Genomic DNA, 144179 nt, shown 5'->3' on the forward strand with positions numbered 1-144179 from the left:
TTTAATTTTTTTAATTCATTGTATTTTAATTTTTATGGGTTCAAATTATTAAAATTTGGTAATAATTTTTGTGTCTTATGGATTAAATTATTAAAAAAATTCTAAAATTTACAACAATATTTTCTATAACTCAAATCACAATATTTTCTATAACTAATTTGAGTTTTGACAATGATTTTTACTATCTATTATATTATATTTTTTTTCTTTTCAGTAATAAATTATCAAAAAATAAAAATCATGATGAGGGGTGAACAACAGTATAATTATAAGGGTATTTAAAGCATGAGGACTGATATTGTAGGAGTAAATTTGTTAAAAATCTATTAAAAGAAATAGTGGTTGTTACTAAATTTTAGGAGTAAATTATTAAGAAAAGAACTTTAAAAGGATATTTGGTAGTTTAGGTGAAAGCATTAAAATAAATAGTAAGTAAATATTTTTAAAATTAAAACCATCAAGGTAAAATCTTTTCTAAACAACCTTATAAAGTAAATCTTTTTTTAACATAGTAGATGAAGGCTATTTTCCCAAATTATAGGTAAAGGGTTAAGGGTAATTTAGAAATTATAAGATTATCTGACCATGACTTAACATAATTTGCTAACGGATAGTACCAACGTACAAATTTAAAAGACATTTTGGGTGTCTCTGCTAATTTAATATATTATTGGGGTCTTTGTGCTTTTCGCTATTTATTTTGTGGCGTCTTTAAAATTTTCCCAAAATAAAAAGAAGTACAACCATAGGGTTGAAACAACTTACGGTAAATAAAAACTTGGATCAAGATCAGTATGAAAGTCAACATTAGGCTTAACAAGGTTAAAATCAGGATTGAGATTAAGCCGAAATCAGGATCAAGGTCCAGGTTAAACTCATGGCCATATATAATTATTGAAAAGACCAATGATGGGTCAGAATGGGTCTAGCGAAGGCAACATTAAGCTCAAACTGTCATTTGCCCTAATCCATAGTCAAAATATTTCAACCGTGACCCTCTCTCATGACCAAAATCTTGAGCACAGACCTTATTCGAGTTTAAGATGAATTAGAGCCACCAAGACCAAACTTGCACCCATGTTAGCCAAATCCATTGATTCGAATAAGTTCTTGTAACAGTTGTAAGATTTTTCTTAATATTCAATAAGAGCTTCATCAGGAGGAGTCCAGACAATCAGAACACCACCTCTCGAGTTTTCCTACCATAAAGAGAGGAGAGAACAGTGTTATGTTTCAGATTAACTTGTCAAATCTCATAAGTAGGTCCTTACTTGTTTGTGGTGTGAAAAATCAGATACAACATTACATTCAACTCCACTATAATTAGGGTTTAGGTGAAAAAAGATGTATTTTCAGTCAACAAGAGTACCTAGGATGTTACACTTGTCAATTCACTTGAAGGGGGTTGCTTTCCCTCCCTGATCCTATTTTGGCATCATCTTAAAATACTTGATGGGATTATTTCCATAGAACATGTGTCAAAATAGTACTGCCATCTTGGTGCATTGCACCAGTTCTTCCCTCCAAGAAGAATATAGTTTAGTGTAATCATTTCCACCCTACTGAGTGCATTCAGATTTTTTTATATTGGTTACAGTTATTGGTTATAGGACTCCAGTGGATGGTGGTAGTTGAATATATTGTCTCTTGTAATCTCTTTTGAAAGCTGAAACGAAAGTTGAAATCTTGTCACTGTACCATTGACAATTGCTTTCACAAAGAAAAGTTCTTTTCACATTGCAGGAACAAGTAAAAACAGATCTTTAGAAGTTAACAAACACCATCCCATCTTGTAAAATGAGATGAACCCACCTTGCTTTTAACTCTCTTTTTTCCTTTTTAACCCTATTCCAGATTCTGCCTACCTTTAGACTCTTTATTACCCTATTTTGAATGTTATCTTCTTCTTCTTCACAGACTATGCTTCCGTAAAAGTTGAATTATTGGTTACTTTCGTTTGTCTTTTTGGTCAAAGATCAGTCCGTGATGAGTGCAATCTTGATTAGATCCTTTTTTCCTTCTATTCATCTTGCGATAGATATGCACTAATTAGCTGTTGAGATGTCAACAATGTCTTGGTTTATTATTTTCAGGATTTTGAAACCAGGTGACGCATTGATGAAGCCTATTTTTTCGTAAGTGATGTCAGAATGTATTAGCATACGTTTAGGAATCTAAACAAGTTTAAACAGTAAGGCAAACATCAATTCCATGTTGGAGATGGATGCAAAACCACAAAAAAGAATACACATAAAATAAACTTATAATAACCAAGAAAGTATTTTGATTTGATAAACTTGTCTACGTCTACTTGAGATAACAAGAGAATTCTATTATTTTCTGAAAACCTCCCCGCATCACTGTCTGCCTTTCAAAGTGTTATCCTCTACTTAGCTACCCGGATTACCTCTAACATAAAACTAGCTCGTACAAGTTATAATTACAGTCAAACTATAATTTAATAGACCTGCAAAATATAAGAGATATTCAAACCTAACATGTTGGGAGTTTGAATTGAATTCAGATAACCAAGAGACTTTTGGAATGATACGTTGTGATCCCTACCATGAAGAGGTGGTCAAGAGCAATCCTATCAGTGCATTTTGGCCATTTTTGGATCTATGGTTTTATCTACTTTTTTTTGTGTCTGAGGTTCATCCGGGCCAGCTTGCGCGCACTTCGATTACATCTTCAAAGAGAGCTTTATCGTCTGAAAGAGTCGAACCTATGACCTCTCTACTGAAGAGTATGGATCTTACCACTCTACCAACCCTACATTGACTATAAGTTAATATCTTAATAACTAAGATCTCGTTGAGACCTTTATTCATTTATTTATTTTTGACTTGACCAAATTGGGCTTTGAAACTGAGTTCTCTAACCATACTTGTAAGCGTCATTTGAGGCGATGTTTATCAAAACCCACAAATAAGCAAGAAGAAATATTTGAAAGTTGAGTAGAGGGAAGGAAAACACAAAGTTGCAGTTCTTTCTTTTGTCCTACTTTTGATGAACTTGTAAGGAAGGGAAAACTAAACTTTTCTCCCAAGACTTTGAGAGACTTTGCTAGTGGTTCCTTTGGGAGAAAGTGTATTAGGATTTACTTCTAAGTTTGTGATTAAATTTCTTCACACTATTCCCAATGTAAATTGTTTGGTCAATTTAGTCGGACTTTTTGTGTAGACAAAAACAGTATCTATGGAGACATGCCAACCCCACTGCATTGACCCTTTCACTCAAGTTGTGATTTTAGATCTTGTGATAGTTCTACACAATGTCATGGGTGCTATGTATCAGGGTTGAGATTTTTTTATTTTTTATTTTATTTTTTGTGTTTTGGGGGGCTTGAGGGGGGGGATGGGGAAGGGTTGAGCACTTCAGCATGATGCCATGATAACGTAAACATCCAAAAATACAAAGAAATAAAATACTTCAGCACCAATGTATCATTATATATTAAAAAAGCAATACAGTGAAGACCTCACAAGAAGATCAAAAGTATAAATCTGTCTCTTTCAAATAAACAAACAAAAAAATTCCTTCAAATTAAATCAATTGATTAGGTTAGTAATAGTACAGTAACGATTTATTGTTAGTTATCTATACTTCACAAAAATCCCCCTTTGGGAGTTGCCACCCAAAGTGGCGAAAAATATTAATCAAATCTTCAAAAATTGAATCTCTGAACGAGACAATAATTTACATGGTTCACTGAAAAGACTACACTAACGTCTGAGTTATATGATAATTTCATTTAAGGAACAAGAAGATTATAACATTTAAAGCTAATCTCATTTTATGATCTCAAAACCCTAAACTTGGAAAATTATCAATATAAAAACCCTTAATAGTGTGGGTGTTACATATATGTTGTTCTGCAAATCTCAACAAAATCTAGGCAGTGATGTTCACTTTATTTTTTTTCCTTTCGAACACAATTTGACCCCAAAATATCCTGGTTTAGTAGAAATCATGTTTCATTAATAACCCAAAGCACACATAACAAATCAAACTTATCAAACTGACCACTTTCATTATAAAATTTCTGTTTGAGGACATAAAAGGAGAGCCACTCACAAGCCACAGGTATTTGAAGTTTATTTCAAAGACCACAATATAGAATTGGTATAGCCACATCCATATTGTACTCCACGTTAGATACCATTTGGGGATTTAGTTGTCCATTAATTACTCTCACTCAATTTGAACCCCAAGATAGCTTCCCACCTAATGGGTCCCAACATTAATATTTTGTTGAAAGAAAATCAATCATGACTTGAACGAAGAGAAGAACTATCCCCAAACTCAAGGTAGATCTATTTATAAGAAGCAAATCTTGAGAGATAGCAGCAAAGCAAATCCTTCTCATTAGAAACAGAAGGAAGGTCAGCAAGGATGATTAAGTCACCACTCTCTGCTCTGTCTTCTATACTTTCTGCATTTCTGTTTTTGATTTCCTCTGCAGTTGCAGTTTCATACCCAGACCAATCAAGCAACTTTCTCATATGCCTCTCTGCCCATTCTCAATCCTATGTTCCAATCTACACTAGAACCAATTCTTCTTATTCAGAAATCTTAGAATCCAAGGTTGACAACCTCAGATGTTATTCCTCTCCAAAATCAAAACCTTTGCTCATTGTTACAGCCAAGGAGGAATCCCACATCCAAGCAACTGTTTATTGCTCCAGAAGATATGGTTTACAGTTCCGAGTTCGAAGCGGTGGACACGATTACGAAGGCCTTTCGTACGTCGCAGATGCTCCATTTGTTATGCTTGACATGAGCAATCTAAGAGCAATCAATGTCAGTACAGAGGATAACACTGCATGGGTTCAGTCTGGTGCAATTCTTGGTGAAGTCTATTATACAATTGCACAGAAAAATAAGAATCTAGGTTTCTCAGCAGGACTTTGTCCTACCATAGGTGTTGGAGGACACTTCAGTGGAGGTGGGTTTGGTCCCATGGTGAGAAAATATGGTCTTGCTGCTGATCATATCATTGATGCTCGAATGGTGGATTATAGGGGAAGAATCCTCACCAGAGCAACCATGGGGGAAGATCTCTTTTGGGCAATCAGAGGAGGTGGAGGTGCAAGCTTCGGTGTTCTAATCTCATACCAGATTAGTCTTGTTCCTGTTCCATCTACTGTCACTGTTTTTGGTGTTTCAAAAACAATAGAAGATGGTGCTACCCAGGTTCTCTATAAATATCAACAAGTTATTGATAAGCTACCAGAAGAAGTCTTCATCAGAGTTTCCATTCTTCCTACTACCAATAAGAGTGGGAACAAAACAATACTGGTAGCATTCAATTCTCTGTTCCTTGGTAGTGCCAAACAATTCCTTCCACTGATCACCAAAAGCTTCCCAGAATTGGGTGTCACAAGCAAGGACATGAAGGAGATGTCTTGGATCCAATCTGTACTTTATTTCGGGGGCTACACCAATGGCGAACCAATCGAGAAGTTACTTGACAGAACACCACAATTCAAAGGCTACTTCAAGGCCAAATCGGACTTCATCAGGGAGCCAATACCAGAAAGTGGATTGGAAGCTCTATGGAAAACACTACTGGCAGGAGATACATTCTTGATGTTCTTCCTTCCTTTTGGAGGAAGAATGAATAACATTTCAGAATCTGCAATTCCTTTCCCACACAGGGCTGGAAACATATACAACATTCAATACGTTGCAAGATGGACAGAACAAGAAAACCCACAAGCTGAAAAACATATAGCTTGGGTCAGAAAGCTGTATGACTTCATGGCTCCTTATGCTTCCCAAAACCCAAGAGCTGCATACCTCAATTACAGGGATCTTGATCTGGGCAGGAATGTTGTTGGACAAACAAGCTATTCTAATGCTAGGGCTTGGGGTTCTAAGTACTTCAAGAGCAACTTCAATCGCTTGGTGCATGTCAAGAGCAAGACTGATCCAGGCAATTTCTTCAGAAATGAGCAGAGCATTCCACCATTGAACATACATGTAGAGGGTGGCCTTATTAATTAAAGGTGCCTTACTAATAGTTGGAAAGAAAAAATGGAATAAAGTCATCAAAGGGGTCATGAACATGTTTAGATAGGGTAGTTTAGTACTTCTATATTTATATATATTTTTTTAAATGTGCTTTGTATTTGGATTATGACCAGTTTAATAAATGTAAGTTTGTGTTGGCAGTTACTTTATGTGATTTAGGAATTGGCTCAGAAAGGGCTTGTCAATGGTTGAACCGGGTCCAACCTAGTGAGAAGGGAATGGTCTGGATGTGAACAGTGTAGATGGGATTTCGTTGATTACATGTCTATTGGGGAAGGGATTGTTGTCTGAGCCTTATGGAACCTGCATCCTCACAAGCATTAATTAGTTAGGTAACAATTTTCCAATGCAACTTTAGGCAACAATTTTAGCTAAGCGACTGTTTTGATACTTGATGTTAGATTACATCTGTGATCCATTGACCATTGTATCAAGGCCTGCCCACTCCTTTTACACATGACTACTCAAGAAAAGGGGACAAAATGGCCAGAGATGAAAAAAATGAAGTCGTAAAGAAAAAAGTAAAAAAAAGCTGACTTAGAAGGATTTTTTGTGTGAACTGAATATGTATGTGAAACAGTGAAGTACGAGAAATATATATACGTGTGTGTGTGAAAAGGATGAAGTTGCAAGACAATTTTCTGATATAAAAAGAGTTTGAGAATACATTCGTGAAGCTTTTATCATAGTTTTATCGTCTGATGTGTACAACTAATTGGGGAAGTGATTGAGAAGAAACAAGAGAAAAAGTCATCCACTAGAAGCACTATTTTCCGTCTGACTTGTATGCGTTAAATATGCTGCCAGCATTGTCTTGAGCCAGGGTCGAAACCTCCATGAGTTTCATGGTAGCATTATTTATGGCTTCCTTGTTTGTTGACAAGGCAGATTTAGAATTATCTTCAATTTCAAACACAACCATAGACCACAATTAGCAAAAGCACCATCAAGATTTGGTCCCTTGATGGTTGCTGTTGGTACAAATTTCGTCAGGATCTGTGAACCAAGAATCTTACACCAAATCGTTTAGATCTAGCTCAATCCGATTGGAACTTGCACCTCCCTGCAAGATGAACGAAAGACTGTTAGAAACAGAGCCGATCAGCTGGATCGGTGATTTGTCTCCGACGGTTGAATCAATGATGGCTGAGAATTAGGGTTGCAGAGCTCTCCTGGAGCTTCTGGTGAGCTTGAATGTATAAAAGCGGGAGCAGTGCAGGTTTCAATGAATGAATTTAATTGAATATTCTAACATAAGGTGGGCTTCATTGATTGTGTTACACTTTGATTTGGTTTCTTATTGGTCTGATATGGGTAATATACGGTTACTAGAACTCTTATATGGACTGGCTAGTGTGGGCTAATAGGAACCGTTAGATCTTGATGGACGATCTAACGGATTTGCCTATATAAAGGATGCTAGGTCCCTCCTTTAAACCCTAATCATAATCACAATCACATCTGCTTAGTCAGAAAGGATATACCATCAAGCCAGTGAATAGGGAGGAGTCTAGAGGAGAAGATCCAACATCAACTTCCGCTGCGCTTCGTCTCAAATAGAACCATAGAAAAGTATGCTCATCATCATCTTGTGTCATTATCATACTAAGGTGTTTTTAGTCGATCTATGCGATCTTGGATAGAAATATTCTTACATGTGGTATCAGAGCCTGTATAGAATCGATTAAAAACCCATAGGATTGTTGACTGATGAACTTAGGGTTCTAGAATGGAACCTATGAAACTTGTGAATTTGTTCTCCTGATTTTTTCAACAAAACCGTGGGGTTTTTTGTCAATAACTTTTTTACTAGAAAGAATTTTGAAAAATATAAAACTACCACTGAGTAGATCTCGGAAAAACGAAGAAATTGATATATTATGGGTCTCCATCGGACTTCGGACGCGCCGGCAATCGCTGCCGGAATCCGGCAGCATCTTTTTGATTTTTTTTTTAATTTGTGCGATGCTGACGTGGCAATTTGACCGAGTCAACGGGTCGGGTCAACCCGACCCATGACCTGCCAAGGCGACCCGATTTTGAACCCGTCAGGTCAAATGGGTCGACCGGTTGACCGGTCATCGGTCCAACCGAATGGATTAACTTGGGCGAACCGGATTTATTGTTTGAACCATTTTGGACCAAACTCGTTTTTTTAACTCAGCGAGTCAACTCGCTGATTTCGGTTTAATTTATGATTTAGATTAGATTTCTGATTTCGATTCCGGTTCAATTTTGATTCAATTCGATTTCTGATTTCGAATCGATTTCTAATTTAGATTCTTAGTTCAATTTTGATTCGATTCAATTGCTGATTTCGATTCGGTTCAATTTAGATTTGATTCAATTGCTTATTTCGGTTCGGTCCGGTTCGGCCTAATAAGATTCTGATTTATTAGACCGTTTTTATTTGCTGGTTGAACCAGTTTAATAAATAAATAAATAAATAACCAGAATACTATATGTTTAGTATTTGTTTATTTCTGACCAAACCATAAGGAATTTTAAAGTGTTCTTCTGAGGTTTTATATTTTGGATCATTTCGAACACAATGGAACCATTTTCAAGACCCAATTCTACCCCTATATATGTGAAATATTATATATATCATGTTTTGGTTGAGCCGATAATTGGAATGCTATTTATTTAGTATTTTTTTATTTCTGGCTAAACTGTAAAGAACTTTAAAGCGTTCTCTTGGGGATTTTTGTTTTGGACCCTTCCGGACACAATGGAATTATTTTCAGGACCAAATTCCACTTCTATATGTATGAAACATGATATGACATATTTATGTTGTATATGTAACTTCACCGTTGGGTGAATTTTTTAATATAGATTTTTTTATCAAATAGCTTTGTATTGTGAGCATGTTTTATATGATATTATACAATTGTAAAATATATATCATGCATGCCTTATAAAGGGTTCGATTGCCTTTTGGTAATCCGGATTTCTTCCAAACAATGTATTAGCATTATTTGTGGGTAACATAAAGTATATCCCAATATGAGAATTTCATGAACTTGATTGTGAGTGATCGCCAAAGTGGCATTCATGGTTGGATTTATGGAATGTCAGCCATATATAGTAATAGGATGTCTCTTGATGTTAATGCATTTTTATACGCCCAAAGGTGGTAATTATGTGATAGCATTAAGAGGGAGATATGTACAGCATTTGGTTGGGAGTTGATTAATCTAAGAAGTTTATACACCCAAAGGTGGTAAAATTTTCGAAGGTTGGAATACTCTCATGGACGCCGACGTATAAGGGAGTATCACAACTATATGTCATGAATTCTGTCTAAAAGGTGTTTTAATGATGATATATGTGTACTCTTTAAAGTGATGCACTTATAAGTTATATGTTACCCATATTGCGATAATAAAGCGATGTACTTATAAGTTACATATTAAAGTGTTAATAAAGTGATGGAGTATCACAACTATATGTCATGAATTCCGCCAAAAAGTGTTTTCATGATAATATATGTGTGCTCTTTCTAGTGATGTACTTATAAGTTACATATTAAAGTGCTAATAAAGTGATTGAGTATCACAACTGTATGTCATGAATTCTGCCCAAAGGTGTTTTCATGATGATATATGTGTGTTCTTTCTAGTGATGTACTAATAAGTTACATATTAAAGTATTAATAAAGTGAGGGAGTATCACAATTGTATGTCATGAATTTCCATCCAAAGGTGTTTTCATGATGATATATGTGTGCTCTTCTGTTAGTCACATTTTCTGTCTATAACAATATGATTGTTATTGAGATTCTTATAAAGTCAAACTTCAAGAAATTGTAGATAATGTGTTGTTAACCACACATTCTTTGTTACTGAGTAACTGATGGATATGACTCATAAGAGTATAGAAAACAAAAGTAGTTATGTTTTTTTTTTACTGCCCATTCAGAAGTCCATCAAGGAACACTTGATGAATTGTTTACCCACTGAATGCACTGTTTTGAAATTGTTGAATGCAGTAGCGTAAAGATACTAAGTCTCATCTAGTGTTGAAATAAGTATATTTCTGTAAGAGTTTTTTATCATAAGGTGTGATGGTTTTGGAGGAGTTAGGGATTATTTCATCAGGATGATTATTTTTTAAGATAAAACTCATGATTCCTAATATTTATTTTATTACCCTTGCTATTATCCATCAATGCCCTTTGCATCCTCTACTGAGTTTGGAATTATAAAGATCAATACCTTTTTCCAAGAAGAAACTTTGTTCTTATGAGCATCAATACTCATAAAAATGTTCAGGGTAAAAGACTAAGAATTCGGTCAGACTAACAATTTGGGACCTGTGAAAACTTCCTTATAAATAAAGATGATTGTTGTAAGTAGAAGTTGCATTGAGTATAAGGTCTGGTTAACTAAGTGCGAAAATGAAAGTTATGATTCTTTGGTTTTTGTTTGAAGATTTGATTTTCTCTTGTCCCATTCAGTCCTAGTGTCTAGATAGTGGTCCTTATTCCGCCACCTTGCGTATAAATTATTATTTCATCATATTTGTTGATGACCACTCTTAATATGGTTTTTGTATTCAATTAAAGAATAATCTAAATCTCTAAGATCTTCAAGAATTTTTTAGACTGAAGTTAAGAAATTGTTAGATCGATCGGGGAGGAGAGTATTATGGCTGATATGAGGATCTTTGGACGCCTTAAGAGCCCATTCGCCAAATACTCGGAAGATTCGGATATAGTTGGTCTGTTCACTATGTTTGATAGTCCCGAGCAAAATTGTGTAACCGAAAGGCTTAATCACACTTTTGTGGACATAGTGAACAGTATGGTAGGGAAACTATTTTGTCTGAATTATTTTTTAAGGTGAAGCCCTGATAACAGCCTCTTATATCCTTGATCATGTTCCTTTCCAAATATGTTTTTTTTTTTTACTCCATTTTCCATTGCAAATTATTTATAAATCTAACTCAACCATTTTAGCGTTTGAGTTGTTCTGCAAATCTAAGGTTGAATAATCCAGTATTGCAGAAGTTGGAACATAAAAGTTTTTCATTGTTAATTTGTTTCTTACTCAGATCTTGTTTTACCATCATTGTTAAGACAACAGAATTGTGAATTCTTAAATAGTTTTCTCGGAGTTTGATATAGCCAAGAAATGTAGCTTGTTCCCAGACTACTTGATATAATGAACATGAATATAACATTGGCATTATGGTTGACCCAGTTACTAAAAAGTTGTCTTTAATTAGATTTGTAATTGGGTGCAACGAGATATATGATATAGTTGATGAGACATAATGATGTTTGGGAGGCTTGTTAAGTTGCCCGAAGGCTTTAAACCCATTTGTTTTAAGTGGGTGTATAAGACTAATAAATATTCATGAAGAAAGATTGTAAGGTTTAAAACCAGACTGGCAGCTAAAGAGTTTACTCATAAAGAGGAAGTAGACTAGTGAAATTTTCTCACCTATCTCTTCTAAGGACTCTTTTAGAGTTATACCAAATAGATGTGAAGATTGCCTTTCTAATTGAAAACCTTAATAAAGAAGTCCATGTCATTTAGCTCCGAGGATTTTGCGGTTGATGACCCTGAGGATTTTGCGGTTGATGATTTTAATCATTTTGGTGTAGACTCAAGAAGTCTAATTTGTGGTTTTAAGTAAGCTTCCAACTATGGTGTTTAAAGATTGATAATGTTGTGACTTCATTCGTTTTTGTTGAGAAACTTGTAGATCAATATATATATATATATGGCAAGGTCAGTGGGAGAAATTTTATCTTTCTCATTTTTTATGTTGATAATATATTGCTCACTAATAGTGACGTTGGCCTACTGCATAAAGACCGAGCAATTGTTATTTGAGAATTATGATATAAAAGACCTTGGTAAAGCATCTTTGTCTTGGGCATTGAGATCCATAGGGATTGTTCATGCTATTTATTGGATCTTTCTCAAAGGGCATATATAATTTATATTTAAAGAAGTTCAGTATGCTAGATTGTATACTTGAGAATGGTTTTGATTCTCAAGGGAGATACACTGAGCTTATTACAGTTGTCCTATAAAGGATACTGAGAGAGAACAATTGAAGAAAGTATCTTATCTTGAGATACTTGAAGAGGACAATTGATGATAAGATAATCTACAAGCTTGTTCTAGACCTATAGCATTAAGGTATATATATATAGATTTGACCTTGCTAATTGTCCGGATAATAAGAAGTCTACTTGAAGTTGTTTTCCTTGATGGCATGAAGGATAATATTGTGAAAAGTGTAAAATAAGGTAAAATTACTTATTTCATCATAAAGGTTGAGTTTGCTACATGTTATGGGGCAGTTACTCAAATTGTTTGACTAAAGAATCTCATCAGATAATTGACAGTTCTATTTTAACATTCTGGATAGACCCATCCAGTTGTACTGTGATCACAATTCAATTGTGTTGTTTATTAACAACAAGAAATTGTTAGATCATAGGGTCTAAATACATGATGGTCGAGTATTTGACCACTAAAGAAAAAACTGTTTGGTTAAGGAACCTCATTAGAAGTTGACTTTTTTTTTATTGTGGATAGATCTATCCAGTTGTACTGTGATAACAATTCTGCTGTGTTGTTTGTTAACAACAATAAGGGTATCACAGGGTCAAAACACATGGAAATTAAGTATTTGACTATTAAAGAAAATGTTAAAGAAGGTGACACCACAAGTAGAGCATATTTGTACGAGATAATATGGTTATAGATCCCCTAACTAAGGGTCCCCGCCCCAGACGTATTTGATAGACATGCGGTAACTATGGGTTTAGGAGGAACCTTAGATGCGGTTGTTTAGTGGGAGTTTGAGAATTTTGCTCTATTGTGTAATAAGGTATTCTATCTGTACTTGTCTCTTGTATGCACTGATAATTTATTTGAATTCAATAAAGTTCTTTGGTGACATATTAATCTTCACATTATTATCATGTTGCATGTTATGAAAGTCTTAAGGTATGTGTTAACCTTAAGCAAAAGCTAAGGCATTCATGTATTAGCCTTAAGGTGTGTCATGTAATACATAAAGTTAAAACTCGAGTTATAAAGATGACACAGGTTCGTGGGAACCATAATGTACATATAATCTCATTTTTTGTGGCATTGAGTCACATGTTCTAACCATAATGTACATGCTTTCGTGGCATTGAGTCACAGGTTCGTAGGAACCGTAAAGTATATTCTTTTGTGGCATTGAGTCACAGGTTCGTGGGAACCATAAAGTATATTCTCTCGTGGCATTGAGTCAGGTTCGTGGGAACCATAAAGTGAGAGATTTGGATTGACAACAGAATGACACATGAGGATTTCTATAAAGTGTCATTAGTTGCCACACTACCATATTGCATCCATTTTCAGTAAAGTTAAGAGTATTTGTGACCATGAATGGTCCTGTGTTGCATAAAAGATGCAGTCACTGCCATGATTCGGTACTTAAGGCTCTATGTGAAGGGATTGAGCTCTAGGATTATCCTCAGACCAATATAAAGTTGTGCACATAAAGGTCAAAATGTTTTTAATGTATCTTTTTCAAATGTTTTCTTAAAACAAAGGAGAAGTTTTGTTTTACTCAACTGTGTCACAATCAATATAGCCCAAGTGGGAGAATGTTAGAATATTAATTGAATATTCTAACATAAGGTGGGCTTCATTGATTGTGTTACACTTTGATTTGGTTTCTTATTGGTTTGATATGGGTAATATACGGTTACTAGAACTCTTATATGGACTGGCTAGTGTGGGCTAATAGGAACCGTTAGATCTTGATGGACGATCTAACGGATTTGCCTATATAAAGGACGCTAGGTCCCTCCTTTAAACCCTAATCATAATCACAATCACATCTGCTTAGTCAGAAAGGATATACCATCAAGCCAGTGAATAGGGAGGAGTCTAGAGGAGAAGATCCAACATCAAGTTGATCATAGAATCAACTTCCACCTCAAGTTTGTTCCTAGTGGGTAAAGAAGATATTCCGCTGCGCTTCGTCTCAAATAGAACCATAGAAAGGTATGCTCATCATCATCTTGTGTCATTATCATACTAAGGTGTTTTTAGTCGATCTATGCGATCTTGGATAGAAATATTCTTACATGTCTTACCTATCATGCGTATCACAACCCTATTTATAGGCTCCTTCTATCGACTTGAGCCACTAGCGACCTTCAATTGTATGGTATAGGTCGGATGGCTAGGATTGGATCCTTGTATGGCCTTCGGGCTGACTCGTTAATTGATTTGTATCATTGGTCCGAGACCGGTATGAACCGGATTTAGGGTAATTTATTCACAACACGAGCCCCCAAGCCTGTTGATTAGGTTGAAATCAAATTGAAACTCTGGTCAGGAGGTTTTAGCCTCTCCTTTGATCAGTAGAATTGCTTTCTTTGGAAAATTCTTAATTCATCTCGTCACCTAGTTTAGGTTGTGAGAATTCTTCAATACTTGAGCTCATCTCCAGTCATGAGAAATCATTTGAATGTTGAGTTCATCCTTTAGTTGGGAGAGTTCATCAGAAATTTTGAGTTCAATCTATAGCATTGTAGAGCTCATCAGAATTCTAAGCTCATCTGCCAACCTGTGGAGTTCATCAGAAACTTCCGAGCTCATCCTTTGATCAAACGAGTTCATCAGAGATTCTAAGTTCAATCTATAGTATTGTAGAGCTCATCAGAATTCTGAGCTCATCATTTGACCTTGGGAGTTCATCGGGTATTCGTCAAGTTATACTCTAAGCTGGAGAGTTCATCAAAATATTGGATTCGATCAGAGCAGTTCTTCTTTCATCTTCGCTTTTGAGGTTAACAGTTCCTATTTGAGTACAAGAAATGTTGATTCTCAATTTTTCCCTCCACATGGTGAAATTCAGATTCGCCTATGCTTGAGCTTCTAAAACCCCTAGAATTAATTTATGAAACTGTAATTTTGGTTCCCGTAATTCTTGGTTTATCTCTTCAAAACTGAAATTATGATTACTGCTTGAATTCCATCGAAAACGAACTTTTCTTACCTCAGGAAAACGCCTAATCTTTGTAATCATCTCAAAAACATAGCCTAGCCCCCAAGCCATCTCAAATATCTGATGAGGATCTCTGCTTGTCAGCCTTTTCCATTCCTTCATAAATGCGAGTTTTTTGTTTTCTACAGATGTTATTTATCCTTCAACACACAATTCCAATGTCTTTTTGTTGATTTACCTCCTTCTACCATGTTCAATTGTATAGTTCCAAAATCAAGTAATTAATCTTAGACGTCCACTTGGATCAGTCACAACCATTGATTTAGATCATCGTATATTTTCCCTCCAAATTTCAAGAGTTTCCAATCATGTTGCCCTGCCTCCTATATTTACTTGTCCTTCATCATCCTTTTTCCTTCATATCACCTTCAACTACTTTTCTTTTCTTCTTCAGTTGTCTGCAACTTCCATTATCATTTTGTTGAATAATATTTGAACCTTCATTCCTCCTTTTTCCTTTTCCATGGATCACCCCACTAATCCTTCTTATCCTAGTTCCTCAATCAAGGCAAAGGTTCCTTGAAAGGTTAACTCTAAAAAAACCTAACCAATCCTTCTTCTGATCAAACTCCGTTAGATTGGGAATCTGTCCCTTATGCTCATGATGAGATGATAGTTCCCTACTACGTTGTAGATGTTGAAGTTGAAAAGAAGAACCCAAAAATTGTTGGGCCAGAGTGGTTCCCTTCTAAAATCAAGAAATCCAAACTATCTTTTTATTTTGACATTTTGCTTTCCTTCTGAAGTTAAAGTCTAGACTCCAGAACCTTCTGATTGTGCTTACCTGACTGACCCTGAAGTTATTGTTGTTTACCTTGACCACCTTGAAGCTGGATTCAGAATCCCTCTGATTCCTTTAGTGCAATCTCTTCTTGACCATTGCCGCATTTGTCCATGCCAACTTATTCCAAATAGTTGGAGATTTGTTTAATGTTTTTTTGCTTTCATTCAAAAAATGGGATGTCGACCCTCTGTTGATCTTTTTAGGAATTATCACACCTTGAAAGTCGGAAGCAAGCGTGGTTACCTCCATTTTTCTAGGAGATCCGGCATTGGTTCTGAGTTAGGCAATTGTTCCATCTTTTTTGACTCGTCCATCCCACATGATAATAAGGGTTGGAGACAGAAGTATTTCTTCTGTGCCATTCGCTTCCCGAACTATCATTCTCGATGGTGTCTATATACTACTAAATCTATTGCCCCCTTGAATCAGCGACCTTCACTTAATGAGTATGATCAACAAACATGGAAGTTACTTCCTTTTGGGGATCAAATCAATGCCATTGATTTCAAAACCGATGATGGGCTGGCCTATCATGGCCTTTTACCAAGTATACCCTCTTTCTTTCCTCCCTTTACCTGTTCATACCTTTCTCTTTATTCTCTATTTTGCTTTAACATTTCTCTCAAGAGTTGGGGTTTGGAAAGCCCCCAACCCTTCTGAAATTCAAGAACATGTTCATGCCGAAAAAGAAACTGGGACCATATCCAAAAAGAGAAAAAGGAAAGAGAAGTGTTCTTCAGGTAAAGAAATTGATGATAGCAATTTTGATGAGGAATCTGATCAATTCAAGTCAATGAAGAGGAAGATCAGGAGTACAAAAAGGAAACCTGTGGAAGAGAAAGAACAAAATGAAAAAGAAATTGTTGATGATGAAGTTTCTGATGTAAGAGTTACCAAAGCAGTAATTGATGAGGATCTTGCATCCAAAGCAAGAAAAAGCAGAACCTCAAAGAGAAGACTTCGGTCTATGGGTCCCTCTTCAGGTCAAGAATTAATTGTTGCCAAGAAAAGTAGAAGTAAAAAGGTTTCAACATCTCTCTCCAACAAGGAGAATACTGAAACTAAGAAGAGGAATATAGAGGGGGCTGCTGAGACAGTCCAGCCCTCTGGACATGAAGTCTCCACTCTTTCGTTTCCAGTTCATCCTTCCGATGGTGACAACCGTACTCTCTTTGAAGAAGTTGCTCAATCAGGAACAAAAGGTGAGGATTTGTCTGATCATCTGATTAATCAGTTCAAGCCAATGGCTGAAGAAATTGTCGTTCATGCTACAGGTGAGATTATTGAACAAATAGTGGATCAGTTATTTGATGAAGATAATCCTAACCAATCACCTATCATTCCTGACCATGAAAAAGTTCTTGATGGAAATGTTGCTCCTGATGAAAATGTTTTTGATATTACCCCTCCTGTTTTAGATATCGTCCCCTTTGTTCCGAATTTTATACCAAATGTTATTCCAAATGACGTTCTAGATGTTGCTTATGATGTCATTCCAGATGTTGTTACTAATGTCATTCCCCCATATCCTAACATGCAGATTGAACCTTCTGTTGGGACTGGAAGTCAAGATAATCCAGCAGCTGAAGTGGTTGACCTTCAAATCACTTCTAATGATGTTGTAATAGCTCCTAATCACCATGAGGTAATTAATGTTTCTGCTAATCACCCAGCTGATCCTGCCTTGCTTGAAGACACCCAAAGTGTTGCTAACTCTGGGGATCACTTCAAGCCATCACTTCAAGCCTTGTTGGAATTTGAAAGAAAATCACACTGCCAACTGGAACTGGGAGGTTGCCCATGAATGGGGAACCAAAGGTAGGATTCCCCAAGACAAAAGGGAAACATCTGCCATGAGTGATTTTGGGCTTTACTCTCATGCTTGGGGGTGAGAAATAAATCTCTTTCTCTCATTGCAATTCATGATTAACTTTTTTTCTTGCAATCTCTTTTCTATTGATCTTGTTGACCTGCTTGCAGATGTTTCGGTGCTGCCTTTAATGCTTTTTCTGGAGTTTTGGAAAGGGAGAAGGTTCTTTTCGTAGAGAACCAAGATTTAATCAACAAGAATTTTGATTTGATTGATGAGGTACAAGATCTTAGAAGGTGCAAAGTTGAAGGAAGAGGAACTGTGTTCTGAGATTGTTGGTTTATAAAATGATTTTGCCTTATGTTTTGATCTTTGTGCTAAATTGTAGGAGGAAAATTCCAATTTGAAGGCTTCTGTTATGAAACAGAAAGAAAAACTCATCCAAATGGAAATGATAAAAAATGATGCTTTGGAAAGAGCTAGGCTTGCCAACCATGAAAGAGAAGAAATTCACCAAAAGTTGGAAAGGGCGATAGCGTGGTCTCGAAGCATTGAAAAAGAGAAGAATGAATTACTGATCAAATCTCATAGAAGTGAGAAGAAAAGTTCAATCCTGGAAAGAGGGAACAAGCAGCTGCAAGGAATTGTTGATTCTCTTTCGCGAGAGAAATCCAATTTTGAAATTGAAAAAGATAACTTATACTCCAACTTGAATGAACTTTTTCAGGAAAAAGATGCCTTGGAAGAAGCCTTTGAGAAGGAAAAGAATCAATTTGAGTTATGGAAAGAAAATTTGCAGAAATAAAAACTCCATCAAGGTCGTTACTGAAGCCATTGAGCAAGCAAAAGACAATCCCGCTTTCATGGGATTCTGCAGAATCATGTTGAAAGTTTGCTGTGACGAAGTTTGTGGTGAAGTTCTCAAAATTCACCCTAAATTGGACTTCAAAGAGGTTCCTTCTCACTTTCTCCCAAGCAAAAGATTCTTTGATCTTCAGAAAATTAAGCATCCTGAGGATGATAGTTCTTCATAGGAATTTGACAATGAAAGCTCCACAGAAAATGGAACCTAGTGACAATGAATCTACTGATAAAAGCTCTTCCAAAGAAAGAAATACCAGCCAACCTTCTTGCAGGGAGAAATGTATCCTTGATTCCGAATATTTTAATGTGTTTTGACACATTTTTAAAAAATTCTTGACCAGCCACAACTTTTTGTATCTTTGATCAGTTGACTTTTTCTTTTGTTTTTGTGTGTGAGATCAGCTGCTCCTTTTGTTTCTTAAGATTCAACCTTTGATTTAATTTCATCTTCTAACTTCCTTTTGTCAAAAATTGTATAGTTGCATAACCCTTTCATTGCTAGGAAACTAATCAGGAGTTAATGTAAAACTTGCTGATGAAGCAGTCTTAGGAAAGAATGGCTGATGAAATATTTTGAGAAAACAACTAACGAAAGCCTTGATAACTGATCAGAAGCTTTTTGAGAAAACGGCTGATGAGAACCTCGATAGCTGATCCAAAATCTTTTGAGAAAACGGCTGATGAGAGCCTAACTTACGAAAAGTCTAATTAGCTTATGAAAAGCTTGGCTTACGGAAAGCCTGATTAGCTTATGAAAAGCTTGTCTTACAGAAAGCCTAACTTATGGAAAGTGTGATTAGCTTCAAAAAGCTTGATTAGCTAATGAAAAGCTTGGCTTACGGAAAGCCTGACTTACAGAAAGTCTGATTAGCTTCGGAAAGCTTGGCTTATGGAAAGTCTTTGATTAGCTTCAGAAAGTCTAACTTTTGGAAAGTCTTTGATTAGCTTCAAAAAGCTTGGCTTACAAAAGCCTGACTTACAGAAAGTATGATTAGCTTCGGAAAGCTCGGCTTATGGAAAGTCTTTGATTAGCTTCGGAAACTCTGACTTATGGAAAGTCTTTGATTAGCTTCAAAAAGCTTGGCTTACGAAAAGCCTGACTTATGGAAAGTCTTTGATTAGCTTCGGAAAACTTTTGGTTTACATAAAGTTTTTGATTAGCTTTTGATATGGAGAAAATATGATCGAACTTGGTTCATTCTTGGTTTGACCCTCGACTCCGGTCGGGACAAAGGGAATCTACTCGCTTTCGAGCGAGCCGGGTCCAAGAGGTAGCTTGCTGAGGAAGAAAACTAAATCAGCCAAAAGCACACCCTAATCCGATACTTTGGGAATAGGTTAATCAACCTGATAACGGCTAGCAGAATTCGGCGGCTGTCACTCATCGCTATCATACGGATAACCACCAGATAACAATCGGGTTATCCTAGGAGTCATCTACTAGTCCAAACTAGTAGAAGTCCATCACTCAACGGATCTATCTGTTAAGATCCAACGACTATCCGAAGAAGGCTCAAATACATCCAACGAAGAAGATTCGAAGGTACACTCTATATAAGATATCAACCTACCCACAAGGTAGGGACGGACGAAAACACTCAGATGCTTACTATCTGAATCATATTCTTGTTATTCATTCCTTAGCTCTGTGCTCTAGTAGAGCTCTTTGTGATTAAGTTCATCAACTGACTTAGACTTCGGAGGTGGACTCCCGACCCCAGCAGTCGGGCCACATCTGACGCTTTGTTTTGCAGGTCATTCTCAGGAGATCTAAGGGCTGAGCAGATTTTGGACGCATCATTTGGCGCCATCTGTGGGAATCGTTTCTGAAAGCTATGGTGACTAGATCAGCGGCAGCAGCAGCAGCTGCTGCACAAAGAGATGCTGGCGTCCAAATTCCTGGAGTAAACAATCCGGATATTCCTCAGGGAAATCGACCGCTCGAAGTAGATGGTGGTCAAGGAGGTAATAATCCTCCATATTCATTCCAGCATCAACTGGATCAACTGAAACTCCAGATGCTGGAGGTAAGTCAGGCACTCAGTGCGCTGAGCAGACAAGTGGTGGTACCACAAGAGTCTGATCGTCGTGATGCAGGAAGGCGCGCATCGCAGCGGGATCGGAGACTAATTGATGAACAAAACATCGGTCAAAACATCCGGGAAGGCGACCGAGTACCTAGGAGAACTGAAAATCTCCCTAGGCATGACGATTAGTTTGACGGACCGCAAGGGAGTACTACTGATTCGAATACAAGGTTGGTTACAGGAGTGAGAACTCACTCACCAACTGTTGTTCGTGATGATGATCGTGTTGTTCGTGATAATGATCGTGTTGTTCGTGACAATGATCGTGTTGTTCATGATAATGATCATGTTGTTCGTGACAATGATCGTGTTGTTCGTGATAATGATCGTGTTGTTTGGGGCCATGATCGTGTTGTTGAAGATTGGTCAGCACATATTGGTCAAGAATTGGCTAATATCAATCAAAAGCTCGGGCAATTGGCGACAGGAAGGACAACTGACGATATCTATTCGGTTATTTGAAAAACTCCATTTGCCGAGCCTATTGCTGGATATCAATTTCCTCACAATTTCCGTTTACCAACTTTTTCCACATTCGATGGCTCCGGAGATCCCATGGCCCACATCAGTTATGTAGACTATGGCAGTTGCAAGTAATTCTGATGAAATTCTTTGCAGGGTCTTTGGTTCATCTTTAACTGGAGTGGCACATAAATGGTTTTCGAACCTCACCTCAAGAAGGATCGTGAATTTCGACGAGTTGGCACGCAAATTCATAGGGCGATTCCAGAGTGGAATCCAGATTAAAAAGACCGAGGAAACCTTGTTTACTATTAGACAAGGGAAGAGTGAATCGATTCGGAAATACCTAAAAAGATTCAACAGGGTTACAATGGAGATAGAAAACCTAGATGAGCAAGTAGCCAAAATTGCTTTGTTCACTGGCCTCACTAATCGAAGACTCTTGGAGTTATTACTTCAAGACATGCCTACAACTTATGCTGAATTGGTACAGAGATGCCAAAAGCAAGCAGAAGTCACGGAAATCTTAAACGCCCTCCAGGGGGATAATAAAGCCTCCGCGAAAGAGCAGAAGGCTCCTGAAAACAAACGAAGCCGAGGCCAGAATATTCGAGATCGAGTTGGAAAGCCTCATCAAGCATGGCGACAGAGATCTCCCGACAAAAGTGAGTATACTCCATTAAATATTCCTCTGGCTGATATTTTAAACATTATCAAGAAACGGAATATCTTGAAGTGGCCTCCGAAGCTTCCTACTAAACCTAGGGAACAGGATCGAGAAAGGTATTGCCGTTTCCACAAGGATTATGGTCATTATACCAATGATTGTAGACATTTAAAGGCGGATATCGAAAGATTGATATCCCAGGGACATTTGTCCAATTTCGTTAGTAGAAGGCGAGAGGAACCACGCGATGCAGCAGTAAAAAGGGACCGTTCGGTTAGCCCAGATCAACCGAAGGAGGCTCCTAAATCTAAGAAGGGTAAGGAGGTGATTGATGCTACTCGGTCACCAATCCTTACAATCTTTGGAGGTCCCGAGCCTGAATCACTCCGGAAGCTGAAAGCGAAATCCAAATTTGTTGGGACCGGAGAGACACAAAAGCGTAAAAGGCCAAATGGTGAGGGTTCGATCACCTTTGGCGAAGAAGATGAAAGAGGCGTTTGTTTACCTCATGATGACGCCATAGTCATCTAGGTAGAGATTGCACGCCGAGAAGTACACAGGGTGTTAGTTGACACTGGGTCTGCTGCAGAATTATTATCTTATGCAGCCTATCAGAAACTTAAGGTGGATGAAGACTTGATGGAGCCATCATCCACACATCTATATGGCTTTGCAGGATCATCTGCAATAGCGGAAGGATCGGTCCAGTTGGATCTGTCAATTGGAAGCTTCCCCAAGGAAGCCACCGTTCGGGTAAATTTCTTGGTGGTTCGGGATCTCCCTGCTTACAATGTAATCCTTGGGAGACCATCTTTGTTGAAATTATGTGCTATCATTTCAACGAAGCACCTCAAAATAAAATTCCCGACTGAGATGGGAGTCGGTCAAGTTTCATTTGACCAGAGAATTTCTCGACAATGTTATGTTGCATATCTGAAAGACAAGGAAGGCCCGAGAAAGGTAACGACGTTACCAATTGAGGTACGAGACGATCAGGATGAAGCATAAATGCAAAGGCCCGAGCCAGTAGAAAAGCTTGAGCAAATCCAGTTGTATCTCGGTGATGAAAAAAGAGTTACTTATATTGGGTCTGAACAGCTGAAAGAATTCAAAGGGGAGTTGAAGTCTTTTCTTCAACAAAATAGTGACGTATTAGCGTGGTCTGCAGATGACATGCCAGGAATTGATCGGCATTTTGCAGAGCACAAACTTTGGATAGATCCAAAGGTGAAACCAGTTATCCAAAAAAGGAGAAATTTCTCCATGGAAAAATACGAAGCCGTTCGGGGCGAAGTTGAAAAATTGAAGAATTCTAGTTTCATCGAACCAATTGAATGCCCAATCTGGTTGGCCAACGTGGTGATGGTCAAAAAGGCAAACGGGAAGTGGAGGATGTGTACAGATTACACAAACCTCAACAAGGCTTGCTCTAAAGATTGTTACCCGTTGCCTAGGATTGATCTGTTGATAGATGCAACTGCAGGATATGAAACCTTAAGTTTCATGGATGCCTACTCAGGTTATAATCAGATCCTCATGAACAAGGAGGACGAAAAGTTTACGGCTTTCATGACTGATCGTGAAATTTTTTATTATAAAGTCATGCCATTCGGCCTGAAGAATGCAGGAGCTACTTATCAGAGGGCCGTCAACAAAATTTTCAAAGACTTGATTGGGAAAAATGTCGAAGCTTATGTTGATGATATGCTAGTAAAGACCATTGCAAAGGCAAAACATATTGAAGATTTAACGGAGGTATTTTCAGTACTGCGAAAATACCAAATGAAGCTGAATCCGAAGAAATGTGACTTTGGAGTTTCTTCAGGCAAATCTTGGGCTTCATGGTATCACAAAGAGGTATTGAGGCTAATCCTGCCAAAATACAGGCTTTAATTGATATGCAAGCCCCCAAAACTGTCCGGGATGTGCAATGCTTAACGGGGAGAGTAGCCGCTTTAAACCGTTTCATCTCACAGTCAGGAGAAAAGTGTCTACATTTTTTCAAGGCACTCAAAGATTTGAGGGGCAGTAAGGAGGCAAAATGGACCAAGGAGTGTCAAAAAGGTTTTGAAAAAATGAAGGAAACGTTGGGAAGACCACCGTTATTGTCCTGACCGGAGAAGGGGGAAATCTTGCAGCTATATTTAGCAGCATCCCCTTCGGCAGTCAGCGCAGTACTCGTTCGGGAAAAGGACAAGAAACAATGGCCAATTTATTATGTCAGCCACGTACTACTGGACGCAGAAACACGGTATTCTCAGATCGAGAAGCAAGCTCTAGCTCTTATGATAGCAGCTAGGAAACTACGGCCATATTTTCAGGCTCATTCCATCGAGGTATTTACTACTTTTCCCCTTAGTAAAGTTCTTCGTAAACCTGATTTGTTTGGAAGAATGGTGGTATGGTCGGTTGAACTCAATGAGTTTCGAGTAAGCTTTAAGCCTCGAATGACAATCAAAGCTCAAGCACTAGCTGACTTTGTAGTAGAGACTACTGCACCAATGGAAGACATTGTCGAACCCACTATCCCAACCATTTGGGAGGTATATGTGGATGGTTCGAGTAATAAGGATGGAGCAGGGGCTGGAATTCTCCTGAAGACTCTCGCAGGATTTATTATTCGGTATACATTGAGATTTGCATTCGAAGCGAGTAATAACAAGGCGGAGTACGAAGCCCTAATAGCTAGACTTAGATTGTCAAAAGCATTAGCAATAGTAGACGTAACTATTTATAGTGACTCTCAGCTTATTGTCAACCAAGTACAAGGGGAATATGGTGTTAAGGAACCCCGGTTACAGAAATATCAAGAGATTGTGCAAGTATTGCAGAAAGAGTTCAGGAATCTGAAAGTATGTCAGATTCCAAGAAAAGAAAATAAAATGGCAGATGAGCTATCCCGATTAGCCAATACTAAAGAAAAGAATTTAGACCCTTCGATCTGAGAAAATTTCCTTCTCATGATAACTTGGAAATGTTATCTCTTCTATATATAGCCAATACATAGAAGAGATAACATTTCCAAGTTATCATGAGAAGGAAATTTCCTATATTCAAGCGGAGCGTTGCTGGATGGATCCAATAGTTGAATATCTGAGAGATGATAAACTACTAGAGGATCCGAAAGAGGCGAGATTAATCAAAGTACGATTAGCGCGATTCATTATGAAGAATGGAAGGCTGTACAGAAGATCTTACTCTGGACCCCTCCTGAGATGTTTGGGTCCCGAGGGATCGGAATCAGCTCTGGTTGAGGTGCATGAAGGAATTTGTGGTGCTCACATGGGCGGTCGGGCCTTGGCACACAAAATTCTGAGGCTTGGGTTATATTGGCCTAAGCTTCAACAAGCTGCTATGGAATATGTTCGCCGATGTAGCAACTGTCAAATTCATGCTACGGTATCTAAATGCCCAGCTGAAACCATGACTTCAATTTTAGATCCCATCCCTTTTGTGATGTGGGGAATCGATATCATGGGCAAATTCACCAAGGCGTCAGGCGGAAGAGAGTATCTTATAGTAGCAATTGGCTACTTCACCAAATGGGTCGAGGCTAGTGCCCTGGCAACCATCACTGAAAGAAAGGTGGAGAAATCCGTGCTCGAGTCAATTATATATCGGTTCGGAATGCCAAAAATAATTGTTACCGATCATGGCACCCAATTCGACTGTCCACAATTTGAGCAATTTTGTGGAACTTATTTGATTGAGCATCGTATGTCATCAGTGGCATACCCCCAAAGCAATGGTCAAGTAGAGTTTACAAACCGAACACTACTTGAGGGAATAAAGAGAAGACTTGAAGCTGATAAAGCCTTGTGGGTCGAAGAATTGTAGAATGTACTGTGGGCCTACTGAACTACGGTTCGGACACCTACAGGAGAATCTCCTTTTAAACTGGCCTACGGATCTGTAGCATTGGCACCTGTGGAAGTAATGGCTGGAACATTGCGGGACAGAGAATTCGAAGAAAAAGCAAACGAACAAGGACTGCTCGATAGCCTTGATTTATTGGATGAGGTTTGTGCAAAAGCAATAGCACGAACTCAACATTATCAACGGAGGATAGCGTCACATTATAATTCCTGAGTAAGGAATCATCGTTACTCAGCAGGAGAAATGGTATTGAGAAATACCTTAGCTTCAGATCCACGCCATCAAAGGAAATTGGACCCTTCATGGGAAGGACCATATATGGTTATTAAACCAGTCGGTTCGGGGGCTTACAAGCTGAAGAACATGACAACCCAGAAAGAGTTGGATCGTTTGTGGAATGCCAGGCATCTGAAAAATATTATCCTTGAAGATTATCATTTTCGTTCATGATGTAACAAATTTCAACTCAGTCAATACAATTATCAGTTTTCAACATATTGTCTTTTGATTGGGGGGCATCATACAACACTCAAGAACAGATCCAGCGGACAAAATCAAAAGGCATCGGTTTAAAACCCGAGTGAGTTCCTTCTCAGACTTATTAAATTTCTCCGGAAATTCTTAAGTAAAGGCATCGGTTTAAAACCCGAGTGAGCTCCTTCTCAGACTTATTGAATTTCTCCAAAAATTCTTAAGTAAAGGCATCGGTTTAAAACCTGAGTGAGTTCCTTCTCAGACTTATTGAATTTCTCTAGAAATTCTTAAGTAAAGGCATCGGTCTAAAACCCGAGTGAGTTCCTTCTCAGACTTATTGAATTTCTACGGAAATCTCTAAGTAAAGGCATTGTATTAAACAACTAAGACCTACTGCAACAATGACTCAAGTGACTGACAAAGTTCAAAGACGAAGTTAATTCTTTATTTCTTTAAACGACCAGAAGGGGCCAACCTTTACATCAAGCATACATATGAGATAACAAGAGTTGGGATACAATCTTTGTTCGGTCAAAAAAGAAAGTCATCGTCGGTGATCATTAAGAAGTTAAACAAGATCGAAGAAGCTTTGTCAGAAGAAACACAGAGTCAAGAAACAACACAGATTCAAGAAGAAGAAGAAAAAGAAGAACGGGATCGGGAAAACATATGTATCATTTGTTTTTCTCCCTTAAGGATTGCGAAGCATTCTGCAGTACAAAATCCTCTTGCAATTCCATACTCTTTATCCAGCTTGACCAGAGGAAGTCTGATCTTTGATCAAACCTGCATTCAAGGCAAGCTCTTCATAACTGAATCCTTTGAGAGGAGAATATGGAGGAGAATTGTCAAGATAATCCATGATATCTGGATCTGGGGATGGAAGGTCTGTAGCATCCTTGGTCCAGGCAGGAAGAGGAAGTCCCAACTTTGCAAAACTTTAGGATGACAATTGGCGCAGTGGGGAGTTGTGTTGAAATAAGGACTTCTCCTTAATATCGATTCACATACTTTGTTTTTGCCATCTCGGTATGCCTGCAAGTTATAAGCGTCCAGCATATCAACAAAAGGCTTACTGTGCAAATACTTGAAGATGCAAGCCCTACAAACATCAGTTGGGAGGGACTCGGGCAAAGGGATAACAGCTTGCCTTTGGGGTAACGCTTCAGACCCTTTCGCCCCTGACTTCCCTGCTTCCCGTTCCAGCCGACGGATCTTCTCCCTGGCATCATCCAAATCTGAATGAAGACTTTCGATCTCAGAATTCTTCTCTCGTGCAATCTCCCAAGCTCGGTTTCCAAGACGAGCAATCTCAGCGTCTTTGGCTTTGGAGTCTTCCCAAAGCCTGGAAAATCACTCAGTCTACTGAGTCTAGAGGTTGCTTCCACTTGGTTGTGGAAGTTACCAGTGAGACTCCTGCAACAACTTCAGAGTTAGTCATGAGCAAAAGAAAAGTCTTCAGAACAAAAAGGTAATGAAGAAAAACTTACATCACTAGTGATTTCGTAAAATCACTGTCTGGAATCATGGAGAGGACTCTACTCTCAGCAGGTATCTGAACAACAGTGCACCATTCCAGTGCCTTGTCAAAATCGCCTGTCCCCAAGTCAAACCTCTGTAACGGACGAGAAGGATGAGCTACATCATCCGCCAACCTAGGGCGCTTCCTAGTGGCAAAATCCTCCGGCTCCAGAGAAGGAGAGGAGGAGGATGCCCAACAAGCTCTAGATTTGGAAATAGAAGCGGCACAGGCAGGGACCGCATCTTCCTCAGATGCCAACATAATTGCCTCAGATTCCCGAAGGGTCTTCATCAGGGAAGACCGAACGGTCTCTGCAGCAGGGGCATCAACAGTACAAGCAACGATGGAGGGAGCCACATCCTCCTTAGAAGACCAAACGGTCTCTTCAGGCAGAGGGAGCGTGGGAGAAACATCAGCAGAAACTGGTGAGAATCGATATGAAGATTCACCAAAAGCAGTCTCCTCACGTTTAGAAGATTCGCCAACGGCAATCACCTCAGAAGAAGCAACCTTCGTCAGTACAGGGGCAATTTTCTTGCAGGAATTTGCCCTAATAAAGTCCAAGTTAATTCTGGGATGCACTGCAAATACAAAAAAGCAGTGTCAGTATGAGAATCCAACAACATACATAAAAGGGAAAACCCTAGATCTTTGTTAAACATGAACTACTCTGAACTTCCATCATAAGTAAACCCCAAGTATGAATACTGTGGAGCTTACTCAGGGAGAAGAAGAGATTTCGTGATATAAACAGAAAAGAAGACTTACTCGTTCAGATTCTGATCGAAGATAGTGTTGGAGGACAAGAGTATGGACACAGCAAAGGAAGACTGAATGTCGTTTTGCAAATCTATCAAACAAAAATAACTTGCAGATAGCGAGATAAAAATGAAGTACCCTTGAGGGGCTTAAATAGCCTCAAAGAGGGATGCGATGGTTGAAAGCCCAAGACAATCAAGGGATAGGATGGAAGAGACGCTTTGAATTCCTAAAAACGCAGAATCAACGGTCAGGGGATAACAACACTTCAAATTCGAAATTCGAAGGTTAAACAAAGTTTCCACATGGAACTGTGTGCACCTGGTATGAGGATACTGCCAAGTATCAACCATCGCACCAGCATTAAATAAAAGGGTATTTCCAACTCCTTGGGAGGAGTGATTGGTATACGAATACAAGAAACATTTGGGTTTCGTCATAAAAGGAGCAATTGGGAGATAAGAGTTCAGATGGCATAAAAGGTCTAGAAATAGACCGAGCACATCTGTCCCGAACGCGTTTCCATGATATCCCGAACGTTAAGGTACAAGTTAATCTACGTAATAACTTACATTATTCACATATTATTCTTAAGACAATTTTTTGGATATGAGATGAGGAAGTATTAAGGCAATCATTGGAAGAGTTCGAGAAAACAAAGACTGATTTCCATTTCTATTAAAATTGTGGAGGGCCAAACCTTACAAAAGAAGAAGGAAAATAAGGAGATGGTTTTCTATGATTCTTCCTCATCGTCGACCGAAGGCTCTTTCTCAGGATCTTTCTCTGAAGCAGGCTATTGAGGTTCTTCGGGAAGAGCCGGCGAGTCAGCAAGATACTCCTCAATATTCGGGTCTGCTGGAATAGGATCCTCTTCTTCCAAAGTCCAATCGGGGAAAGACAACTTTAACCTTCCCGAAGATTTCCTTGTGACACACCTCTTGAAAGGGAGTTGTATCAAAGGAAGGGTTAGATTCAAGGATCTTTTCCCAAACGTCATTTTGCCCCGCTAGGTAAGTTTGAAGGTTGAAGCAATCAATCAATTTGGTAAAGGGGATGCTGTTTAGATACTTCCGAATGCAGTCCCTCCGAAGATCTGGTTTAATATGTTCAGGCTTGCTAGGAACTACCATCTTCAACAGACGTTCATTATCCAAGGACTTAAACTTGAGGCTCTCACCAAAGGCAGTAGCCTCATTTTTATACTTCTTGGCTTCACGTTCGGCAACAACAGCACGAGCAGTTGACGAGTCAAGTTCCTTCTTCAAGGAATTCATCTCCTCATCGTGCTTCTCCTTCAACTTTTCGGCTGCTTCCCTCAGCCGGTCTACTTCAGAATTGGCCTTCTCCAATTTTTCTTCATAGGTCTGCAGCAAGGAGCTTTTGCGACCAACTCGGCTTAATGCCTACATGTGTTTATAAAAGCTTAACACGGCATTCCTAGAAGGACGAGGAGATTATCAGAAAATCTCAAGATAGATTACAAAGCAGTTGGAAAAAGATCAAGAAAAATAGTACCTTGTGGAATGACAAACAAGAATGTCATCCTCCAGGGCTTCAAAGGCCTGAAAATCGGCAGGCAAAAGACTGAGTGAGCTCCATTCAGCAGCTTTCTCAGGATCCTGTGTTGCCCGATCTGTCCGCTTCAACGTCCATTGAGGCATGAAGATCTCCTCAAAATCTTTATTCTTCTTGGATTTCTTCAGGGCAGAAGCATCAGCTGAATCGTGCTTCCTTTTAGTTCGAATGGGAGAGGGGAGGTCTACCTCTTCCATTGGTTTTTTCCCTCTCCCCGAAGCCTCAACCACTGGCTTCAGGTTTCTAATTCACTTATAAGAAGGGTCTGGAAGGGGAGCAGAAGCTACTTGTTCTGCAGTCAAGGCTCGAGGAGACCGTTGTTCAGCAGTCACAACAGCCCTGGCAGCCTTTGCCCGAAGACTTTCAGGATTCATTCTTGGAGGCACTGCAAAGAAGGATGAGAGTCAGAATTGCAAAAATTCACAGTATCATCAAGAAAGTGAAACTTCGTGGTTAGGAAGCTCACGTTGAGCCAGCCCCCAGTACTGAAGGATGGAGTTGTATTCCATCTCATATCCATGTATCTCTTGATACCATGGAATTGACTTGATCTTCCCGACGGTCGTTTTGTCTTCTTTGGATAAGGGAAGGACCCGGTTACACTCAGAGTATGAAGTATACTATTTCCAGACAGTCGGGAAGTTAAGATCTGATTGAGGCGCTCGGCGAAAAAAATACCGCTTGCGCCATCCTTTATGATTAGAAGGGCAAGTTCCTTTGGCAAGAATGCTACCCGTCCAGTCAAGCTCCACTTTATTGCGCTTAGAAAGCACAACCCAACCGGGAGGATGGGAAATAGAAAGAACATGAAAATGTACAAAAAGAGGAAGAGAAGGCGTGATGCCAAGTTCAAAGCACAAACCCAAGAAGCCGACGATGAGACGCCAGCTATTGGGAAGAAACATTCCAGGAAAAATGTCCCAATGATTCAGAATGGCTGCAAACAAAGGATTGAAAAAGGGAAAGCGAACACCGCTTTCTAATGTATCAATACACAGGGAAAATTCGCCCGGAAGGGTTGAATCGACTCTCACATCAGAATTGGGAGCCCTAATATGGTACGAAGAAGGAAAATCAAAACCCTGGACGGCTAAAGGAAGATTTTCCTCGTTATAGGAGGAAGCAACAGAATCAGGTCCACCAGTGGATTTGGTAGTTTGTTTTGACTGCCCAGAGGACCCGGCAATCATCTTAGGAGTCATGGATGGTCCAGACTCAGGAAGGACAGAAGAAGTCTCAGTTTTTTCTTCTATTCTTTTTTGGCTAACTTCTGCAAAGTCACGCCAAAGAGCAGTTAGAGTTTTCTTGTCACTATCCAACTGCTCAGAGGAGACAGAAACAAAGACCTCATCACCACTATCACCCTTACCGGCGCTGGGTATAGGGGAAACTTTAGAAGAAACCCTACTGTCCTCCATTACTGAGAAATATGACTGGGGTTTCTAGAAAAGAAAAAAAAAGAAAACTAGAGACAAAAGTAAACTTTGCAAAGGAGCCAGTAAACTTACTAAGTCAGTGAGGCAGAAAGCTCGAGAGCAAGAAAAGCGTGAAGGCGCGAAGAAGACGACGAGGTTTCAAAATTTCAAACAAGGAGAATGAAACCTACGGAGACAACGAACCACTTTTAAGCACCCGCACGAGTGTTCGAGGACGTGTACGATCAAGATGAATTCGGCATCAACGATCGAGATTTGAAGATGGTTTGAAAGTTTGAACTCACGAATCCAAAGCAGGCCTTCAGAAACCGTTGTTTTGGATTGCGTGAGCAACGACAGTTTGGGCTACAAAAGGACGCGTGGCGTCACCCTCACAATGCTCGAGGAAAAAGTGACACAACCGCATTAAATGTGAAATGACATTTAAATGGGTTGAGGATTACGCAAGGCTATTGTTCGACGAAGAACCCAGTTAAAAACCAAGCCCTCGAGATCAACCGAACGCTTGGTCTGGGGGGCTCTTGATATGGAGAAAATATGATCAAACTTGGTTCATTCTTGGTTCGACCCTCGACTCCGGTCGGGACGAAGGGAATCGACTCACTTCCGAGCGAGCCGGGTCCAAGAGGTAGCTTGCTGAGGAAGAAAACTAAATCAGCCACAAGCACGCCCTAATCCAATACTTTGGGAATAGGTTAATCAACCTGATAACGGCTAGCAGAATTCGGCGGCTGTCACTCATCGCTATCATACGGATAACCACCAGATAACAATCAGGTTATCCTAGGAGTCATCTACTAGTCCAAACTAGTAGAAGTCCATCACTCAACGGATCTATCTGTTAAGATCCAACGACTATCCGAAGAAGGCTCAAATACATCCAATGAAGAATGTTCGAAGGTACACTCTATATAAGACATCAACCTACCCACAAGGTAGGGATGGACGAAAACACTCAGATGCTTACTATCTGAATCGTATTCTTGTTATTCATTCCTTAGCTCTGTGCTCTAGCAAAGCTCTTTGTGATTAAGTTCATCAACTGACTTAGCCTTCGGAGGTGGACTCCCGACCCCAGCGGTCGGGCCACATCTGACACTTTGTTTTGCAGGTCATTCTCAGGAGATCTAAGGGCTGAGCAGATTTTGAACGCATCAGCTTCAGAAAGCTTGGCTTACGGAAAGTCTTTGATTAGCTTCAGAAAGCCTGACTTACGAAAAGTCTTTGATTAGCTTTGGAAAGCTTGGTTTACAGAAAGCTTGACTTACGGAAAGTCTTTGATTATCCTCCTCCTATGAAAAATGGTTGATCAAAAGCCTTTAGGGAAAACGACTGACAAGGACCCAATTTGACTGATGAGGATGATTCGAAATAGTCAAAACATTTTAGACGACAGAAACTCTTGTATTATTGATAATGCTTCTTAAGATGAATTACATTCCATGGTCATCTCAAACAACTTTCCATGTAGATCTCTGGAGCCAATAAGTATTAAACTGACAACTTTAACTACCACATAAGGTCCTTCCCAATTTGCAGATAACTTTCCACAATTTCTGGGATCTAACATTGATTTCTTTCTCAAGACCAAATCGCCAACTCTGGAAAATCTAGGCATGATCGGCATGTAATAATATGATGATGTCTTCCTTTGGTATTCTATATTCTGATATAACGCACGTACTCTGACTTCATCCAAGAACTCCATGTTTGCCCTCAGACCCTCTTCGTTCATTATTGGGTTGAATTCCTCTGATCTTTCGGATCCGGCTATCACCTCCATAGGAGCTAAAGCTTTTGATCCATATGCTAGTTTGAAAGGTGTCTCCCCTGTTGGAGTTCAAACAGTGGTTTAGTATGCCCAAAGTACAAACGGTAACTCGTCTACCCACAGAGTGCTTGCCTCATCCAGTCTTCTCTTAATCCCTTGAAGAAGAGTTTTGTTTGTTATTTCAATCTGATAATGCGCTAAGGATAAGTGACAGAAGAATGTATTCAATATGATAATGCGCAAAGAATTCTTTGAAACTTTCATTGTCAAACTATGTGCCATGATCTGTAAGCAGAACCTTGTGTAAACCAAATCTGAATATGATTTTGTTTCTAAAAAAACTTTTCCATTTGACTTGTAGTGGTTGTTGACAAAGCTTCATCTTCTACCCATTTTGTAAAGTAATCAATTGCTGCTACCACATACTTCCTGTAACAACCCCCGTATTTCTAACCCGGGATCCGTATTGCAGGTCCGAGAACCCGAAGGTCTAGTCAGGTAAATTTGTGGAGTGTTCGAATAGAAGTCCATGATCCATACCCTGAACCCATGGATCTGGATTCTCTTGTTGAAGAGCCTGCCTTACTTGGTAGTTGGATTTCCGGAAGGCAAGTGATGTCTGGAGATGTCCGGAATGAAGGTAAGACCTCCCCCATGTCTTCATCAGGGTTAGGTTGTACTTGGACATCAACCCCCTGAGCAAAGCACCCTTGTATAGCAATATACTTGGGGGCGGTTGCTAGTGGCGGTTGATTAGACCAAGCGACTGCCCCAAGCGACCGCCTGGTCCTGGTTGCAGCATGTTTTGTCCTATTTTGCCCCCAGACTTCTATAAATAGCAACCCTCGCTTATTTTACGAATATCATATTCGGGATTTCTGTTTTTGGAGGTTAGACGGCTGTGGAGATGTGCTAGAAGGTGATTTGAAGTGTTGTTAGTGTTCCAGAAGGTTCTACTATCCTTCATAGCTGATCTGGTTGAGGTAAGTGATTCCCTATTCACTCATACTTCACTTTTAGCTATGATAAAAGTAGATTAGTGTTCCTCTTTGGTTGTTCTTGATCCTTCTATTCCAATATCTACCCTTTTGATGATCTTGGTGAGATCAGATCCGAAAACGAAACCCTAGTTTATTGAAAAGGGTTGATCTAATCAAGAGGGAGGATTCTGGATAACCAAATTGATGTCATTGGTTAGGTTTTGTGAAACCCAGCCCTGACCCTAATCTGGAAACTCTGTTAATTGTAGGCCTAGTGACCCGAAGTAAGGCAAGAAGTCATCTTTGGGCCATTTCTGTTGAAGACTTGATGGCTGGATTGGAATCCATGAGTGTTGATGCTAGTGTCCCAATGGTGGAAACTGCACCCGGATGAAGATTGGATTAGTTGATGGTCTTGGAGTGGTCTCTGTATTGATTCAAAGGCATTTCTAACTCCTAGGTATGTCACTCTAGAGGTGTGCAAAACCCCTTGATGTTTTGACTTGATTTGAGTCTTCAATTCCCTGTTTTGAAGTTGTTGTCTTGATTGGTCGACTCATTGGTCGATTGGACCAATCGACCAATTGATTTTTTTTGAAATTTGAATTCTGTCTCTTCTATTTAAGTCTAATCTCGGGAATACTCCGCCTCATCTGCCTCCTAAGCCTCTGGAACGAGTTAGAACCCTAATCTAACCCATTCCCTTGCATTCTTTGGTGATCTCTTACAAAGACTTGAAGAATTCTTCATCTTTCTACGGCAAAGGTATGATTTCACTCACTCTCCCTTCTATCTCTGATTTTCTTTCTTTTATTCTGTTTTTCATTGAGATCAGAAAGATGATGAAGCATTCTTGTAATCATCAATTCTCTGATCTCACCATATTCTTTAAGACTCATGATCATCATCATGTTCTTAAACCCTACCTATTGAATTCTTGAGAACCTAACCCTAATCCTTTGAAACCCTAACCTGTGTGATTGTCTGGGAACTTTTGGTAACCTACCTTGTGAAAGGGAAACCCTTTTTGGGTAACCTTGTGTTAACCTAAAACTTAATCATCTATATTTTTCCTATTTTGATTTGTCTTTGTTCATCCAGATCTCACAATTATTGTCCAGGGAGCCAAAAGGGTGAAACCCTAATTTTCTTGGATCAAACCCAGGAATCCCCTTGTTGATCATGTTAACTCAATTATTATGTTTTCTTTACTAGATCTGAATTCTTTCATATCCTAGTTCATTATCTTTAATCTTTCTATTTTTCCCTCCTAACCTATGTTCAACCTAATTAGGTTAACCTCATGATTTCTAGGTTGTAACTTGAGAACTTGTTTTGAGTTATGATTTGATATCCTCTATACCCTAGAATATTACCATAATAATTCCCCTTTGATTTGTACCCTTTTGAACCATCGAATTCGGCTCTGGATTCCCAAAATTTGGATTCTTGCGAGCCACTATCGCATTGGTCGACTCATTGGTCGACTGGTCCAGCAGACCAATCAATCGACCAATGAGTATAGCAACCTCAATCTTGGTCTGTTTCGATTGATTTATGATCTTTTCCTTTATGCATCTTTCCTAACATGTTGTGTGCACTTGTTTAGGACTGTCTTCTCAGGTTTAGTCAAGATCATACTTGATCCTTTAAGATTCCATTCAAGTTAGAAGGTAAGGACAGTTAATTCCTTAACTACATAGATTGCTTGTTTTCTAGTTTCTACTTTATGAAACTATGAGATTACCTACTGTTATTGTATTTTAATTCTGATCTCCTACTGTGGGAACAGTAGCACTTGTTATATCATCTTTTGCATTATTTATGTTATATGAATTACTTATTACTGCTTAATCTTATGTTGCTTTTACATTCTCTTTTATTTGATGAACTACTGGTTGTGTATGTCATGACTGATCTGAGAATATGTTTGATTAAGTTTGGTTTGGGATTGGGAGGTGTCCTTTTGACACTTCTGTCCTTAGAAATTATCGGAAATAGTATGGGATGTTTTCGGGGTTGCCCATCGACGCTTTCCCGAATCAATGATTGTCATACCTAGGGGTGTCTAGCAGTGTTTGGCTAGGATACACCCCTGTTATATCAGACCCGATTCGGAAGGGTATTGAGACCGAACGACCCGTGGTAGCAATGGGGATTCACGGGCGCTCAAGACCGGTAACCAACCCGTGAGAGGACGGGAATCACATTGTGGGGGCCATTTATTGGAGGGTTGCATATGGCTAGATTTGGGCTCATGGGCGCTCAAGACCGGTAACCAACCCGTGAGAGGACATGAGAGCTTCCCGTTTACCATATGTGGATAACCAATAGGGTTGATGAGTCCGTAGTCTGGGACTATTAGGACTCTAGTGGAAAGGATACCGGAAAGGATCGCCCGGGGCGAGGAATGGAAGTATCTGGACCTGAGTTGATGTAACTGAGTAGATGACTTGCATTGGGCTAGGCTTTTCCCCGACATGCGCCAAGATTTATGCCAAATGGTTGTGAGAGAGTGTGTTGACTTAACCCCCTGCCATGGTTTGTCCTGAAGGATGAAGGACCCATTACCAACCGGCTGCCCAAGAATACCTTAAATGGGTGAGGGAACCCAAGATATCTTATACGGTTGAGGGTGTGAGCGGACTTTCCTTAAGAAGTATGGTGCTATGACTTAAAGCATGTCTGCCATAGAGACCAACATACATAGAGTTAGATGCATACATACATTACTTGTTTCATACTGCATTGCATCATGTTATGTTTTGCCACATGTTATCTATGATGTTATGGATTAACTACCTTACTGAGTTTCTTTGAAACTCATTCCTGTTGTATATTTCTTTTTGTTAGATTATCTTGCAGGTACAGAATATTATGACGAGCAGTACAGCGAAGCACAAGATGATGAAGCGTATTACACGCAAAGTGCTAGCAACGATCAAGATTACTTTGAGGATCCCCCGGCGGATCAAGCTGCGTACTACTTTTGAGAACGGCATAGAGTTAGAACGGATTCATTGGATTGATGAAGTCCATACTTATGAAGACGTTATCTATAAACTTGAAGACGCTTGATCTTAGTTTATTTCTTAGTACATTTGTTTCAGTTGTAATCCCTTTTGATTTTCATACGACGTTCGGCTATTTTTGGTAAAGTGAGTTTCCGCCTCACTTCACTCCCTTTTGATATCATTGGATATCTGGTATCTTTCCGCACTCTGATTATACTGATTGTTCATTTCTTGTTTTGAACCTTGTTTATAATATTAAACCTTGATTTATTTCTGTTTATGATTATGTTATTGTACATGTGGGAGGATGATTTCCTCGATACTTGATCTTCGGGGCTGTGGATCACACTCTCGGGTATGCCAGTTAGGGTACCGGTTGGGAGGATGTGACAGGTTTAGTATCACCCTTGGTTATGGGAGTAATAGATTTGAAATTCAGACTATGATCATCCAAAATTCGGATTGAAATCGGATGATCATAAGCTTGACTTTCGGATTGAAACTCTCTGTTTTTGGGGCGGTCACTAGTGGCAGTCGCTCAGACCAAGTGACCGGCCCAAGCGATCGGCTGGTTTCCAATGACCAAGTGACTTTTGGATTTGATCCGATTTGATTCATTCGACTTATACCTTATTGTAACCCTGTATATAGGTGTTCTCTGTTTCAAATAAAAGTCTTATAATTGTTCCTGGTTTGCAATTCAAAGGAATTCTACTTATTTACAGGTAAGGACATACAATCCTATCTTTATGTAATGACTTGAACATGCTAGTCCAGTGTCTGTTAATATTGTTCTTTCATTTCATATACTGTTGTAACCTTGTTTAGTATGCTGATCTTATTATATGCTTGTTGTTTGTACTATCTTTACATATACTTTGTCTATTATGAATGTGATATGATGATGGTTGATGGTATGTGGTTCTGACGGAAGGGGTATTCCATTGGGATATCTTAGCTTGGGATATCAGAGGGCTGTGGTATGGGACACATGCTCGCTGATGTCTCCAGCACTATCATAACTACTTGATGACATACCTAGGTAGAGTCTAGAGTTGCATGGCTAGTTACCCCACATGCTACTACCCTTTTAATAGGGGAATTGAAGCCGGATGACCCGTGATGGCAGTGATGTGATGATGGTCCACTGTTGGTCATATAAATGGTAGGGTTGCATATGTTAGGGTTGGGCTCATGGACGTCCAATGAATGGACCGGGTGTCATGAGGAGTCATGAGAGCATTCCGCCCCAACAATATGTGGATGACCATAGGGTTATGGAATGGAGTCCAATAGCGATAACTAGTCCGTGAGGGTTCTCATTCCTAGGTTGCGAAGACCGAGTTGGTTGGTGCCATACAGGATGTATCTGGACTTCATGTAGTATGTTACCATTATGACTTGCATTGGATTAGAAACCCCGACATGCGCAAGTACTCATGCCAATGGTCGTGGTGAGAGAGTGTTGACTAAACCCTAGTTATGGTTTGAGAGCCAGGTGTGGACTTTCCATTTTACCTAGGATCCCTACAGAGGTAACCAATCCTTGCCGGATCAGAGTGACTAGACCTACCCAGAGGAGGGCTGCTGTTATATCTTAAAGCATGTCAACTGTTAGAGACTTGCATAGTTAGATCTTAGCGGTATTCATAATTTGCATTCATACATATCATATATGCATTTCTGATGGTTTGTCATATGGATGGGAATCATTGTTTGTTCTTACTGAGTTCTTAGAACTCATTCCTTTATTTGTCTATGTTTTATTAGCTTGTACAGATAGAGGAAATACACCGGAAGATGGATTGGTTTCCTATGAAGGAACCTTCCTGTATGAAGAAGATGTGGCACCGGCAATGGGAAATGGAGATAGACTGTGCGGGAGCTCCTGCGAGTGCATGGAATGCGTTTATAGCACCCATTGATGGACGGAGGAGACAAGTTGCCAGGAAGTTTGCTCACCGTATGGAGAAGAATTGGAGAACCCCTTTTCTAGAAATACATGAGAAACATTATCTAACTTTAGAGAAAGAAACTGGAAAGAAAATCATATAACTCTTTTTTATTGCTTCCGCTAAACTTATATTCTTTTTGATTATTTATTCTTTCCTTGATTATTTTATTGGAATATTTGGACTCCTATAATCCTTTTATTTAATTATTGAACGTATTTTTGCTCATGATTGTCTTTGCTTGCATTTATTATTATTGATAGACTAAAGCCGTGGATCCTGTGATGAATCACTCCCACAGGTTGTCGAGCGGGTAACCGAGACCGGTGGGGTGTGATACTTCCTTCCTCCTGATGCTACAGGAACTGGACCAAGGATATCCATCCCCCACATAGCGAAAGGTATAGGATTTAAAATTGGAGTCAACTGATCAACAAGTTGCTTTTGTATTGGAGCATGGATTTGACACTAGTGGCACTTCTTCACATAATCTATTGCCTCAGACTGCATCTGTGGCCAATAAAATCCTTGCCTTAGAAATTTGTAGGCCAAAGCTCTTCCTCCAAAATGATTCCCACAAATTCCTTCGTGGACCTCTGCCAGTGCATACTATGCATCAGTTGGCCCCAAACATTTCAGAAGTGGTATGGAGATTGTTCTTTTATAGAGCAATCCATTTTTCAAAATAAACTTTGCTGATCTCCTCCTCAAAGTTCTAGCCTTATCTTTGTCAGGAGGTAGAATGTCATCTCTGGGATATTCCACTATAGTTTCCATCCAGGATGACTCACTGTCAATCTCCATTATTTCAGACACTAAGTATCACATCCACCCTACCGGTACCCCATCGGGCATACCCGGGTATGTGATCCACAGTCCCGAAGATCAAGTATCGAGCAACCATGCCTCCCACATACGCGATAACACAATCATGAACAATAATAATCATGGTTTAAGCATATAATAAAGAATCATGAATAAGATAAACAGAAAATCAGAGTGCGGAATAAAGATGATACCAATATATATAGAATCCAAAAAGGTAAGAAAGAGAGTGATCAAAAGTCACTTCCTCACACGGCAGCAGAAAGTAGCAAATTTAAGTTAAGTTTACAAAACCAATATCTAAGGAGTATATCAAGAAAGTTAAGTTATAGATCCGGTCTTAATAAGAATTCCAAATACAACATTAAATAAATGTTTCATTAGTCACATAAAATACGTCCTCAAAAGTATAGATATCCGAAGTCCAGTATAGCTACTCCAACATCAGTGTCGGGCTAATCCTGGTGTGCAACATAGTCCTCTTCGGTACCCTCATAATAATCTTCATAGTAGCCACTACCCTGAGGGTAGTGTGGCTCATCAAAGGGTGCTTCGAAGGGCATGCCATCGGACTCTTCAAAACCTGTAGAATAGTCTAACAAAGCAAATGCACAGAAAGGGATGAGTTCAAAGGAACCCAGCAAGGCAATTAATCTAGAGTACATAAACCATATGATACAAGTCATAACGTAATGTGAATGACATGAGACGGATGATGCAAATATGATTCTAACTCTACATATGCTAGTCTCTATGGTAGACATGCTTTAAGTCATAGCACCATACTTCTTTGGGTAGGTCTCAAATCAATCTTCTCTCAACCATCCAGGTATCTTGGGTTCTCCAGTGTGAATTGGGTCCTGCATCCATCTCGGACAATTCCATGGCTGGGGTTTAGGTCACCACTCTCTCACATCACCATTAGTATAAGTATTGGCGCATGTCACAGTAAAGCCTAGCCCAATGCAAGTCATCTACTCAGTCATACCATGTCAGATCCAGATCCATCCATTCCTCGCCCTGGGCTATCCTTTTCGGTATCCTTCACACTAGAGTCACGGATATTACTCACCGGACTCATCAACCCCATTGGTTATCCACAAATAGTAAACGGGAAGCTCTCACGTCCCCTCATGGATATGACTCACCGATCTTCGAGCGCCCGTGAGCCCAAGTCTGACTATTTGCAACCCTACCAACAATGGCCCCTTTCGGGTATTTGTAATATGATATATGTCCTCTCACGGGTTGGTTATCGGTCTTGAGCGCCCATCAACCATACTACTACCATGGGTCGTTCGGTCTCAATACCCTTCCAATTCGGGTCTGATATGACAAGGACATCCTAGCCATACACCTAGACAAGTCCTATATATGTCATCCAATAATCTGGGAAAGCGTCGATGGACACTTTCGGAGAACATCCCATACTATTCCCTTCGATGTCCAAGGACAGAAATGTCAATAGGACATCCCTCAATCCCAAATTATACTTATCCAATCACATTCTCAATTCATCATATCACACATACATGATACATCATCATATTGAAAGTCATATTATAACATCGCATAATTCAAGTGTAATGTAAATAACAAATAATTAAATAGACATGATATACAAGAGTAATTAAACATGTTACTACTATGAAAAGACAACTACAGTAGTCATATGATGTCTAAATAGAATTGATAAGCAAAGCATATCAAGTTGCCAATCATCATTCAATAAACACATAGTCCATGTCATATGCGTATAACTGTCCTTACCTTAATCGAATCGGAAATAATAGCAAATACCACTTAGAATAGTCCCCAACTTAGTGCTTGAACCCTAGACAACATATATGCAACATTAGAGAAGGAAACAATCAAATTGGAGATCAAATGAGAAAGAGTTGAGTTTTTGTTTTCCTTTGGTCAACTGACGAGTCGACCAAGCAATCGACCAAGAGGATCAGTAACGGGTAGCATAGGGAAATTGGGCCCGAAACTGATCTTCCGGGTCTCGGATCGATCCGAAACTTGGAGGGAATGATCATAGCAATATAAGGACACTATACAATGAAAATTATCATGATCCAATGGTCCAATTAGGAATACCCAAATTGAAACCGATATCAATGGGAGAGGTTTTCAATTTCCATCACCAAAGTAATAGGAGAGGTTTTCAATTTCCATCACCAAAACAATGGGAGACTTTCAAAGTTGAGCATCACTCTATTTTATCATTTTGTATGAGCTTGAATCATCTTACATGTTTATGAGTTTTATTTTTAGTTTACTTGTGATACTTTTATGTTTTTATTTTTTTTATTTTTTTTAAATTTATTTTTAATTTATTTTTTATTATTATTATTATAATTTGTTTTTTTAATGAATTTACATTTGATATTTTAGGTCCAAGGATAGGACCAATTAAGTCTAGGGCCAAGATAGGGTCAATCAAGGCCAGGGACAAGGCTAATCAAAGTCAGGGCTAATCAGGGTTAGGGCCAATCAGGGTCAAAGACAAGGCCAATTATGGTCAGGGCCAATCAGAGCCAACCTATCCCGACCCGGCCCAATTAGGGCCAATTAGGGCGGGAATGGGCTTGGCTTGGCCCTGTAGGGCTTAGGGCTAGGGACAATTTTTTTTTTGCCCTGAACTAGGGTCAAGGCAGGAGTGGGCTCAGATAGAATATATAGGGCTAGGCTTGGGATTGCAAAAGTCCGGCCCAGCCTAGCCCAGTTGCAACCCCAGGCCCTACTTCTAAATTATTATATCAATATTTAGAGTGGGTGTCACACAATATGTGCGGCAAAAATCCATATTTATTCCTTGTCTAGAAGATGATTCAAACTCACTTTATTAGAGGGTAGATCTCGGTGGCAACCGTTGTGAATAAATTACCCTAAATTCGGTTCATACCGGTCCGACTGGGACCGACCAATGATACTAATCAATTAACGAGTCAACCGAAAGGCCATATAAGGATCCAATCCTAGCCATCCAACCTATACCATACAATCAATGGTCGCCAGTGGCTCAAGTCGACAGAATGAATCTATAAATAGGGTTGTGATATGCATGATAGGTAAGACATTCAAATTCATTCACTGGAACCTGCACTTTTCTTGCTTTTATACATTCAAACTCACCAAAAGCTACACGAGAGCTCTGCAACCCTAATTCTCAGCCATCGCTAACTCGACTGTCAGAGACGGATCGCTGATCCAGCTAATCGGCTCAGTTTCTAACAGTTTTTCATTCATCTTGTAGGTAGGTGCGAGTTCCAAAATTGAGCCAGATCTGAAAGATTTGGTGTATGATTCTCGGTTCACAAATCTCAGTGAAATCTGCACCAACATTTGGCGCCATATGTGGGAATCACTTTCAGAATAGAAGTTATGGCTTAGTCGCTTGAGCAAGGGGAGATAATGTCGGTGAATGAAGTAACAGAAACTAGCCAAAGAGAGCTAAGAAAAACAATCCAAAAAGAAAAACAAGAGAAGCAGTAATACTACCGCTAGCTCCGGCAATGCTCACTCGTCAAAAACAAAAAAAATCGTGGACGATCACTCACCGCATCATCTCGGAGTCCATAATAGACAAGAAGAACAACTTACGGAAGCACTTGCTACGACTTCGCAACCTGGATTTGATCCAAATCAAATCTTAGCTCAAATGGAGAATATGCAACGCTAGATTCTAGATACATAGAATCTGATGAGGTCATATATTTGGCAAAATGGAATTCGAAACACAACGAGAATTCCAATCTCAGCAAACATCAAAACTCCTCTTTCCTGAGTTGACGCAGTCTCTGACCAAAATCCTCGGAGGCAAGAGTTGAGACAAAGTCAGCAAAAGTCAGATCTCAGAGAAGGTCATGGAGAAAGTTTAGATCCAAATTTCAATCCACTTGAGCTTAATGATCAATTTCAACTGGAAATGATAAAAAAGATCAACTGAACAAAGTAGGAGTAAAATCTAGGAAGCCAAAGAGATCGAAAAGAAAGAGAAAAATCAATTAACAATCATTTGAAGTCCATGGATTTGAAATCAACAAAAGATTTTGTATCCTAAATGACCAGATCCAATGGTTGACAAATAAGGAAAATGAGGAAAATGTGGAGGAATCTATGGATCGAAATCCGTTTTCAAAAAAGGTAATGATAGCATCGTTGCCGTGCAATTTCAAGCTCTCGATGTTCACGATGTATGATGGAAGTATGGATCCATTGGAGCATCTTGCTCAATTTAACTCAACCATGATGCTTGCAGGAGAATCTGAAACTCTGAAGTGTCAATCATTTCCTTCATCTCTAAAAGGTCCTGCAACAACTTGGTTTTTCAGCCTACAACCGAATTCAGTTGGAAATTTCAGATATCTGACAAGAATTTTCTTGTCAAGATTTCAAAATAATATGAAAAGCAGTAAAATGGTGGATAATCTGGCAGCAATTCGTCAAAAGCCAGGACAATTAATACGTAACTATATGAAGAGATTCAATCAAGAATCAATTCAAATCCAAAAGCTCAATGAGGTAGTGGCCTATGACGTGATGGTTAGAGGATTGACTGACGATCATCTATTGGAATTTCTGATAATGAATAAGCCGGCAAATATTGCAGAATTGACATCATGATGTAATCAATATGCAAACAGGAAGGATATTATGCAGGTGAGGAAAGAGACCAATAGTGATGGTAGCAGACGAAAGGAAAGTGGAACATTACGATCTGATCAAAAGGATCGAAAGAACAATAGGAATTATCCAAGACACGATCGTCAAATTAGAAGGGTTTTCCACGACCAGTTCTAGAACAATATACACCTCTAAATTTGAGAAGGTCAGGAATTCTAATGCAAATTCAGAACCAACAATATGTAAGATGGTCTGCTCCAATGATTGCAAAAGCAGAGTAGCGAAATCCAAAAAAAATTTGTAGATTCCATAGAGATCATGGACACGATACAGATGACTACAGAGTTTTACAAAATGAAATTGAATGCCTGATCAGTCAAGGACGATTGGATCAGTATGTTCAAAGAAGAAATGGAGTACAACAAAGGAACGGTGACATCCAAGGAGGTGGAATAACAAAGGACCAAAAAGAGAGGAGCAAGCAAAAAGATATTTTCAACCTGTTTCTCCAGCTGGAGATCAGGAAAATCAGAGAGTTCAACAAAAACAGTCACCAGTCATGACTATACTGGGAAGCATAGACTTGAATTCAATTTCAAAATCAAGAGCTCATGCCAGGTTTGTTCTCTATAGAATCTCACATTGTACCAAAGAGAATTCAAAAAATCAAGGAGAAAATCTTCACAGAGGAAGAAATGTCGGGAATCCAAGAACCACATGATGATGCAATTAAGGTAATTATTGAGGTGGCAAACTGTGATGTTCATAGAGTTCTGGTCGACACGGGGTCCTCAGTAGACATTATGTCTTATGAAGCTTTCTTACGCTTGAAGTTAGATTCCGTGAAGATAAAGCCATGTGGAACCAGATTGTTTGGATTCTTTGAAGAGTCTACTCCTGTAGAAGGAACTGTTGAATTAACAATAACTTTGGGATCTCATCTGCGAATAGTAACTACAGTAACAAAATTCCTGTTGATCAGAAATTTGTCAACATATAATATGATTCTGAGAAGCCCAACTTGAATTCAATAGGTGCTATTATATCGATGAGACACTTAAAGATGAAATTTCCAACAAAGTCAGGTGTTGGAGAATGTCGATCTGATCAGAAATTTTCCAGACAATGTTATACGACATTTCAAAAGGACTCAAAGTCTCAAGGTAAAGCTCTAGCCTTAATTATTGAAATTATGGATAATAGAGATGAGTAAAGAATCAGAGAGGTGTGCTAGTGGAAAAACTGGAAAAGATTTCTTTAAATCTTGAAAATCTTGAGAAAGGAACCATGATAGGAACTGATCAAATAGAACAAGATAAGGAATTGCTGAAAGAATTCCTTCGAAAGAATGCAGATGTGTTCGCCTGGTCTGCTCAGGACATGCTAGGACTAAGGAGGGAAGTTGCAGAGCATTGCCTTTGGATTGACAGTACCGTCAAACTTGTGAAGTGAAGGAGGCGAAACTTCTCATCAAAAAAGCATAAAGCTATTAAAGTTGAAGTTGAAAAGCTCAGAAAATAAGAATTTATAGAGCAAATCGAATGTCCAAAGTGGCTAGCAAATGTAGTGATGGTGAAAAACATAATGGAAAATGGAGAATGTGTGTTGTCACATCCCGCCCTAAATCCACCAAGGGGATACCCTATCTGGATTACCCGGGGAGTGAATTCAGTCCCGCCGATCAAGTTTAGGAACGATCATAGTCACTTAGCACAATAATATAATCAAAAGCAAGAACAATTCCTTGTATCCAAATAATTTAATAATAAAAGTCGAGAGAGTACCTCAGAAGGATTCACAAATAACATCAGAGTGCGGAAGGGATTTCATTAGTATAAACAATCAAGTGTGAAAAGGAGGGGGGAAACCCGTCCTATAATATTAGCGGAAGCTGAAACGACTAAAAGTAAAGGTTACAACCGATTCACCAAATAACAAGTGAAACAACTAAGCTATAGTCCCGACAATTCAAATAAAAGGTTAAGAAGGGAATAAGGCGACATCCCATCCCTAACACACAAATATAAAACTGAACTGCTACAAACAAGTCCCGATCTCAGTCTACTTGTCTTTATCAACTGGTTCATCGCCACCAGTATGATACAAGTCTTCAACTCGGCCTCCAGAGGGTTGATCGCCATCCAACGGTGGTAGTACACAGTAGAAAAGTCTAACAAAATATGTTGCAAAAAGGAGTGAGTTCAAAAGAACTCAGCAAGGTAGTCATTCCATAAAATATAAACCATATGATACAAGCCATAATATGATGCAATATGATATGGAACACATGATGCAAGTATGGTTCTAACTCTATGAATGCTGGTCTCTAAGGTAGACATGCTTTAAGTCATAGCACCATACTTCTTTGGGTCGTCTGTCACTCTCCCATTCCATATCTTGGGAATGCCAGGGGAATATCGGTAAAGTCATCTAAAAAACCATGGTAAGGGGATCGGTCACCGCTCTCTCACATCACCATTTGGTATAAGTTCTGGCGCATATCACAGTAAAGCCTAGCCCAGTGCAAGTCATCTACTCAGTCATATCATCTCAAATCCAGATACGTCCATTCCTCGCCCCCGGCGATCCTTTCCAGTATCCTTCACACTAGAGTCAGCGTAATCCCGGATTACAGACTCATCAACCCTATTGGTCATCCACAAATAGTAAACGGGAAGCTCACGTCCTCTCACGGGTTGGTTACCAGTCTTGAGCGCCCGTGAGCCCAAGTCTATCCATTTGCAACCCTACCAATGAATGGCTCCCACAATGATATTTATGACCTCTCACGAGTTGGTTACCAGTCTTGAGTGCCCACAAATCCCCACTGCTACCACAGGTCGTTCGGTCTCAATGCCCTTCCGATTCAGGTCTGATACGACAAGGACATCCTAGCCAAACAACTAGACAGTCCTATGTATGTCATCCAATAACCCGGGAAAGAGTCGATAGGCACCTTCGGAGAACATCCCATACTATTCCCTCCGGTGTCCAAGGACAGAAGCGTCAATAAGACACTCCCCAATCCCAAGTTATACGTAGGCAATCGCATATTCAAGTTCATCACTTCTCATGCATCCAATACATCTTCATAATACAAATCATGATATTAAAATGAATCATCATAGACATAAGTAAACAAGAATACTAATGTAACATGACAAAAGTACAAAGATTTCAATACTACTGTTCTAACACATATATCACAGTCTTATAAAGATTTAAAAGCAATCAAGAGATTCTATTCTTCAAGTATGAGCACAATTCATAAGTGGATGGCCTATATGTTTATGGAGATAACCATCCTTACCTTAGGTTGAGTTGATGATAAGTTGAGAATATCAAGAATTAGTCCAAAAGAATTGTTAAGACCCTAAACAAACATCAATAATAAGTTAGAGAAGAAATTAGGAAGATTGGATGTCAAACGGGTCAAAACGGAGCAAGGTTGCTATCAGCAACAAGTTTGGTCGATGGTCTTGGTCGATGGTATCGACCAAAATTTCCTTCGGGGCAGAATAGTGGATTTTGGGGGTTTTGGTCCGAAATGGGTCTTCTGGGGTTCGGATCGATCCGAAACTTGGAGGGATGATTAATAACAATGTAAGAACACTACCTAGCAAGTATTATCACAATCCAATGGTCCAAATGAAAACCCCCAAATTGAGGTCCTATGTTCTAAAGACAAGAATCCTAGCATTCATGAGAAATTGATGTAATTGAAAGGGAAGCTAGAGAATTAGTTGGGAAATAGGTTAGGAACATGATTACAATCATTTGCATGCCAGAAATTAGACTAATCATACTCCACATCTCAGTTTAGTATAAGAAATCAAGTTTTTAAGCAAGGAATCATGGTAATGTATATGTAAGGGTCAAGACGCAAGTGAGGCATAGCAAGAATGAAGGAAAATCAAGTATAAATGGGAAGAGAAGTTCATGGCAAGGTGTTTGCAAGGTTGCAACACCTTGGCCATGGTCTCATCAGTAAAAGAAGAAGGGAAGTGAGTAGAATAGAGAGCAAGAGAGAGAATCATACCTTGGAAGATGAATGTTGGAGAAAAGAGACAATGATTATTGTAGAAGATCATCACCCAAGCCAAAGAGGAGCCTAAGAGGAGCCTTCCCACGTTCTCAGGTGTTGAAATGAGTAAAATATCGTTCTAGGTTCGAGGTTTCACTTAAATAGATGAAGGAATACCCAAAAAGCATCTTTTTCTTGATTCTGGGTAACTTTGGTCGATGGTTTTGGTTGATGGCATCGACCAAAAGGATCGACCAAAACAGGTAACAGGTTTCAGCAGAAAATCCAGAAATAGTTCAGCAACTTCGAACAGGGATTCAGAGGGCTATACAAGGTCAAATTGAGTGAGGTTTTCTCCTAAAAGTCAATCAAGAAGTCTAGTTTCCAGAAATACTTTTGGATCAAGCATGGGAGTTCATTAGGTTCAAAAACTAAGCTCACCTTCTTTGATGCGCAAGCAGGATTTGTCAGACATAGTTCAGCAACTTCGGACAAGGATTTGGAGGGCTATATGGGGTCAAATTGAGTGGGGTTTTCTCCTACAAGTCCATCAAGAAGTCTAGTTTCGGGAAATATATTTGTATTGAGCACAGGAGTTCATTTGGTATTTCAACTAATTCACCCCTCTTCGTTGCGCAAATTCAAAACTAACACTGACAATGTTCTCAAGTGAGGGGCATCATCGTCAATGTCCATGGGTTCGGGTCAAACACCATGTCTTCAACCAAAAGGGTCCACAAGTCTCATTTCCCCCACTTCGGATTTTCGGACCTACAAACATAACAGGTCTCGGGCCGGGTCAAGGTTAGGATAAGGCCAGACATTACAGATCTACCCTAAGGGAAAGGTCGGACATGGCTTCCTAAGGTTTTCAAAGATAATAATATTGAAATTAAAGTCCAACTTTTAAGGTCTAACATTGAACCAGTCTTTCTTTATCCCAAAATAAATAAGGTGTCTGGGCTAGGTTTGGGCTTGATGTTACATGTGTAGACTACACTGATCTAAACAAGGCCTGTCCAAAAGATTGCTATCCATTTTCGCAAATTGATCAGCTAATTGACGCCACTTCAGGTCAACAAATGTTAAGTTTCATGGATGCATATTCCGGTTACAACCAACTACTTATGAAAAAAGAAGATCAACCCCACACAACGTTCATGAGCAAGCGAGAAAGCTATTGTTATAAGGTAATGCCTTTCGGTTTGAAAAACACCAGAGCAACGTATCAAAGGGCGATGAACAAATTATTTGCTTATCAGATTGGTCATAACATAGAAGTGTATGTGGATGATTTCTTGGTGAAAAGTAAAATTAAGGGTGATCACCTTTCTGATCTAGAAGAATGCTTTGATGTTCTAAGGAGGAATGGCATGAGACTTAATCTTGAAAAAATGTGCAATTGGGGTCTCGTCAGGAAAATTCTTAGGGTACATGGTCACCCAAAGAGGAATTGAGACGAATCCGGAAAAAATAAAGGCTATCTCAGACATGGCGCCTCCAAGCAACATGAAAGAAATCCAAAGCTTGACAGGGAAGATAGCAGTCCTGAGTAGATTTATTTCTTGATCTGGAGATAAATGTGCACCTTTCTTCAAGGCGCTAAAGAACTTAAATGCACAGAATGAGTTCAGGTGGTCAGAAGATTGCCAAACTTCATTTGAAGAGCTAAAAAGGAGATTGACCAGCTCGCCCATGCTATCTCGGCCAATCCCAGGGTAAGCTTTACAAGTATATGTATCTTCTTCAAAAGCAGCAGTGAACACAATATTAATACGAGAAGAAGGAATGATTCAAAATCCAATTTACTTTGTAAGTCATATGTTGCTAAATGCAAAGATTAGATATCCTGAATTTGAAAAATAGGCCTTGGCCCTGATAGTGGATGTTAGAAAGCTTAGACCGTATTTTCTAGCACACTCTAGTATTGTTTTGACTAATTGACCATTGAAAAAAATTCTTCATAAGCCTGACCTTGCTGGAAGAATGGTATCCTGGGCAGTAGAATTAACAGAACATGATATTGATTATAAGCCTAGAACTGCAATAAAAGCATAGGTCCTAGCAGATTTTTTTGCTGAGTGTCTCGCCACCCACGGATTGAAGAAATCCAAGTGAAATCCCTGGTAGATGGATTCTCCATGTTGATAGCTCGAGTCACTCTCAGGGATCTGAAGCAAGTTTGATTCTTTAAAGTCCTACTAGCTTTGTCATTCAAAGTGCACTCCGCTTCGAAATCCATGCTTCTAATAATGAAGCAGAATATGAAGCTCTAATTGCAAAACTTCATCTGGCCAAATCTTTATGTGTGCAAGATGTTGAAGTTAAAAGTGACTCTCTTTTGAGTTAGTGGTCAGTCAAGTGATGGGAGTATATGAAGCAAAGGATGCTAGAATGATCAGCTATCTCAAAATGGTGCTTGAATGTAAGACGTGGTTCTCACGATTTCTAATAGTAAGAATACCAAGAAGCCAGAACACGATAGCGGATTCCTTAGCAAAGTTAGCCTCAACAAAATTTGCTTCTTTGCCCCAAGCAATATATATTGAAGAGTTAAGTTCTCTAGCATACTTAGTGTGAAATCCAGCCCTTTCCTAACCCTGACCCTGACCCGGATCCATTAGTGTTTGTAGGTCCGAAGACTTGGAGTAGTGGAAGAAGAGACTTGTGGGCCGTCATAGTCGAAGATTCGGTGTATGACTCAGAGCCTGTGGATATTGACAGTGATGCCCCTTACTTTGATACTGTCACATCCACCCAGCCAATACCCTATCTGGCATACCCAAGTGTGTGATCCACAGTCCACAAGATCTAGTAGTTAGAGAAATCAACCTCCCACATTCACAACAATATAATCAAGAACAAGACTAAATCAATGTTAACAATATTATTCAAATGAATCAAGGTAAAGTAACGAGATATTCATCAGAGTGCGGAAAAGATACCAATAGATATATAAATCAAAAGTAGAGTGAGGCGGAATCTCACTCCACGAGTACAGCGGAATGTAGTTCGATAATCAAATGGGATTACAACCGTTTATAAAGACAAGAAAGAAAGATATAATCTAACTAAACTAGAGTCTTTTCTACTTTATAAAGGATGTCCTCATAGACATAGACTTCATCGATTACGCTCAAACGCTCCCACTCCACAGTAGGGCTAATCCTGGTAATAAGAGAGACCACTCGAGGGATCCTCAAAGTAATCTTCGTAGTTGCCAGCACTTTGCGTATGGTACGCTTCTTCATCTTGCGCTTCCTCATATTGCGCTTCATAGCCATCAAAACCTGTAGAATAGTCTAACAAAAGATATTGTACAAAAAGGAGTGAGTTTCAAAGAAACTCAGCAAGGCAAGTTATTCCATAATAGCATAAACAACATAGTATCACAAACAAAGCATAAGATGATATGATATGAGGCAACAATGTATGTATGAGTCTAACTCTATGTATGCTAGTCTCTATAGGCAGACATGCTTTAAGTCATAGCACTATACTTCTTTGGGTAGGTCAATCACTCCCCCTCAGCCATCTTGGCATCTTGGATCTGCCGGTGGTAGTTGGGTCTTGCATCCTTCCTGGACATTCCTTGGTTAGGGGTTAAGTCACCTCTCTCTCACATCACCGTTTGGTCTAAGTATTGGCGCATGTCAGGGTAAAGCCTAGCCCAATGCAAGTCTTATACTTAGTTACATCAACTTAGATCCAGATACGTCCATTCCTCGCCCCGGGCGATCCTTTCCGGTATCCTTTACACTAGAGTCAGCATAGTCCCAGACTACGGACTCATCAACCCTATAGGTCATCCACATATAGTAAACGGGAAGCTCTCATGTCTTCTCACGGGTTGGTTACCGGTCTTGAATGCCCATGAGCCCAAGTCTATCCATATGCAACCCTACCCATAAATGGCCCCCACAATGTGATTCATGTCCCCTCACGGATTGGTTACCGGTCTTGAGCGCCCATAAATCCCCATTGCTACCATGGGTCATTCGGTCTCAATACCCTTCCGATTCGGGTCTGATATAACAGGGGTATAACCTAGCCAAACACTGCTAGACAAGTCCTAGCTATGACAACCAATAATCCGGGAAAGCGTCAAAGGGCAACATTGGAAATATCCCATACTACTCCCAATGAGGTCCAAGGACAGAAATGTCAAAAGGACATTCCCCAATCCCAAATCATACCTAAGCAATCACAATCATAATTCAATCATATCATCCACGACAGATATCACATCATATGAAAGAGTATAAGAAGAACAAGATAAAATAAATAAGAAAACAGACATGAGTAAGTATTAATACATAATCAAGTACATAAAGTAAATAAGGAAATAAGATCCTAATGTATTTGCAGCATTCATATCATAATAGAAACTAACATAACAGTAGCAAATCTAAGTAGTTCCCAAATTAGAAACTAAATCTATGCAAATCTATGTTAATATGCTAACAACTTTCCTTACCTTAAATAGATTCGAAAGTATTCCGGACGGACAAGAGGATGAATCGAAAGTTAGCAAATAAACCCTAGAATAGCATCACATAATCATTAGGAAGTAGTCCTAAAATAATAAGCATGAATCGAATCAAATCGGACGAAGAAAACAGATTCTGCTATTGCGGGTTGATTGGCTGGGTAGCATTGGCCAGTCGACCCAGGCAATCTACCCAAGAGCAAATCCAAAAATAAAAATAGAATCTTGATCCGAAACCTATGCTACACAAACCGGAATGCGATGAAACTTGGAGGGATTGTCTAACACAGTAGTCTAAGCCTAGAAAGCATAATTTAGACATCAAACCACCAATAAAACATTACTTCCTAATTTAGAAACATAGTTTCTATTTTGATAAAAATCATAGTTTCATTGAAAACATGCTATGAATGAAAGAGATGAACTAGAGATGATTAGATCTCATTCTAGTACAAGAATACAGTAGATCAAAGGTATGAACAATCATAGAGAAGCATCTATAATGCTAGAATGAATCAAAATAGGAAATATTATCATAGTTTAAGAAGAAATCAAAAGAATCATGTCAAGAATGAATGAGATGATCATAGTACAAGAGAATGAAAATAAATTGTGAAGATATGACTACAAGGTTGCAGCATCTTCATCATAATCTCAGTTCAAAGATGAGAGTGATCATGGAAAGAATAAATCATTAACACAAAAGATAGATTACTAACCTTTAATTGAAGAACAAGGGAGAGAGTTTGCAAGATTGCAAGATTAGGTCTTCTTCTTCACTCTTGGAGGCTTGGAGATGGTTTCCCTTCGTTCTCTAAGTGTTATGGAGGCTAGGGATACTAAAATCATGAATTCATGGGGTATATATACCAAGATACTCAAAACAGAAGATTTTGTTCGAGTGCAGCATCTCTGGGTCAATTGGCTGGGTAGCATTGGGCAGTCGACCCAAGCACTTGACCCAGGTTGACAGCAAAGCCAAATATAGGGATTTGAGGGTCTTCCACTACTCGGAATCAAACGAAACTTTAAACACATATTCTATAACATACCTAGCATGGAAAAATGGCTTTGAATCATATCCCACCAAGCTCTAAGGTCATCAACTAATCTTCTCTTCATCAAGGTGCAGTCTCTTCTCTATATCCAACACTGACTTCAAGTATGGGGCATCATCTTCAATCTCCATAGGTTCGGAGTCGAACACTATATCATCTACCAATATGGCCCATAGTTGACTTTCACTTCTACTTCGGGTCTTCGGACCTACAGACAAAAGAGTATCCGGGTTTCACAGATACACTGTCAGTGTTCAGTGAGAAACTGCACTTAGAAGGGGGGAGCATAGTTGAAGTATGTGATGCACTTCCGATCTCGTTCTGAAGGTATTTATCTATTCTAGACTTGTTGATTGACTTGTAGGAGAAAACCCAACTCAATTTGAATCAGTCTGGCCTTCCATTTCCCTAACTGAAGTTGTTGTTCAGGCTTGGTCGACTGGCCAGTCGACCAGTCAGTCGACCAGCAGATTAATAAATCCGAAAATCACAAAATTCTCTATTATTTTAACCCTACTTTATGGAAGCTCGTGAATAAAAGCCTAACCTAATCATTGGCACTCCAGAGCTCGAGGAGTGAGCTTCCCAAAGCCCTCTCTTGAAGTTGGTGAAGATTCTTGGTCTCAATCATTGCATTCCCTCTTCATTCACTTCCTCAAGGTATGATTTCTCTCTTATTCTCTAATCTACTTTTTCCTCCACTCTTTCTCACTATTGAGACTATGGCTGAAGTGCTGCAACCTTGCAAACACTTAGCCATGTATTTCCCCTTTCATCTCCATTAATTTCTCTTCATTCTTGCTATGCTATGCATTCAATACAATCAATAGCATTGCATTTCTATGATTCTTGTCATTCCAACTTGTCTTATTAATCTAAACTGATGTGTAGATGCATGCTAGGTATGATTTATTATTGGTTTATGATTCTAGTATAGTTCTTATCACTTCCTTAGCTGATTCCCCATCATTCTTTGTCATTGCAACAAATTCCATTTCAATTCTTGATGTTTAGCATATAGAATTATTATTGATATTTTTTTCGTAGTTAAAGAAAATGATATTTTAGTTACAAACATAGTTATATGTCCTTAATAAGTTTTTTTCTCCTTGAAATATTACATTGGAAGCAAAAGAAAGATGTCAATATTCATGATGAGAAGTTGGGGTGTAGATTTGTTAGATATTAATTCTCTATATACTAGCTTTTATTATTTATAATATATTATCTCGCCTTAGTCAAAAAGAAAATCTATGATTTTTATGAACTAAAAATGACTTAGTTCAAAAAATAAAAATTATCTTAAAAATAATATAAAAAGTGAACTCATAATCTAATATGATCAAAATGACTGAAGGTCAAAGTTGAGACTTATAGTTATATCAATGTTAATATGAAGATTAACATAAAAATATATTACATGATCAGGGTCAAATTAACATTAAAACTTGAGCCAAAATTATGGTCAGAATTGGACCAAAATCTTTAGCCTAAGCCCTATTTGGGCTCAGGACGGGCTTCGGGTGGGTCAGGGTTGCCAAGGCCAAACTTGCACCCGTAGGGACCGATCATAAAGACTTGTAAGTCTCCAATCAATTAGAAATCGGAATCTTGCCATCTTTTTTTTTTTTTTTGGTGAATCATCTATTTTTTCCGGGTCCCAGCTTTTTGAGGTGTTATCTTTGATTGTAAAAAATATATGCCCCGTCTCCTACTTGTCAAAGTTTCATTATTTTTGAATCAGTAGGATTACACCACATATTCTTGTGGAGGAGCTTGATTTAACAAAACTTCGATATTGGCCTTAGAAACACTGTCACTGTTAGTCTGGTTGGTTGAACTCATGTCCTAGTTAAAATTGAAGAAAGAATGAGTGCTGTGAAATCTGCTCTAGCTTCTTGAAAACCCACATGAATGCATGATTTTCACTTTCCTCACCTGTACTGCTGTTGCTGGTTCTCTTTTTCTCTCTCTGAATCTCTGTTTGTGGAGAATCACTACCTGCTGGATTTGGTTGATTGTTCATGGCTTCCAAAATCTCACTAGCTACAACCCCTGATTTTTCCATCTCTTCTGCAAGATTCTCAACAAGCCCTTTAAAGGTCCCTCTTTCTGTATTCCCGTCACTGAACTCTGCTGGGTTTTGTTGCTCAAGAAGCATTTCAAATTCCAGGGGAGATTCTTCAGTACGCCATGTTGTTTCAACTCCAAGGGAAGACGCTTCAGTACGCAATGAGGTGAAGGAAGAAGAGATTAAATCCATAATCTCAGAAGATATTCAGGAATCTAAGTCTACCCCTTCATCTTCCAAGCTTGTTCTTGTCGTTGGTGGAACTGGAGGTGTCGGTATGTACTTGCCCTCATACCTTCATTCCCCTGAATCATGTATACTTTCTGTTTTTATCCTTGCTGAAGCTCTATTATTTTCTATAGTTGCCAATCCAAATTTCATGAAAATTTTTGGAAGACCATGTTAGTTTAATGAGTAAGCTGGGATTGAACCAAGAAAATTTACTAGAAAGGGCACGAAACCTCTGAGGCTATTCAAGAATTTCAAGTTTTTGTTGATGACTGCTGTAAGCCTGCAAGCATGAATCAGTCGGAAACCCCTGTCATGTAATACGTCAGCAGGTACAAACAGTTTCCAAGTAGAATTCATGGCTTGGATCTTAATTAAGCTGGTATCAGTTTTAAAATTTTTAAATGCATAAAATTTATTTGCATTGATCAGAAGTACCATGGTATGAGGCTTTAGTGAGAGATTTCTGCACTGCTATTGCCACATTTCCACCTGGAACAAGATAAATAGTTATATTCTGTGGTTACTTTTATTATAACTGTTTGATAGCTATTAAGTATAAAAAAAAAAGTTTCAACCCACTGATCTTGGCTAGGTGTGTGAATATGTATCGAGAAAGTGGTTATCAGTTCAGACAGCATGTTTACAACCTTTGACCTTTTTCTCCTGTGATGGATTTGTTTACTTGAAAGGTTAAAACTGGCCTTCACGAAGAGCTGAGTCAGAGACTGAATGGATAATTGTATTTATTCTTTCCCTCTAATAAATTCTTTAGCATATAAGAAAAGGAATGTTGTATAAAAAATTAAAAAGTTGTGTCAGATTAGTTTGTTGACCATCTATAATTGGTAGTTTATCTTGCAAATCTAGGGAGTGTTTCTCAGTTAGTATAATATAATTATTCATAAAGCAAGATAGTTGGACACTTGGACTCAATTCTTTATCAGGGTCCTCAATTATGTCGTTGTATCTCGAATGAACTTATGACTTGGCACAGTAAGATGGTTTCACTCTAAATCATGTGGAGCCCACTAAATGTTTCCCTTTTCATAATCCTTGTGAGATCTTTCTAGGATATTTTTTTTGGCTTAATTAGAAATTTTCTTTAAGTTGAGAGGTACACCTGAGGGTGGACTTTGGTGCAGTATTAAGGTTGTTCCATTGCAACCTGTTGTTTGCTAGTCTGAGTCGGGAGACAGCCTCTCTGTGAATCAAGAGTAAGGCTTTATACATTATGACCCTCTCCAGATCACCCAGTGGCAGGAGCCTCAGGCACTGGGTACGACACTAGTGAAGGTTAGATACTAGGAACTGCCATCTGTAATGTAGCTGATTATACCTTAAAAATTTTTCAAGCATTCTGAGTTTTGTTTTTGATTTCATATTTTCTCTTTTGTTAGGTCATTTCTTTTCCCTTTGGATTTGCTAATCATTTTGTGCGTTATATCCTACATCGTCATTGTATTTAGTGGATGAGAGAATGATGTTGAATTGAGTTACTTTTTATGGTTTTTGCTGGGTCTACACTGAGCTAAAATTTACCCCTCTAATACATTCAGACCGGATAAATGAAACCCAGCTCCTATGCCCTACTTTTCCCTCAACTAATTCTGTCATATGTAAGGTTTTAACTATACAATTCCAGTACATTGACAAATCATATATTTGTTTCCATAGCTAGTGTGATAACAGTAGGTTTATATTATTCTTTTCCAATCCTGAAATTAGTGTCCTGTCGAATCAATATGTTAGAGTTCAGTTCGATATAATTTCTTTTCAATGACCTTTGGTATTGAGGTATGCCTTTTTTTCTTCTATCAGGGCAGTTAATTGTAGCGTCATTGCTTAATAGGAACATCAGAGCACACTTATTTCTGCGGGATCATTTGAAAGCATCAACATTGTTTGGTAAACAAGATGAGAAGAATTTACGGGTACCAAACTCTACAATGCGACATCATCAATTTCATTTTCATATTGAAACTGTTCTGCTCTCCTATTTAGTTGTTTCCTTATTAATATTTATTATTTATTATACATACTCTGATCTGAAATTTTTTCCTTTATCCTTCATTTTGGTAGTTATCTTAGGGGTAAAAAGTTACGTCTCAAAAGCTTTTATAAATTTGTAGGTATGGAAAGGTGACACACGAAATCCTGAAGATTTGGATCCGTCTATGTTTGAGGTTTGTGTTTGACTCTTTAAGCTGTTTGTGAGATTTATAAATCATAAGTGGCTTCTTAAGTGCATGGAACATAAAACTGGACATTCACTCTATGTTAACTTGTGTAAGTTATCTTGTAGGGAGTCACGCATGTAATTTGCTGCACTGGAACTACAGCCTTTCCTTCAAAGCGATGGGGTGGAGATAATACACCAGAAAGAGTAGGTCAGGGATAATGCTTGTTGGAGACTTCCAGTGTTGGAAAAAGAAACTTCCAATATTGCAAAACTTTTTCCTTCCTTTCCATTTATTTGAGAAAAATTGTTTATGGTAGTGATCTCTTCTCAGAAAATTTTAGCTCATTCAGATGTAGAACTCTTGTGCACAAAAATCTCTTTTGAGCTATTATTCTTTTAGGGATACAATCAACTTCTCCTGTCACTCCATTCATTCTCTTCCCCCCCCCCCCCCTTTTTTTTTTTTTTCTTGTTGGGGAGGGGGGTGTGTGAGGTGGGGAGTGGGTGGGAGTGGGATGCTGGTATAGGTAGAGGGGAAGATGCACTTCAATCCTTTAGGAAAATATCAATAAACAGAATTTCCTTATCAGGGAATGAAACAGTGGAAGAGTAGAAATTTTGAGATTCAGATAAAAATAGGTTTAAACCCACATATTTATTACTTCTCTATCTCATGCCACATAAATGACAGCTTCTGCCCCATGACTCGGAATATGGATGTCATATCCATGCTTCTTTCATGTCTTCCAGCTGTAATTCGGTTGACTGTATTTATGGTTTTATTTTTCTCCTGTACATAGAAAGACCCTAAGTCAAAAGCTGAACTTATTGAACTTTCTACCTTCAGTATCTATAGCTGCACCTTTCTTAACTATAATTTTCTCTTTGAAGATTGGGAGGGAGTTCGGAATCTTGTATGTGCAGTGCCTCCATCTGTGGAGAGGTTTATTCTTGTTTCATCCGTGGGGGTTACGAAGTTCGATGAGTTGCCATGGAGGTACCTTGACTACTTGAATGAAAAATTAAGTTTTCAGTATAATAGTTGAAATTCCATTTCAAATAGTAGCAGGACAACCATTTGATGGTATTTACATTCTTGGGTAAGGAAAAGTTCATATAGCCTAAACATGTGGATAGGGAAAACTTCGTAAGTGTTTTTATCTCTACACAATCTTCAAGTCATTCTTCTAGGGCAAGTGGACATATACAATCTTTCCAGACATAATGTAATGAATCCCGTGCATTTGGCTTCTGTTTCTATGGAGCTGTTTGATTCCCAAAACAATTCTGAAGAGTGCATTGAATAGTAGCAATAAGGCTGAAGTTAATCTGTCTACTTATGACTAGAAGTCAATTACCAATCTAATTTGAAATTCTGACCCATTAGTCTTTTTTTCCTCAACAGTGTTATGAACCTCTTTGGTGTCCTCAAGTATAAGAAAATGGGGGAGGAATTTGTTCGCAAGTCTGGTCTTCCTTTTACGATTATCAGGTATGCTACTTCTTCCTTTTGGCTTCCATTACTGATTTCAAGATAAACTGTTATTCCATCAACTGTTGGAAACTCTGTCCTAAACTGTAGTAGCATTTTAATGTATGCAAGATCAATGATGACTTTACCTACAGTAGGATCATATGCACTGATAACATTGTATTTTAAACAGATGGTTCCAGCAATGTGATGGTCGACAATCAACCAAAACAGTAGACTGTAGACAGGGTCTTTGAACAAGACAATTGAGTGCATGAACTCTGATTTCTGTAAATGGGAACCTGAACTAATAGGTTATGCTGCAGAATGAACTGATAGGATTTAGCAAGTAGGCATCTTATATGAGACTCATTTCTTAGTTGAGGGTAGGAATCTAATGACTGATCAACACTTCAAACTCAGCTAGTTCTGGCGGTGGGATGGAAAGTCATGTTATGATCTTGGAATTAATTAGTGTAACACAAAATAGCTACTTACAACTGATTCCTCAAAACAGTCAATGGACCAGGCTGAATTTTCCATTGAAGCAGATCTCTCAAAATCTGGAGGAGATGATTGTTGGATCTGAAGTTAGGAGGGCTTGAAGATAATTATCAGTTAAAACAATCGCCAAGAAATCACAAATTCAAACAGAAAGAAAATGGAAACACAGAGATTCAATGTGGTTCACACACCAATGTGGCGTGCTATGTCCATGGGCGAAGAAGAAGAATTTCTACTATGTAGAAGAAGAACAAAATGGAGATCTATCAATCAATAGCTAGAAGGGCGTTACAAAAACTCTCACCAAAAACCCATGGTGAAAGTACCAAATCTCTTAGTGACCTTGTAGGCGAACATAAGATACACGTCTTTTAATCATGTCATTCGGTCACCCACCAAAATATGTTGGTACAGGTCCATCTTCGAAGTTGTGTATAAGAATTCGGGTCACAACACAAGAAATCTCCACCTTGACTTGAATTCTCCCACAATGTTGAATAATCTTTATCTTTTCCAATAGCCCTTTCATGGGCTAAGCTCTAATGCGACCAGCTCCAATCAAGTGGAAGCAATGCTTGAACTGGGCAGGACATAAAGGCCTTGTCAACAAATCAGCTGGGTTGTCTTCAGTGTCAATTTTCAACAGCTGGATATTGGCTTTAGCAGGACCTCTCTGACATAGTGATAACGAACATCAATGTGCTTTGTCCTTTTATGATACATCTGATCTCTAGTTAAGTGAATAGCACTCTGGCAATCACAATGAACAACAATCACCTTCTAATCTATGCTGAGTTTTCTAATCAAGCCTCTAAGCCAAATAACTTTTTTAACTACAATAGTCATCGTCATGTACTTCGCTTCTTCAGTAGATAAGGCAACTGTAGTCTGTAAAGTAGCTTTTGAATCGCACAACTTCCCAAAGTCAACACATATCCTGTGAGTGACCTTTTGTAAAGATCACTTGCATAGTCTAAATCAACATAACCTGTCAATTTGACACCATTCCTCTAAATTAACATAACATGTTAATTTGTCAGCATTCCCTCCCAAACTCCAAACATACACTATAGGTCCCCTTCAAATACCTTCCCAATGAGTTTTACTTAGACATGATAAGTATCTACTCACCACACTAACTGCCTGTGAAATATCAGGTTGAGTACACCCACAGTGATGTGAACACTTTGCCCCTTGCCAAAACCCTAAGTGGGGCCCACAAAATGGCCCCAAGAAGCCTCCTTAGGCTGGCCGGACCCTCTAGGAGGGGTATTTTGGGCATTTTCAGACATAATTAGTTGCTAGAATTAATTAAAGATTTAATTCTAGAATCCAACATGGTTAATAATTCTTAACATGAGTTAGTGGTTGAGTTATTAGTTAGTAGTTGAGTGTCCTAAGGAGTTCTTTTTCAAGTGAACTTCCTTTGATTAGTTTTAAGTTATTTAAACTATTATTTCAGCATGTGTCTATTAGGGACTCTTAGATAATTTAATTTTTATTTCAATGGTTGAGATTATGTGGTGGGATCCTAATCTATAAAGGAATCCCACTTGGTGTTAAGTTCTTTTAGTAGGCTAAAAATTAAGGCGTACTCTTTCTTTGTAAGTCAAGTCTGGATTGAGTAAAATTTGATTATTGCTTGTGGGAAACAAGTTGTGGTTCTCTTTAGGAGGGTCACGTCAGATTTTCAGCTCTTTAGATTCAACTACAACATTACATCTTCAAGTTCCAGCAACTATTCATCCTCAACAGCAGCCATCTTCACATCCAGCAGTAAGCTTATGCTCCCAGTCCCCCCCCCCAAAGGCCATCGCACCCTTCTCCTCCCCTTCCTTCCCCTGCGCAACCCCTAGGAGCCACCCCCACCCCATGGTAGCCCCTCCTCCTCATTCCCCTGCAATTACAGCAACCCCCTACCCCTTCCCCATCACCCCCAGGCCCACGCAAGCACACCCCTGTCCCTCCCCTGTTCTGCGCACCCTAGCAGCCCCTCCCCTTGCCGCTGCAAAGAGAAGCAGCAACCCCCCCCCCCCGACTCTGCTATTCGCCTCCCCTACCCCCTGCGACACCTCCCAGCCATTCCCCCACCTCTCACCTATGCTATGGGCCCCTCTCTCTATTGCACCCCCACCCCCTCCTCTGACTTGTGCAGAATCTGAAAAAAAAAAAAAAAAAAAAAAAAAAAAAAAAAAAAAAAAAAAAAAAAAAAAAAAAGAAAAGAAAAGAAGAACAGAGAAGAAAGAAAGAAATAGAAAAGAAATGAAAAAGGAAAGAAAAGAAAGAAAGAAGAGGAAGAACAAGAACAAGAAAGAGAGTTCATGCCCAAGATGGACTTAAGCTCTCCTAAATGAATCCTTTATGTAGCAACTCATTCACTTGTCATTTGAGTTTGTTGTGCTCTGTTGGGCTAAGGCAATAAGCCGGTAGGTTTGGTACCACCGAACCCTTTACCAAATCAATGGCATGTTGAATATCGCGTATAGGAGGTAGCTCATTAGGCAATCCATTAGGAACCACTTCAGAAAAATTAGAAAGAAACTCTTTGGTGGGTGGAGGGGATCTCACCTTAGGTGGAGGGGTAACTTCCCTTGTAACAAGAGCCAATACCAGCCCTGTATTATGGCTAGTGTGACTGAACTCCTTGTGAGGAATAACCAACAGCTTCTTTTGCGGTATGGACAACAACTTGTGCTTCATGGTCCCCTTTTGGTTGGCCCTCAAGGACCTCCGCTGACACATTTCAGCTGGGACATTGACTTGGTGTAGGACAATGTGAAGTCCTTTGAACTTGAATACACACTAGTTTTTCTTCCCCCGGACCATAACATTGTTATCATATATCCATGGTCGACTAAATAGAACATCAGTAAGATGCATAGGGATTACATCACACCATACCTCTTCATATCGATGGAGCTTTCGTGGTACGGAACATCGTTGATTTACCACCAGAGTATTCCAATTCAGCAAGAATACCCGATATGGTTGAGGGTGCTTCTCCACCTTCAAGTTTGCTTTCTTCGCAAAGGTGTTTGAAGTAACGTTGACGCAGCTCCCACTATCAACTATCACCAAAGCGGTATTATCTCTGGAATTCATACGGCTGTAGAAGATACAATTGCGCCGCCAGTGCTCTCCTTTGGTTTCTGCCACCAAGATGTGCTTACTATATGAATGCCATAAGCATCACATCTACTAGCGTCATCCTCATCATATGCAGCTTCGTCATGATCACCATCGTCGAGCAGGTATGGGAATAGATCAGGATCTTCTCCCTCTGCTTACTTTTCAATCTCAACAACAACATTAATCTTTTGATGGTGTGGGCAATATTTAGTATAATGTCCAACTTCTTGACAATGAAAACATTGTGCTTGGCTGCCACTAGTCATAGGAGCCTTATCCTTATCTTGTTGGGTTGGAAATGTGGGTTGAGTAGGGGTTGTTGTAGTAGGTTTTGGTGCTGGAAAAATTCGCCTAACCTCCCTAGCTTGGTATCCAAACCTTTTATTGTTGGATGCCAATAATTCTTCCGCACGTAGGGCTTTTTTAAAACAGTTCCGCACATTCTTTACATCTACAATGCCAATGGCCCTATTTATTTCAAGCCGTAAATCCACTCTGAGACGTGACAAGATTTGGATCTCCCTCTCTCGAATTCCTAGACGAGAAGAAAGAGAGTCAAATTGTTCCATATATTCTGCAACTGACAAGTTCCCTTAACGAAGAGAATTTAACTTGTCTTGTAGTCGCAATTCAAAAAGTAGATGACAGGTACTTTTCTCTTAATCTTAGTTCTTCCTTCATTTCCTCCCATATAGTAGGAGCTCTACCACAATCTTCTAACTCATATTCACGATTTCTCCACCATTCACGTGTAGCTCCAACTAGCTTGGTACGTGCTAGCTTAACCTTTCGTACCTTCGATAGTTCATACCAATCAAAATAGTCATCCAACGCTGCCAACAAATCATAAAACAATTGAGGATCATGCTTACTCGGGTATTCTTTGAGTTCAAGCTTAACCCTGTGAGAGTCACCAACATGCCTATTGAATGTAGGTTGTTCTCCATCGAAATAACTTTGTAGGTGCTCCTCAAAAGTTGGTTGCACAACTGGAATCCTTTGGGGTCCTCTTCCTATATTTCTCCGAGTAGGAAAATTGGCTATAAAATGAGCTGGCTGGGATTTTTCACCAAGTGGAGGGTGAGGATCATGAGTAGAGGCAGCAACTCTAGCCTCCATTTCTGAGAGCCTCTCGTCCATTTGCTTATGGTTCGTAGTGATTTGGTTGCTCAGTTGTTGAAACATCTCCATCATTGCCGCTATAGGATTAGATGATCCAGAATTTTCACTCCTTATCATGACTTTGATACCAAATAATGTAGTACTGTATTTGATTGATCAAAACAGTAGCCAAATAGGATCTTTCACAGGGAATAATTTCATATTTAATAAAATTAAGATAAATTATTTATATATGAAGGTAGGTTGAGAATCGGAGTGGTAGTACAAGGATATTAGCTTAACAACATGGACTAATAGGTCTTCAAAATAGGGGTAGAACTATGAAGAAGACATTGAAGGAACATGATAAGATCCTTATAATATCTTAGAAAATTAATACAAAATTGCAAGAAATTAACAAGATAGAGCTGGTTTTTATGGTGCCAGTCACCCCCACACCCAAAGGTGTTCCTCAGCCTACGGCTGCCCAAGAACTCTCATAAAACATTCGATACCCTCTCCACTCACTTGTCCCTCTATTTATAACCCTCAACTAACCCTAATTCTCTCTCTCTCCTCCACATGGCCTCATTCTAGGGTCCTAACACTACCGGCCCCTCGAAAATCACCTTATCCTCAAGGTGATGGAATTGTTGAAGTTTAGTCGTTTGATGGTGCCGCATAACTGGAGTAATTCAACATCATCCTCCCATGCTGAATAACACATCCACTGCCCAAAATCAGACTTGGAGCAAAGCACTTGGTCTGGAAAATTTTTTTTTTCGCCGGCCACGAAATTAACCCCCATTGCATCGCTGCAACTCTCACAGAGCCTGCGTGCCGTCTCAATTCTACGAGGTTGAAGGCGATGATGCAACTTGAGAAACATTCTCAGTGAAAAACCAAGGCTGCGTTTGTTTGCAAAGGTGGTGTGGGAAAAAAGGGGTGGAAAAAAAAAACATGTGGGCCCCATGTGTAGTGGGGTGAGGGAGAAGGAAAGGAAAGGGTTTTGTGGAAAAGCGATAGTGGTGGGTCCCACTTTTTACTTTTCCAAACTTTTCCACAAAATTCCACCTAATTTGTGGGGTTTTAAAATGGCTTGGGGTGGGAAAGTTGGGCTGCCACATCACCAGACAAGTTTCCTTGAGTTAAGGAAGCTTGTTTCTCACTTTCCCACCCCAAACAACCAAACAATCTACAATTTTGGGATTTAAGGGAAAAGTAAGAAATCTACACTTTTTTCAAGAATTTCCCACCCCACCTTTATTCCAGGAAACAAACGCAGCCCAAGAGAACAATGCACAATATGCCGAACAGTGGTGTGCTCCGGCAGATTTTTTTAGTCCAAGCGCCGCTGGTGCAGGTCACACCTCAGTAAATAGTGCCGCTGTTGGAAGAGCTGAATGATTGGACGCCCGAATTGCACTGGATGTTAATCGAAGGATGAGGGTTTTACTCGCCATAATGGAGCATTGCATCTCCCCCTCAGTCGCTGCAGCCCCAATGTTGCCGCCTCCCTTTCCATTCTGAAGTCTAGAGGACATGAGGCCAACAGTTTGATCGGACCACTGCTTGGTTGAGTCGATCGGACCGCTTCTTGGGTAAGCCTTTGGTTCCTACTAGTTTTGGGGTTGGGGCTTGGTTTGTTTGAGTAATATGGGCCCAAAATAATAATGAGAAAAGGTGGGTTTTGGGTTAATGAAATGGGCCAAGCCCATGAGTGATGGTTAAAACGGGTGGGGTCAAAATACTTAAACCCATGGGTTAAAAGAAATGGGTTGGGCTTTGGGTCATAAAAGTGGAATGGGCCCAAGATAATTCATTTGAACGGGTTAAGAAATATGGGTTAATGAAATGAGATGGGCTTGGGGTTAATGGAATGGGTTGGGCCCAAAGGGGTTTCTTAAGGGAACCAGATGGCCCAGTATTTAAATTTGGTTCGTTTGGGCCCTATGTGTGAAAATAAGCGTACCTGAGTTGGGCCCAAATTAGAAAAACCTTGGTTCTTAATGAGTGAACCAAACCCGTAAACCGGTTTGAGTTGGTTCAAACCAACCCTAAAATTCCCAAAACACCATCGCCGTCTTCCCCATTTTTTGCAAACAGGAACCTCAGCTGCCGTAGGGAGTTTTCTACCGATTGCCTTTGGCTTCCATCGAATCTCAGCATGATTTCTCGCTGCTGCATCTTTAATCCGGTAGGCAACGATACCCGAACTTCTCCCTCTCTTCTTCTTTCTTCTCCATGCTCGGTGATACTCATCCACGCCGGCTGCAACCCCCACCGCCTTTGCTTTAGACTGTACGGGGTGGTTTTGCGAATCGTTCTCCTTCACCTTGGTCACTGTTCCACCACGGAAACTCATCAAAGTTGATCTTGCTTCGCCTCTTGTCCCGCCATCGAATTCGATTTTCAGGCCTTCGTTGAAGCTTGTCCAGTTGAATTCCGACCATGTCTTCTGATAAATCCAATTAAACGCATCCCCAACCAAATGTTCGAGAGCTACTGCGAGCCAATGTTCGTGTTTAATCTGGTGTTGACATCAAAATTGCTCAACTTCTATTAACCACTCTTGCGCCTTTCCATCACCAGAAAACAGTGACAACCATTTCACCTCCCTGGAATCGTGAATCGTGAATGCTCTGATGCTAGTTGATAAGATCCTTATAATATCTTAGAAAATTAATACAAAATTGCAACAAATTAACAAGATAGAGCTGGTTTTAATGGTGCCAGTCACCCCCACACCCAAAGGTGTTTCTCAGCCTACGGCTGCCCAAGAACTCTCATAAAACATTCGATACCCTCTCCACTCACTTGTCCCTCTATTTATAACCCTCAACTAACCCTAATTCTCTCTCTCCCCTCCACATGGCCTCATCCTAAGGTCCTAACAGAACAATATAAGAGAATTGAGAGAAAAATGAGAACAACAAAATACACCGGGGCTTCATATTGCAAGGTAGATCGATTGGATCAAACACCAATCTTCATTGATCAAACACAAGGATTCTTCAAAGAGGAAATAGCTAACAAGCAATTTGATTTCAAAGTTGAGTGTTGAGTTGTGTCCTCACCCTCTTACATAAATCTCTTTATATAGCATTCTAAAGAGACATAAACACTAATTGTAACATCCAACCACTAGCTAACACCATCCACCTATTAATAACTCAACTACTACCCTAACTCTTGACAAAGGAAAACTCCATTGATAATGAGTTCTTTTATTTTCAAAGCACAACCCCTTTTATTGACTTTTCAAGAACTAGACTTGGGCTTAGGTCTAGACTATGGAGATCAAAATATGTGGGCTAACTTTAACCCACTAAAACAGTCCTAGCCAATTAAAGCCATGGGCTGATTTGGGTGATAGCTTTAGGCTTTTGATAGGCCTGACCCAATGGGCTTCTTCTCTCTTGAATATGTCTTCAATGTTGCATCAAGAGGATGTTACAGACACAGTACTACTTCGCTCACGGGATGGATCCACCGAGACACTCCTCTTGGCTTTGAGTTGTACTTCCCTTTTATTGTCAGTTACTTTGTATTTGATGTTTTGAACCTAAAAGTGATATATTGAATGTTATGTACTTAAGTAGTTAAGTTTATAGTGTACTTCTCGGACAACTTTACATTGATGTTATGTACATTGAATGACATATCTACGTTGATTTTTTTAGCAAAATGCAATGTGCCAATGTGTTCTTTATACTCTAGTTAGCTTAAATGCAGAGTCCCACCTTAAAATACTCCTTAAAACCTGTTGAAACTTGCACAAAAAAGTCTGAAGTTTCTTTGAAATTTCTCAAGTTTCCACCTAAGTTTCCCATTTTCACCTAGTCAAAACTTGAGTTTCCCTCGATGTTTTTTCTATGTACAATAGAATATCACATTCTCGACCCTCGAGAATATAATAATACAACCATCATAAGTTCAGTATAAATCATAAGTTCATAGGGGAAGTATTGTGTATTCACATTCTATTGTGGATGACCTTCCCCCTGATGCACATAGGGGTCTTGCTCGAAACTTGGATTTTAAAAGCTGTTGGTGAGAGGAGGCGACAATCTCGAAAAAAATAAACTTGGGAGGCGAGATAGGTCGAGATCTTGACCTGTCTCCCTTAAAACTTGGGTTTCAAAAGAAAGGGTGGACCAAGATCTCAGTCGAGAATTTGCATTTTGTGAGACTTGCCTTATATCTCGTCTCGAGACCTCACAAAAGCAAGATACTGCAAGATCTTGAATTATGTCTGTGGTGGATTTCTTTCCTCTTGTGGACCCATTTGCAACCATTAATTTTCTTCCATCTAGACGGCTTAACAAGCTCCTATATTTGATTTATATGAAGTCACTGAATGTCCTCATTTGTGGCCAACGACCACTTCAAAGAAATAGCTAAAGAAGTAGCTTCTGAATATGTTGTTGGCTCACTGTTTTCATTTGTATCTACAACAGACAATGCATAAGCAACAATTTCAGCATGCCATATTTTTGTGGTGGCCTAGTTCTCTTCGGTCTGTTTCAGGCAATCTTGTACTCTTCTTCTTCTTGATTCCCTGGAGCACCTTCTTCTTTAGTAAGTGTGGGGTAGCTGAACTAAGTTAATTGTGCTTTCTTTCTAGATGGATCATCTACTTCAAACTCCACCTTCTCCTTGGAATTTTTTGACTGTCATCACTTTAAACATAGGTTTCCTTTCTAGGTTTAAAATAGCATACTCATCAACAATTACATCTTTGCTAATAACAAACTTAGGATTATTTAGATTAGAACATTATAACTTGAATCCTAGAACTTCAGATCCGTACCCAAGAAAAATACACTTCTTGCCCTAGGTTCCAACTTTTCATTATTCACATGTCCATTAGCAAAAAAACCAAAAATCTTTAAATTACTATAATCAACAAGTTTACCTGGCCATGCCTTCTTTGGAGTTTTGCACTCAATAGCTATGCCGGGAGATCTATTCACCAACCATACTGCTGTGTTTATTGCTTCTATCCAATCCTACGTTCGATGACTTGCACCTTGCCTTCTCTAACAAGATCCTGTTCATACGCTCTGTAACTCCATTCTGAGGTTTCTTCACAACTGTACGGTGTCTTACAATTCCCTCAATCCTGTAGAACTCTAGGCCATTTTCTGTTTTTAATTTTTTAATTTGCTTCCCCGTCTACTTCTCAATAAAATTCTTCCATTGCTTGAAAGTAACAAATACTTTGTTCTTGTGCATCAAGTAGTCCCAGACTTTCCTAGAATAATCATCAATAAATATAAGTAAATACCTGGCACCGGTTCCCTTTGAAGGAACCTTGGATGGCCCCCACACTAGCAGATACTTTCCTCATGTTCTTTTAATTTTCTGACGACTGTGGTGGCTTTGGGTAAAGGCAAGTCATGGAAGAGCAATTTACATGAGTATTATCATTTGTAGGATCACACACTAGCAGTGGCTTCATCAATAGTTTTTGACGGGGTCTCATTTGTACATGAGTATTTTAGTTGCCGAGTTTTCTTTGAAGCAAGGAACAATTTCGGTCAAAAATGGAATTTCGAATTTCGACCTTGCAAAAGATCAAAATTCCTATGTTTCGGTTGAAATTTCGACTGGCCGAAACTAGGCATTTTTTTTTAGGATTTTGGAACTTTAATTTCGGGCCTCATATGGATTTAAAATGATTTGGATTCTTGCATACTACCTATTTCAAGCATAATAAACACTATAGAACTACTAGTTTACCAAAAAAGCCATTGAAAATGTAACATCCAACTTCTCAAGTATATACTACATATGAGAAGAAGCGAGAATTTTACCAATTACAAGTCTTACTCTATTCCATGTCTCCCTCTTCTGTTTGCACCCCATACAAATGACAATACAAGTCCCATAAGGTTTGCCCCATTAGTTGTCGACGTAGTCAGCAACTGCAGCTTTGTACGTGGCCTCATCCACATGCCTAAGTTTCCTGATGGTGGTAAGTTACATACATGCTTCTCATAATAACCTCCTATTTTTAAATATAAAAAAAATAAAAAAAAAAATATATATATATATATATATATATATATATATATATATATATATATATATACTATTTTTTTAATATAGAAATAATTTAAAAATATATAAAATATACACTATCTTAAAAAGCTCCACAACATGCTCCAGAAATTGCATACATGCTTCCACTAATAATCTCATTTTTTTAAATTTAAAACAGAAATTAATAATTTCTTAATATTTTAATATTTTTTTAATTATTTAAATATATTAAATACAGTAAAATTACTTAATTAACAGAAATAAAAATTGATTCAACACCATCACAGCCATATGGTGTCTCAACTCTCACATACATTAATTTGAAGCTTATACATCTACTATACATATATATTTTTAGCAATATACATAATCTACTTAATTATTTTTAATAACAGAAAAATAAAAAAATAGTAGGAGGAATCAAAAATTAATTTTGACACTACAAATTCATAGATTAACAATCTAAAGTAAACATATTTAAATTTGGAAGCAATCCAAGAAGATTTAAGGCAAAAACAAAACAAAAATAAAAAAATGAGGAAGTTGGTTACTCACCTTGCAAGATTTGAGAAAATGCATAAATGGAGGAGCAAATCTAGTGTTTGAATGAAATGGAGTTGTAGAAATTAGGTGAAAAGAGGGATGGAATCAAGAGAAATAAAAAAAGAAGTTGAAAAGAGGGTCGAAATGTCTGAGGCGATACGGCTCGAAACTAGTTGAAAACTGGGTCGAAAATGGACACTTTATAATATAGGATTGTAACGTTTTGGCTCGATACCATATCAGTCGATATTTTGTATCTCGGTCGATACGAAATGATATGGGACACTTTTCGTATCTATCTTTGTATTTCGTTTCGATTTGGAAAGTGCAGACATTGAAATTTCGGTCGAATTTTGTTCCATGCTTTGAAGTGCAATTGGAATTGCATATTACGAGGTTGGACAGGTTATAATGATTCTAATCTGGTTGCTTAAAAGTGAAGGGTATTTTAGGCACCCCTCCTCCACCAAAAAAAAAAAAAAGAGAACAAAAAAAAAGGGAAACAAAAGCAAGTTGTCTGCTGACATGGACAATTTATTTTGTTAATTCTCATCATTGTGGAAATCTGGTCGCAAGCTGCACTCAAGTCTGAGCTAAAATAAGGAAGTTATAGGGTAGATACCTTTCTTAACAATGATCTAAGGAATCAAAGATTATTCTGTTGGGTTTGGGTGTCTTGTATTCTGTGGGTCCATGTAATTATAGTTTTAGTTGTATTTGTAATTGAAATAGGGTTTAGGTCAATTACTAGTACTGGGTTAAAATTGTAATTATATTAGGATTAGGGTTTTAGGTTTCTCTATAAAAAGTCTCAATAGGATAACCTAGAAAAAGAAAAGGAAGCTAAGGGTAACACTTTGTGGGTGTGAGAGTGATGTGAGGTTTTCTGAAATAGTGGAACTTCTTTTCTCTCTAGTGGACGTAGGCAGGGTTTTGTCGAACCACGTTAAATCCCTTGTGTGCTTTGCTTGTGTTCTTCTTTGTTCGTGGTTGTGCATCTGTTATCCCTAACATATTCAATGAGAAAATGCTCAAGATTGTAAATTCCATTAACAGTCAGAATGAAGCCATGCTTTATGGACCTATGATTGATGGAAGCATGGCAAGGCTACTGTCTTTGAGATCCGGCTTCAGTTCTTGCTAGTGCACAGAAGGTAATGTACATGGCATTTTTATTCTGGGCTAGAGTTCTAATGGGTGGAGCAGATTTTAATCGCTTGCAAAGACCATAGGATGTCTTTTGAGTATCCTCTATGCTCTAATCTCAGCTCTCCAACTTCAGTTGGGGATATTTACGGCTACAAGACTTCAAATGGGGTGATTTCTTTTTCTTTTTCCCTTTCTTTTTTTAATTTAAATGTTTTTATTCTGATTCAAAAAATGCTCTCAAACAAACTAGATGAGCAGCAGAGGTCACTAGAATTTGGTTTGCACTGTCCTATGCGCATTGGAGGCTATAGTCTCCTCCATCTCACATGTCCAGCTTTCCTAGAAACCATTGATGGCCTAAAATCATGAACCAGCACCGCGCTTTGTGGTTGCAGCCAAGGAAGAAAGGGGAGGAAAAAAGAGAAGAGGAAAGGGCAGTAAAAGAAATAGATGGAAGAGAATGGAAGGAGAATGAAAGAGAACGGAAGGGGGGAAAAAGAGAAAAGGAAGAAGATAGGGGTTGCCCAAATTGTCAGGGACCACTGAAGGACTTTATTGGTAGTGTTGAATTAAACATCCCAGTTTTCCGTCAAATCGGATAAAGTTGAAGACTCCAGTGATTCACTGGAGTTGCCAGACTGCTCTAGATACAAGAAATCAGCAACGGTGCATAGTTAGCCTTGTGGGTTTTGTAGATCTGTATTCATTTGCTAGTTAAGTTGAATTACGACCAAAGACCTAGACTAGTTGTGTTCTCATTGTAGGGCATTCTTATCAGCCTAATCGACACTTAAGTAACCAGTGGGTATTGGGTACCATTGGGAGGTAACACCATAGCTCCTGCAGTTGTTAGGGGTTGAACTGTTGAAGCAGACATGGTGTTCTAAGTTGCAATGTGACTAAAACACCATTGAGGTAGATTGCTCTTGCTTCTATAAATCAGGAGTGGAAGGTGTAGAATTGGGCTGTTAATTGCAGTTGAAAACTAGTATTAAGGGCTGAGGTCAGTGATCATTGCTCAGTGCATGTAGACAACTTGCCAAAGCACATATATCTTCTTTTGTAGATATAATTATGTTTGCATGGTATAATACTGGAGTGCTTTTCTATAGGATAGGTGCGCACAAAAATGGTGGAGCCTTTGGCAGTTAAGCTGGGATGTGTATAGAACTGTTTGTGCTTTTGTTGACAATAGTGAGGGTCTCAAGCAGTTTACAAGGTTGTGTTATTTCAGAGCTGCAAAGTGTGAGGTTCAGCTCTTGGCAACATTATATTTGTCAGATCTAGGCAGCAGAATCAGCGACTATAATGGAACATGCCTTGGTCAGGGTTGCCCAATCAGTGTGTGTTTAATTGTAGTCTATGTTGTGTAATCTCATTTGAGGACCTTAGTGTGAGTCAGGAAATGGTAATAGTTCTGGGAGAATATTTCAGCGATATTTTTTTGACCTTAATTCACCATCCTCAGTATCAACTTGGTAACAACAATTACAAAATAGAATTTTCCTTAACACAGGCTACCTTTTTTTTTTTGGATAGGTGAGATATTTATATGTTAGAAAAGAAACATTACAAAAAGAAGGCATTCTTCTAGAACCTCATTATAGTGGGGTAAGGAGAATCCAAACAAGGAGGGCATCCCCTCCTAATCAGTATACCAAATTGGAAATGTTTGTGAAAGGAAACAGAAATAGAAAATAAATAAAATCTAACATTGCCATCTACTAATTGACACAAATATGTAACTCTAGAGAATCAGAAGCATCTCTGATCCTTTCTAGCTGTGCATGTGGCACTTATGTAGGATTTTCATGTTCAATACCATATGAACAGTGCATGGACATAACTTTTCACTAGCCTGTTTTGTTCCATTTCTTCATCATGCTTTCTTTGGTTTCCTATTACTTCTAACTCTATTTGGTTCACCAGACCCGGCAGACTGACAGATGGACCTTACACCTCATATGATCTTAATACTCTGCTTAGAGCAACTGCTGGGCAACGACGAGCAGTTCTAATAGGTCAAGGTATTTCTCTTTTACCCTCCCAAAGGCGTAAATAGAAGCTTCCTCCATGATTTCTCTGTATCTTCAAGGACCCGTCCATTAGCATTACAACCTATTGTAGTATTGGCTACAACATTGACAAATTCTAATTTTCCATATTAGGGATTACTTCTAATATTTGTTCAAATTTGTGTGTTCGGTAAGTTAAAAGTTGAAGATGCAATGTGTTTACATTATTCCTAATTCTTATTCACTGGCATTTATGCCTTTTCAACTCTTTTTTTTTTTATTGGGTGCTAGGTTTTTTGAGCCTACAAGAGGCCATACACCATTTTTTCTCAGTTCATATACTGTGAGAGTTTGAATTAGTCTCATGATATGGCAATGACCTTTTGTAGTTCTGTACTTACCAGAAGCATGACTAGGACATTCGGACAGTTGTGTTGTGAACTGTCTAATGAGCTTCTCTTATAAAGAGAGTGAACTTGTTTGCATTGTACCCCATATACCAAAGCAGATGATTAGGTTTGTCAGTAAAACCCTGCTGACCCGGATTGGCTGAAACCTGCCCTGAGCCCAGCCCCATCCCAGCCCGATTTTTTCAAACCGAAGGGCGGGCTTGGGTTACAAAATAATCAGCCCTAATAGGGTTGAGTCGGGTTCAGGTTTAGCCCTTGGGCCAACCCGGTCCAGCCCAACCCGACCTGTGTTGGTTGAAATTAATCGAAGTCATATCTAAAATTTAAAATGGCTTTAAACAAATTGATATCCATTTTGTTTTGGTAAGTAATAATCGAGTACCCCTTCTTTTCTGGTGAGTAACAATCTTAACATCCCCCTAACCTAAATATCTAAGTATTTTCACAAATCTCGTGTTCCCAAATCAATAATTGTGTATGCTTTCTCTTAATGGTAACAGCAAGTACCCACTAAAAATATTGTTAGTGTTGGAATTTGAAGAAATAATTGCTCAGAAGGTATTCTTCATTCATAGGCCCCAAAGGGGTATTTATAGTTATAATCTGAGTAGGATAAGGAAATACAAAGCAAATAGAATAGAAAAACCAATCCTAGATATTAGGAAACCTAGTTTAATACAAAATATGAAACCAATATAAAGAATACAAGTAAACAATAGATATAACTAAAAGAGGAGTCTACTGCAATTAGGAAACCCCAATCATACTTCCAACACTCCCCCGCAAGTTGAGGCATGGATGTCACACATGCCCAACTTGGCCAAAATAGTATAAAACATCTGTCCGGGTAAACATCTACAACTTGATCTTCAAACTTTATTAATAGCTTATAGATTGGTCTGCCTTGGACTTCCACTTGCTTTGTCCTCATCTGTACCGCAACTTTAGGTCTCCAAGGAAAAGCGCCCAAGAGAAAGGTAGAATTTTCAAATGTTGAGAAGACCAAATTTCTACACAAATCTGGGGGAAAATATATTTTTGGGGTAACAACTGCTAGGGTATGGCAGGAAAAGTGAAACTTTAGATATGTAGCAATGTTAGATCTCTAAAGGGAAAATTTTCCAAGTAAAAGGGGCAATCTCCAAAGGTAAGGGAAAAATTGTCAAGAAAAATGATAGTCTTCAAAGGTAATAGAGAGTCATAGACCAAGTTCTGCAAAGGTCAAACACCAAATTTTCAGTAAGATTAGATCTCCAAAGTGGAAGATGTCAAGGCAAGGGGAAAATCTTCAGGGGTAACAGGGATCAGGTTCTGCACAGGTTAAAAAAGTCAGATCCATAGTAATGTTAGATATCCAAAGTGGAAGATTGCCAAGGTAAGGGACAATTTTTTGAAGGTAATAGAGATCAAGTTTTGCACAAAGAACCTGGAAGTGACAAAGATCAAATTCTACACTAGGAAGTCTGAAAGAAGGCATTCGAACAATGACCTGAAAAATGTAGACAATACTCTTGAAATAAACATTGAATTATAGACATCTTCAATCTCCCCCTCACGTATAGTTTTACATGTGGGTAAAACAATGACAAAGGAAATCCCTAAATGATATCCACCAAAGTAAGATAATCACTCGAATATAATTAGGAGAATTCTTAGAAGAAAAAATTCAAGCCAATGGTAAACTTGGAAAGGACGAAATTGTAATGGTAAGATGAAAGTAACATGAAAAATCTTGGAACAAATCTAGAGAAAATGACAAAATTTGAAAGGTCCAACTAACACTCTCTCATTTTTTTTAATTTACGAAAGAGACCCCTGGATATATTAGAAACATAGCCAGAAATATATGGAAATTTACAAAAAGACCCCTAGAAATATAGGAAATCACAATAAGAGCCTTGTAAATATGGGAATTAAACCTTTGAAAACATAAGAATTCACAATTAGACCCCTAGAATTTGGGAATTCACAATTAAATCCCTGTTAATATTTGAATTCTTAATAAACCTCCTAGAGATAGTCGAATTTACAAAATGACTCCTTGGAAGGAAAAAACAAAATTTGAGGGGCTAATGTGTTATTTCAGGTTACTAGAAGAGTTTATAAGGCAAAAAAGAGAAATCATAGGACTTAAAGGTTCAGGTTGGGTTGGGTTGATGAGTTCATCGGTTCAATTTTCCCTGTTCTTGTAGGTTTAGAAAGAGGAGAAACTAAGGCGGAAAGGATGAGTTGCAGGGACCTTGCGATGATGCTGGAATTGTGAGCGATGACAGATGGATATGTGATGGTAGTTTCAGGTCTAGCGAAGGCTGTAAAAAGTGGATTGGTAGGTCAATTTGTAAGAAGAAGAAGGTGAATTGCAGGTACGGTTGTTGGTAGGAAAAAGTTGCAGGTGGTGGAGGTTGAAGAAGTTGCAGGAGGTTGAAGCCTGAAGGAGCTACAGGTGGCAGAAGTTCTGGTTTCTTGCAAGTTTGAACATGGTGCTGGTAAGAAGTGTGGTCGGGGACGGTGATTGTGGAGTAGCAACAGCGGCAGCGATGAAGTGGCAGCGGCAACAACAGTGAGGCAACGTTAACGTGAGGGAAAAGAGAGACACTTGATTCCTTTGGTTCCCTCTCTCTTCCCTATTCAAAATCAGGCTCTGATACCATGTTGGAATTTGGAGAAATTATTGCTCAAAAGGTATTCTTCATTCATATGACCCAATGGGGGTATTTATAGTTATAATTTAATTAAATCCTAATTTGAGTAGGATAAGGAAATACAAAGCAAATAGAATAGAAAAACCAATCCTAGATATTAGGAAACCTAGTCTAACACAAAATATGAAACCAATATAAAGAATATATGAAAACAAAAGATATAACTAAAAGAGGAGTCTACTCCACTTAGGAAACCTCAATCATAGTTCCAACAGTTAGAAACCAAGCTTTTATGAATAAAATCAGTGCTGAAAACAAAGGAGAAGAACAAGGGAGAAGAAGAGGAAGAAGATGGAAGAACCACAGCAAAGGCCTGCAATTCTAGCAAGAGCTATTAGAATCATAGGCTTCCTTTATTTATACATTTCAGGTGTCAAGGATACAACTTCATAGACAAGAAACTAGTCCTCTAAAAAGGAAAGAAAAAGGTACAACTTGTGGATGGAAACTTCTATTCTTCTAACTCCTAAACTCTATCCAAAATAGAAACTACAAAAAATGAAAGTTTTGAAAATAATAATAATGGAAAAATAGAAACTATGCACTCTAACTCTCCCAAACCTTGTACACCAAGCTTCTTACACAAAAAATAGAAAGTAATGCTACACACCATAAAAGGAAACTACTACCAAAGCAAGCTTGCACACCAAGGCGCTGCCTTGGAGCTTGTGTACTAAACTTGCATAGCTCTTCAACAAAGATATTTCTCCATTAGTAGAATAAAAGTTTACTTGTAGATATGTGTATTAAAACTGTTGGATTCTATTAGGAGCATAGTTGTCAAGGCGGGTTTCTAAGGCCTGAGGCGACCATCGCCTCAGGCAAATTACATAAGGCAAGCGCCTCAGAGCTGAGGAGTCTCTGAGTCGTCGCCTCAGACGACTCAGACGCCGTATTGCACTAGGCGATCGCCTTATTGGGTTTAAAATTTGTAAATTATTTGATTCCAAATCAAATGTGAAATTTAATTTGAAATGTAGATTCTGATTGGAAAGAATCTAATGGGTGAGTTGTTATATATAGGTGTTACATATTATTACATATTATCATTTGTAACATTAAATTAATTTAAAAAAAAAAAAGAAGGAAAAACGAGATTATTGATTGAAATCGATCGATCGAAACTCAACTCTCAACCCTAACTTCTCGCTCTCTCTCTGAGTTTCTCTCTTGCTCTCTGCTACTCCCTCTGCAACTCTCTTCATCTCCAACTCTGACAGCGACCACCGGCGACACCAGTGACACCGGCAACAACTAGCGTCATCACCGGCGACAGCCAGCGTCACCGGCGACAGCATTTGAAGGATTTGGACTCTTGGACTCGTGCGAAAACACTCAAACAGGGTCTGTTTCTTCTTCTTTCTTCTGCAACTCCACCGTATCTCAGATTCTCAGCCTTCTTCTTTCTTCTGCAACTCCTCCGGCAGTTGCAGGCTTGCAGCGGTCACTCTGGTCTCCATCTCAGGCGACGGTAAGTCGCCGAATACTTTTTTTTCTTTTTCTTTTTCTTACTTCTGGTCACTCTACTCTTACTTCTGCTTCTTCTTTTTTCTTTTTTCCCCCCCCCTCATAGGCTCATACGAAGGCCACTGTAGTTGCAGCGATCAAATTGCAACGGTGTCGGTCACCATCTCAGGCGACGGTATGTCGCCGAAATTTATTTTTTTCCCCTGCGATTGGTAGATTGTTACAACTTGCTTTTTTTATTTTTTATTTTTGGTTTGTTGTTGCATACTACTTAGTGTATGATTGATTGACTATATTATCACTGATTCACTGTATGTTGCTTTTTTTTCTTCTTCTTTTTCCTATGATTTGCTCCCAAGCATGAATTTTTCAGAAGCTTGGTTGATGCACCATGTGCAAACCATTTGTTTTCAGCATCAAACAGTTGAGAATTTGAGATTGATGCTTTGTTTCCATCAGCTTTGCTTCGATCAGTAAACCTTCTTCTTTACAGGCTCCCCTGGTTCACCCTTGCATGATTGCTTCTGCTTTACCTGAAACCCAAAACAAAAACACAAATTAATTTCCAGATTAATTCATACCAACATTTCGAAAACATTTATAATTTGATGATCACAATAGAAACTAACCTCTGCAACAGGCTCCCCTGGTTCACTCAATATCCTGTATTCTGAATTTCTGATTTGCTTGTGATGGATCCTTCTATTAACAACTGCATCGGCTGATCAGCTTCATCACCATGTACTATAATTTTTTTAGTCATCATCTTCATCTTATATTTTCTGATTTTTCAGAATAGAAGCTTGGTATCATTATCAATTTCATTATTTGTTTTGCTCATGCATCTATGTGTTTACTATTTAGTATTTAGTTACATTTTATCGTATCTTGATTCTTGTTAATGATAGTATGATACTTGAAATTTATTTAGGACCTACTATGTGTTGTTTTTAGTATGTTGGATGACTTGAGGTAGGCTAAATGGCTAATATTAGTTTTTTTATTATATATAAGATATGTTTATAATGAATTAGTGTATGAGATGTACACTAAAACGCCTCGACTGCCTCAAAAGTGCCTCGGAGGGCGCCTCATCGACTCATCGCCCCAACTAGCTAAAACCGCCTCGCATCGCCTCGTCGCCGTGACAACTATAATTAGGAGTTCAATTAGAGTTTGTATAGGAGTTAAATTAGAGTTTGTATTCATGTAAAATTATATTCCTTGTAATAGTGTACTTTCCACTTAATTATAAATAAGGGCTTGAGAACATTGATCCATAAGCCATTCTACTACAATTGTTTCTTTCAACATGGTATCAGAGCCTAAGTTCGATTAGGGAAGAGAGAAAAAAAAAAAGAGAAGCAAAAATCTCTCTCTCTCTCTCTCTCTCTCTGTTGAAGACCTACCGCCTTCTGTTCCAAACCCATCTTAATTCCCTGAGTTTTTTTCAAAAGCCCCATCGCAACCCATCGGCCTTCTTTTCTTTGTTCTTTTTTGGCAGTTCTGTCTTTTTTTCTCTCTGTTCTTCAGTTCTGCTGCACTACATAGGTTCGATTAGGGAAGACCAAGAAAAAAAAAGGAAAGAAGAAGAACAAGAATGGACTCGTAGACTGCTTCTTGTTGCTTCCTATTGTTTCACAGACTGCTTCTTGGTGCTTCTTTTGATTAGAAGAGAAATCACATCGCAACTGCTGCTTCCTGCTCCTGCAACACCACCGTTGCAATTAGGAAAGAAAGAGCAGAATACCAAGTTACCAACAGCGTTTTTTTACCCATCGATCGTCTGATTTTTTTTGAATCGCAAAATAACGTCATTGATTCTCTTCTCAAACACTTTTTCAAGGACCTATTTGTAATTTCAGATTTTCTAGGGACTTATTTGTAATTAAAGAAAGAAAGAAAGAAAGAAAGAAAAAAAGAAAGAAAGAAAGAAAGAAAGAGAAAAAGAAAAAGAGGGAGAAGGAAGAAGAAGAGAGGAACATGGTGTTCCTCATATATATTTTTTGAATTGTGGTTTGGCTATTGCATTCTGCAACGTTTCAGTTATTTCTGAAAGGGTGAAAGACTGAAGAACTGCAGACAATTTTTTCAACATGGCAACTACCGATGGTATTACTGGCTCCCATGGGCTCGAACATTATCCCACTCTTCATCCTATTTCGGTAAAATTTGATGGGACAAATTATTTAATCTGGTCTCGATTTGCTTTCCTGACTATTGCTGGAAGAGGACTAGTTGGACACATTACGGGCACCGCTATCAAACCTACTACCGCAGGTGTTTTACAGGATAAATGAATATCAAATGACTCTTTTATTATGTCATTCCTTTTGAATTCCATGAATCCAAATATTGCCTGGAGTTATCTATTACTTGATACTGCAGCCCAAATCTGGGAGGCTACTACTGAAACCTATGGACAGTTGGGGAATGATGCAAAGGTTTATGAGCTACGAAAGAAGCTTCATGAGACTACCCAAAAGGAACTGACTGTGGCCCAATATTATGCTGAGTTGCGATCTCTTTGGTAGGAGTTGGATCATTATGGGGATTATCATCCCACTAAGCCAGATGATGTGACTACTTATAGGAAGCACATTGATAAGATTCGGGTATATGACTTCTTAGCAGGTTTGAATGTGGAATACGATCATATCAGAGTGCAAGTCTTAAGTCGTTCTCCCTTTCCTACACTAGAAGTCTTATGCTCTTGTTCAGTGTGAGGAAAGTCGTCGATTAGCCATGCTTCATACTCCTATTATTGAGAAATCAGTTTTACAGTTTGTTTGCACTAAATCTGATCCGGCTAAGGAGATTGTTAAGTGTGAGCACTGTCTAAACCATATCATACCGAGGCAAATTGTTGGAAACTACATGGGAAGCCTGCTGATTTTGAGCAAAAACGAGCACAAAGAAAGGGAAAACCAAAGGCTAATCTTTCTGAGACTACTTCCACCACACCCTCTGCAGACATTGGTTTTTCACAGGAGTTCGCTACTCTGCGATGTATTCTGCAGTCTTTTATTGCCGGTACAGCCTTGACCACTGCTTCCTCTACTACCCATACCAACTCCTACCTTGCTTCTCCAGGTAAAACTTTTACAGGCTTTCAAGCTTCTTCAGTTTCTACTCCTTGGATCATTGATATAAGAGCCACAGATCATATGACAGGTTTATCCTCTTTCTTACAATATTCTCCAACTTCTGAAAATGATAAAGTTTGAATTGCTGATGGCTCCTATTCTTCCATTGCTGGAAAAGGGACCATTCAGCATTCTCTATAGCTTTCTTTGTCTAAAGTTTTACATGTTCCCTCTTTCTCTACTAACTTGCTCTCTATCAGTAGTCTTACATATGACTTGAATTGTAAAGTGATTTTTTCCCCATCTTACTGTGTCTTCCAGGATCTGGTCACAGGGAAGGAGATTGGACTTGGTAAACTAGACTATGGACTTTATTTGCTCGAGCCGATTGGAGAATCTGCGTCTGCTTTGATTACATCTTTTAATCCGGTCCATTCGGTAATATCAGACCTTCATCAATGGCACCGTAGGCTAGGTCACCCCCTCTAGGAACTCTTAAGAAAATATTTCTTGATTTGGTTTCTTCTTGTAATGAGGATAATTTTTTTGTGAAGCCTGCATTTTTGCGAAGCAGACTTGTTCTACTTATTTACCTTCTCTTCATAATAGAAAACCTATTCCTTTTGTACTAATTCATACTGATGTGTGGGGTCCCTGCCGACGTGTGTCTATTACTGGCCATAGGTACTTTGTTACTTTTATTGATTGTCATTCTCGTTCTACATGGATTTATCTTTTAAAACAAAAAAATGAGGTTTTCCGATGTTTTCGTGATTTTCATAATATGATTAAAACTCAGTTCAATGCCACTGTGAAGATCCTTCGTAGTGACAATGGCACATAATATATTGATGGTGAATTTTAAAGATATCTCTCTGACTCTAGCATAATACATCAGACCAGTTGCGTTGATACGGCTGCCCAAAATGGGTTGCCGAAAGGAAGAATCGGCATCTCTTAGAGATAGCCCGTTCCATTATGATTGCTATGAATGTACCTGACCAATACTGGAGTGATGCTATACTCACTGCTTCTTACCTTATGAATAGGATGCCCAGTAGGATACTTGGTTTTATGTCCTAATGACCAATATTGGAGTGATGCTATACTCACTGCTTCTTACCTTATGAATAGGATGCCCAGTTTGGATACTTGGTTTTATGTCCTAATGAGATTCTTCAGGGAGCCTTTTCTTTTGTTATTCCCTCAAAGATTTTTGGATGCGTGTGTTATGCCAGAATCACAGCCCACCAAAGTAAGTTGGCTCCCCGCGGCCTACACTGCATATTTTTGGGGTATTCTGCTACTTAGAAAGGGTACAAATGTTATCATCCTCCTTCTAGGAAAACCATTGTATCTATGGATGTAATTTTTCATGAGTTTTGCCTTTACTATACACCTCTCCAGGGGGAGAGTCTTAGAGGAGAGGTGTTCTTTCCGACTCTAGATCTTCCTATCACACACCAACACAACTTAAGAGTCCCAGAAGAGTTTCTTGACCAGGGGGAGACTTCGGATAGTATACTTGAGGACTCTAATCCTCCCCCTTCGATTTCTGAACCATGTGAAGAACCTAACCAGGGGGAGACCACTCCTGTGAGACACACTGTTGGGGTCTTTCAAAACCAGATTGACCAGAATAAGGAGGTACAAACTTATCAGAGGAAGAAATACAACCGGCTAAAGCAGGTCGAGAAAGGTGATACGTTACCACTTCAGTCTCCTGCTCTAGAATCAGATTCTACTGTTCCCCTTAAGGTATCTTCTTCTGATCTTTCTATTGCTGTTAGAAAAGGGGTCAGATTTTGTACTCAACATCCCATAGCTATATATGTTTCTTATAACTCTTTGTCTGACTCCTACCGTGCTTTTATATCCTCTTTGTCATCTATATCTGTTCCTAAAAATTGGCAGGAAGCCTATGCTAGTAAGAGATGGAAGGCAGCTAGTTATGGTAGAGGAAATGCAGGCAATGAAGAAAAATGACACTTGGGAGCTGGTTACACTTCCTCCAGGAAAAAAACCAGTGGGCTGCAAATGGGTATTTGTGGTTAAACAAAATATGGATGGATTAGTCAACAAGTTGAAAGCTAGACTAGTTGCAAAGGGGTTTACCCAGACCTATGGAATTGATTATCAGGAGACCTTTGCCCCTGTTGCAAAACTAAACACTGTTAGAGTTCTGTTGTCTGTAGCTATGAACAAAGACTGGAACTTGCACCGACTAGACGTAAAGAATACGTTCTTATATGGGGAGTTAGCATAAGAGGTCTATATGGAAATCCCACATGGTTTCTCCGATGACAATACTGCAGGGAAAGTTTGTCGGCTGAAGAGGTCAATTTATGGGTTAAAACAGTCTCCTGGATGCTGGTTTGGACACCTCCTGAAGGCAATCACTTATATTGGGTACAAGCAAAGCAATGCTAATCATACACTATTTGTCAAGAAGTCAGGTATTAACATCACACTTCTCATTGTCTATGTAGACGATATTGTCATCACAAGGAATGATGGTGAAGAAATTCAAAAGTTGAAGGACTTTCTTGGCAGAGAGTTTGAAATTAAAGATGTAGGGATGTTACAGTATTTCTTAAGGATTGAGGTGGCTCGATCAAAGAAAGGTATATTCCTATCCCAAAGAAAGTATGTCCTAGATCTATTATCAGAAGTGGGAATGTTAGGGTGTAAAGCAGTTGATACCCCTATTGAAGCTGGAGTTAAACTTAAAGAAAAAGAGGGAGAACCAGCGAAGAAAGGAAGATACCAAAGGTTGGTAGGGAAGCTTATTTGCTTGTCTCACACCAGGCCAGACATCGCTTATGCTGTAGGTATAGTAAGCCAATTCATGCATAATCCATATTTAGCTCATATGAAGGTTGTTATCAAAATACTACAGTATTTGAAGGGAACTCTTAGAAAATGAATACTTTTGTCACCCACTGATAATCTAAAAGTAGAAGCATACACTGATGCAGACTGGGCTGATCTCCAGACAGGAAGTCAATTTCAGGTTATTGTACCTTTGTTGGAGGTAACTAGTTACTTGGAGAAATAAGAAACAGAATGTGGTAGCTTTATCTAGTACCGAAGCTGAATATAGAGCTATGGTTCGTGGAGTTTGTGAGCTACTATGGTTGAAAGGCTTGCTGCAAGATATTGGAGTCCAAGTTCCAAACCCTATGATGTTATATTGTGACAACAAGGCTGCTATTAGTATTGTTAATAATCCGGTGCAACATGATCGATCTAAGCATATTGAAATTGATGAGTTTTTTGTCAAAGGAAAGTTGGAACAAGGTCTTATCTGCATGCCTTTTGTGAGATTTGGAGACCAAATAGCAGATGTTTTCACTAAGGGTTTGAAAGAAAGAGATTTCCTTCCTATCGTAGGCAAGTTGGGCATGATTAATATTTATGCCTCAACTTGAGGGGGAGTGTTGGATTCTATTAGGAGTTCAATTAGAGTTTGTATAGGAGTTAAATTAGAGTTTGTATTCATGTAAAATTATATTCCTTGTAATAGTGTACTTTCCACTTAATTATAAATAGAGGGCTTGAGATCATTGATCCATAAGCCATTCTATCACAATTGTTTCTTTCAACAAAAACAATTAGGTCTATAGCAACTTTAGATGGTTAGCTATGATGAGAATGAGAAGATAAAGAAGAGGGGAGGAGCAAAAGACGAAGGAGAGAAAGAGGGAGTGTGTGTTTTAAATTATCAAGTTAACCCTTCAAAAATAAAAATTAGGGTCAGGATTAAGGTCAATCAAGGCCAACTTTAAACCCTAACAAGGTTTGGTAGCATTTGGGTTTCAAATTTCAGTCCCTAGGGTTGGGTTAGGGTTCAAGCCTGGCTTGATCCAACCCGGTCCATTGAACACCCCTGTAGATGATGACTGAGAGAATTGTTGTTTTTGAGGCTTGACAGTTAGTGTTATATTATTAATTCCTAAGTTATTTTGGCAAGACGATGGAGACTTCTTGTTGCAGTTTTACATGCAGATGCCTTCAAATGGTTACTATTGTAGGACACACTTTCTAGTATTGGATGTGGTTTGATCTCTATTTTCATAATATTTCTTCAAGATCACCATCAAGAAAGGCATTTCGGGACAAAAAGAACAAAGTATAAGTGCATGAAGGTAGTGGGGGACACAGTTCTGTAACCAAGAACCTTAGTAGAAAGTCCATCGAGTAAAAAAATAGGTGAGGAATTAGCACACTTTGTAAATGAAGAAAGCAAACTAGACTCACTAGTCATATGGGAAGAAGCATTGGAATCAAGAATCAATGAGGGTGGAAGTAGACATAGTATGGTTAGAATTACCTGCATAGGCCATGGTTGCAATGGAAGAGGAGGCTGAATTGGCTTCAAGTTGCTGTAGACGCTTAAGAATCATGCTATAGTTATCACGAGAAACACTGAGTAGATGGACCTCTAGTTATAGATTTAGTAGGATTGGTGGTGGATATGGTGTTTAAATCTTGTGCTGGCAAACTCATGAGCCAATCAGGTTTGCCATGTTTGGCTAACAAGTATCAGCAGTGTGGTTGGATTTCCCACAGAAAGTGCAATGGCAAGAGGACTTATCTTGTTGCTCTCCACCACACTCAATGTTCCCATGACCACGTCCTCAGGTCTATCCACAACCTGTAATAGGGGGTTTTCCATGTTATAGTCAAAATGTTTGGATTATCCTTAATAGACTGATAATCTGGTTGAATCTGGATAGGAATTTTGCAACATGAAATTCAACCCTTTATTCCTTTAATTTCTCAAAATCAATAGTGATATATTGATATACCTAGAGTTCCTCAAGATGACCTTTATAGGTACTTAAGTAGCCATCAAGAGTTCTGTCAGCTTGAGAAAACTGAAAAATCTTCTCATACAATTCACAAGTATGAGAGAAGTTCCTAGCATGAGAGTAACTTTCATGAAGATCATCCCATACTCCTTTTGCCAAGGTGAGGGAACATACATTTGCAGCAATAGAAGGCTCAACGGTGTTCCACAGCCAAATCTTAATAGTGGAATTATCTTACATCCGCTCATCATGTGTAGCAATAGTCCTTAATATCACGTGTGGGAGGGTCTTCCTTAAGATATTGAGTTTACCCTCAGCATGTATATAAGCTTCAACATCTGGGGCCCATAATAAAAAATTGGAAACACCATTAAGCTTAGTGGTAGTTGTTTGGACTTGTAAAATATTAGCTGGAGGTCTTGATTCAGTCATAGGATCAATAGTCAGACTCACAGCAGTAGACCAAGTAACCAAACAAGGCACAACAACACTGTAACTCACTAACAGTAGTAGCAGCAGTTAAAACACCAGCAGCACTATTGCAGCAGAAGCAATGGTCAAACTAATTTATCAAAGCGGGCCAGAACTTCAGAACCAATTAAAGTTCTTTATGTATGAATAGCAATATATAGAAATAGTGCAGAACCAACATTGTAGTTTGCCCACAAAAGAGCAATACGTCACTCATAGGGACTGTACTAGCAGGAATCAACAGAGAACTAGAAGCAGATCTTGACTCTCCATCCAATCAGTGAAAGAAGGTAGAAAAGTGATTACCTCAATAGCATATTTGATGCCTCAGAATCAAGGAAAATATATTCTCTGTAACTGTCCATTGAAAGTCTGATCAGAAAAAAGAAACTTGCCATGCAGGCCCCTTTTCTGGTGGAAACAAAAGAAGAGGTGCAGTCTTCAATCAGTCTGTAATATTCCATTGCAGGAACAAGATCTACTAATCATCAGAGTAAAAAAAGGTAATCTTTTTAAATCATGATGGTCTGAACTGCAATTGCAAGAACTGAGACAGGATCAGGTATATGGTTCTGATGCCATGTAGCTGTTCCTGCAAGTTGCAACTGTAAAGACCAAAACAACCAGACTGTAGGAAGGAAGAAGAAGAGAGAAGAAGGAGAAGACGAATGGAAGAAAAGGAGGGAGAGAACTCCCATGAGAGACTCTTTCTTATGGTGCTTTATTTATAAAATAGAAGGCAAACTCAGTTTAAGAAAGCTTTACTAAGCTGAGTTACAACAAAAAGGAAAACAACAATATTACATAGGATCTTCCATATTCAAAAATAGAAACTTTTTCCTAGGAGTATTGTTTGTAACTCAAATAGCAAGAACTAAGTGAAAATGGTCAAGATTTCTCAAGATATCTTGAGTTCTTGACCTTGTGCATAATATACTCGTCAACAATAACCATGTCTGTCAATTTCTATAGGTGAATGGACTTGGATGAATTTCGAAAAGGTTTCTGTATCTACTTCAAAATGTACTAATGGATGATTCACCCATTATCAATTAAGAGAAATGAGGAATGAACAAATAAGCCTTTTTTGGGTACGTTACTATATATCCCATCCTTGCAATCTGAGATTATTCTTCATCCAAGTTTAAGGTTTGAGAATGTGACTGGTAAAAGACAGCAGTTCATTAAATGTGGATATTGCTAAAGCCATACCTTATGCTTGACTATGTCAAAGACATCAAAACAGAGTATTAGGTGACCTACAAGGACTTCATAAAAGTAGGGGACTTATATCTAATATATATTGTTTCTAACACTAACCAGTCATCTTTTAGTCTATCTGATAGAAGTTGGAACCTTGAATACTAAAAAATAAGTTGAGAAAGCTATGTTCAGGAATGATTAGAGAAATGAGTGGGGTAAAACTATGCTTTACCATGTCAAAGACATCGAAACAGATTATTAGGTGACCTACTAGGACTTCATAAAGGTAGGGGACTTATATCTAATATATATTGTTTCTAACACTAACTTGTCGTCATTTTGTCTATCTGATAGAGCTGGAACCTTGGATAAAGCCATACCTGATGCATGACCAGTTATTTGGATGAAATTATTGCTTTCCCAAAACAACAGTGTTGTATTTTTGACTGAGGTTACGCAATCTGTTGAAGGGAGGTTGAAATTTTTAAGTGCATGTCCATGTATAACATCAGTATCCAAGATAATGCTCTGGTTTATGATTTTTTTCTAAAAAAAGATTTACTGTTAATATCTAGAAACCATATTCCATCACTTGCTAAGCTAGAGATGATTCAGTGTGCAAATAGAGTTGGTGTTCATTTGCCTCATTTAAATTCGGTAGGATCAATGACTACATATGGTTGTTATTTTTTGTAAAGAAAATTCTATTGACCACAAATTTTTTTTTTTTTAATTATAGATAAATATATTCAAAGCCTTGAATTTATTTCTTGTGGTTTCGTGCTAATGTTTTATCATGGTTTCATAGGAGACAAACTTGTGGGAGAGGTTAGTAGACTTGTAGTGGCTGAAGCTTGCATACAGGCACTTGATATAGAATCTACAAAAAACCAAATATATGAAATTAACTCAGTTCAGGTACTTATAGTCATCAAACATGATCATTGGATACTCAGATGCTAAGCATAAATTAGTTTTGTAATACTTCCAAAATTCTGTGATAACTATGCCTAGGATAGTATATGTTGTTCTTTATACACATTCCAATTTTTTCATTGTTTTGTCTTTGATAATACTAGTTGTGTTGACTGTCATATGCATCATTTTATTTAATGTGTTCTGATGCGATACAGAGAAGAAATTCTACCAAAGATAAGAGAGAGAAAAGAGAGAGTAAAGAAGAGAAAAATTGTATATTCTCTCCTAACCCTATAATACTTTATTTATAATGTAAGTTACAACCCTATATCTTGGAAAAAAATATTGATGAGGATTACGACAAAAAATAATCATAACAAATAACTCAATATTTTCACACTCTAGCTCTGACTTGCGCACTAAGTAACTTGCTGCCCAAGTTACTTCGACACCCCCCCTCAAGTCGGAGCGTATACATTACCTAGACCAAGTTCAACACATCCAGACTTGAAAGAGGGTCCATATATGGCTTTAGTTAATAGGTTTGCCAATTGATCTTGTGATCAAACCAAATGAGTAACAATGGTGCCTTTTAATACCTCATCTCGAACAAAATGGAATCCACCTCAATGTGCTTTGTACGTGCTCCCTAAAGACAGGATTACTTCCTATATAAGTTGCTGCGTGATTGTCACAGAATAGTTTCATAGGCTCTTTCATTCAAAACCCAAGTTCCTGCATAAGTCCTTTAATTCATAGTAGTTCTGATACTGTATGGGCCATTGCTCTGTATTCAACTTCTGCATTAGATGGAGCCACTATGGTTTGTTTCTTCTTCCACCAAGTAATAAGATTTCCCCCAAGGAAAGTACAATAGCTTGTAGATTTCCAATCATCTGCCGAACCTGCTCAGGCAGCATCTGAATATGCCTGGACCTCAACACTAGCATTAGGTTTATAAATCAACCCTTTTCCTGGGCCACCCTTTAAATAACTCAAGATTCTGCACACCGTTCCCCAATGCATCTTCTTAGGTGTTTGCATATACTTACTCACTATCACAACTGCATATGAAATGTCTGGTCATGTGACCATTAAATAAATGAACTTCCCTACAAGTTGTTGATACCTGTTGGGGGGGGGGGTCTTCAATAGTCTTCCTCATTTTCATCATCAAGGCTAAATTTTCCATCTATTGGGGTTTCAGCTGGTTTACATTCAAGTTTGCTAGTTTCGGCAAGTAAATCAAGGACATATTTCCTTTGGGAGTGGCTTATTCCTTTTTGGCTTCTCACCACCTCAATTCCCAAGAAAATGTTAGGTGGCCCAAACCAATAATTTGAAATTGATGTTGTAAATCTTTTTTGACTTTATCAATGCCTTCCTCATCATTTCTAGATACAATGATGTCATCTACATAGACAATCAAAACCACAATTTTATCCCCATCCTTCTTTACCAACACTAAATAATCTGACTAGTAAGTTTGGAAACCAAACTTTAAACCTTGGAAATAAATTTATCATACCATGCTCTTGGTGACTGTTTTAAACCGTAAATGGAGCGATGAAGTTTACATACCTTGGTATAATCCCCCCTTAAGCAACATACCTAGGAGGTTGCTCTACACTTCTTCTAGAAGATCACCATAGAGAAATGCAATTTTGACATCTAACTAGTAAAATGGCCAATTTAGATTGGCAGCTAGGGAAAGAAGAATCCGTACTAAATTTAATCTGGCCACTGGAGAGAAGGTCTTAAAATAATCCAGTCTACTTGTTTTGGTATCTCCTTTGGCCATAAGACTTGCTCTTAAGCACTCAATTGTTCCATCAACACGGTATTTAACCACATACACCCATTGACACCACAAGTTCTTTTCCAAGAGGTAAGTCCACTAATGTCCGAGTGTTACGAGAATGCGTAGCATTCATCTCAGTGTCCATTGCAGCCTTCCAGGCAGGATCATGTAGGGCTTCGGTCACGGAAGTAGGTATGGGGTGGTTTTTGAGAGATTTATCAAAAACTTGATAGGCCGAAGGTAAATGGGTAGTTGTCACAAAGTTGGTTATTAAGTAGGCGACATTGGCTGTATTTTTTAGTGCAAAATCTTTTAGGTTTCTGTAGAGCTCTTTTAGGTTTCCATTGAGCAATTGGTAGATCCTCATAATTTTCAGCATTAGGAATTGCTTTTGGTGTAGAATCATATGGGAAATTTTCCTGCCTGGGATCATCTGCCATTTTCTTCATTCTTTGATAAGCCTGTAGGGGAACCGGAGTGTTTCTTTAGGTATATCATTAGGTATAGGTATTACGGGAAGAGGAGGATCAAAATTTTCAGAATCAGTATGAAAAGCATAATATGGGGTATTTTCGAAAAAATTGACATTTGCAGAAACATATTGGCGAGGGTTAATGGGGTCGAAACACTTATAACATTTTTGGGTTTTAGAGTAGCCAAGAAATATACATTTAACGGCTTGAAGACTCAATTTATCAGATGGATGAAAAACATGAGTAAAACAAATACACTCAAAAATCCTTGGAGAGAGATTAAACAACGGATGATCTAGATAAACAACTTGAAAGGGAGTTTTATTTTGAAGAACCGATGAGGGCATGCGACTAATCAGGATACATGTAGTTAAAACAACATCCCACAAAACCTTATGGGAACTTTCATATGCAACAAAAGTGACCATGTGACCTCTAGAAGGTGTCTATTTTTTCTTTCTGTGACTCCATTTTGTTGTGGAGTATTAAAGTAGTTTGTTTGATGGACGGTCCCTTTTGAACCACAAAACACCGAAATCTCTTCTTTCTTTTTTTTTTGGTATACTCTAGTGCATTGTTTGACCGAAACATTTTAATTGTTTTGCGAAATTGTGTTTGAATTTCGGTGAAATTTTTTTGAAAAACTATCATAAACTCAGATCTAGATTTTAATAAGTATAATCATGTCATTCGAGAATGATCATCGACAAAAGTCACAAAATACTCATAATTGAATCGGTTTGAAACCTTATAAGGACCTTATATGTTTGAATGCACTAAATCAAAAGTTTTTAGACTTGTAGAATCAAACAAATGAAAGATGTTCTTTGGTGTTTCCCTTACTCGCAAGCTTCGCATTCAAGAGATGCAACATTCTTGCAAGAGGGAACCACAATTCTAAGTTTTGATAAAGAAAGGTGACCTAAACGTCTATGCCACTATAATACTATAATGCACTTGGTTCTGTAATAGAATTAGCAGCAATAGAAGTTAAGGCAAATGATTCTAGGTAATAAAGGCCATCCCCTTCATGTCCTAAACCAATCGTTCTCCCTATCATGTTGTCCTGAAACTCACAAAATGCTCGATTAAAAATAATAATGCAATTGAAATCATGGGAAAGTTTACTAACAAATAAGAGATTAACAAGAAAGTTAGGTATGAAAAGTATAGATTTTAAGGTAAAATTTGGGATAAAGTGATGCATCTCCAATTCCCATTGTAGGATAGTAGTTCCATTGGCCAAGATAATGGGTGAAGAAATTTCTTTGAAGTTTGAAAGTAGTGTGGAATTCCCTGTCATATGAGAGGAGGCTCCAAAATTGATTAATCAAGAATTAGGACTAGAAGAAAGAAAAACAAGGTTACATGAATGTGCCAATGTCACAGTCGAGGTGGGTTGCAGAGAGGTTTCTAGTTGAAGTTGTTGAAGGTGTTGAAGAATCTGAGATAACTCATTTTTACTGCTCGAACTACTCGGGTTAGAGTTTGAAGGTGCTTCAAAAGTGTTTGTAGCTTCAGATCAATACTGATTATTAAGATTACGTGCCCAATCTGGTCTGCCATGCTTTGCCTAAAATGTTTCTTCAGTATGATTCTGTTTATCACAGTGACTACATATTCTTGAAGCTTTTTCAAAATTAGATGAACTTCTTCCTCTACCTTGTCCTTGGGTTGAAGCTCCTCTACCTCGAGATGAAAGCCCTCGCCCATGGCTCAGTTTTCTTTAGGTGGGGCAACAATATTTCCTACATAAGTCATGCATTGTAATCGAAAGAAGCTTTTAGATAGAGATGTTACCTTTTCGCTTGTTAGTATTTGGTTATAAACAAGTCGATAATCAGAGTTGAGACTAGCTAAAAATTTTGCCAATTGTATTTTGGCCTTTGTTCTCGTAGTTTTTCAGCATCTGTAGTAAAGGGCTGATAAACAGCCAATTCTTCCAAAATCCCTTTGTATGCACTATAGTAGTCAACCAGGGATTGATCCCCTTGTGTAATATTAAACCACTTCTCATAGAAATGGTAGATATGAGAGAGATTTTTTTCACCAGAATAGATTTCTTTTAGATCATCTCAGATATTTTTGGCAATAGCATGGAACATGATGTTATTGGCAATCTAAGGCTCAATGCTATTCTAGATCTAGATTTTAATAGTAGAGTCATCCTACTCCATGTTTCGAACTCAACAGTAGATTTATCATTCAATGGCTCCAATTTTGGAGGATCCTTTGTTAGATTTCCCCCAGCCCCTTTCGCACGTATGAATGCAAGAACTGATTGTCACCATAGTAAGTAATTACCAACACCATTGAGTTTGTTAGAAAACCAGCATTAAATAATCAAAACAGCAATTGAACTTGAACAGAGAAAAGAGAGAAGAAAAAGAAGAGAAGAGAGATGAAGAACCAGTAGAAGAGGCTTGTGATTCTTGCTTAAGAGTATAGAATCACAGAGCCCTTTTATTTATAGCTTCTAATGAATCTAATACAACTTGAGAGACAAGTCATTGTCCTCTAGAAAAAGGAAACAAAAAATTACAGCTTTAATAACTTCCTAACTCCTAAAATAGAAAGTTCTGAAAATAAAAACTACCACCAAAATAGAAACTATGCTTTCTAAAAACTCCCAAAACTTATGTAGCAAGACTCCCACATTAAAAATAGAAAATAGAATAAAAACAATATCATAAAACTGTTCACGTGAACAGTAAAAGACCCACATTAGAAATAGAAAATAGAATAAAAACAATATCATAATACTGTTCACGTGAACAGTAAAAGTTGTTTTTTACTGTTCACGTGAACAGTAAAACTCCCAAATTTACATATACTTCAACACTCCCCCTTAAGCTGGAGCATACACAAAGAAAACTTCAGCTTGCACAATAAGAATAAACTTGAAAAGTAGCACCAATCTTGAATCGTGTAGCAATGGCAGATGTCGATAAACACTGAGAAAACTTCACCCAAGAGATAATCAACACCAACTTAAAAAAAACTTTAATTCTTCATGTCAATAGAACCATCCAATATTGAGAACAATTGATGATGTTGAAGACAAACAAAATCCGAAAGTATAGCAGGATCAAAGACACTATCCATATAATGCTGGTAGTAGGGAGACATGTCCATGCTAAATCTTCCAAATTGCAACTCCAATGTCCATATAAATGCTTCGCAAGAAGGCAAGTAATAGGTAAAGTATGGGTAGGAAAAAGGCAATATTGATTATTGTGGACCAAGTAGGTAGGTAAAAGACAGTATAAGTTACTGTGGACCAAGTAGGTAAGGTAGTATGGGTTACTACAGACCAAGTAAGTAGGTTAAAGACAGTATGGGTTACTGCGGACCAAGTAGGTAGGGTAAAAGACAATATGGGTTATTGTGGACCAAGTAGATAAGGTAAAAGACAGTATGGGTTACTGCGGACCAAGTAGGTAGGGTAAAAGACAATATGGGTTATTGCGGACCAAGTAGGTAAGGTAAAAGACAGTATAGGTTAATGCAGACCAAGCAGGTAAGGTAATATGGGTTACTACAGATCAAATAGGTAGGTAAAAGGGCAATATAGGTAAAGATAGGTAATGATATTGTTGTAGAATGCCATAAGCTGAGGGCAAAGATCTTCACAAATAATATCCATCAGCACATCTTGAGTAGATATAGAATAAGGTACCATTCTCCCCCTCTCGTGTAGCATTACACGTGGACAATTAATGATGACCAGTGACAAGCATCTTAAAGTATGAGTACAAAAGAAACCTAAGAAGGAAAAGTAGTAGCCACAGAGCAGTGTATTATTCACCAATAAAGCTGATCAACCAGCAGAAAATCGTCTCACAGGACAAAGTCTTGTTTAGCAAGGGGGAAAAAAATTCTGGACCACCGCTAACCCTTAGGCAAGAGCAAATTAGACCAGGAAAAAAAATATTGAACCAGCTTGGAATCTCAAAATTGCAGTAGTCGCTGCAGCAATCCACTAGAAGTGCAATAACAGTAGTTGCAGTAGCAAATAATATCAAATCTCGAACCATAGCAACAAACTTCTGCTAGATTTGGAACTCTAACAGATCTTGATATGAAGGAAAAGTAGTCCTCTAGGTCTTTGTAGAAATATTAGATAAAAAGAAGGCTAAACTTGATTTTGAAATAAACAACAGAAGTAGTAGTAAAGCAAGACGGTAGCAGCAGAATTTTTTAGAAGAGAGAAATTCAATGAAACAGGGGTACTAGTATACGACTTGCAGCAGAACTTATAGCACAAACAATGGAAGAAAATACTTAGGTCTTGCAATCCGAATTATGAGCATATATTCGCAAGAATCAAGAAGAATCCTAGGACATCAGTATAGTGCATATCGAACTTCAGATTTGCACAAAAAAAACAGGGTAGTAGCAGCCTTAGTTGAATCAAATAGGTAGACATATCCCCAGAAAGCTTGGGGCCTTTTGTAGTATTAATACATAGATACGTGGTGCTTCAAAAGTCAAAGAAGAAGGACAGCCAATTCACAATTACTGCAGCGAAGGTTGGGGCTAAATTAGATAAGAAAAAAGGAAGAAAAAAAAAAACTGGGCAGCCAAGAGAGAGAAAACAATCCCTAGGTTGATTAAACTTGCTCTGATGCCATGTTAGAAAACAAGCATTAAATAATCAAAACAACAATTGAACTTGCATAGTGAAAAGAGAGAAGAGAAAGAAGAGAAGAGAGATGAAGAACCAGTAGAAAAGGCTTGTGATTCTTGCTTAAGAGTCTAGAATCACAGAGCCATTTTATTTATAGCTTCTAATGAATCTAATACAACTTGAGAGACAAGTAATTGTCCTCTAGAAAAAGGAAACAAAAAATTACAGCTTTAGTAACTTCCTAACTCCTAAAATAGAAAGTTCTGAGAATAGAAACTTCCACCAAAATAGAAACTATGCTTTCTAAAAACTCCCAAAACTTATATAGCAAGACTCCCACATTAGAAATAGAATATAGAATAAAAACAATATCCAGTTTTTACTGTTCACGTGAACAAGAACGTGAACAGTAAAATTCCCAGATTTATGTATACTTCAACAGAGTTTTTTGGTGGTGATTTGAATCTGAAACGATTCAACTTTCACAATTTTGGCCATGGAGTAGAGAAATAATTAGGCTAAACAATAAAATTTATTGGTGCATAAATACCTAACAATATTTTGGTACCCTTTAATAGCACCCAACAAACATGGGTAGAGTAGGTAGTGTTGTGGTGCTGCAACCAAGGTTCGAATGTCGGCCCCTGAAGACACCACCGACTCAGCGACATTTTGCCAACATTTCGGCGACTTCTGGCAGTGGAACCTCTATAAAATCGTTTCCTCAATTTTTTGTTTTGCAGAGAGATTTTGTAGAGATCAGATCTGAGAAGCAGTCGACATAAAGAAATTGTTGTAGTTTGGGCTGTTACTGTTCACGTGAACAATGTTATGCCATTATTCCTTGTTTCCTTTTTAGATATGCTACTCTTTCTAATGTAGGAACTTTGCTACACACGTTTTGGTAGTTTCTAGAAAGCATAATGTATATTTTCTGTTAGAAACTAATTTCAAAACTTTCCTTTTTCAGTACTTTCTATTTTGGACAGGTTTTAGGAGTAAGAAGACTAGAAAATTCTGTCCATAAGTTTGTACTCTTTATTTCCTTTTTTAGAGGGCAAGATGGCTTGCTTCTCAAGTTGTAATCTAGACTAGTAATATCTATGAATAAGAGGCTGCGATTTCTAGGAGTGCTAAGCTAGACTCACACATTTGTGTGATTCCTATCAATTCTTCTTTCTTCTTAGTTCTTCTCGTGCACTGTTTTGGTTCATTAAAGTTTATTTTCTAATATGGCATCAGAGCTTTTTTAATCAAAACAGTGTTGTTCTCAAGTATTCTTTTCTGAAGTTCTCTTTCGGTTTTCCTTGGTGCGCAACCGCCTACTGCTGCAACTAATATTTTGTTAGATCAAGTATTAATGTAAATTGATCTTCCCCACCTATTACCCCTTTGGAAGATCTTAAAACTTGGATTATATTATGATATTTTTTTTATCCCCTTTGTTAGCCTTTTGTTTTTGCAGACTGCAGTTTTTTGTTCTACCCTATTCGGTTTTGCTTTCTGTAGAAAGTTCTGGGCTGCAGGTTCATAAGTTTACACTACAGATCATGGGATCTCTTGCTGGTTTCTGAAGATTTATTTGGGATGGCTACTAGTTTATATGGTTTGCTTCTTTGATGACTTATGAAGGACTTAAATAATACCTATCCATGCTACTAACAACCCAGGGAATCCAAATGAAGATTGGTTGTATGTTTTAGTTTGCAATCCTTTACATGATGGTTCCTACACAAGCTCTTTTTTGGGTCTTCTCTAAGGTTCAATCTACCTAGTATTTAATCCCTAGGCATCTATTTCCTTTTTATATGATAAGGGCTACGATTTACCTATCTAGCTGTGTTTGCATCTCAACTACTGGTTTATAACCTACGATGCTATACAATGTTTCATGCGAATCCTTGGGCAACTGTTTCCCTATTTCGTGGGTGGAATTTATTGTCTGCGAGTCTTTTTTTCCATAAAGCCTTGTACCTACTCTATTTCTTCTAAGATTTTTTTTCAACATCTCAGACTTGAATTTAGTGTCTGCTAGGTTTTACTCCATTCACTACTATTGTTTCTAACAAATTTTTTTTTCTACCCGCCTTTGGTCCTACAAATATTTTGCTTTTTTGTTCTTGATTATCTGTAGCTAAAACTTGTGCCTCTCCCTCGTCCATATTTCGCTTTTTATTAAATCCCATATATGCCATAACTCCTCGCCTTTGGACTATATTTACCACATTACAACATTCCCTACCATGAGGATAACTTGGAAACTATATTTCTCAGGATCTTTTTCAACTGGATATTGGTTATGGGTTGTCATTAATTGTCCACGTGTAACGCTACACATGAGGGGGAGAATGGTACCTTACTCTATATCTACTCAAGATGTGCTGATGGATATTATTTGTGAAGATCTTTGTCCTCAACTTATGGCATTCTACAACAATATCATTACCTACCTTTATCTCTATTGTCGTTTACCTAACTACTTGGTCCGTAGTTACCCATACTACCTTACCTACTTGGTCCACAGTAATCTATACTATTTTTTGCTTTACCTACTTGGTCCACAGTAACCAATACTGTCTTTTGCCTTACCTACTTGGTCTGTAGTAACTCATACTGTCTTTTACCTACTTACTTGGTCCATAGTAACTTATACTGTCTACCTTAACTACTTGGTCCATAGTAACCTATACTCTCTTTTACCTACCTACTTGGTCCACAGTAATCAATATTGCCTTTTACCTATCCATACCTTACCTACTACTTGCCTTCTTATGAAGCATTTATATGGACATTGGAGTTGCAATTTTGAAGCTTTAGTGTGGATATTTCTCCCTACTACCGGCATTATGTGGATAGTGCCTTTTACCTACCCATACTTTACCTACAACTTACCTTCTTATGAAGCATTTATATGGACTTTGGAGTTACAATTTTGAAGATTTAGTGTGGATATTTCTCCCTACTACTGGCATTATGTAGATAGTGTCTTTGATCCTGCTATACTTATGGACTTTATTCGTCTTCAACAACGTCGATTGTTCTTATTATTAGATGGTTCTTTCGACATGAAGAATTAATTTTTTTTTTTTTTTTTAATTTGGTGTTGATTATCTCCTGGGTGAAGTTTTCTCAATGTTTATCAACGTCTACTATTGCTACACGATTCAAGATTGGTGCTACCTTTCAAGTTTATTTTTATTGTGCAAGCTGAAGTTTTCTTTGTGTATACTCCAGCTTGAGGGAGAGTGTTCAAGTTTGGGCTGTTATTGTTCACATGAACAATGTTATGCCATTATTCCTTGTTTCCTTTTTAGATATGCTACTTTTTCTAATGTAGGAATATTGCTACACAAGTTTTGGTAGTTTCTAGAAAGCATAGTTTATATTTTCTATTAGTTACTAGTTTCAGAACTTTCCTTTTTCAGTATTTTCTATTTTGGACAGGTTTTAGGAGTAAAAAGACTAGAAGATTCTGTCCATAAGTTGTACTCTTTATTTCCTTTTTTAGAGGGCATGATGGCTTGCTTCTCAAGTCGTAATCTAGACTATATATATATGTTTATAAATAAGAGGTTGCGATTTCTAGGAATGCTAAGCTAGAATCGCACGCTTGTGTGATTCCTATCAATTCTTCTTTCTTCTTGTACACTATTTTGGTTCATTAAAGTTTATTTTCTAACAGAAAGTCATAGTTGTCAAAGTGGTAAGGCGGCCAAAGCGATTGGGGCTCTGCTTAGGCAATTAGGCAACAAAGCGGCGCCTAGGCGGCAATAAGGCGACCAAAGCAGTTGGGTCAAAATTTTTCAATATAACTATTTTTAAACTACTTTTCAATACAACTACTTTCTATAATAAGCTAAACAAATATTCAATAGTCACATTCACCAAAAAAAAAAAAAAGCATTCAAGAATCATAATTATGAAAAATTATTAAAAAAAAGAACACAAACATAAGTTCATCTCATCAAACCATGGTTGTCAAAGCGTTTGCCTAGGCATTTATTGATTCACTGATTCTTGATGTTGAGTATGGCTTATGCTTCACATTCTATTGCCGACGGGCATAGGGGTCCCGCTCCTCGGTGAGCGGGCGGGGGTCCGGGGAGGCCGCCCCGGAGCAAAAAATAGGTTCTATGTCACTTTAGGCCTTAGAGTTCCTTTGCAGATTGGGCGTCAATTAAGCGGTTGAAAAAACCGCTTTGCCACCTAGGCGGATGCTTTGACAACTTTTATAGAAACGATTCTAAAAGATATTGCAGAGATCAGATCAAGCTTTAAGGGACTTTATTTTCTGTTTTGCAAAGTTGTAGCAGTAAGGGTTGTGACCTGTGAGGCATTTCCGTCGTCGAAGTCGGAGAAGGGGAAGGAGAAAACTTTGACCCATGGTTCTCTTCCTCTCTTCGGGCATCCGATATTTTACCAGTTCAGCGCTTTTCAGACGACTTTTGGTTGTTGTCGTTTCGATGCTTGGTTTCGTGTTGCCCTTGAGCGACGTGCCAATTTTTCGCCAAAATATCGCGACATTTCGACGACGTAATGTACCTTGGCTGCAACCAAGAGAACAAGTGTGAATTAGAATTGTTCATAAGAGAGAGATAATGAGAATCCTTGAATCGAACTACTGCTTTGATGCCATGATGCGATATCAGAGAAGAAATTCTACCACAGACGAGAGAGAAAAGAGAGACTGAAGAAGAGAGAAATCGTATATTCTCTCCTTCCCCTATAATACTTTATTTACAATGTAAGTTACAACTCTATATTATTTAGGAAAACAAATATTGATGAGGATTACAACAAAAAATAAACATAACAAATAACTCAATATCTTCACACTCCAACTCTGACTTGCGCACTAAGTAACTTGCCCAAGTTACTTCGACATGTTCATCCTGTAGTATGTATGCCATATTCAGAAGTAATATTTTCTGTATTTGGTTTTTTGTTTTTGTAATGCCATTTGTTTTGACTGTCCATGCATTTTATTTATTTATTTATGTGTTCTTTTTATACACTATGTTGTATTTGACATGTCAGAATTCTGAGAGGACTTTAGGATGGATGGGTGGGTGGTCAAAGACTAAGAATGCAAATGTTAGGTCATCTTAGAAAGCCTAGGATCTAGGAGTAGCTCCTGCATAAGTGTGGAGGCCACAGTGATGCATGGTTATAGATCAAGGCTGTCCTCTACTTTTCAGGGGACTGATTATTTTCCCAAATGATAAGATCCAATTGAGTGTAATTTTTAGTTATGTAGTCAACAATGGCTACATGCATTGATGGATCTCTGTACTTATTAGCTGTTTGGAGGGATAATTAATGGTGTTGATTAGGACCTAGTTAACAGATATATTTCATTCCCCTGTTCTTTTCTTACTTTATATTTTTATACAGTTGATTTCACTGCCAGTTGCCAAATCCCCAACCTGTATGCACCCTATGCGCAGTGAAACTTACCTTTTGTGTGATGTCGCAAAAGCTATTGTGTATGAGCTTGGGGCTTCCCAAGTTGGCTGCATTACCTGTCTGGCACACTGACCTTCCTGTCCAGATATATAAGGGAGCTTTCAGTGTTTAAATACGTTGCGTCATATCTTGAGCTTAAATCATGAGAACTGAAGTATAGAATCATGGTCCTTTCCTAGTAACACACAAATCGGTGTCAAACAATAAAACCTTAGGAAAATAGGGTGTACTTGTATCATGGGATATTATTCTTCCTGGCTCATAGTGCTCGCATGCTGAACGCTTGGTCATGGGTTCAAGTCCTCAGCACAGCCTTTTGGGGAACATTGGCAAGGCTATGTACATTTGAACCCTCCCAGACCTAACTAGATGCTGAAGCCTTCTCCACTGGGTACAGCCGTTACATACTTCTTGTTTATGAGTTTCAAAAGCTTTTAGGTTACAAGGAAGACAGAGAACATGTGTCAAGTATGAACCTAGTTTTCAGGTCCCCTTGAAGTGTTTTTTGTTAATTATTTTTCACCTGATAATCACTGTAGTTGGTTGTATCTTTTTCTCTCTGCGTGGTAGAAGTACCTACCTGTGAGAAGGGCAACGCTCCTGGCTTAACTTATGAACTAAAACTTCTCTCTGATGGAAAGAGCAATTCCACTGCTTGATAGCTGTTACTTTAAATTATAAACTTACTATTCATTTTCATAAAAAAATTTAAGACAGGAAGCAGAGGCAACCAGTAACTTCGTTGATATTGTCTTTTATTACCCAGAATAGATCAAAAATTTTTACTACATGAAACCAATGCCAAACAACCTAGGAAGTTTACTACTGAATTTAAGAGGGGCTTCCGCATGTGCCAGTTTCTGGATGACAATGTTGATGCATGAAATTATTTAGAACAATTCAATAGATATAACAGGGTTAGCTACAAAATCTCAGAACATCAGTAACAATACTTCAAAATAAACTAATGTTAAGCTGCCTCAAATCTTCTAGCTTTTGCATTACTTATAGTTCCAAATTGATTGAGCAAGAAGTTGATTGATTTAACTAGTCAAGTGGGTTTCTCAGAATCAGCCAGTTGAGGGATGAAACAAAACATGAAGAGGACCCTAAACACCTAATTGAACTTTTACTGTATATATTTTTATATCCCTAGATTTCTTTCATGAAAGACTTCACACCTTCAAATATACACCAAAGATGAATATATTATTTCTATACACCTTGGGAGATATAAGCACCATTTTTCATACAGCCAGCGATGATTTAGCATCATACACCACAGATAATATGAATGTGCTTGGTTACATGAGTGAAGGTCTTCAGTTTCTTGTAATATGAGGCTTTTAAGCACAATTCTTCTTCTTACTGTTAGAATGAACACTAAGAAAAAACGAACAAACACGGTAACAAACTTGGTGACGCCAAGATTTGACATGATTCACCGTTGACTTTCATTATGTGTGAGAGAATGTTAAAAGGAAGAGCTCTCAAAACATACAAAAATTGCATTACATTCTCTCTCCCAAAAAGAAGTTGAAAATCCCTGAATCTCACACTTACTTTTGCGATAAAACTTGAGGCATATAAATGGCTCTAACTGGGTAAATAGGTCAATCCATTGGTTCACTCTTTGATCTGGTACCCTAATAATGATAAACTAATAAGCTTCAAATGCTTGAAGTTGTAGTTCAATGGTTAACACAACTAAAAAAGAAGAGAGGTGTTGGACTAACTTTCATTTTTCTGAAATTTGCAAAATTGCTCAGATGATAGCACTCATAATTTTATTCACTTCTGTTGTTCTTTGTCATTTACTGGTATTCTCTGATTACATCAGCTTCTTTGTTGATGTCCATTCAATGAAATTCCTTATAAACCGTTTTCCTTTTTCTCTGCAATAGACTTATTCAAACTTGTTGATGTACCCACCTGTAGCCAAGGACCTCCCTTCTAGATTTCTTATTAACTAAATCAAAACCATGCAGGGAGAAGGACCAGGAAGCGATCATGAAAAATGGAGGGAGCTTTTCCTATCTGCAAAAGTTCAATAGCTAGATTTTATTGGTCTTCATCGTGAACTTCCCCAGGAAAAAATGGAAACTCAAATAATCTGTACTGTGAATATGGTTGAAGGAACAACAGCTTCAACCTAATTGCAGATGGAACCATTTGTACGTTTGTACGTGCTATGAATCTAATATGCTATGTCTTCCAGTTCTTCAGAAGCACCAGGACATGGAGAATTTAAAGAAAAAATTGTATATATTGGGTTAGGGTTATATGCAGGAACAATGTACTATTCACTCATGATTCTACTATGTTTGAAACAATATGTTATGCATTTTCGTCAACAGGAATAACACAAAGTTGTTAAGGTCGTGATTAACCAAGAATTTTTTTTCAAAAATTCGAATTATATGATTTAGGGTTCTTGATAGCAAGATGTGTGAGACAGGTTGATTGCAATACCAAATGAATCTAAATGGTAATAACTAATTTATTTCCTTAACCTAACACATGAACAAGATGTTCACGGAATATCCTTTAGCGTGCATAGTTCGGATTTTTATTTGCGGCAGCTGCTGGCCGCCAGGATTTTGCCACCGATATGAAAATCAATCGAATGGTGGAAATTAAAAGATAAGGGATCATCTTGTAAATACCATTTCTTATTTTTACTTTTACTGATTTAATAGTTTGTAAATTTACAAAAAGTACTCCCTGCCTATACGACCCTTAATCCCGATTTTCAGAAGACAGAGGACAAAAGAAGATAGAAGAAGAAACTGAATGCTGAGTGCACGGCTGTAGGAGAGGAATAATCCATTGTATCTAGTTCTCATCTGCCTTTTTTTAAGGAGAAACTAAAAGATCCGATGATTCTTTTATCGCAATTTATCTCGCTTCTGCGAACAGTAGTGGGAAAAGCAAAAGAAAACGGTTTCGGGGCAATTGCTTGGTGGTAGGAAGGCTAGTGGAGAAACTATATATGAAGCTTTTCCAATGGTACATTTTCATTCAAAGTAACACCATTCACATTGTAACTCTTACTCAAAACATCTCCAGCGTTTCTCTTTTTCTTTTTTACTTTGTTTAACTTATTTGTCTTGCAGAAAGGATCATGGTCTTACACATTTCATTTGTTTATTTATTTCTTACTTAGCTAGTTTCTTGGGTTTTTTATTATGATTTTGGCACTTAGTATTTGAAAATTTTGGGTGTCAATGGGGGGAGACACGAGACAAATGACAACTTAGGGATGAGCAGCGATAGTGAGAAGTTCCCAGATGAAATGCTCATGGAGATCGATCAAAACGAAATTGGTACTTCCTAGTTAAGAAATGTGGTCGAACATCCTGTTGACAAAAGTGGTAAAGCCTGTACCATTGGTGTTCCTGAGTTGAGCTAAGAGTTTCTCACCACAGAGGATTTTTATTTGTGATTTCTCTTAAACAAATCAGAACCTAGATGCCGATTGTTTCTCCCCTACGTGCGCCCATCAGAGCGATCAGTTTTTTTCAATCTTCTTTTATCTTCTGAAAATCGGGGCAGGATTAAGGGTCGTAGAGCTAGGGAGTACTTTTTGTAAATTTACAAACTATTTTAATAGCCAGGGAGTACTTTTTGTAAATTTACAAACTATTAAACCATTAAAAATAAAAATAAGAAATGATATTTACAAGATGATCCTTTATCTTTTAATTTCCACCGTTCGATTGATTTTCAAATTGGTGGCAAAATCCTGGCGGTCCGCAAATAAAAATCCGTATAGTTCTTTGTCGAACGTTAACTAAAACAAAAAGATTTTTGCGTTTGACGCGCCAGGAAGGGGTCGAACCTTCGACTTTCTGCTTAGGAAACATACGCTCTATCCACTGAGCTACAGGCGCTGCTATACTCAATGTATCGACGCCTAATAATTTGTCTATATTATCATCCAGTAAAAGGGCGTATGGGAGTGAAAAACCTCAATTGAGTTAGAATTTCTGTTTTTTATTCCTAGGAAAGCATTCATTTATTGCACAATGGTTGTAGATGATGCATAATGTGGGATCTCAGTGAAGGCTCTGTGACAGCTCAAAGCAAATTTGGGATTGGTTCTTTGGCAATTTAAGTTGAATTGAAAGCCATTAGAGATATCATCTTTCTTGGTTCCTCTTTGGGTGCAGTTGATGTACAAATTCATTCTGATTGCTTACCTATTGTTTTTGCTCTTCAAAGTCACCAATAAGCTTTAGCCTAATTTTGGATATTGTTTTACAATTATGTTATTTACTTAGTAGAGTTACTTTTACTTGTCTCCCTAGAGTTAGCAATTGATTTACAAACTTTCTTGCTAGGGGTACTCGTAGGTTTTCCCTTCACAAATCTTGGTGGGGTCTACCACATTTGTTTATTGTGGACTCACTGCGTTTGTATTGATCCTCGGACCTTTTATCTTTAGTTTAATATATATATATATATATATATATATATATATATATATATATATATATATATATATATATATATATATATATATATATATATATATAAATATATATATATATATATATATATATATATATATATATATATATTAAAATCCCACCTACACGATTCGTTCAAGACATTCGCTCAAGACGTTAGTCCAAGACTTCTTCTCCTATTGGCTCCTTTTTTTTTTTTTAAATTTTTTTTACCACAGTGTGTGCGTGTGAAGATTCCTTCGGTGATTATCAGAACTGGGTTCTGCCTGAAGGATGTGAGGGTCAGGTGACCAGATGGACTATGTGGTGACACTTTAAATTATCAAGTCATAAAAACTTAAAATCCTCAGATTTGATTTAAACTTATGTTACTCAAAATCCTTCGGTGGCACAATCACATGCCTTTTCGATTCTAATTTAAGAACTTTACAGAATTAAGAAGCCCAGCCACTACCCACGCTGCCCTTACGCACAAAGCTAGCGGGACTTACTTGCAGGACTTTAGGACCGGCACATCTGATATCTGTATTGTTCAAAAATCAGCTAGTACTCATGCCTTATAGGAGGAATTTTACGCCCAGATTTATCCTTATAATAGAAATTAGAACTTCATCTTTAGCTTTAAAAGGTTAAAACTTGATAAAAACAGAGATCAGCGGAAATAATTACAAGAAAAAGAATTTACAGATGCAATTATTGTTATTCATGCATGAAGTGCAAAAATTCGTAGTGGGGCCTAGGAGAGATGATAGAAGCATGACTGTAGGCTTTCATCCTCAAATCCTTCCTCTACTAAATTAAAGAACAAAATAAAAGAAGCAGAAACCAGGCCAAGAAACTACATCTCAATTACTCAGGGTTCCCTTTCGGGTTCCCGAAAACTGTAAATAAACCAAGTAGGAAAGGAAAGACTCACCATTGTAGACAAACATTCACATTATTGTATTCAGAAGTATTACAGTTACAGAGGTAGAGCTTCACTACAAGAAAAATGAGGATTAGTGACGTTTAATTAGATTGGCAAGTAATATATAATTAGTGGCGGTTTTTTATAACCGCCACTAATATACTTGCATATCACTACATGCATTAAATTAGTGGCGTTATAATTAGTGGCGGTTTAGTATAAAACACCACTAATCTACAGCACATCAGCCTAACACTTTGTAAAATTAGTGGCAGTTTTACATAAAACGCCGTTAAATGACAAAATATCAAATTTTGCCTCCTCGCCCAACACTACGCCCAACACTACGCGCCCTTTTTTTCACTTGGGAGAAAAAAACAACGAATTACTCACTCGAGTTGGGAATTTCCCAGCCTGCCTCTCTCTCTCTCTCTCTCTCTCTCTCTCTCTGTGGTAAATCTCAACTCATCTCTCTGAAGTGCGGGCTTCCAGCAACTACCAGCTCCAAGGTCGAATCTCCAAAGGCTCGACCTGCTTGATGATAATGAGCATATCCTCAGGCAAACAACCATGAAGAGATTCTTCAATCATCGAAATTAGGTTTGGATATCCCTTCGACAGACAAAAGAGTTGGAGACGAAGTTGTGGCATTGAACAATGATACTAGAGTTGCATCTGGAGATAGTTGTAGCAATATGCTTGTAGATTCTGCAGCGAAAAACCATGAAGATATTCTTCATTCATCGGAACTAGGTTCGGGTCATCCTTCGACAGACAATAGAGTTGGAGACGAAGTTGGGGGTTTAGTTGACCTGTCTAAGGGGTTGAACAGTGATAATGTGGTTGCATCTGAAAATAATTGTAGCAATATGCTTGTGGATTCTGTGGCGAACAACCATGAAGAGATTCCTCAGTCGTCGGAATTAGGTTTGCATCACCCTTCGACAGAGAATAGAGTTGGAGACGAAGTTGGGGGCTTTGTTGACCTGCCTAAGGGGTTGAACAATGGTAGTGGAGTTGCATCTGGAGATAATTGTAGCTCTGCTAACAACCATGAAGAGATTCTTCAATCATCGAATTTAGGTTTTGTCCTGTCATTCCTCTCTGTTTCCATCCTATGCACAATGTCTTTGGTTTTTTTTTCATTTAATGATTTTCTGAACTCATATTCCCTTCTCTTTTCAAACCTGAGTTACTTGAAGCTTCCATTTTTCACATCGACACTGAAGTTTTAACACAGAAATTGAGTGATTGTAATTCATCTCAGTAGCATCTGAAGAAGCAAACTTATATTTGCAGAAGAAATTGGTGAAGGGATGACTCTAGTTCAGGAAGCTCTTAAAACGAGATCTATGGAACTATGTGCATCAGTAAAAGATCCTCTTCCCGAAGCATTAAACTTTGCATCAAGAGTTGTTTCTGATATTGGTATTGAAAAGTGGAATAATGAGCCCTTAAGAGAAAACCAAAACGTGATGAATTTGGAACTCAACTGTCTTGATGAGGGTGTTGGAGCCATTGAAGCCAAGGAAAAGGTTGTGGTGATAGCCATCTATGATGAGCACATTTATGTGTGAAATCTTAGGGCATAAAGCATGCATTTTGTACACTTAGAGTGGAGTTACCTTGGGTTTTATGTTGTTTTTGTAGATTTTAGGACTTTTCAAGATTTAAGCAAATATTTGGGGTTTTGGGCTTGAATCGTGCTATTTTACACGTCAAGAAGTCCATTCAAATTCTCAAATGCGAAAATGGGCCTGATCTGGAGCATGATGGGCTAGAGATGTGTGATTATGGGTCAACTCCGAAATATTGAAGAGATAAAGAAGGCAAATTTGATCTATGGCTGCGATTTTAAATCAAATCTACAGAGATATTATTGAGAGAGTCGAAATGGAAAAGAGTCTTTGCATACCTCAATATCTTATCTCCTATCTTGGATTTAATTAAAGAAAGAAAAAGAGGAAAAAGAATTATATTCAGAAAGAAAAAGAGGAAAAATCCCATTTTTGAATGCCTCTGTCTAGTTTTGATCAAACCCTTCATCGAACGGTCATCCGATGTCCAATAGTGCTGATTTTTGGAGGAGAGCTTCACAACTACTTAAACCTCAAATCCAACAGTGGAATTATGCATATGATCTCTCTAAGTTGGCTCTATTACTACGTCAAAACCCTAATTGGCTAAGTTAGATAGAAACCCTAAGTTTTATTCAAATTTAGCCGTGCTTCATATCTCATGTAAACTCTAGAAAAGGAAAGCATACTCCATCAAAGGGGAACATGTTCTAGAGCTTAGTAGAAGCATTCTTTCTTCTCTATTCAGTTTATTTAGGTTTTCTCTAGTTTTCTTTGCTTGCATTAGTGAGATTTAAATTTCTAGATTCAATGTTTAGGTTTAATCTTTTTATGTAATGCAATTCAAGTTCAAGTTTCAATTTTTTTAGATTCGTATTTCTCTGGATCTAGCAATTGCAGATTTAGATCATTCTAGATTTAGATATGGTTGTTAGGGTTGGTTGAGATTTGAATCGTTTGTTCAATTCGCAAGTAAGTAACCTTCTTTATTAATCTTCTCTCCTCCCTCCATTCCCGCTTCTATCTACCCCTCCATATTCTTAATTTAGGATTTACTTTCAGCATTATTTATTGTTCTCCCTTCCCCTGGATCCTTGATCAGAGATGCCTACAGTTGTGCCTCTCTTTGGTTAAAGCTTCCTTTTCCTTTTATTGCTTTGTTATTTACTTTCTGTTATTTATTTTCTGCCTATTCATTCATCATCTTGGACCACATAACCGGAGCAAGCCTACAGTCGTGCCTCTGCTTCTGGTGACAGGTGGTGTTGTATCTGCATTTTAGTTATGAACTAAATTTTACTAACTGCTTTAACATACTAACTGATTTTATTTTTTTTTTTCCTTTTTATTTTTACTGTTCGCATTTTTTTTTCCTGTCTTTTATTTATGCATTGATTGTGTTTAATTTATCTTTCGTTTCAATTCGATTGCATTAGACGTATAGATTAGGATTGTTTAGTTTAGTTAATTAGTTAACAAATATTGAATCATTCCACTCTCGCATTACTATTAAGAAGTTGAATTATAAGTGGCATATCTCCTTGAGATCGACCCGTTAGCTATACGATACCGTGCGCTTGCAGTTACTTTTAAAATTCACAAACAATCTACATCAGAAAGATGTTCAGAGACCGAGCTTAATGGAGCAGACTACTGCTGCCTGTTCTTTTAAGGCAAGCTAAGGGTTTGCTTTTCTCTTCTTTTTATTCGATCTGTTAAAAGAAGCTTTCAAATAGGATCCCCTGCTGTCGATTTGGAAACCCCCAACAAGGTATAAGCTTTCAATTCTGTCTAATTGATTGATTTTATCTGTAATAAAAAATTGGATTTGGAAAACCATTCGAACCTGCTTATGGTGTTGGTTTATCTTATTTGTTCTGTTGATAGGGATTCTGAGTGCGCAATACAAAATTTTGCCTCTTTGGTCCCCAACTCCCTTTTCTGTTTTAAAATGTCTGAGCTAAATCATATACAACCATTCTATTGCAGATGGATTATGGCCTGATTACAATGATGGAGCGTGGCAATCATGCTTCAGCCGATCTAGTTTTGATATGAAAGACGTGCTCTATTACACTCTTTTGTACACTCTTTTTGTTCTTATTTCCCATTTATTGTGGTGCTGGATGGTTGAGTTGGTCAGGCTTTTAATACTTATGAGTGATTCATATAAGTGACTCAAATAGAGCTGATTGGAAGTCAAAAATCCATCTAGTCAATCCCACTTATTTGGGACAGGGCTTGTTGTGCTTCTTGTTGATGATGATGATGAGAAATTAGTTTGAGTATTGAAGTCTAGTTTGTGTGTTAGAATCTAGTTTGTTTTGTTTTTTTTTATATAATTGAACCTACCCAACGTTGGAAAGGAGGTTTTAAATTACAAAGTAATTTTGGGTTACTGACTTGAGTGTGTGCTTCATGATTCTGTCCCTCTCCTGCAATATCAATGCTCTATCTCAAAGTTTCCTCTCTTCTTTATCCAGTCCTCCATGGTAATGTAGTAATCATTATGATGTTCCTCATTGATCTTATTCTTGTCCTTGCTTAAAATCTTGAGGGCTGGCTGTGGTAGTTTCTGTTATAACATAATCACCTAAGCTTTAATTTTGTTTCTGATTTATGTTAAGTGTTTGGTTCTACTGTCAATATAATCTACAAAGAGTTGAAGCATTCCCTCAAATGTTATTATCAAAGAAGCCTATGAGAGACAGCTTCATTTTTTTTCCAAAAGAAGAAAGGCAATCTAACTTGGGATCTTTTGATTGTCAAGCATATGTTAAATATAATTATGATGATGACATATAGCATTAATTAAGAATAGTTGTAAGTTATGATTGAAGATAGTAATGGTTGGCAAAGGATGTTTTCTTTTTACAGGGAACTTTCAAAGGAGAAGTAGCAACTAGATTTGACATTTGGAGACTTCCATTAAAATTCTCTGAAAATGATGACTAAAGGCCAAGGCCGGCTGGTTTCCAGGTTTGTTGGTTGATCTGACAGCAAGAACATGATGGCTTATCATGGAGAAATGAAAATATTTGCTTCTCCACCACTTGAGATTGCTAAAGTTATGGTTTGATTGTTAATATATCTGCATTATCTTAACAAATCTAAAGTTATATTCCTAGTGTTTGACTAACTACAGAAAAGTATTAGACTTTCATAATTCAAAACCCATTCACCAAACAAAAGTGGGAGTTGAAAATTACAAGGGTTGACTCAGATTACATTGGTTTAAGTCAACCAAGGCATGCTATGAGTTTTGCTACCTCTATGGTCCTCTCTGTTAATTTAAAAACTCCTAAACTGGAAGCTCTTGATAGGGCTTAATTAACAAGATTTAAATGTAGAAGAATACAAAATTAAAAGTGACATTTGACAAATGCAGGTTCTCACGTGGAGATGTGATCGATCCACTGGCCAAACTAATGTCAACCCATTAGATTGTGTGCCCTCAAGTAAAGTAGAAAAAAGAGGACTTGAAAAGCACTAGGGATTGACCAAGCCCAACATCTGAACTCCTGATCATCTATTTGTTAATTTGTTTCAATTAGAGATATTGGACTAATCTCAATAATGCAACTGAGATTTCTTTTTACGTTCAATGATTAGAAAACAGTAGAGGTGATGTTTTGTATTAAGAACTTTAGGATGTGATGTTCAAGATAAACTGGTAGGTCAATAAATTACATATTAAGCTATACTTCCGTATTTTAAAGCCTGTTACTTGCAACAATACTCTTTTGAAGTGAATTTGGAAGTCCATTACTTGCAACAATACTAATTTGGTTGTTATTTCTTATTTAGGATTTTCCAACAATAATTCATTGAAAGAAAGGTGAGGAAGTATATTCTCTTGTATGCTGTAAGACCTGTTCTAAGGTGTTTTTAAGCTGTTCCAACATGCTGTGACTGAGTTTCAGATCTGAAAGAACTTGATGTTTGAAGTTCAGATTCAAAAGTTGGAGTCCTAGGACAACTAGGATTAGGTTAGGGTCTGAGGAAGTGGCTTTTGGGGTTTCAGCTAGTGACGGAAGAAGGATCAGGTTGTTGGTTATGCTTCATAGAACTGATTTCTATCACTATCTTTTCACCTAGAATGGATCTAATTGATTAGAAACTAATAGTCAGATTTCTGGAAAATTAGAATTTTTTGCAGAATCTCAAGGTTGAAGAAGACTTGCTAAAAATTTCATATTAGGGAAAACAAGGTGGAATGGGGCAATTGACTTGGGGTTTCTGTTATATGGCTGGGTACAACTCTAGGGAAGGAGATAAGGGTGCAAGAAGGGCTGGTGAGGTGGGCTTAATCAAGGAGAGGTGTTGCTGCTTGCGCAGAAACAGAGGAGGAAGGGGATGACCTATGATTGATGAGGGAGAGGAGCTGGAGTTGCAGAATTAGGAAGGGAAGGTGCTAGGGTGAATTGCGACTAAGTTGGGGTTGATTTAGGTAAGAAGGAAAGGGCTAGGGAATGCTATGGCTGAAGTGGGAGGGAATGGGAAGGCTGCGGACAGGATAGGTGGGGTGGGGATTATATGTAACTTACTTGGGAGGGTGAGATGAGACTGGACCATGCACTGGAATGCCTTGGTTTCATGCATGTTTGATTGAGGGATGATTGATTGCCTATTGAAAGCCCTACTGCTTCATTTATATATTATAATAACTTAATCAGTGCATGATAGGACAAGTACCAAAATTCCCCTGTGGAGATTTACCCACATACCCGTATTACAGAATGATAGCATGAATATGATTGGGCTGATTGAAGTTTTAATCAGGATACGTAAAATAAACAAATTGATGCAACAGCTGAAAACCATTTAGCAGATGTAAGTCACAACCATCTTACTAAATTCTGCTTTGTGAATATTAACTAAAGAATTTGGTATTTGTACCCTTGATGAACATCTTGAGCTCACATTTAAGTTTGAATACCATAAAGATGTGTTTTTTAGTGTGAGGATATGAAAACTGAGGGTTCTCCATCATCTGAAACTTTTAATACTGGAAAAATATGTTCAACTATGTGGTTAATGCAAACTTCAAACAGCAACATATACTCGAATACCCCTTTAGAGCATGGACTATGGACATACAGAATCGTTCACAGGATAGAAATGTGGAACTATATCAAAGGATCTTGTTTTTGGTTAAAAAAAAAATTCTGGATCTCTATCTAGGTGAACTTGGTAGAAGGATTTGGTAAGATGTGATTGCCTTCTGTTGGACTTATTTGAACTAGTTAGGAATACTTTAATTGATCTATGGTAGTTAGTTCTACACTTATTTTTTGATTTTATCATTTTTTATTGATGACAGCTATGTTGATAATCTAATAGTGGTTGTTATCATGGTTTGCTTGATTTTTTACAATGTGTGTTTTGTTCTGCTTCTTAATTTGTCATCAGAATATCAAAGTTGAGGGCCTTCTGATCTTGCATTTGACTTGGGATTGTTTTTGTTTAATAGTAAATTCTTTTTGGCTTATCATGATACCTCAAAAGTCATGTATGCCAGGGAAGCTGCTTGTCATCTGTTTAGACTTTAGAGGACTTCTAACGTGGTGGGATATTTCTTATAAAACTAAAGCTGTTGAATTTCTGAGGTAAGTAAAACCCTGGGTCATATATTTTTAATTTTGTTTTGGTTCGAAGCATGTGAATTTATGATATAGGTTCTCTGGTTGTACTACAATCTTCTGCAATTTGAAAATGATCCAATCTAAGAATTATTTTTATTATTATTTTTCTGAGAATGTTAATGGAATTTTTAGGGAATCTGGAAGGGGAGTGTTATGGTTCAAGCTGAATTTGTATCAGTATCTATTTGGGCTTACCTGGTACTTTTCTATGAGTGATAGAAGAAACAACGCTCTCATGCTGTTTATATGCTACTTAAAAATCTCTCAGAAGAAACCAGCATTCTGGAGTTGTTTGAGTTTTTGTTTATATGCTACTTAAAAATCTCTCTGAGTGAGTTGAGTTCTTAGATTTAAGCTTTGTCTGATTACTCCCTACTGAACTATTGATTGAATTCTGGGCTTTTGTTGGTTCAATCAAGACTAGTACTACTTTCTGATTTGGGTTTGCCATGGAACTAAAATCCCTTCTTTTCTTCTTAAATTTTTGCTTCATTTTTAGGTTCTCTTGCTGAGTGCTTCTTCAAATAAGCTGTCCATAACACAAGAAGAAGCAGAACACTACTCTGCCTTAATCATGGAGGAGCTTGACATCTCCAAACAGGGCTTTGTTGAGGTAAGTGGGAAGCATCAATAGGTTTGGGAATCCTACTTTGGTTCAGCTGTGCTATTGAAGTTTATATAGGGTCCCGCTTATACAGAGGCTTCTTTATCAAAGTTAGGAGTCCAGTTCTGTATGAGGAGGGTTTGGTTAGGAGTCCAGTTTTGTGCTATTTGCTTGATTCTGTTATCTGCAAAAACTTAAAAGAAACAACCGAGTAATTCTTGTAATCCTTTTTTAGTATTACAAAGAAGTAATTGGTTGAGCCATTCACAAATGATTCAAGCAAAGCCTATGGCAGACTTTCCAATCTAACAACTCTTTTTCACTTGTGAGTTCATATAGGATCTTGAGAAGTTCATATTATACCTTTAAATTTTAGTTTAGTTATTTCATAGTCTACAAAGATAGATATTCTAGTCTATTTAAGTTTCTCTTATGTTTTTCTTGTTTATGATGTTAATGTTTACAGGTACTAAACACTTTGCTAGGCCAAACTAGACCAAGGTCTTCTCAAATGTATCTATTAGACATGAAGTAGCGAAGATTGGTGAGTCAAATAAGCAAACCCATTAATCCCTTATAGTAAAAATGGTGAAGATTGTTCAACCACTACTATTCCTATATTGTGTCTTCAGCTCCAACTCTGTTGCCTGATCACTTTTATGTTATACATTTCATATCTGATCGAGTAGTTGAAGAAGTCAATGACATTCTCTTGTGATGCAAGTCTAGGAAAATGAAGTATGAGGAGATGATGAAGAAAGCTGAAACTGATCCCAAAACATTAACAATGGGTTTTAAGCATGGGAAGCAACTGATGAACATAGGAGATCGGGAACTGAGGTGGAAGATCTTAGCAGGTTTTTGGGCAGAGATGATTCTTTTTTTTTCTTCTTCTCTTGTTGGTGTTTAGATTAACAATGTAACATCAAGTTGAGTGTTACATTTAACTTTTGTATGTTTGTACACAGTTGACTTGATTAATATATATTTGTTATTATTATTTTTTTAAAATTTTGTTCTTTGAATACTTTTAGTTTTTTTGAATTTTCTTTGTATTTATGTATTTGTACTGTCTTTCAAGAATAAATGTAATAATAGTAAATACAGGGGATTTAAAAAAAAAATTAACCTAATTAGTGGCGGTAAAACAAAAACCGCCACTAATAGGCAGAGAATTAGTAATAGTGGGACTAAATATCATTCAATTAGTGGCGGTGTCTTGTTTACCGACACTAAATATCATACAATTAGTGGCGGTTTCCTGTTTACCGCCACTAAATAAGCTAAATTAATCCTCCAATACCAGTAATATTGTATAATTAGTGGCGGTTTAAAAAACAACAACTATTTGCATGTTATACGCGCGGTACCATAAACCGCCACCATTAAATGGCTGCGGTGCCTTTGGTGGTGGATTTGTGGCGATTTAAAAAACCGCCACCAAATAAATGGTGGCGGTTTTTGGCACTTTTAATGGCGGAAAAAACCGCCACTAATAGTGATTTTTTTTGTAGTGCTTCTTTGCTAACCATTACAGAAAACTAAAACTAACACTCTTTCTTTTCTTCTCTCAGTCTCTCTCTTTCTCTCTCTCTTTCTTACTTGCAGAGTACAGGAAGATATTACAAAAGTAAAAGTTCTAAAGTTGAAAGTTCCAAGGGTCCGAAGTCTAAGTTCAAAGGTCCGAAGTGCTAAGGTCTAAAAGTTCAAAGGTCCGAAGTGCTAAGGTGTAAGGCCCTTCGTTTACAAGCTTATTTATAAGCAAAAGAGAAGACTTAAAACAAAAGAGTAACTATTCAGAAAATTGACCCATTACTATTCATCTTGTATCAAATTTTCAAGTGACGAAGATCTTTTCTTGATTCACTGTTCATGTTTGGACTTCTTCTTGTTCTACTATTCATGGACAATTTTGTCCTTCTTCTTTTAGAGAAAATCCCAATATGTCCTGCAACTGTTCATCTTGTCAATAATTGTACTGACGCAGGTGATGATGTAGGGACCATTATGCGTGGAATATTCTGTTGTTGTAGTGCTCTTCTAGAGTCCCCTCGAGGCATTCTATGTGAATAGTAAATTCACTGTTTTCCTCATTGATTTGACTCAGTGTGTTAACCCGATTTTATCCAGCAGGGTTTTTACTGGGTTGGTTTTTACTATCCAACAAAGTTTACCAAATATTTTTCATGGTTGGTACTACCATAGAGTCTATTCTTTCCCAATTCACGGGGTTACAGACAGAAATGTGGTTTTACATGGTCGTCTGATGAACCATGTGGTCCTTTATAGATTCGGCCAAAATCTTAGTGGTTTTGCTAAGGTCCACTAAAACCATGCCTTAGTTTTACGTCATATGGCTGTGAGACGGATGGTGAGGGAATCACCCCTTTGTTCATTTTACATTGTGAGTTGAAGAAGAAGCCTTTCCGTTTCTTCGACGAACTAATTCAAAATCAGAATCAATCTCTTCTGATTGACTCAGTGGGTTCACTGTTCTTTCAAGCATAGCCTGTGGGTTTATGGGCCCATGATGGCTTCCGCTAAACTGTGCAAACTGTTGTTGTTGGAGCTTTTGGACATCTCCCAATATTTCATTCTTGAATTCTGTCATGGATGTATTTGCAACTTGAGCTGCTTGTGTAGACATAATATTATTGCTAATCATTTCCAAAAAGAAAATGAAAATAGGAAAACAATAAATAAAATTTTTAGGAATGGAATTAGGCAATGGGACAATAAAACTACAACCACATATTGCTACAAAAAAAAAAAAAAAAATCGGACAAATTAACTTCCATAACACAAATTAGGTCATTTTTAGGACTAGCAAATCAAGCTAAACCTTTCATTCAAAATTTAGGAAAATATTTAGGACCTTTATATCATAAAACATCACCAAATGGAGAACATAGATGGAATAATTAAGACATACTTATAGTACAACAGATTAAAAATCTTTTTACTAATATACCATCCTTACGTTTATCCACAGATAAAGACTATAGAATAATTGAAACTGATGGTTGTGAAGATGGTTGGGGAGTCATTCTCAAGATTAAACTATCAGAACAACATCCCAAGTCTACTGAGGAAATCAATAGATATAATTCTGGGAAGTTTAGTGTGAAGACATTAACTTCTATTGAATATGAGATTGAGACATTATTAAAATGACTTGATTGTTTTGAAATATTTTTAACAAATAGATCTTTTACAATTCGAACAGACTGTGAAGCCATAGTCAAAGCATACAATAATTTGAATGAAAGAAAAATACAGCATAAGAGATGGGTTTTTTGAGAAACCATTTTTATAACAGGGGATATAAAATTACAATAGAACATATAAAGGGAGTAGATAACAAAACAGCTGATTTACTATCCAGGATACAACAAATTTTACAGGACCCTGATTAACTTTCTCTATTTTATGATTACAGGAAGACGACATGATCCGTGCTATTGTAGAATGGAGTAGTATACCCCCTGAACAATCTCCTACAACATTTCATATAACAGAAATAGAAAATCCTCAACCTTCTCTTGTTACCCCATCACAGTTTGTGAACAATTCACAAATTTTTGCTCGACAAACTCCTGCTCAAACCAGGAGATTACCTACTAGCATAATGGGTACTTTCAACAATACCAGCGCCAGTAGAACATTCCCACCCTTTTCTCCACAAAGAACACCATCACCACCTGAAACCATTAATTTTGGACATCATGTTTTGTTCCGAAGTGCAAACATGAAATTCGACAATCTGAACAATTATTTGATAAACGATGAGGAACAGATCTATCTTGATAATATTTGGTACACCGCCAACAGAAGCATTTCTCAACAAAAGCCCATTCCTGGATTAGCCAATGCAATCCACGCTGCTGCCTTTCTCTTTGCACAACTTCGAACAAAGAAAGGTAAATTCAAATTCTACGTCATTGCTCAAGGGAACAATACAGGAATACTCCTTGAATGGGAAGACGTCATAAATGTTTTGAAAGGACATCCTCATCCCCTCTACGAGGGATATGAGACACTTGAACAGGCTCAAATATTTGCAAGATCTATATTGGGAACAAACTACTATGTAGATCCAAAACTACGTAGTGCACCTCCTCAACAACCCTCTTTCTCGAATATGGCTCAAAGGAATTTACCATGCCAACAGTGTGAGCCCATAAAAAATAAGAACAAGGAATTGTTAGATCAAATAGCTAGTTGCACATTAAGGATCAACAACTTACAAATGGATAATTCAGCCAAAGACAGAGCCAATCAACGATTGGAGGCACAAAACAAAAGCTTATTGGTTGACATATAAGTTCTCAAAGCACAAGTTGCCCCATCATCTGGAATACAGAGCAACAATAATATTCTGTCTACACAAGAAGCAGCTCAAGTTGCAAACACATCCATGACAGAATTCAAGAATGAAATATTGGGAGATGTTCAAAAGTTCCAGCAACAACAGTTTGCACAGTTCAGTGAAATTCTTCAACAACAATTTGCACAGTTTAGCGGAAGCCATCATGGGCCCATAAACCCACAGGCTATGATTGAAAGAACAATGAACCCACTGAGTCAATCAGAAGAGATTGATTCTGATTTTGAATTAGTTCGTCGAAGAAACGGAAAGGCTTCTTCTTCAACTCACAATATAAAGTGAACAAAGGGGTGATTCCCTCATCAGACGACCATGTAAACCACATTTCTGTCAGTAACCCCGTGAGTTGGAAAAGAATAGACTCCATGGTAGTACCAACCATGAAAAACATTTGGTAAACTTTGTTGGATAATAAAAACCAACCATGGTAGTACCAACCATGAAAAATATTTGGTAAACGTTGTTGGATAGTAAAAACCAACCCAGTAAAAACCCTGCTGGATAAAATCGGGTTAACACACTGAGTCAAATCAATGAGGAAAACAGTGAATTTACTATTCACATAGAATGCCTCGAGGGGACTCTAGAAGAGCACTACAACAACAGAATATTCCACGCATAATGGTCCCTACATCATCACCTGCGTCAGCACAATTATTGACAAGATGAACAGTTGCAGGACATATTGGGATTTTCTCAAAAAGAAGAAGGACAAAATTGTCCATGAATAGTAGAACAAGAAGAAGTCCAAACATGAACAGTGAATCAATAAAAGATCTCCGTCACTTGAAAAACTGATACAAGATGAATAGTAAATGTCCCTTTCTGAATAGTAATGGGTCAATTTTCTGAATAGTTACTCTTTTGTTTTAAGTCTTCTCTTTTGCTTATAAATAAGCTTGTAAACGAAGGGCCTTACACCTTAGCACTTCGGACCTTTGAACTTTTAGACTTCGGACCCTTGGAACTTTCAACTTTAGAACTTTTACTTTTGTAATATCTTCCTGTACTCTGCAAGTAAGAAAGAGAGAGAGAGAAAAAGAGAGACTGAGAGAAGAAAAGAAAGAGTGTTAGTTTTAGTTTTCTGTAATGGTTAGCGAAGAAGCTCTATCTCTGTGAATTGTAATACTTCTGAATACAATACAGTGAATATTTGTCTACAATGGTGAGTCTTTCCTTTCCTACTTGGTTTATTTATGGTTTTCGGGAACCCGAAAGGGAACCCTGAGTAATTGAGATGTAGTTTCTTGGCCTGTTTCTGCTTCTTTTTATTTTGTTCTTTAATTTAGTAGAGGAAGGATTTGAGGATGAAAGCCTACAATCGTGCTTCTATCATCTCTCCTAGGCCCCACTACGAATTTTTGCACTTCATGCATCAATAACAATAGTTGCATCTGTAAATTCTTTTTCTTGTAATTATTTCTGCTGATCTCTGTTTTTATCAAGTTTTAACCTTTTAAAGCTAAAGATGAAGTTCTAATTTCTATTATAAGGATAAATCTGGGCGTAAAATTCCTCCTATAAGGCCTGAGTACTGGCTGATTTTTGAACAATACAGATATCAGATGTGCCGGTCCTAAAGTCCTACAAGTAAGTCCCACTAGCTTTGTGCGTAAGGGCAGCGTGGGTAGTGGTTGGGCATCTTGATTCTGTAAAGTTCTTAAATTAGAATCGAAAAAGCATGTGATGGTGCCACCGAAGGATTTTGAGTAACTGAAGTTTAAATCAAATCTGAGAATTTGAAGTTTTTATGACTTGAAAATTTAAAGTGTCACCACATAGTCCATTTGGTCACCTGACCCTCACATCCTTTGGGCAGAACCAAGTTCTGTCAATCACCGAAGGAATCTTCACACACACACTATGGTTGAAAAAAAAAGAGAGGAGCTAATAGGAGAAGAAGTCTTGGAGAGAAGTCTTGAGCGAATGTCTTGAACGAATTGTTTAGGTGGGATTTTAATATATATATATATATATATATATATATATATATATATATATATATAATATATATATATATATATATATATATATATATATATATTATATATATATATATATATATATATATATATATATATATATATTAAAATAAAGATAAAAGGTCCGAGGATGAATACAAATGCAATGAGTCCACAATAAACAAAGGTGGTAGACCCCACTAAGATTTGTGAGGGGAAAACCTACGAGTACCCCTAGCAAGAAAGTTTGTAAATCCATTACTAACTCTAGGGATACAAGTAAAAGTAACTCTACTAAGTAAATAACATAATTGTAAAACAATATCCAAAATTAGGCTAAAGCTCATCCAATCCAAAGCTTATTGGTGACTTTGAAGAGCCAAAACAATAGGTAAGCAATCAGAATGAATTTGTACATCAACTGCACCCAAAGAGGAACCAAGAAGGATGATATCTCTAATGGCTTTCAATTCAACTTAAATTGCCAAAGAACCAATCCCAAATTTGCTTTGAGCTGTCACAAAGCCTTCATTGAAATCCCACATTATGCATCATCTACAACCATTGTGAAATAAATGAATGCTTTCCTAGGAATAAAAAACAGAAATTCTAACTCAATTGAGGTTTTTCACTCCCATAGGCCCTTTTACTGGATGATAATATAGTCAAAATATTAGGCGTCGATACATTGAGCAAAGCAGCGCCTGTAGCTCAGTGGATAGAGCGTCTGTTTCCTAAGCAGAAAGTCGAAGGTTCGACCCCTTCCTGGCGCGTCAAACGCAAAAATCTTTTTGTTTTAGTTAATGTTCGACAAAGAACTTCAGGCTAAAGGATATTCCGTGAACATCTTGTTCATGTTAGGTAAAGGAAATAAATTAGTTCTCACCATTTAGATTCATTTGGTATTGCAATCAACCTGTCTCACACATCTTGCTATCAAGAACCCTAAATCAAATAATTCGAACTTTTGAAAAAAAATCTTGGTTATTCCAGTTGAGGAAGATTCATAACATATGGTTTCAAACATAGTAGAACCATGAATGAATAGTACATTGTTCCTGCATACAACCCTAACCCAATCTATACAAGTCTTTCTTTAAATTCTCCATGTCCTGGGGCTTCTGAAGAACTGGAAGACATAGCATATTAGATTCGTAGCACGTACAAATGATTCCATCTGCAATTAGGTTGAAGCTGTTGTTCCTTCAACTATAATCACAGTACAGATTATTTGAATTTCCATTTTTCCTGGGGAAGTTCAGGATGAAGACCAATAAAATCTAGCTATTGAACTTTTGCAGATAGGAAAAGCTCCCTCCATTTTTCAGGATCACTTCCTGGTCCTTCTCCCTGCATGGTTTTGATTTAGTTAATAAGAAATCTAGAAGGGAGGTCCTTGGCTACAGGTGGGTACATCAACAAGTTTGAAATAAGTCTATTGCAGAGAAAAAGGAAAACGGTTTATAAGGAATTTCATTGAATGGACATCAACAAAGAAGCTGATGTAATCAGAGAATACCAGTAAATGACAAAGAACAACAGAAGTGAATAAAATTATGAGTGCTATCATCTGAGCAATTTTGCAAATTTCAGAAAAATGAAAGTTAGTCCAACACCTCTCTTCTTTTTTAGTTGTGTTAACCATTGAACTACAACTTCAAGCATTTGAAGCTTATTAGTTTATTATTATTAGGGTACCAGATCAAAGAGTGAACCAATGGATTGACCTATTTACCCAGTTAGAGCCATTTGTATGCCTCAAGTTTTATCGCAAAAGTAAGTGTGAGATTCAGGGATTTTCAACTTCTTTTTGGGAGAGAGAATGTAATGCAATTTTTGTATGTTTTGAGAGCTCTTCCTTTTAACATTCTCTCACACATAATGAAAGTCAACGGTGAATCATGTCAAATCTTGGCGTCACCAAGTTTGTTACCGTGTTTGTTCGTTTTTTCTTAGTGTTCATTCTGACAGTAAGAAGAAGAATTGTGCTTAAAAGCCTCATATTACAAGAAACTGAAGACCTTCACTCATGTAACCAAGCACATTCATATTATCAGTGGTGTATGATGCTACAGAAGGCCCTCTGAAATTTGGTAGTAAACTTCCTAGGTGTTTTGGCATTGGTTTCCTGTAGTAAAATTTTTTTATCTATTCAGGGTAATAAGAGACAATATCAACGAAGTTACTGGTTGCCTCTGCTTGCTGTCTTAAATTTTTTTATGAAAATGAATAGTAAGTTTATAATTTAAAGTAACAGCCATCAAGCAGTGGAATTGCTCTTTCCATCAGAGATAAGTTTTAGTTCATAAGTTAAGCCAGGAGCCTTTCCCTTCTCACAGGTAGGTCCTTCTACCTCGCAGAGAGAGGGAGAGGAAAAAGATACAACCAACTACAGCGATTATCAGGTGAAAAATAATTAACAAGAAACACTTCAAGGGGACCTGAAAACTAGGTTCATACTCAAAACATGTTCTCTGTCTTCCTTGTAACCTAAAAGCTTTTGAACCTCAGAAACAAGAATTATGTAATGGCTGTACCCAATGGAGAAGGCTTCAGCATCTAGCTAGGTCTGGGAGGGTTCAAATGTACATATAGCCTTGCCAATGTTCCCCGGAAGGCTGTGCTAAGGACTTGAACCCATGACCAAGCATTCAGCATGCGAGCACTATGAGCCAGGAAGAATAATATCCCATGATACAAGTACACCCTATTTTCCTAATGTTTTATTGTTTGACACCGATTTGTGTGTTACTAGGAAAGGACCATGATTCTATACTTCAGTTCTCATGATTTAAGCTCAAGATAGGACGCAACGTATTTGAACACTGAAAGCTCCCTTATATATCTGGACAGGAAGGTCAGTGTGCCAGACAGGTAATGCAGCCAACTTGGGAAGCCCCAAGCTCATACACAATAGCTTTTGCGACATCACACAAAAGGTAAGTTTCACTGAGCATAGGGTACATACAAGTTGGGGCTGTGGCAACTGGTAGTGAAATCAACTGTATAAAAATATAAAGTAAGAAAAGAACAGAGGGGAATGAAATATGTCTGTTAACTAGGTCCCAATCAACGAACCATTAATTATCCCTCCAAACAGCTAATAAGTACAGAGATCCATCATGCATGTAGCCATTGTTGACTACATAACTAAAAATTTCACAAAATTGGATCTTATCATTTGGGAAAATAATCAGTCCCCTAAAAAGTAGAGAAAGGACAGCCTTGATCTATAACCATGCATCACTGTGGCCTCCACACTTATGCAGGAGCTACTCCTAGATCCTTGGCTTTCCAAGATGACCTAACATTTGCATTCTTACTCTTTGACCACCCATCCATCCTAAAGTCCTTCTCTAAGAATTCTGACATGTCAAATACAACTTAGTGTATAAAAACTAAGAAGAACACATAAATAAATAAATAAATAAAATGCATGGACAGTCAAAACAAATGGCATTACAAAAAAAAATAAAAATAAAAAATAATAATAAAATAAAATAAAATAAAAATGAAAATACATAAAATAAAACTTTTAGATATGGCAAACATGCTACAAAATGAACATGTCGAAGTAACTTGGGCAACAAGTTACTTAGTGTGCAAGTCAAAGCTGAAGTGTGAAGATCTTGAGTTATATGTTATGTTTATTTTTTGTTGAAATTCTCATCAATATTTGCTTTCCTAAATAATATAGTGTTGGGGGTTAATCTGGACTTTTCACAGTTTAAGTGAAATTGAACCGGTTGGTTCAATTGATGGTTCATTGCTATGTATAGCTTTATCCTTGGTTCACTCTCATTCTCATATATGCAAATACGATTTGGGGATTTTTCCTCTGTTCTGCGATTTTGAGGTTTCTGGAGCTTTCATGGCTTCTTCTTCTTCGAACAGCTGCGGTGATGGATTCTTGGAGGCTCTTTGAAGAGATCAGTGGGGGGTTTTTGATCAGTGATTCTAGAAGACCACTCGATGGAAGTATTGGCCTCTATGGTTGCTTGTAATAGGTGTTCTCTGTATTTCTTTCTTTTTCCCTAAACCTGTAACATCTCAAGACTTAGTGAATTGGATTCATACCTAAATCCCGGAGAGTAGGCATATTGCCGAACTCCGTAATCATCTCTGTGTTTCTTCTTCTTCTTCTTCTTCTTCTTCTTGCTTCTGTTTTCTTGTTAAATCACAAGACCGAATCGTTAGGCTAGGTTAGGGTTTATAGGTTGCATTTTTCTTTTAATTAAATTGATAATTTATATGAGTTAATCACCTAATGATAACGTGAATTGAGACCTGGGAACATCATATAGGGCTCTAACTTACATTATAAATAAAGTACTATAGGGGAAGGAGAGAATATATGATTCCTCTCTTCTTCAATCTCTCTTTTCTCTCTCTTGTCTCTAGTAGAATTTCTTCTTTCATCTCCCTTGTTAGTCAATCTACAAGGTACCGCTCTTCTTGTTTACTTATTTTTTCATAATTTCTTATGACTTCTTCTGATATTTTCCGCCTTCCTAGGAATGCTGTGTTGAGCTTTTATCAACACATGGAAGCATTGAGCCAGGTTGGTCGCGCCAGCTCCTTGCTGCAAACCTGTTAAGAGAATTTGGCCAAGGCCAATTCTGAAATAGACCAGCTGACTGCAGCTGCCGTGGAGCTGCAGAAAAAGCATGAGGAAGAAGTGATCTCCCTCAAGGAGGCCCTCGAAGCTTCGAAGATTCGTGCCACTGCTGCCGAGCGCGAGGCCAGGAAGCAAAAAGCAGCTGCCACGTTGTTTGGTGACAGGATTGAATTCAAAAGTAGGAAACTCGAAGAACATCTGAAGTTGGCGATCCCTAGCAAGCCCGAGCATATAAAGCCAGAGCTTCGGAAGGAGTGTGTTCGGAAATACCTGAACAGCGTACCTTTCTCCGAGCTGCTAGGTATCTACAACATTCAAGCTTATCGCTTGGGGCAGAACGACGTTTGGGAGCGAATTCTCGCATCAATCCCTGCCTTCGACACTACTCCCTTTCGTGAGGTATGCCACAAAGAGGTCTTCGGGAAAGTTGGTATGGATCTCCCGGACTGGGCTCAGGAAGAAGATGATCCTTTTCCATCTGACCCTCAATATGAGGCATACCTGGTTGACGAGCCGGCACTTCCAGAGGAGAAATCACAAGCCGAGTCTCAAGTTGCTGCTGTAGAGGACTCAGCCGATGCCATTCTTGAGGAAGGCTCTTCTTAAGATCCTGAGAAAAGTCCTCCCGACCAGTGTCCCTCGGGCAACAATGAAGAAAAGGCTTAGGGAGTTATCTTTTTGTAAAGATTTACCCTCTATTTAATGAATAGACATTTCTTTTTCATGTTGGCCTTTATATTTCCCCGTCTCCTGCTGAAATCTTGCCTTGAATATCAAAGTATAAATGATAAAACTTATCACTTAACTTTACATTCCCCGCCGAATAATAATCTTGTAGAAATACTGTGAAGATGTGTTTCGGAAAGATGCATTTATCTTCCCCACCACTTCATTTATTGCAAAGTCCACACGTTTCCCTTCTGCGAAGTTCAAACGTTTTCCTGCTTTTGTATACCATTCATTGTTTTCAATGAATCGGAAATACATCCATTATTTTAATGGCGGTGCGACGATTGGAGGTATCTCTGCGTCAGGTGCTTGTTTCCACATGTTTCCATGTGGCATCCCTCCGACCGTTGATCTTGCTTTCTGCGGATTTCGAAGCGTCATTTTGATCTAGGTCATCGGTTGTCCTTAGCCTTCAACCGTCGTCTTAGTACCTGAGGCTATTTAAAGCCTTCGTGGGTACCCTCCATCTATCGTGCTATCTGCAAGTTAGATTTGCTAAAGTGCTTGATGAGCACATTTATGTGTGAAATCTTAGGGCATAAATCATGCATTTTTAACACTTTGAGTGGAGCTACCTTGGGTTTTATGTTGTTTTTGCAGATTTTATGAATTTCTAGGACTTTAGCGAATATCTGGAGTTTTGGGTATTAAACATGCGGTTTTACACATCAAGAGGTCCGTTCAAATTCTCAAGTGCGAAAGTGGGCCTGATTTGGAGCATGATGGGCTAGAGATGCAATTATGGGCCAACTCCAGAATATCTTGTAAAATTAGATTAGGATTTTTATTTTATTTTTGTTTATTGTAATTGAGAATTGTATGGGGCCCACAAGTAGTCAAAGACTAGGATTTTCTATTTTTTTAGAATATTTTATTTTGTTAGATTTTATTTATTTCTCTAATTAGTTTTTTCTCTTTCTTCCCACTTTCTATTTTATTTACTTTCTTATTTCCTTAATAACCAACCCACTTATATTTTTGTTAACAAAAATATATATATTTTTTGATTTATTTTATTTTCTTTCTCTTTCCTTCTTCCACTTTTCTTTCTTTCTTCCACCTTGTCTTCACGTGAACTTCAAAAGCAAGTTTTGTTTATATTTTTATTTTTATTTTATTTTTATTCTCTCTCTCTCTCTCTCTCTCTCTCTCTCTCTCTCTCTCTCTCTCTCTTTCTTTCTCTCTTTCTTTCTAACGAATTTTTTTTGCTCCTTCTTTATTTGTTTTTTCTCTTTCTATTTTTCTCTTATTATTATTATTATCATTATTTTTCCTTGTTTGTAAATTATTCTCATTCTTCTATAAATATTACCTCCCTCTTAGGTCTAAGGGACTGGATTTTCTCTTTAGTTTTACACACTTGATTTTCTCTTTAGTTTTACTTTAGTCTTGCATTCTATTCTCTTTAGTTTGCTCTAGTTTTCTCTAGTTCTTTGATTAATTTGTGGGTTCTAGTTCTAGTTTTTAGATTGAATGTTTAGGAAGATTGAATGTAATTTTTCTTTTATGCAAGTGTAATTCCTTTAGTTTTATCAATGCAATTTCAAGTGCAATTTCAAGTTCAAGTTCAAGTTTCAAGAAGATTCGCTTTCTCTCTGGGTCTAGCAATTGCAGATCTAGTTTATTCTAGATCTGGTTGTTAGGGTTGGTTGAGATTCGAATTGTTTATTCAAGTTTTGTTTAGAAGATACAAGTAAGTAAGATTCTTCAATAGTCTTCTCTCCCCCCTCCATTCCCGCTTCTATCTACCCCTCAATATTCTTAATTTAGGATTTACTTTCAGCATTATTTATTGTTCTCCCTTCCCTGGATCCTTGATCAGAGATGCCTACAGTCGTGCCTCTCTTTGGTTAAGGCTTTCTTTTCCTTTTATTGCTTTGTTATTTACTTTCTGTTATTTACTTTATGCCTGTTCATTCATTATCTCGGACCACATAACCGGAGCAAGCCTACAGTCGTGCCTCGTTTTTTGGTGACGGGTGGTGTTGCATCTGCATTTTTTACCTGTCTTTTATTTATGCATTAGTTATGTTTGCTTTATTTTCTTCGTTTCAATTCGATTGCATTAGATGTATGGATTAGGATCGTTGGTTTAGTTTAAGTAATTAGTTAACAAAAATTTAATCATTCCACTCTCGCATTACTATTAAGAAGTTGAATTCTAGGTGGCATATCTCCCTGAGATCGACCCGTTAGCTACACGATACTGTGTGCTTGCGGTTATTTTATTTTGCAAACAGTGCTATCTGCTTCCGTATTCCTCGTACTCCAACAATAGCTCTATCAACTTCTGAACAAGTGAGTTTCTTGATTACTCATCTCTTTCCCCACTTCCCCCCTGAGTAAACTGTACAGTAGTTATACTTGGGGTTTAGTTATTTGGTTTTGTCGAAAGTGATAGAAAACTAGGGTTTTCCCTCTTGTTGTCGTCGTTTTTATCTGTACTGATACGGCTTGTTTGTTTGCATAGTGGCTCCCAAGATCAACCCGAACTTTATCAGAGAAAAATCTTGCAAGAAAATCGTTCCGTTGGTGGTGGTTGGGGCCAGTGAAGTGGTTTCAGCTAGTGAATCCTCCAAGTGTAAGGCGACTGCTGTCAGTGAATCTTCAAGTCAGATTCCCACAGTTTCTATTGATGCCGTCCCTGCACCTCTTTTGCCCGAAGTGATCGCTCGTCTTTCCCAGGAAGATCTTGATCACTCCGTTGTCGATGGTGCTGCCGACGCCCCTGCTGGTGAGACTGTTGGTGCACCCTCGAAGGAGACTCTTCGGGCACCTGAGGCAACTATGTTGGCGTCTGATGAAGGTGTGGTCCCAGCAGGTGCTGCTCCTATTTAGCATTCTAGTGCTTGTTTGGCATCCTCCTCCTCTCCTTTCGAGTCAGAGGATTTTGCCACTAGGAAGCGCCGTCGGTTGACAAGTGATGCAGCTCATCCTTCTCTTGGTGTAGCTCATACTTCTCATCCTTCGCCTAAATTAGTGTCAAACGAGTTTGACAGAGCGTTGGAATGGTGTACTGCTGCTCGAATGACTTCGAGAGCGCAGGTTCTTTCCAAAATTCCAGATGAAGTCTTTACGAAGTCACTTGGTGATGTAAGTCTTTCTTCATTATCTTCGATTCTGAAAAATTACTCTTCTCGCTCCTTCTTAACTCGGAAGTTGTTTGCGGGAGTCTTCTTTGGTAACTTCCACAACCAAGTGGAAGCAGTTTCTAGGCTCAGTAGGTTGAGCAATGAAGTTTCCAGGCTTCGGGAAATCTCTGAAGCTAAAGATGTTGAGATTGCTTGCCTTCGGAATCTAGCTTGGGAGGTGGCAGGAGAAAAATATTCGATGATTGGTCGTCTTCGGTCAGACTTGGATGATGCCAGGGAGAAGATCCGGCGACTGGAGCGAACAGTTGGAAAGTCAGGAGCCAAAGGATCTAAAACGTTACCTGAAAGGCAAGCTGTCGTTCCTTTGCCCGAATCCCTTCCAACTGATGTTCGCAGAGCCTGCGTCTTCAAGTATTTACACAGAAAGCCTTTTGTTGATATGCTGAATGCTTATAACTTGCAAAGGCATCGGGATGGTGAGAACGAAGTATGTGAATCAATATTAAGGAAGGATCCTCATTTTGATATGACTCCCTACAGGTCTTGTTTGCCATCCTGAAGTATTCTATGACCGACCGGGTATTCCTCCTCCCGACCTGGACCAAGGATAAGATTGATCCTCCACCTTCTGATCCAGATATTATGCATTATCTGGAAGATTCTCCTGTTTATTCTCCCCTGGAAGAAGTCAATTATGACGAGCTTGTCCTGAATGCGAGTTTGGTTGAGGACCATGCTTCTCCTGGACAAAGAGTATGAAATTGCGGAGGATTTTATGCATACCGAAATATTTTTGTAATCCTCATTTCTTCTCTTCTTTTCCTTGAATCCCCACCAATGGTTGACTCATATGTTTGTTCTAGCAAAGTCGTGTCGATCTTGTATAACTTCTTCGACAGTCACTGATGATGACTTTCTTTTTTGACCGAAGATTGTATCCAGCTCTTGTAATTGTTTTGATACTGGCCTCTTTCGATCTTTTGAAGAAATAAGATATTAACTTCATCTTGAACTTTGCTAGCCACTTGAATCGCTGTTGCATTAGGTCTTAGTTGTTTGAAACAATGCCTTTACTTAAAGATTTCCGGAGAAATACAATAAGTCTTGAAGGAACTCACTCGGGTTTTAAACCGATGCCTTTACTTAAGGATTTCCGGAGAAATACAATAAGTCTTGAAGGAACTCACTCGGGTTTTAAACCGATGCCTTTACTTAAGGATTTCCGGAGAAATACAATAAGTCTTGAAGGAACTCACTCGGGTTTTAAACCAATGCCTTTACTTAAGGATTTCCGGATAAATACAATAAGTCTTGAAGGAACTCACTCGGGTTTTAAACCGATGCCTTTACTTAAGGATAATTCAAAAATTCAATAAGTCTTGAAGGAACTTACTCGGGTTTCAAACCGACGCCTTGCAAAAGGAACTCACTCGGATTTTCATCCGATGCCTCGACTTAAGAAAGTCCGAAAAAATTCCATAAGTGTTGAAGGACCCACATGAATTTTCATCCGATGCCTTATAGTTGGATCTTGTTCTTGAATGTAGTGTATGATGCCTCCCAATCAAAAGATAGTTTGTTGAAAACCAAAAATTGCATTGATTGAGTTGAAAATGATTACATCGCGAACAAAATTGAAATCATCATCAAGGATAAAACTTTTTGAGATGCCTGGCATTCCACGAACGATCCAACTCTTCTCGGGTGTTGATGTTCTTCAGCTTGTAAGCTCCTGAACCAACGGTTTTACAACCATATAAGGTCCTTCCCAGGAAGGGTCCAATTTTCTTTGGTGACGCGGGTCGGAAGCTAGGGTGTTTCTCAACACCAAATCTCCGGCTAAGTACCGACGATTCTTCACTCGAGTATTATAATGAGACGCTATCCTTCTTTGATAATGTTGAGTTCGTGCTATTGCCTTTGCCCGAACTTCGTCCAACAAATAAAGACTATCAAGCAGCCCTTGTTCATTTGCTTTTTCCTCGAACTCATGATCCCGTAATGTCCCCGCCATTATCTCCACTGGTGCCAATGCTTCAGATCCATATGCCAACCTGAATGGAGTTTCTCCTGTGGGTGTTCGAACCGTAGTTCTATAATCCCACAAGACATTATGAAGTTCTTCGACCCAAGAAGCTTTGTCGACTTCGAGTCTTCTCTTTATTCCTTCCAGTAGCGTTCGGTTAGTAACCTCTACCTGTCCATTGCTTTGGGGGTATGCCACTGAGGACATACGATGCTCGATCATATATGTTCCACATAATTGCTCAAATTGTGGACAGTCGAACTAAGTACCATGGTCAGTGACAATAATCTTTGGAATCCCAAAGCGATATATGATTGATTCAAGCACAAATTTCTCCACTTTTTCTCCAGTAATTGCCGCGCGGTGCATTTGGCGCTTCTACCCATTTTGTGAAGTAATCAATTGCTACTATCGGATATTCCCGTCCACTTTGATGCCTTGGTGAATTTGCCCATGATATCAATTCCCCACATTGCAAAGGGAATGGGATTTAGAATTGAAGTCATAGTTTCCACCGGGCGCTTCGATCATTGTAGCATGAATTTGTGAGTTACCACATCGACGAACGTACTCCATAGCAGCCTCTTGGACCTTAGGCCAATATAACCCAAGTCTCAGAATTTTGTGAGCCAGGGCTCGTCCACCCATGTGAGCTCCACAAATTCCTTCATGAACCTCAGCCAAAGCTGATTTTGCTCCTTCGGGGCCTATACATCTCATAAGGGGTCCAGCATAAGATCTTTTGTATAGTCTCCCATTCCGAATGACAAATCTAGCTGATCGAATCTTGATCAACCTTGCCTCTCTGGATCCTCGGGTAATTTGTCATCCCTTAGATACTCGATTATTGGATCCATCTAGCAACGTTCGCTTCAATATAAGAAATTTCTTTCTCATGATAACTTGGAAAAGTTATCTCTTCAATGTAGACCGAAGGGTCTAGATTCTTTTCCTTGGCATTGGCTAGTCGGGATAGCTCATCTCGCCACTTGAATTTTCATTCCTCGAAATCCGAGATATCTTCAAATTCCGAAATTGGTTTTGAAATGCCTGCACTATCTCTTGATATTTCGCAAGCGTGGTTCTTTAATACCATACTCCCCCTGGACTTGGTTGACTATAAGTTGAGAGTCACTATAAATAGTAACATTTGCAATAGATAATGCTTTTGACAACCGAAGTCCTGCTATTAGAGCCTCATATTCTGCTTCGTTATTACTTGCGTCAAATGTGAATCTCAAAGCATATCGAATAATAAATCCTGCTGGACTTTTTAATAGAATTCCAGCTCCTGCTCCATCTTTATTACTCGAACCATCCACATATACCTCCCAAGTGGTTGGTATAATGGGATCCTCAATGGTGGGTTCCACTTGGTGCAGTAGTTTCTACTACAAAGTCGGCTAATGCCTCGAGCCTTGATTGCGATTCCGGGCTTAAAGCTCACTTGGAACTCGCTGAGTTCAACCGACCAGGACACCATCCTTCCAGACAAATCAAGTTTGTTAAGAACTTTACTAAGATGAAAAGTTGTAAATACCTCAATTGGATGAGCCTGAAAATATGGCCTTAGCTTCCTGGCGGCCATCATGAGAGCCAGAGCCTGCTTCTCAAATCGTGAATATCTTGTCTCCGCATCTAGCAACACGTGGCTTACATAGTAAATCGGCCACCGTTTTTTATCTTTTTCCGAACAAGTACTGCACCGACGCCCGAAAGGGACGTCGCTAGATATAGCTGTAATATTTCCCCCTTCTCCGGTCCGGACAGGATCGGTGGTTGTCCAAGTGCTTCTTTTAATTCCTCGAAAGCTTTCTCGGCACTCTTCAGTCCACTTTGCTTCCTTATCGCCCTTCAGGTCTTTAATTGCCTTGAAGAAAGACAAACATTTTTCTCCGGACTTGGAGATGAATCGATTTAAAGCGACAACTCTCCCTCGTTAAACACCTGTACATCCCGAACGGTTTTGGGAGCCTCCATATCAATCGAGCTTGTATTTTGGCAGGATTAGCCTCAATTCCCCTCTGTGATACCATGAAGCCCAAAAATTTGCCCGAGGAGACTCCAAAGGCACATTTTTCTCGGGTTTAGCTTCATTTGATGATTCCATGATCTTGAGAATACCTCGATCAAATCTGCAATATGATTTGCTTTTGTAAAGCTTTTCACTAGCATGTCGTCAACATAAGCTTCAACATTCTTTCCTATCAGCTCTTTGAAAATCTTGTTGACGGCCCTCTGATATGTTGCTCCTGCATTCTTCAGGCCAAAAGGCATGACCTTGTAATAATAGCTCTCACGATCAGTCATGAAAGCCATATACTTCTCATCCTCCTTATTCATAAGGATCTGATTATACCCTGAGTAGGCATCCATGAAACTTAAAGTTTCATATCCTGCAGTCGCATCTATCAAGAGGTCAATCCGAGGCAACGGATAGCAATCTTTTGGGCAAGCCTTGTTAAGATCTGTGTAGTCTGTACACATCCTCCACTTCCCATTCGCCTTTTTTACCATTACCACGTTGGCCAACCAAGTTGGGCATTCAATTGGTTCTATGAAACCAGAATTCTTGAGTTTTTCAACTTCGCTTCGAACGGCTTCATATTTTTCAACGGACAAGTAGGGCAGTTACCTTCCTCGGGCCCTCCTTGTCTTTTAAATAGGCAACGTAACACTGCCGAGAGATCTTCTGGTCAAAGGAGACTTGACCAATTCCCATATCAGTCGGGAATTTTATCTTTAGGTGCTTTGTTGAAACAATAACACCTATCTTGGATAAAGATGGTCGCCCGAGGATCATATTATAAGCTGGCAGTTCCCGAACCACCAAAAAATTGATTCGGACGGTTGTTTCCTTAGGAAAACTTCCAATGGATAAATCCAACTGGACCGATCCTTCCGCCACTGCGGATGACCCTGCAAAACCATATAGATGTGTGGATGAAGGTTTCATCAAGTCCTGATCCACCTTCAATTTTTGATACACTTCGTAAGAAATTAGGTCATTGCGAGACCATCGTATCAATCAAAACTCTATGCACTTCCCGACGTGCAATCTCTACCTTGATGACTATAGCATCATCATGAGGTAAACAAACATCTCTTTCGTCCTCCTCGCTAAAGGTGATAGAATCTTCACCATTCAGCTTCTTCCGCTTCTGCTTCTCTCCGGTTCCAACAAATTTGGATTTTGTTTTCAGACTCCGGAGTGATTCGGGCTCTGGTCCCCCCGAAGATGGTAAGGATTGGTGACCGAGTAGCTTCAATCACCTCCTTGCCCTTCTTAGACTTCGGGGCCTCCCTTGATCGTTCCGAACTAACTGAACGATCCCTTTTAGGAGCAGCCGCACGTGGCTCACGTGGCTCCTCCCTTCTTTTGCTAACGAAACTGGACAGATGTCCCTGAGATATTAATCTCTCAATATCTGCTTTCAGATGACGACAGTCATTAGTATAATGACCATAGTCCTTGTGGAATCGGCAATACTTTTTTCGATCCTGCTGCTCTCCGGGTTTCAAAAGAATTTTAGGCGGCCACTTTAAAATATTTTTTCTTTTGAGGATATTTAAAATATCAGCCCGAGGAGCATTCAATGGAGTGTACTCACTTTTACCGAGGGATCTTTGGTGCCAAGCCTGAGATTTTCCAACCCGATCACGGACCTTTTTCTTTGGCTTCTGCTTCCGCTCAGGAGCCTTCTGTTCCTTATTGGAGACTTTATTATCTCCTTGGCGCGCATTTAGAATCTCCATGACTTCAGCCTGCTTCTGGCATCTCTGTACCAACTTAGCATAAGTCGCAGGCATATCCTGTAGTAATAACTCCAGGAGTTTCCGATTAGTGAGTCCCGTAAATATAGCAGTTTTTGCTACTTGCTCATCCAAATTTTCTATCTCCATCGTCACTTTGTTAAATCTTTTCAGAAACTCTCTGATTGATTCGTTCTTTCCTTGTTTGACAGTAAACAAGGTTTCTTCGGTTTTCTTGACCTGTATTCCACTCTGGAATCGCCCTATGAATTGGCGCGCCAATTCGTCAAAGTTTACGATCCTTCCAGAGGGGAGGTTCGAAAACCACTTTTGTGCTGCTCCAGTGAGAGATGAACCAAAAACCCTGCATAAAATTTCATCAGAATTACCTGAAACAGCCATGGTCTGTTGGTAATAGCCGATGTGAGCTGTTGGATCTCCGGAGCCATCGAATGTTGAAAAGGTAGGCAAACGGAAGCTACGGGGAAACTAATATCCCGCAATTGGCTCGGCAAAGGGAGTCTTCCGAATGACTGAGTAAATATCCTCAGTTATTTTTCCCTTAGCCAACTGCCTTAATTTCTCATTGATGTTGGCCAATTCCTGACCAATCTGGGTCGGGTGATCTTCAGCAATATGATCACGACCTCGATTAACACAATCATCCCGTGCTACTCGATCATCACAAACAACCCGTCCTTCCCGAGCATTCCGCTCGTCGCGAACTGCTCGATCATCACGAACGGTTCTTCTGACAGTGGGTGAGTGAGTTCTTACCCCTGTATCCAACCTTGTATTTGAATCAGTTGTACTCTCTTGCGGTCTGTCGAACCGATCGTCTCGCCTAGGTTGACCATCAATCCTCCTAAGTCCTCGGTCTCCTTCACTAAAATTCTGACCGATATTCCGGTCTTCAGCCAATCTCTGGTCACGTGGCAATGCACGTCTCCCTGAATCGCGCTGATCAGGTTCTTGCGGTAAAACCACTCGTCTGGTGAGCATGCGGAATGCTTGGCTCACTTCCAAGAGTTGAATCTTTACCTGATCCAATTGATCTTGGAGTGTATCAGGAGGAGGATTACGTCCACCCTGGCCACCATCTACCTCGATAGGATTTTGGCTTTCCTGGGGAATATCTGGATTATTCACTCCAGGGATCTGAACACCGGAATTGCGTTGTGCAGCGGCTGCTGATCTAGTCACCATGGCTTTTCAAGTAATTTCCCACAGACGGCGCCAATTGATGCATCCAAAATCTGCTCAGCCCTTAGATTTCCTCGTGATGATCTGCAAAACGAAAGCGTCAGATGTGGCCCGACCGCTGGGGTCGGGAGTCCACCTCCGAAGGCTAAGTCAGTTGATGAACTTAATCACAAACGGCGCTGCTAGAAGCACGAGCTAAGGAATGAAGAACTGGGAAAGGTGATCTAGATAGCAGATCGCTGATAGTTTAGGTCTATCAGTATGTATCTGAACCTGAGTCTCAGATAGTATTCTTTTCGATCCCCTCACCTTGTATAGTAGTGAGGTTTATATAGAGTGTACCTTCGAATCTCCTTCATTGGATGCACTTGAGCCTTCTTCGGGTAGTCGTTGGATCTTAACAGTTAGATCCGTTGAGCAATAGACTTCTACTAGTTTGGACTAGTAGATGACTCCTGAGATAACCTTTAGGTTATGTGATGATTATCCCTTCGATAATGATTATCCGCAGCCGTCAATTCGAGTCTGTCATCATTAGGGTGATTACCCTAATCCATAAGTAGGATTAGGGCACGCTTGCAGTCGAATAAGCTTTCTTCTTCAGCAAGCCATCTTCTGGATCCGGTTCGCTCGGGAGCGAGTCGGTTCTCTCCGTCTCAACCGGGGTCGAGGGTCGGACCAGGTATGAACCCGGTCTGATCATAATCTCTCCGTATCACACTGGAATGCCTTGGTTTCATGCATGTTTGATTGAGGGATGATTGATTGCCTATTGAAAGCCCTACTGCTTCATTTATATATTATAATAACTTAATCAGTGCATGATAGGACAAGTACCAAAATTCCCCTGTGGAGATTTACCCACATACCCGTATTACAGAATGATAGCATGAATATGATTGGGCTGATTGAAGTTTTAATCAGGATACGTAAAATAAACAAATTGATGCAACAGCTGAAAACCATTTAGCAGATGTAAGTCACAAACATCTTACTAAATTCTGCTTTGTGAATATTAACTAAAGAATTTGGTATTTGTACCCTTGATGAACATCTTGAGCTCACATTTAAGTTTGAATACTATAAAGATGTGTTTTTTAGTGTGAGGATATGAAAACTGAGGGTTCTCCATCATCTGAAACTTCTAATACTGGAAAAATATGTTCAACTATGTGTTTAATGCAAACTTCAAACAGCAACATATACTCGAATACCCCTTTAGAGCATGGACTATGGACATACAGAATTGTTCACAGGATAGAAATGTGGAACTATATCAAAGGATCTTGTTTTTGGTTAAAAAAATTCTGGATCTCTATCTAGGTAAACTTGGTAGAAGGATTTGGTAAGATGTGATTGCCTTCTGTTGGACTTATTTGAACTAGTTAGGAATACTTTAATTGATCTATGGTAGTTAGTTCTACACTTATTTTTTGATTTTATCATTTTTTACTGATGACAGCTATGTTGATATTCTAATAGTGGTTGTTATCATGGTTTGCTTGATTTTTTACAATGTGTGTTTTGTTCTGCTTCTTAATTTGTCATCAGAATATCAAAGTTGAGGGCCTTCTGATCTTGCATTTGACTTGGGATTGTTTTTGTTTAATAGTAAATTCTTTTTGGCTTGTCATGATACCTCAAAAGTCATGTATGCCAGGGAAGCTGCTTGTCATCTGTTTAGACTTTAGAGGACTTCTAACGTGGTGGGATATTTCTTATAAAACTAAAGCTGTTGAATTTCTGAGGTAAGTAAAACCCTGGGTCATATATTCTTAATTTTGTTTTGGTTCGAAGCATGTGAATTTATGATATAGGTTCTCTGGTTGTACTACAATCTTCTGCAATTTGAAAATGATCCAATCTAAGAATTATTTTTATTATTATTTTTCTGAGAATGTTAATGGAATTTTTAGGGAATCTGGAAGGGGAGTGTTATGGTTCAAGCTGAATTTGTATCAGTATCTATTTGGGCTTACCTGGTACTTTTCTATGAGTGATAGAAGAAACAACGCTCTCATGCTGTTTATATGCTACTTAAAAATCTCTCAGAAGAAACCAGCATTCTGGAGTTGTTTGAGTTTTTGTTTATATGCTACTTAAAAATCTCTCTGAGTGAGTTGAGTTCTTAGATTTAAGCTTTGTCTGATTACTCCCTACTGAACTATTGATTGAATTCTACTAGGGGCTTTTGTTGGTTCAATCGAGACTAGTACTACTTTCTGATTTGGGTTTGCCATAGAACTAAAATCCCTTCTTTTCTTCTTAAATTTTTGCTTCATTTTTAGGTTCTCTTGCTGAGTGCTTCTGCAAATAAGCTGTCCATAACACAAGAAGAAGCAGAACACTACTTTGCCTTAATCATGGAGGAGCTTGACATCTCCAAACAGGGCTTTGTTGAGGTAAGTGGGAAACATCAATAGGTTTGGGAATCCTACTTTGGTTCAGCTGTGCTATTGAAGTTTATATAGGGTCCCGCTTATACAGAGGCTTCTTTATCAAAGTTAGGAGTCCAGTTCTGTATGAGGAGGGTTTGGTTAGGAGTCCAGTTTTGTGCTATTTGCTTGATTCTGTTATCTGAAAAAACTTAAAAGAAACAACCGAGTAATTCTTGTAATCCTTTTTTAGTATTACAAAGAAGTAATTGGTTGAGCCATTCACAAATGATTCAAGCAAGCCTATGGCAGACTTTCCAATCTAACAACTCTTTTTCACTTGTGAGTTCATATAGGATCTTGAGAAGTTCATATTATACCTTTAAATTTTAGTTTAGTTATTTCATAGTCTACAAAGATAGATATTCTAGTCTATTTAAGTTTCTCTTATGTTTTTCTTGTTTATGATGTTAATGTTTACAGGTACTACACACTTTGCTAGGCCAAACTTGTGACACCCAGCCCAAATCTAGCCCGGAAACCCGATCTGTTTTGCGTGAAGTCGGGTTTTGTTTAATGTTGACTTTGAAGTTTGACCGTGATTTCAGTTTTACTATCTTTTAAAATATTAGGAAGATGTCTTTGTGGGCCATCTCAGTAGAGGATATGGTGTTTGACCCAAAACCCATGGATATTGATGATGGTGTTTCCTTATGGAAACCTTACTTGATTTGGTGTTGAACTATTTATTTGTGAAGAAGAACTTGGTTGATGGACCTAAAGCTTAGTTGGACCTGGTTTGAAGACATCCCTCCATACTAGGTAAGTAGTACGATGTATTGAAAGAAGCCCATCCAAAAATATTGAAGTTAGGCCCATTAAATCCCTATTTTTGAACAAGCTGTCCAGGCAGTGGCATTTTGGTAAATATCTGTTTTGAAGGTTTTCAAAAGCTTTATTTCTTTTAATTTCGTGGTAAACTATTCCCACCATGTTTCTAAACCTCTAGATAGTGTGGGATCGACCTTTGAACTTCCTCTTTTGCAACCAATCAACCAACAGGGTCAGTTTGGTCAGTTTGGTGAAACCCTAGTAACTCTTGAACTCTTTGTGCTATTTAAAAGGGGGAACTCCATGTGTTTCACTCTCAATCTGTTTCTAAGCCTTGGGAGAACGTGGGAAGATCCCTAGAACCTCTCCTTTGAAGCCAAGAAAGATCCTCAAGTATCTGTTCAGGTTTCTTCAGCGGTTTCTCTTCTAAAAGGTTGGTATTCAATTCGCTTCTTCTTTAATTCATTCTTTCTTCTCTACTTCTGATTTTCTGATCATGAGAAGGGTATTACACTACTGTAATGACCTCTTCTTTAATTCTTTTAACCCTAAAGTGAATCCCCTAATTCACTCTATGATCTTGAAGCCATTTGGCGATGATCCTTGAATTTGATTCCACCAAAGCTCTTAATGATACTTTCCCTAATTTCCTACCTATCTTTATTATTGTGGGGAAGGTCTCATATTATTACCATGACCTTCCCTTGTGTCCTCATGATTGAGGAGTTGATCCTTGTTTTTCTTTGGAACAATTGGCAACCCTTTTATTTTCTATTAATTCATTGGACTCTCCCCAAAACCTTTCTTGATTGTAAATTCTGTGCCCTAAGGGTGAATCTTTATTCTCCCTAGTCTTTTCGTGGGATACACGGATTCTTGTTAGTAAATCCCTAATTGTATAATTTGAATTTGTTTCCCTTCACTTTAATTGAGAACCTTATTTTCTCTCATTAGTAGACCCTTTTTAATTCCATTCTTTATTTTGAAATACTAATGAGATTTTCCTTTATCTATCTTGGGTTGTTTTTGTGAGAATTAATTATGGGTAACTCTCATGAGAGGTAACCAACTCTTATGAGAGGTAACCATATATGAAACCCTATTGTTCTTTTATTTGTTGGAAACTTCCCAACACTTTTTCAGATTGTGCATTCTGTGTTTCTCTTTCCCATGGGTGATATTTGTGTTAACCTAAACTTGATCACTATATTTTATTCATGATCCATGTTTAACCTAATTAGGATTTCTAATTATTCTTTCTTCGTTCTTGTTCTTGTTTGAGATCAGGAAGAAGATGATGCATTCTTGCAACCATCTATTCCATGATCTCATTCTATTCTTTGAGATCTATGATCATCATCATGATCTTAACCCTAGCCAAATAAATTCCTTGAAACCCTAACCCTTGAATGATCTTTCTGGAAACCTCTTGTAACCTTCCATGTGCGGGAAACCTCATGGGTAATGTTTCTGTTAACATAAACTAGATTTCCTATGATTTCTTGTTATTCTCTTGATAACAATCATTCCCTCTCTTTCCGTGATCATAACCTTTTCATGAGCCATATGTTATGATAAAACCCTAACCCCTTTATTACAAACCTATTATGATTGATTTTTCGGACTATGATCTCCCCCATGTCTTCATTTGGGTTTGGTTGTACTTGGTCTTCAACCCCATGAGCAAAGCACCCTTGTATAGCAATATACTTGGGGGCGGTTACTAGTGGCGGTTGATTAAACCAAGCGACCGCCTTAAGCGACCGCCGGTTCGCTTGTGGGAAAATGCCCTATTTTGCCCCCGTTCGTTATAAATAGCATCCCTCGCCCTATTAACGCATTATTATGTTCGGGATTGCTATTTTGGGCGATTAGGCGGAGTGGAATCGTGCGGGATTCAACTCTGAAGTGCTGTTAATGATATAAAACCTTTTCTCTTCTATTCTTGGTGATTCTGATTAAGGTAATGAATCTCCATCTGCAATTCTCTTCTTTTTAACCTCTGATTGATATGAACCCATCCCCTTTTTGTTAGTGGTTACCCATTTGATTTGTTGTACTCCCTTCCCAATGTTCTTGATGAGATCCTGTCCAGAAACGAATCCCTGCATTTGTTAATGGATAGATCCAGTCAAGGGGAGAGTTTCTGGGTAATCCATTTATGATAATTGTTAGGTTTCTTTTCACCTAGTGTCTCTTGGAGTGTTAGATTCGAGACTTTGGCCATGATCACTTGAAATCCGGATTGAAAACGGACGATCGAAGCCCTGAGTTTCGGATTTGAAACTCTCTGTTTTTGGGGCGGTCACTAGTGGCGGTCGCTTAACCTAAGCGACCGGCACAAGCGACCGGCTGGTAAACAGTGACCAAATAGATTTCGGTTTTGATTCAATTTGGTTTATGTGACTTATATATTCTTGTAACCCTCTATATAGGTGTTCTCTGTTTCAAGTAGAAGTCTTATAATAGTTTCTGGAATTCAAGTTAGAGGAGTTTTACTAAATTACAAGTAAGGACATGCATTCTTATTTATATGCAATTACATATACATGATGATTCTGTTGTTCTATTTACTATTCTTTGATCATGTAACTTGCTGTAATTGTATAAAGTATGTGAATCTTATTGTACACTTGTTGTTTGTGGTATTCCTTGATGTACTTCATCTTTTATGATATTGCACAGTTGTTCATGATATGATAAAGAGTGATGTAGTGTGATTGTGATGGAAGGGTATTCCATTGGGATATCTTGGCTTGGGATATCAGAAGGCTGTGGAATGGGACACATGCTGCTGATGTCTCCAAAGCACTATCATGATTACTGGATGACATACTTAGGAGAGTCTAGAATTGCATGGCTAGGTACCCCACATGCTATTACCCTTTCGGCAGGGGAATTGAAGCCGGGTGACCCGTGACAATGGTGACGTGACTATGTTTCATCCAACAGCGGTAACCAGTCCGTGCGGAGACTCAGTGGTCCACTATTGGTCATGTAATGGTAGGGTTGCATATGTTAGGGTTGGGCTCATGGACGTCCAGGGAGCGGACCGGGTGTCGCGAGGAGTCATGAGAGCATCCGCCCCAATAATATGTGGATGACCATAGGGTTAAGGAGTGGAGTCCAACAGAGGTAGCCAATCCGTGAGGATTCTTACTCCTAGGTTGCGAAGGATACTGAACCGAGTTGGTTGGTGCCATAGGGGAAGTATCTGGACTCCATATAGTATGTTACCATTATGACCTTGCATTGGATTAGAAACCCCGACATGCGCCAAGTACTCATTGCCAATGGTCGTGGTGAGAGAGTGTTGACTTAACCCCACCACGGTTTTGAGAGCAGTGTGGACTTACCCCTTTGCCCGGGATCCCTCACAGAGGTAACCAGTCCTTGCCGGATCAGAGTGATGAGACTTACCCAAAGGAGGGCTGGTGTATATCTTAAAGCATGTCAGCTTATAGAGACTTGCATAGTTAGATCTTAGTAGCATTCATATTTCTGCATATCATCCATATCATTTCATATGTGCATTCGTGGATTGTGTTGACATATATATGAGAATTGCTTGTTCCTTCATCGAGTTCGTTGGAACTCATTCCTTTCATTGTATGTATTATATAAACTGTACAGATAGTTGCACAACGTCGGAAGTTGGAGATGATTCGTATGAAAGAGCCTTCTCGTTTGAAGCTGATGTGGCACAGACAGTGGTACATGGACTTGCAGAGCATGAAGCCTCCTGAAGATGAAGATTATCTAGTTATTTATTTTGCTTCCGCTAAACTCGATATTACATTTGATTCTTGATTCTTTCCTTTGATTCTGTCTTGGATATTCATCGGAGTATTTGGACTCCTGTAACCTGTTTATTAATTATTGCACTATTCTTGCTCTTGATTATCTGTATTTGTATTTATTATTATTGATAGACTAAAACCATGGATCCTGTGACGGTTCACATCCGCGGGTTGTCGGGCG

General features: G+C 38.4%; 1 protein-coding gene, 2 long non-coding RNA genes, 2 other non-coding genes and 1 pseudogene across 5 annotated transcripts; 5 read left to right on the plus strand and 1 right to left on the minus strand.

Moving 5' to 3' along the window:
- Nucleotides 1-4337: 4337 nt before the first annotated feature.
- LOC149007561 (tetrahydroberberine oxidase pseudogene) lies at nt 4338-6286 on the plus strand (annotated as a pseudogene).
- A 49653-nt stretch (nt 6287-55939) lies between these two features.
- Nucleotides 55940-104427, plus strand: LOC149007562 (NAD(P)-binding Rossmann-fold superfamily protein). Its single transcript, XM_089165670.1, has 9 exons — nt 55940-56482; nt 58257-58369; nt 58568-58621; nt 58741-58825; nt 59509-59614; nt 60023-60109; nt 74492-74589; nt 89539-89648; nt 104007-104427. The coding sequence occupies exons 1-9, from the start codon at nt 56161-56163 to the stop codon at nt 104070-104072; spliced, it is 1041 nt and encodes a 346-aa protein (XP_089021796.1). The 5' UTR covers nt 55940-56160; the 3' UTR covers nt 104073-104427.
- Nucleotides 89658-96531, plus strand: LOC149007563 (uncharacterized). The gene is made up of 2 exons (XR_016175063.1): nt 89658-95407; nt 95480-96531. It is a non-coding gene; the product is annotated as an uncharacterized LOC149007563 (long non-coding RNA).
- Nucleotides 104428-105838: 1411 nt separating the features above from the next.
- On the minus strand, nt 105839-105911 carry TRNAR-CCU (transfer RNA arginine (anticodon CCU)). The gene has a single exon. It is a non-coding gene; the product is annotated as a tRNA-Arg (tRNA).
- An 8599-nt stretch (nt 105912-114510) lies between these two features.
- LOC149007565 (uncharacterized) lies at nt 114511-116122 on the plus strand. Its single transcript, XR_016174957.1, has 4 exons — nt 114511-114583; nt 115119-115232; nt 115690-115767; nt 115913-116122. It is a non-coding gene; the product is annotated as an uncharacterized LOC149007565 (long non-coding RNA).
- A 6149-nt stretch (nt 116123-122271) lies between these two features.
- On the plus strand, nt 122272-122344 carry TRNAR-CCU (transfer RNA arginine (anticodon CCU)). Its single transcript has one exon. It is a non-coding gene; the product is annotated as a tRNA-Arg (tRNA).
- The last annotated feature ends 21835 nt before the right edge of the window (nt 122345-144179 follow it).

The sequence above is a fragment of the Hakea prostrata genome, chromosome 8 (genome assembly GCF_041222555.1).
Source record: "Hakea prostrata isolate BN-2017 chromosome 8, UWA_Hpros_2, whole genome shotgun sequence".
Lineage (NCBI taxonomy): Eukaryota > Viridiplantae > Streptophyta > Magnoliopsida > Proteales > Proteaceae > Hakea > Hakea prostrata.

Excerpts from the sequence above, each read along its gene's own strand:
- LOC149007562 (XM_089165670.1), top strand. The coding sequence starts at position 56,161 with ATGGCTTCCAAAATCTCACTAGCTACAACCCCTGATTTTTCCATCTCT. Across the intron at positions 58,370-58,567 it reads AAGATGAGAAGAATTTACGG|GTATGGAAAGGTGACACACG; the intron begins GTACCAAACTCT and ends ATAAATTTGTAG. Across the intron at positions 74,590-89,538 it reads AGCAGTTCTAATAGGTCAAG|GAGACAAACTTGTGGGAGAG; the intron begins GTATTTCTCTTT and ends ATGGTTTCATAG.